A 144,179-nucleotide genomic window follows, 5' to 3' on the forward strand; every position below is an offset into this window, starting at 1 on the left:
TATATTCAGCTATTTACTTTCTTCTTTTTTAATGTTTTCATTATTTTTTTTAATTTATATCCAAGTTAGTTAGCATATAATGCAATGATGATTTCAGCAGTAGAATCCAGTGATTCATCCCCTACGTATAACACCCAGTGCTCATCCCAACAAGTGTCCTTAATGCCGCTTACCCATTTAGCCCATCCCACTTGCCCATTTAGCCCATCCCACTCACTCACAACACCTCCAGCAACCCTCAGTTTGTTCTATATTTGAGTCTCTTATGTTCTGTCCCTCTCCCTCTTTTTGTATTATTTTTTTCTTCCCTTCTCTTTTGTTCATCTGTTTTGTATTTTAAATTCCTCATATGGGTGAAGTCATATGATATTTGTCTTTCTCTAATTTCGCCTAGCATAATACCCCCTAGTTCCATCCACATTGTTGCAAATGGTTTTCTTTTTTAATTTTAGAGAGACAGCACAAGCAGGGGAGAGGGACAGAGGGGGAGAATCTCAAGCAGGCTCCACACTCAGCACAGAGCCTGACATGTGGCTTGATTTCACAAACTGTGAGATCATGACCTGAGCTGAAATCAAGAGTTGGACTTAACCGACTGGGCCACCCTGGCGCCCCTCTATTTCCAATTTTTAATTATATTTTTTCTAGCTATCATTTGCTAACAATTACCGTGGAGCTTTACACGCATTTTCTCTTTAAACTCTCTTAGGAAACTCTTGTAAGACAGATACTCTGCCCACTTTGCAATAAGGAGATACAGGTCAGAATAGTTAAGTGGCCGAGCCAGGATTCAAATCAAGTCTGTTCCATGGCAAACAGCTTGCGTTTTTACTACCTCATCACTCTATAGTACCAGGATCGCAATCCCAAATGTCTATAGAACTGAGGGGCCAGTGTAGACAGCAGGGCTCCCAGAAACTTGTGCTATCTGAAGTGTTGGGAACTGGTGATTGGCTCCACTAGGTGAAGCCAGGAGTTGTGATCTTTAGAAAGCAGCTGAATATAGGGGGGCCTGGGTGGCTCAATCAGTTGAGCCGCGGACTCTTGATTTCCGCTCAGGTCATGATCCCATGATCATCTGACAGTGCAGAGCCTGCTTAGGATTCTCTCTCTCTCTCCCTCTCTCTGCCCCTCCCCACATGTTCTCTCTCTATCAAAATAAATACATAAACTTTTTTTTTTTTAATTGGAGGGGTCCCTGGGTGGCTCAGTCAGATGAGCCTCCGACTCAGGTCATGATCTTGCGGTTTGTGAGTTCAAGCCCCTCATCGGGCTCGCTGCTGTCAGCTTCTGATCTTCTGTCCCCCTCTCTCTCTGCCCCGTGTCAGGGTCTGTGCTGTTTCTGGAGCCCTCTGTCGGGCTCTGTGCTGACAGCTTGGAGCCTGGAGCCTGCTTTGGATTCTGTGTCTCCCTCTCTGCCTCTCTCTCTCTCTTTCTCAAATTAATAACATTAAAGAAAAAATTGGAAATACAATTCCAGAGCTGAGGAAAGAATCAGAGCTCTGCCATGACTTGGCAAGAAAGTGGGGTATAGTTCTGTCCTAGAATTCAGGACTTTCTTGATGGTTGGTTGGAATGTCAGAACCTCTTCTCTTCCACATCCCAATCCCTGCTTCTCTAAATCCCTAAAAGTTCACACATACAAAAACCTCAATGAATTTTTGTGGAAGGAAGGGAGGAAGAATGACTGAAGGAGATGGAGGTAAAAAACGGGCATTTTCTTTCATTTGTAAGACAGAAGAAAAAGGCAAGTTACCAACTTACCTAAGTTTGTAGGTAACTGCAAACCTCGCCCTGCCTTCTTGCCAATAAAAAAGTTTAAGGCATACAGTTGCAGTGCGTACTCCCAGTTCCCAAGAAAAGATTGCAAGAAAACACACACTCATGTTGGCAAAATACATCTCTAAGCCTCCCTGAGCAAAATACTATTTGGACAGTATTTAATAGAAGTATTTGTGGGGCGCCTGGGTGGCTCAGTCGGTTGAGCATGTGACTTCGGCTCAGGTCACAATCTCAAAGTCCGTGGGTTCGAGCCCTATGCCAGGTTCTGTGCTGACACCTTGGAGGCTGGAGCCTGCTTTGGATTCTGTGTCTCCCTCTCTCTGCCTCTTCCCTGCTCATGCTCTCTCTCTCTCTCTAAGAATAAATAAACATTAAAAAAAATTTTTTTAAAGAAGTATTTGTTATATGTGATTTGTTATATGTAATTAATAATCCAACAAAATCTACAAAAGAATCCAAAGATATAACATTTTTGAATGTAAAAAGCTTTCAAGAAAAGATGGTTTTGTGGGAGTCTATCTTTTTCTGTCATAAAATATATATATATATATATATATATATATATATATATATGTAATTAACTTCTGAATTCTCCAGGGCAACATTCAACTCTGTAAACACATTTTTCTCCTGCTTCTGCTAAACACATTTTTAAAATAGCTACACTTACTTTAAATTCATTTCTTTAGAACAACCTGGTATTTGCTCTTTTCACAGGATGTCAAAATTGAAGTTTTAAGTCTTCCAATTTCCTAATAACTGAGTACCAGATGGCACTTGGCTTGTCCTGTCAAATGTGTTTCTGATTTCACTTACTCTTCATAGCTAAGGAGAATGACCATATTCAATTTGCAAATACATTAACTCACATTAAAAAAAAAAAAAAAGGGTGGGGGGTCTGGGTGGCTCAGTCAGTTAAGCATCAGACTTCAGCTCAGGTCATGATCTCTCGGTTGGTGAGTTGGAGCCCCGCGTCAGGCTCTGTGCTGACAGGTCAGAGCCTGGAGCCTGCTTCAGATTCTGTCTCTCTCTCTCTCTCTCTTTCTCTCTCTCTGCCCCTCCCCCACTTGTGCTCTCTTTCTCTCTCTCTCTCTCTCAAAAATAAATAAAATGTAAAAAAAAAAAAAAAAAACTCAGCAGAGTTACCAAAAATTTTTATGAGTATGTTATTGTAAAATACCATAAATTTTGGAAGGGTAAGTTCTGCAATGCAACTATTTGGCTGAAAATCCCAGATTATTCTTGGAAACAAACTAGCACCAGAAGAGAAAGTAAAGGGGAGTTGACAGGGAAGCAAAAGCCATGAAGAATGTCCTGTTATCACATGAAGGAACAGGCCTCTGGTTGAAAGTCACCTATTATTAAGTACACATGTATTTAAAGTCTAATCGTTTTATGCTGTCTTAACCAAAAGGTCATTATGGTTCTTATTCTCAAGAAGCCAGACTCAAAGAGGCATAGAACTGGGAGGGGATTACTGAGGCCATCCAGTTTTGTTTGCTCATTTTCCAATAAGGAAACTGAAGGTCAGAAATGTGACTTGTTTTTGGTGACCAGATGATGTGCTCCTTTTGAATCCTTTTGCCTCAGCAGCAACTGCATCAAACATAGGTTATTCATTAAATGGGTGCTAAATTGTGTTTATGAACAAAGAATGGGAAGGGCCAGTCTCACTGTGTTCACATTCTAGATGTAGAGTTTTGCCAAAAAAATTTAAAAACTAAAAAGATTTCTAAAAAAAAAATTTATATATATATATATATATATATATATATATATATATATATATATACACACACACTGTGTTACCGAGAAAAACCTTTTTCAAAACTTTTTATTGTGGATTTTTTTTTTTAATGCATGGAAAGAGAACCTAATGAGCCCCCAACTGTCTATCACCTGCCTTAAACAATTATCAACATTCTGAAATTCATTGTTTTTTTTTTTTAAGTTTTTATTTTAACTCCAGTTAGGTAACATACAGTGCTATGTTAGTCTCAGGTGTACAATATAGAGTTTCAACAATTCTGTACAACACCCAGTGCTCATCACAAGTGCCCGGCTTAATCCCCATCACTTATTTCCCCAGTCCCCCACCCTCACTAACCATCAGTTTGTTCTCCATAGTTCAGTCTGTTTCTTGGTTTATCTCTCTTTTTTTTCCCCTCATTTATTTGTTTTGTTTCTTAAATTCCACATGAGTGAGATCATATGGCATTTGTCTTTCTCTGACTGCCTCATTTTGTTTAGCATTATACTCTCTAGTTCCAACCGTGTCATTGCAAATAGTAAGATTTCATTCTCTGTATGGCTGAGTAATAATCCATTGTACATATGTACCACATCTTCTTTATCCATTCATCTATGGATGGACACTTGGGCTGCTTCCATATCTTGGCTATTGTAAGCAATACTGTTATAAACATAGGGACGCATGTATCTCTTTGAATTAGAGCTTGTGTATTCTTTGGGTAAATACCCAATAGTGCAATTGCTGGATGGTAGGGTAGTTCTGTTTTTACCTTTCTCAGGAAACTCCATCCTGTTTTCCACAGTGGCTGCACCAGTTTGCATTCCCACCAACGATGCGCGAGGTTTCCTTTTTCTCCACATCCTTGCCAATACCTGTTTCTTGTGTTGTTGATTTTAGCCACTCTGACAGGTATGAAGAACATTCTGCCGTTCTTATTACATATACTTCTCCATTTTCTTCTTGCTTTGTTTTGTTTGGCCAGAATATTTTTTTTTAAATTTTTAAGTAAGCTCCACACCCAACATGGGACTTGAGCTCAGGACCCAAGATCAAGAGCCAGCCAGGAGCCCCTCGGTTGGAATATTTTTAAAGTGAAACCAAGGTGTATATCATTTTATCTATAAATATTTCTATGTATATCTCTAAGAGATGAGGGTTTTTAAACAACGTAACCACAACAACATCATCACACCCTGTAAAATTAACAATGAATTCTTATATAGGCTAACATCTAGTCCAGGAAAAACCACTCTATTAGTATTCACTAATGGATCAAATTCTCAAGTGATAGCCTTTCCCCAAAGTTGAGAATGCAAAAGAAGAGAATTTCAAAACCAAATGTTCCAATCTCAGTGTTTCCTGTACTGCTCTGCAAATACAAATCTGGACACTCAGATTCCAGAAAAGGATAAAAATAGGCTATGAATCAAAACCATTAATCATATCCTGTTATTTTTAGTTATCCATTTCTTCCTGATATTTTAATTCAACATGAGCTTAATATATTTAATCATATTTTTTTCAGGGAAAAAAAAGCATTTTTAGGGCAATTATGGAAAATTTTACAAAAGATAAATTTAAAGCTAAAGTAGGGTGATTGTCAGACCCTGCATCCACGACAAGCCATGAGAGGCTTACTTAGTTACTTCAAAAGCCCTATGTTAATAGTGTATCCTATGGGGTTGCCTGGGTGGCTCAGCGGGTTGAGCGTCCTACTCTTGATTTCAGCTCAGGTCACGATCTTAGGGTCATGGGATGGGGCCCCACATCGGGCTCCACATTGAGTGTGGAACCTGTTTAGGATTCTCTCTCTCCCTCGGTCCCTCTCCTCAGCTTGAGCGCACACTCTGTCCCTCTCTAATAAAAAGTGTATCCTATGACTCAACTATCTGCCACACAGAGGTAGTACAAAACAGCCCCCAAAGACTCACGGCTAGAAATTCAAATATCACACACACACACACACACACACACACACACACACACACATAAACAGCAATTGGGTGACAGGCCACAATTACTCCCTTTTAAAAAAAATAAAATTCAACCAACTAAATTCCAAGACTTAATGGGTTTTGCTAAGCAGCTCCAGTGTGGGGAGCTTCTCACCTAGCAAGTAGCAGAGAGTTGTATCTGAAGAAGGTTTTTATAGGAAGGAAGGTGGGGCAGAGTTCTGAGAGTTCAGGCCCGTGCAACTTCCCTCAAGGAGAAGGGCAGGGGTCTTATCATGCAGATTACTTCATCTTCCTTTGGTAGGGGCGGGGTGGGGAGAGAGCACACGTGATAGATTACCTCATTGGTTCTGACCAGAAAAATTCCAGACTGATGGTCTTAAAACTCCACCCCTGGAGAGCTTGAAACTGCAATTAAGTCTTGGTTTGCTGTCCTGAGGGCAAGTGACTTCACCTTGGGCCGCAGTTCTCTTCTTAATACCTCCATGTCAAAGCAGACACTAATCACAGGGATTTTGACATAGCTTGTAAAATGTTGGGCTCTAAGTAAACACAGTCAAAGCAACAGTGTTTTTCTTCTATTGGCATGAAGACCCTGCCATACACAGCAGGTACTCAGTAATATTTGATTGGTTTTAATGTTGGAACCAAACTTTTCCAACATAGCAACCATGAAATTCCTGATTATGGAAAATGCAAGGGATACGTATTCTTCCACATCCTGGAACTGAGTAGGAGAAATGCTTTTTCTTACACGTACCTTCCTTCTGCACTCAGTGCATTTTCTGCTGTACCAAATCTATACACTCCTATTCAGGGTTCATGCTGAATTTGTGTTTGTGTGGGTGAAGACATCCAGCACCCCTCCTTTGCTCCCATTACCAACTTTTGGGGAGCCGGAGGACAGGCTACAGGGTGGGTGAGAATGGGCACATTTCTGGTAATGGGGGCATTTTCTAGATATTGATAGAAAGACACTGATCAATATGTTTACACAGCAAAGTGCTGACTCTTCTAGATAGTTAGCCTGCTTGGTAAGGAGGTCCTCCCTCTTCAGATAATTCTATTTCATCTTTTCCTGGCCTGGAATTTACGAGACCTAAGTAGAGTTTATTTTATCATGTATGCTTCTAAATTCCTACCAACTTGTATGCTGGCTCATTCTATTAGCCCACACGTTCCAGTACATCTTCAACCCCAACAATGGTAACATGAATAAAACAATGTCGCTGGACCCTTTCTGTGAAGCCTTAGGCTAGATTGCAAGAGGGATGATATGGGCAAATAAATTCATATTACCCAGAACCAGAATCAAACCACCACCACCACCACCAACAAAACAAAACAAAAAAAAAAACCCGGATGTTGTCAGTGCGCCCTCTTGCTCCACCATAGACCCCAACAGTTAAAACCAGAAATAGACTAGACTGCTTAACTCATGCTTAACTAACTAAAACCCTTTGTGCTTATTTCTTATCGCACTTTTCTTGAGGCATTGACGGAGATGTTTTGCAAGGCACAGAACATTCCAGCTGCCAGACTAGAAAAGCCCTGATAGCCACAGGAGGCCTAGAAGACCACACCCCACCATTCCCTCCCATTCCCTGAACGCATCCCAACCCCCACCGGTGAGCTCATGCTCTCTGCCTGCTCTCTCGCACGTACCCCCCTGAACTTCTCTGTCAAACCCTCAGATGTCCATCTTGCCCGTTAAGCCTTGAGCCTGCAGCCTCCCCCTGCTGCTGGCCCCCGAAATAAATTTCTCCCATTCTCTTTCCCAAACCCTCATCTCTTGAGTTACTGGCTTCTCTTTGTGACAAGTTTGTTCAGCAAGTGTTGGCGAACCCAGCCAGGAGCTGTGCTTTCGATTCGTCCAGCCCCGTCGGGATTCTCCGGGATGGAGCCGTCGGCCCCCCGAAGCGCCCGCGGGGTTCACGCGTTTCCTGAGTTAGCTGCCAAGATGGATTGTTTGGTAACAATGTGACCGGATTAAGTTTTCCTCATTAACTATGCCCCTCCCCCAGTCTTCTTTGCGAATAGAAACAGTGCCTTCAGGGGGCGCTTGGGTGGCTCAGTCGTTAAGTTCCACTTGGGCTGAGGTCATGATCTCGAGGGTCCGTGATGAGTTCGAGCCCCGCGACCGGCTCTGTGCTGACAGCGTGGAGCCTGCTTGGGATTCTCTCTCACTCCTTCTCTCTCCCTGCCCCTCCCCACTGGTGCTCATGCTCTCTCTTAAATAAGTTAAGTTAAAAGAAGAAGAAGAAGAAGAAGAAGAAGAAGAAGAAGAAGAAGAAGAGGAAGAAACAGTGCCCTCACTATGTTTGCTTTCCCAGAACAGTGCGTGGGTATCACATCAAGAGTTTTTTGTTTGTTTGTTTGTTTAAGGGGGGAAGGGCAGAGAGAGAAAGAGAGATTGAGGATCTGAAGCAGGCTCTGTGCACAGATCCTGATGCAGGGCTTGAACCCACGAACCATGAGATCATGACCTGAGCCAAAGTCAGATGCTCAACTGACTGAGCCACCCAGGCACCCCCAAGAGTTTTTTTTTTTTTTTTTTTAAACACAGGTCCCCAGGACAATCCCAGACCTTTCTCAGAAACTCCAAGTGAAAAAAAAAAAAAAAAAAAGAACTCCAAATGAGGGGCGTCTGCATGACTCAGTCCGTTAAGCATCTGACTCTTGTTTGAGCTCAGGTCATGATCTCAAGGCTTCATGGGCTCAAACCCTTTGTCAGGCTCTACACTGATGGTGCAAAGCCTGCTTGAGATTCTCTCTCTCCCTGCCCTTCCCCCACTCACACTGTCTCTGTCTCTCTCAAAATAAAAAAAAAAAAGAAACCCCAAGTGAGACCCGAGAATCTGTGTGTGTGTGTGTGTGTGTGTGTGTGTATCTTTTTTTTTTTTTTTTTTTAAGTAGGCTGCATGCCCAACATGGAGCTTGAACTCATGACCCTGAGATCAAGAATCACATGCTCTATTAACTGAGCCAGCCAGGTGTCCCAAGAACCTATAATCTTAACAATCCCTCAGGAGTTTATTCTGTGGCCAGCAAGTGTGTAAGAATCATTGCCCAGAGTACCTAGAGGGGCAGTCCACATACAGTAGTTTCATATAATTGTTTGATGAATGAATGAATGAGTAAATGAGACCAAACTGGAAATTGGCAACTCTGTGAATTCTGACCCCACCCACCGTCTGTAGATCTCTGTATCTTTCATGTACCTTCTAAGGTCCAAACTGTGGAAATTGGCAACTCCATGAATTCTGACCCCTTCCACCGTCTACAGGTCTCTGTATCTTCCATGTACCTTGTAAGTATCTTGCATTGTCTGGCCTAGATAGATGGAGAGTCACTCTGATCTCAATCCAATTCCACCCTGTGAACACAGCAACAATCTCACTCAACTTTGAAACAGTGACAGTGATGAGAAAACTTTGCTTTATTTACCCCTTGACTTGTGAAGTAAGTAAACTAAAATCTTAAACCCCAGCTAGCTCCCAGAAATACCTCCTGGCATTCAATGTAACTACTTATCGGCTATCTACTATATACTTTACTTATGCCACACACACAAAATGATGACAAGGTTTGATACCTGCACTTGAATACTTCGCATTCAAGTTGGAAAGACAAAAGAACGTGTCACACCCTGTGGTGGGAACTTCTCAACATCATCTTATTCATTCCTGAGAACAATTCTGTAAGAGGGGAAAGTATTATCTTTGTTTCACAGGTGAAGAAATTGAGGTTCACAGAGGTTAAATACCAGCTCGTGGTCGTATATTGGCTGTGTTTAGACTTGAACTTCCCTTTTGACTCCGGAATCCAATCTTTCGCTGCTAAACTACTACACAAAGTGCAAGTGGAGATTTCTAGCCATTCAATACCCACTCAAGAGGTATGTAATAAGAAAAAAAAAAGTAGGTAATAAACATCTACTATGCACCGGCATAGATGCATGCCACACATGGTCTCTGTCTTCACACAGCTTCCGGTTTAATTGGGAAAACAGACTTTAATAGTGAATGCAATGTATATTCTATAGGAAAACTGGAGGCTGTTTCACAGGAGGCTGGAACCGGGAATTTATCTTGGTCTACGGATTCAGCAGCAAATGAATCCTAAACTGAACAACTTCACTTCATACCTGCTTGATTTTGGGTGAGTCATAGTTCCTTACCTGCAAAATGAGGACAATAATACCAATTATAGGTTTTGTAAGGGTGAAGAGATACAATGTATACAAGGCATAGAACCTGACAAAAAGTAAGAATAACCATTTATTAGTAATTATTTAAAATATTCATTCACAGGGGCGCCTTGGTGGCTCAGTCGGTTGAACATCTGAATTCAGCTCAGATCATGATCTCGCAGTTCGTGAGTTTGAGCCCCGCCCGCGTTGGGCTCTGTGCTGACAGCTAAGAGCCTGGAGCCTGCTTCAAATTCTGCATCTCCGTCTCTCTGTCCCTGCCCTGCTCGTGCCCTGTGTCTCTGTCTCTGTCTCTCTCTCTCTCAAAAATAAATATGCATTTAAAAAATTTTTTAATTAACACATAAATAAAATATTCATTCACAGTGAAGAATATGTAAAAGCAGGGGTAAAAACAGAGAAAAGAGTAGTAGAAGGAAAGGACAAAGCATGGGCAAAGGCCCTGAAGAAGAGGGGCTAAGGCAACACAAAACTTGGTGAAAATCCAATCCTCCCTGGCTAGAAATAGAGGCCAGCCAGAGGAAGCTGGAAAGGTGAGTGGGGGATCAAACCAAGCCTTCAGAGAAAGATTTTTGTCTTTATTCAAAGGCAGTTGGGGCACCTGGATGGCTCAGTCGGTTAAGCGTCCTACTCTTGATTTCAGCCCAGGTCATGATCTCTTGGTTCGTGAGATGGAGCTTCGGGTCGGGCTCTGTGCTGACAGCAAGGAACCTGCTTTAGATTCTCTGCCTCCCTCTCTCTCTGCCCCTCCTTCTCCTCCTCCTCTCTCTCTCTCTCTCAAAAACAAATAAACAATCAAAAAACATAAAATAAAATAAAATAAAATAAAATAAAATAAAATAAAATAATGCAGACTTATGATATATGACATGATGTTTACAAATAGCAAATACACGATTTGAGTAATGCATTAAGAATTGCTATTCCAGGGGCGCCTGGGTGGCTCAGTCGGTTGAGCGTCCGACTTCGCCTCAGGTCACGATCTCGCGGTCTGTGAGTTCGAGCCCCACGTCGGGCTCTGGGCTGATGGCTCAGAGCCTGGAGCCTGCTTCCGATTCTGTGTCTCCCTCTCTCTCTGCCCCTCCCCTGTTCATGCTCTGTCTCTCTCTGTCTCAAAAATAAATAAACGTTAAAAAAAAATTATAAAAAAAGAATTGCTATTCCAGGGGTGCCTGGGGGACTCAGTCAGTTGAGGGTCCAAATTCAGCTCAGGTCATGATCTCGCAGTTTGTGGGTTCAAGCCCTGTGTAAGACTCTGTGCTGAGAGCTCAGAGCCTGGAGCCTGCTTTGGATTCTGTGTCTCCCTCTCTCTCTTCCCCTACCCTGCTTGAGCTCTCTCTCTCTCTCTCTCAAAAATAAATAAACATTAAAAAAATATTTAAAAAGAATTGCTATTCCAGGGGTGCCTGAGCAGCTCAGTAGGTTAAGTGTCAGACTCTTGACTTCAGCTCAGGTCATGATCTCACAGTTGTGAGATCTGAGCCCCACGTGGGACTCCTTGCTGGGTGTGGAGTCTGTTTAGGATTCTCTCTCTTCCTCTCCCTCTGCCCCTTCCTCACTCACACTCCCTCTCTCTCTCAAAAACTAAAAAAAGCTTTGAAAAAGAATTTTTATTCCAAAAAAGAAAAAAATTCCTATTCCATTTATTTTCTGTGATCCACTTAGAAAAAGGTGAACTCTTCCCTGTCACTAGGTCACTTCTGTGACCTAATAAACTTCTATGCAATGCTTACTTCTAAGATTGATGCCAATTCTTTTTTTTTTTTTTTAAGGTTTATTCATTTTTCAGAGACAGAGAGAGACAGAGCGTGGGGGAGGGGGGCAGTGGTAGGAGGGGCAGAGAGAGAGGGAGACACAGAATCTGAAAGCAGGCTCCAGGCTCTGAGCTGTCAGCACAGAGCCTGAGGCAGGGCTTGAACTCACAGACTGTGAGATCACGACCTGAGCTGAACTCAACCGACTGAGCCACCCAGGTGCCCTTGATGCCAATTCTTTAAAAAATTTTTTACATTTATTTTTGAGAGACAGAGAGAGACAGAGCACAAGTGGGGTAGGGACAGAGAGAGAATGAGACACAGCACCCAAAGCAGGCTCCAGGCTCTGAGCTCTCAGCACAGAACCCGACGTGGGGCTGGAACCCACCAACCTTGAGATCATGACCCCAGCTGAAGTTGGCACCCAGGTGCCCCATTGATGCCAATCCTTTAAAGCCAAATTCCTTCTAGGGTGACTTGAGAAAATTTTTTTCTAGTATAAGATGATAATAGTTATGATTTGTTAACAATGCCTTTCTTCCTACTAAGCTCTGAAAACCTCAACTAGTACCGGGGTCTGGCTGATTGGCTCAGAGGTCACACTGCTAGAGAAGACGTAGCAGGCTGCAGCTCACTAAAGATATCTTTTTCCCCTGCTTCTGGGAAAAGCTTACCTTTTGCAACTTGGGGTGCTGAAAAAAATCATGATGCTGAGACCAAATTTTCTCTTATCCTTTGACCTTGGATAAAGCTCAAAATGCCAAGCTAATAACTAGAATTTATGTTTGCATGGTACTATGTAAGCTTCAGTGCTTTCCCATTATGTCCTCATTTCATAGCACTGATAAAATTAGATAAATAATTAATGCCTTGCTGAATTGTCAATTCAACTGGAATTTTAAGAACAGTGACTTAGCTCACTTTCTAAATCAGTACTCTAGCAACAGGGTGTCTTGCCATTGTTATTGATCTTGTACCAACGCGTAGTATTGGTTCATGCTTGTTCTTTTTGTGGTTTTTAAAGAATCACTTGAAATCACCCTCTGCCCGAGTAGAGATTCCACCAGCACCGGTCACGGAGTACGATGCTCCATGTGAAAGAGCCTGGTCTAGTCAACAGCATCAGTCACCAAACCTCCGGGTCATAGAGCAAGTGATGAAGAGATAGAGACCTTAAATGAAAGGTCAGAGAGAACATGCAGTTTTCAGGCAACGTGGGAGACGGCAGAGTGGATGAGGGCATCAGCTTTGTTCGAAGTTAGACCTCAGTACAAACACCAGCTCTGCACTGATGGGCACCGTGAGCTCAAAGCAAGCCATTTCGCCTCTTGGAACTTCAGGTTTATAATCTGTATTGCAGTTTGCCAGGTTACATGATGTGTGCAATGGAAAGGACTTAGCATGCAGCTGGCCCCCATAAGCATTAAGTAACTAGCAGCTGGAACAGGATAGAAAGGGTTAATGTACCCATGACAACCAGGTGAGCGCCACAACGATGATGTGTCCACTTGTTGTCAGGGGGCTCTTCAGGACTAACTACTGAGTTTTCTGCCGCTTCACGAACCCCCAGGATTAAAAGAATCTTCTCTGGTCTCAGACAAGGCTCCATTCCTGTTAGTGGTCTCCAGTAAGGATATCTTCTCAGGCAGATAAGAGGGACCCAATGGAGATTTCAATGTGGAAGAAGCTTGGAATTAAGATCCTTGCGTCCACTTCCTTGTAGCTAGCAGAAGGTGACCAACTGTCCTGTTTGCCCCAGGCTGAGAAGTGTACTGGGTCATGGGATTTTCAGGACTAAAACCATGATAGTCTTGGGGCACATGGGTGGTCAGTTGGTTGAGCATCCGACTCTTGATTTTCGGCTCAGGTCATGATCTCACTGTTCGCGGGAGATCAAGCCCCACGTCAAATTCTGTGCTGACAGTGTGGAGCCTGCTTGGGATTCTCTTTCTCCCTTTCTCTCTGCCTCTCCCTAGCTTGTGTTCTCTGTCTCTCTCAAAATAAATAAAAAATTTAGAAATAAATAAATAAAACCATGACAGTTTCATGTAAACCGGAATGATCGATCGCCTACCCTGTCAGCATCTTCTCTAAGTTGGACAAGTGTCCTGGTTACACGTAGCCTAAAAGGTAGCACAATTTTATTAATCATTACAATGATTAAGACTTTTGAATTAAACGTTTCACATGGGCAATACTGACTGAAATGAAGAGAGGTTCATTTCACTGCAATATACCCAGCCTGTTAAGTACTTTAGGAAGCTTTTTCTCAATTCTTTCAATCACTGTTCCTCTTCTTTCTTCTTCCTATTATGACTGTTCCCTTAAGGTTAACTCCAATCCCTGGAGTATTGTACTATGAATTCCCACTTGAAGCAATCATCTCACTGAGACTCAGCAACTCAAATAATTCTGAAATCACCGTTTAATTAAACCCAGCAGAAATAAGAACGGAGAATACAAAGAAACAAACCCTGACCGAGGCTTGGGTGGCAGATACTTTGTAACACACGGAAGTCTCTTTTCTGTAAGAAGCCTAAAAGTGAAGAATTACAATAGTCAAGATATGGAAGCAATCTAAGTGTCCATCGATAGATGAATGGAAAAGATGTAGGGGGGGAGGGGTCTGCGTGTGTGTATACATACATACATACATACATACATATAATGGAATACTACTCGGCCATATAAAAAGAATGAAATCTTGCCATCCATGACACGGATGGACCTAGAGGGCATCAATGTTGAATGAAATGAGTCAGACACAGAAAGACAAATACCATGTGATTTAACTTATGCATGGAATCCACAAAACTAACAAACAACCAGAAACAGACTCATAAATAGAGAGAACAAACTGGTGGTTGCCAGAGGGGAGGCGGGGTAGGGGGATGGGCAAAATAGATGAAGGGGATTAAGAGGTATAAACTTCCAGTTATAAAATAAGTAAATCAGGGGCACCTGGGTGGCTCGGTCTGTTAGGCGTCCGACTTTGGCTCGGGTCATGATCTCACGGTCCGTGAGTTCGAGCCCGGCGTCGGGCTCTGTGCTGACAGCTCAGAGCCTGGAGCCTGTTTCGGATTCTGTGTCTCCCTCTCTCTCTGCCCCTCCCCTGTTCATGCTCTGTCTCTCTCTGTCTCAAAAATAAACATTAAAAAAAATTTTTTTTAAATAAATACAAATAAAATAAATAAATCACTGTGATGAAAAGTACAGCATTAGGAATAGAATAAATAATATTGTAATACTTGTGTATGGTGACAGGTAGCAACTCCACTTATCAAGGTGAGCATTTCATAATATATACGAATGTTGAATACACCTGAAACTAATATAATATTGTGTGTGAAACTATGCGTCGATTAAAAATAAAGCAAACAAATACTTCATCCCAGTGCTATCCATATCACTTCTCTTAATTACTATGGAGCAATAAAACATTTGAAACTGTGCGGTTTCATTTATACATTATAAACTTTGTTTAATGTCTATTTATTTTTGAGAGAGATAGAGAGAGAGACACAGAGTGTGAGCAGAGGAGGGGCAGAGAGGGACACACAATTCCAAGCAGGCTCCAGGCTCTGAGCTGTCAGCACAGAACCCGGTGCGGGGCTTTAACTCACAAACCACAAGATCATGGTCTGAACCAAGTCGGACGCTTAACCGACTGAGCCACCCAGGAGCCCCTCATTTTTTTTTTTTATTTTTTTTTTTAACATTTATTTATTTTTGAGACAGAGAGAGACAGAGCATGAACAGGGGAGGGGCAGAGAGAGAGGGAGACACAGAATCTGAAACAGGTTCCAGGCTCTGAGCGGTCAGCACAGAGCCCGATGCGGGACTAGAACTCACGGACCGCGAGATCATGACCTGAGCCGAAGTCGGACGCTTAACCAACCGAGCCACCCAGGCGCCCCTGGGAGCCCCTCATTTATACACTGTGTATACAATTGGTTGGGCAGGGGAAAAAAGTGACTTATACTTTGAGAAATGCTATAAGCAGCTGCCAGTGTTACAATTTTAGAGGTAATTATTGAGCACTGTATATCCATCAGCAAGATGTCAAGTTTCTATTTTCTGGGCTAACAAGTTAAGACATCCCCTATTCTCTATCTTCAGTTGCCCCCTGGCTACTTTCCTTTTTAACCTTTTCTGCTCTACATTCCCTAGACCCACCCTCTTTCCCGTTTGTCTCTAGATTCTTTTCCCTTATCATTACTCACTTCCTGACTTGGGTGAAATTCCAGCCTCAGGCAAAACTGTGAGCCAGGCAGGTCTGTTCTCTCCATCTCCTTTCACTTTCCCTCCCTTCTTCCCTGTGCTCCCAAATATTGTTCTGTGTTCATTAACAACACTATACCTTCCTGACGGGTCCACTGCTCCAAGAATTTAGTTTCTTCTCTTAGCTAAGAAAAATCTGGGGAAATTTCAGGCGGACAGCATGTTCCAGTTAATTCAAACTTCATTAACAAAGGACTTGTGATAAATGAATAACACTTTTAACCAGATTGTACTTTTATTCCATTATAAGAAGGATTGGTTGAGCCAATTAATAATAATAAAAGACTGATAGGGGCGCCCGTCTGGCTCAGTCTTTGGAGCATGCAACTCTTGATCTTGGGATCATGAGTTTGAGCCCCATGTTGGGTATAGAGATTACTAAAAAAAAAAAAAAAAAGTAAATTAAAAAAAAATAGACTGGGGTGCTTGGTTAGTTCAGTTGGTTGAGCATCTGACTTGATTTAGGCTCAGGTTGTGGTCTGAGTGTTATGAGATCGAGCCTCGTGTCAGGCTCCACAATGAGCATGGAGCCTGATTAAGATTCTCTCTCTCTCTCTCTCTCTCTCTCTCTCTCTCTCTCTTTCTCTCTCTCTTTTTTCCCTCTCCCTTTGCCCCACTCCCCTCAAAAAATAGACTGATAACAAAACAAAAATATTTATTCCACTTTACATTTAATGCAATATTTTATATATGACATATATACTATATTTAGCATATAACCTTTTACAAGTTGACAAAAGGTAATTTTTTGAGGCACTGGCAATATTTTTCTTTACTAACAAAGTTCAATATCTATTGAAGTTAAAAAAATGAGATCACATTACTATAGCTTTCATTACATCAGGATTATAATGTTTCACAGTTTTACTAGATGATATGCTGGACCATTGGTGAAAAGAAACCAAAATTGTCATGTGCACGCAAAACTTTAGGAAACACTACTACTAATAAAGCATGATATGGTCATTGATTCTTTTATTTTTTACCAAACATCTCATAAATCTTCAGTGCCTCTAGGTTTATAGAATCAATCTCAGTGACAAGGGTAGAAACTCAATAAAAACATTAGCAAATAAGACTTGGGCAATCACAAAGGAAATAGGTCACATTGTTTGGACAATTTGTTTTCAGTAAGAAACAGTTTGCTTGGTTGCATACCATCAATTGGCAATTTGATCATGTAGCCCCCAAATTAATTTTTACAAATCAAAACTGGAAATTAAATGACAAGTTTTCATTCAGTCTGTCATGAGAACATTTCCATTATGACAAATTTACCTATGCTGAAGGGGCATTAGGAGAGATGCGAATAATTCAAAACAAAGTACATTAAAAAATTTTTTGATGTTTATTTTTGAGAGAGAGAGAGAGAGACACAGAACGTGAGCAGGGGAAGGGGCAGAGAGAGGGCGACCCAGAATCTGAAGAAGGCTCCAGGCTCTGAGCCTTCAGCACAGAGCCCAATGCGGGGCTCGAACTCATGAACTGTGAGATCATGACCTGAACCAAAGTCGGACACTTAACCAACTGAGCCACCCAGGCACTCCCAAAACAAAACACATTTTAAAAGAATATTATTTGGCTTTGGACATTGTACCAATACCTAGAGATTTCAGTCAGATTTTCTCCAAGATATTGGAAGTAAGAGACAGAAGACAGAAGACTCTTCCCCAAGATATTGGAAGTAAGAAACAGAAGACGGGAGAGACAGAAGAGACTGAGAGCTAAACTTTAAGATGACACACAATGGAGAAGACCAGAAGTAAGCAAAGTCACCTTTAAAACACAAACTGGCCTGACCTGACTGTAACTTGATTTTTATTGAAAGAATATTGCTAAGAGGTTTGAGTAGCCATTGAAACAGAGAAAGAAGCATCCAAAGCACTTCAGGGCCAGTGCCCATCCAAGTGCTGTCAAGGAGAGAAGCAGCTCAAATCAATAGCATGCCAGGATGTCCCTACTGTATTGGAGATCAATGTAGAAAGTTGCAACCATTGGAAATTAAGTATTTCCATCTTTGGGACAAAATCATCCTGTCATGCAGATGGGTGAATCAAGAATAATCTATACGCATAACCCTACTTGTTCTGAATCTGTGCCCATCAAGCAGCCTTCTGACTGATAACGCCTTAGGTTTCCTGAGTAGGTTTGTCTACATAGAAAATTCACTGGCTTTGCAGTCTTGAGTCTTCAGGTATATACATTGAAAATTAGTAAATTAATATTCTGGATCTAGGTATCATTCTCATGACCTTGGTTAATGTAAATTCATCTGATGGCTGAAGCTGTTTTATGTTGCTGAAGAAACGTATTTCTGAGACTAAAGTACTCTAGGCCGGATCCTGGAGGGTTGGGAAAAATTCACCGAGGTAAGTCTTCCCTGTCCTCTTGGGGACAGTCAGTAGGCCTTCCCCCAGCAATGAGCATATTATCAGCCAAACTTTTCCATTTCAAAGGACCGTTGATATCAATGGACAGGTGGGTGTGCTTGTGATTTACCTCTGTTTATTATTTTATTCTAACATTGCTACAGTGACAATTCCTTGACCATATTGGTGGGGAAGACAGCTCAGACCAGGAGAAGTGGCAGGGAATTTTTGAATTTAAAATATACCATATGTAATTCATAAAGTGGACACAAGTTTCCATTTGCCACACACCCACTATATGTTCATATTCAATATGATCACTTCTCTACATCATACTTGCCTAGTCAAACCCAGCATTGGCGAATCTATTTTCTCAGTAGCTATACCAAAGAGCGGAACAGAGAATTCTGATTCTCTCTCTTCCTGTCTCTCTGCCCCTCCCCCGCTCGCTCTCTCTGTCTCAGAATGGGTAAATAAACTTAAAAACTTTTTTTCTTAATGTCTCTTTTTACTCCACATTCCCTCCAGTAGTAGTTGTTTTTCTGTTATGGCGAAGTTCAAGTTCTGGAAATAATTGTTTATCCGTAGTCTCCACTCTCTCAGCATCTGTGTCCTTTCCAGCTCACTATCTTAGGACTTTCTGGCCTCATTAACTCCACCAAAACTTCTTGTAAAAGATACCAGTAACCTCCATGTTGCCAAACCCAGTGGAGACTTCTGGCTCCTTCTTCCTATGAGTTGACTTCTCAGCAGCATTTAACATATGTGAGTGCTCACGCCATCTTGTAATCCTCTCCTCTCTTGGCTTCTGTGACATCATCATCTTCAGGTTTTCCAGTTCTCTGGCTTCTCCCCAGTTTTCTTTTCTAAGTTCTCCGCCTCCACCTGACCTTTACATATTGCTGTTCCTTAGAGCTGGTCATTTTTCCTTCTTTCCCTACTCTCTCCCTAGGGGATCTGGCTTGCTTCCACCACTTTAAACACATGTCTATGAAATACATGTGTACACGTATGAAACCCACGTCTGTGAGACTCAACTCTCTCTCTCTGATGCTGACTTCCCCCCTGAGCTCTCTAGATATGCGTGTCAACTGCATATTTGATCCACAGTTGGACATTACATGGACACCTCAAATTTAATATGTCCAAAATTTAATCTTTCCCAATCTTTCTTTCTTTCTCTTTCTTTCTTTCCTTTTCTTTCTTTCTTTTTCTTTCTTTCTTTCTTTCTCTTTCTTTCTTTCTTTCTTTCTTTCTTTCTTTAATGTTTATTCATGTTTGAGTGTGAGAGAGTGAGAGTGACAGAGGGGCAGAGAGAGAGGGATACACAGAATCCAAAGCAGGCTCCGAGCTCCAAGCTGTCAGCACAGATCCCAATGCGGGGCCTGAACTCATGAACTGTGAGATCATGACCTGAGCTGAAGTTGGACGCTTAACCGATTGAGCCACCCAGGTGCCCCTTTCCAATTTTTCTTTTTAAATTTTAAAAAATTTATTTATTTGTTTGTTTATTTATTTATTTTGAACGAGAGAGAGAGAGAGAGAGCATGTGTGTGCATATGTGCATGTGCATGCACTCATACATGCGAGCAGGGGAGGGGCAGAGAGAGAGGGGGACAATCTCTGGGATCAAGCTCCACCTGGAGCCTGATTTGGGGCTCCAACCCACAAACCGTGAGATCCTGACCTGAACTGAAATTAAGAGTCGAACACTTAACTGACTGAGCTACCTGGGCTCAGCCCCAGTTTTTCTTTTTAATATTGCTCTACCAGCCAAATGGTTTTCCTCCCCTCTTCCAACACCATAATCTCTATAAATGCTGCTGTCATTCACCCAGTTGCTCAAGCCATCAATCTGTTGTCATTGATTCTTTTCTTCTTTCCCTACATGGAGAAGTGATCGTTTCCCACAAGCGAGTATATTTTTGCTCCAAAATATGTGCCAAATCTGTCTACTTCTCTCCAAGTTCACAGCCTCCATCTTAGTCCAGACCACTGTCATTCTTCGCCACTGTAATTACTTCATTACTAACTAGTAGAGCTCCTTGCTTCCCTTCTTGCCTCCCCACAATCTGTTTTTCACACTCTTCATTCAGCAGTTACTGGTGATCTCCTTAAAATGTAAAATCAGATCCTGTGGCTCCTTTTCTTAAAACCTTCAAATGGCTTTTCACTGCTCCTAGGTGACATTCTTTCTGAACTCCCTAACCTAGCTTCCTCTGAATCTGGCTTTCGACTCTCCTTCCAGTCTCATCTTGTTTGTGTCACTCTCTTAACTAAGTTCCAGACACACACCTCTCCTAGTTTCTAGAACATTCCAAACTCTTTCCCAGATCAGGGCATTTGCAATTGCAGTTCACTTGGTCCAGAGCACTTTTCCATCTACTCTTTGCATTACTGCTTCTTCTTGTCATTCAGGTCCCAGTTTCAGCGGCCCCTTTTCAGAAAAGTACTCAGGGACCACACTTTCTAAAATAAATTCCCCCTGCCCTTCTTCCTGGTTATTCTTTATCTTGATATCTTGTTTGTTTCTTTTGTTGTACATATCCAAACCTATTATTTGATTTGATCTGTATCACTAGACTGTTGCCTAGGACCAAGGTCTTTTTATTTTTATTTTTTATTTTTTTTAAGTAGGCTTCATGTCCAGCAAGGAGCCCACACAGGGCTTGAACTCACCATACTGAGATCAAGACCTGAGCTGAGATCAAGAATCGGTCGCTTAACCCACCGAGCCACCCAGGTGCCCCAGGGCCAATGTCTTAATTGTTCTATACCTTTATATCCCAGTACCTAGCATAGACAGTAGGTGCTCAATACATATTTGGTGAGTAAATAACACAAACTTGAGAAGCAGGTATTTTTATTTTTTGTGGAAGAAATTTTTTTTTAATTTTTAAAACATTTTATTGTGTTTTTTAATTGAAGTATAGTTGACATAGATAGAAGTAGGTATTACCTCCATTTTACACATGAGAAAACTGAATCAAAGAGATATTAAGTAACTTACCCATATGACATAGCACTTAGCAAAACATGTTTTTGTTTTACTCTAAAACCTAAAAAAATATGTAATGCTTTATGAAACTTAAATTAACACAATACCATATACAGTTACACACACACTATATACACTATATGTGTGCACATATTTATCATTTGTGTCTCATAACAATATTATGACTCACAAAGTTTTCATTACACATTAAAACTGATTTGTGATGATAAAATATGGAAATTATAGAAAGGCATACATAAAATCTTTTTTAAAAATCTGAATGCCCTAAGAAAACTATTGTTCACATTACCATTATTAACATCCAGAGTACATTTTTTATTCTTTTCAATGAATATGTGTATGTGTGTGTGTTTCTAGCATAGTTACGGCATAAATATATTAGGGCATAAGCATTTCCCTGATCATTAAGTATTAATCTGAATTTAATGGCTTCAGAATAGTCCATTATATGGATGTATCATAATGCATTTATTTATCTCTTGTCAACGGACAGCTTTTGGTATTATGAATACTGTGTACTCATATTTCTGGAAAATATCAAGATACTGTCGAACACCAAGGTTAAAGATTATGCATAACGTACTGTTGATACGTAGCGCCAGACTGTCGGTTGAACCAATTCACACACCCATCCACCACTTACAAGAGTGCTGCCTTCCCTGAGGCCTATCAGTGCACAATCGTGGCCTCTTCCAGAATTCCTGGAGAGAGCTCCTGCAAATCCTTACCCCGCGGCGGGAACCCCGATTGCAGGAACTCCCTCCTTCCAGCAGGAGGCGCCGTCGCCTTCCGCCGGGGTTGGGCCGCCACGGAGGCCTCACGTGATCGGGCCGTCTCTGCGCCGGAGGGCGGCCTTGCGGAGATGTGCCTTACGTACGCCGCGGCATGACGTAGTACGTAGGGGCTGGCTAGCCGCCATCTTGCTTCTTTTTCTCGCTCGCTCTCTCCCTCTCGGGAAGCAGCGAAAGTGCTTTGGCGGTTTGTCCACCCGCAGCTTCGGCTTCCCCGGTCGGGTGGTCCTTCCATCCCCCCCACCCCTCGCCTCCCCTTCCCCTTCCCTCGATCAGAGCGCGGCAGAGACTCTCGAAGTGCGCAGACACACTCCGCTTGACACTCGCCCTGGCCGGTAAGGAAAGCGAGGGCGTAGGAGCTGTGATCAAAGCGGGCCCCATCGGGGTGGGCTGGCGGGGGGCCGCCTGGGGCGTGGGAGCGCACCCCGGCCCTGGCGGGCAGAGACTGGGGAGCCGCTGGGAGACGGCCTTGGGTCGAGCCATCCCCCGCTTTCTCTTTGGTTCTCATCATGTCTGTGTCTGGGGGAAGTCTCGGCCTCCTGGTCGGGGAGCGGGAAACCGGAGTCAGACCCGCCCCATGTGGTCTGCAGCGGGAGTTCCGGAGCCGTCGGTCTCTCTCCCACCCGGTCCCCGCTCAGGCCCCGCGGGGGGATTAGTCGCATAGCCGGCTAAACGAAGGGGGTTCCCGTCCTTGGGATAATGGCTTTTTTCCTAATGTGTGGGAAGCGTCCCCCAGACAGCTCAAGGGCTCATCTGGGGCCTTTACTGCCTACTACTTTTCCGTGTGTAGTTAGGGTGGAATTTGCAGCGAGCACTGTGTGAGAGAGACCGGGCTAAAGACCTGACTCGGTGAGAGGCGCTTGGGGGAATCTGGACCAACCCTACTTCCGCTAGGGACGTGCAGCCCCAACTCCAGACGACGGTTTGGTAGTCATTTCGTTCCCCAGGCCTCGCCATCCCCTGACCTGCGTAGTGAATCCCACTCTGCAGCTCTCTCTCTTTGAGATAGCGTTACTGTTATTGGTGTTACGGTAAAGGCCCCACTTCAGGACTTGCAGAAAAGGGCATGGGGACCAATGGGAACACTGATAAATTGTTCCTTTGCCCGAGAGGAATGCGTCTAGTTCCTTTAAAGGGATGCATATTTGTTTTGACTTGATTTGAGATTTGTTTGAGATTTCCAACATGCCTGATGTTTGCTGGCTCCCGAAGCCGCCCGGATTTCTGCATTGGCTGCTCTTCAGCGTAGGCTCGTAGATTCATACCTCGCTAGGGGCCTTGGAATTGTACGGTAGGCGGCTGTGCTGGAAGGTTTTCCTTTGGAATGCACCAGAAAAATCAGGATTCTTCATCCAGTGCTTGATAGCTTCCTCCTGCAAATAAACACGATGGCGTGATACTTAAGCGCCCACCGAGCCTAACTCCAGCATTTGTTAAAAAGTAGATTTAACCTCCTCTGGTGGTGATTAAGATGCTACTCCGACTGGAGCCATTTTTAGGTGTGTGTCAGATGCACTGCAGCATCGTTTCTGGCCCACCTCAAATGCATTGATCCTCTAAGAAAATTAGGAATGGATTGACTTTGAATTTTGTCTTTGGCGTGTGGTCAAATAATAATTTGATTTTTTATAGTGGGCTTGTCAGAATGCAGGCTTTTTACTTGTATATTTTGGTTTGGTGAGCTTACATATGTGGCTGTTTTCCCTCCACCATTAGTTGACCTTTTACTGTGTCTGAGCACAGTAACGAGCTCTTTACGTACATTATCTTTTCTCATCTTACAGCCGGTACTTGAGGGAGGTGCTCTTATTATCATCCCCATTTTACAGATGAGATAAAATGAGAGATATTAATGTGACCAAGGTCACAGGCAGTTACCGTGTTGCGGTAGAGATTCAAACCCAGACTGTCTAAATCGAAAGGGGATGCTGTAAGGCCATCAAACTGCCTCCCTGTTTCTTGTAATTTTAGGAACTGTGGTTAACTGAAGATGTAGCATTGTTAACCTAGTTTTTTCTTTTGCTTGATTTCAGTATAGAAACATTGTTGCACACAATGGTGAAAGTGTTGCAAGGTTAAAAAAAATGGTTGTAACTACTTTGGGGATGGGATAGAAGCTAATTTTTCTCCCCTTTTCTAGTAGAGGCCAGTTGGTTAAAACCCTTGACTAGGTAGTATGACATCATCTTTAAATTTTGAGATCTGGCCTATACTGTTGGTAGAATATTTCCTCATCTGTAAAATGGAGGTGATGATAATAGTACTTCCCTCTAAGGTTTGCTGCAGGATTAACAAAGATCATGTGTGTAAAGGGCTTGTTACTGTGCTCAGGATACAGTAAAAGGCCAACTAATAGTAGACTGGCAGAATATTGCCATAAACAGCAAGTAAGCTGTGTATTCTTAGAATGGAGTATATATTCTTTGCATATTTAAATAGTTTTTCTTTCTTTTTACACTTCCGTGCTAGATTTTGTTCTTAAAGATTTCTTCATGCTCTACAGTCAGTAACCCTGGGTTCAGTATGTTGAGCACAGCTGAAAATACAGAAGTTCTGACTCATTCCCTCCCTTACCCTTAATGCCACCCCACCACCCGTATTGGTAAAATGTCTTTGAAGATTATATTATATCCCCCTCTCCCTCCAAGTGGTTTCCTTTTGCCCCCCCCCCCCACTTCAATTTGTAAGCCAGTTGAGTAACTTCTGTTTCAGATGCTGTTTATGCCAAATTTGTGTAAGACAAGGATTGATGATTGATAAAATGTTACACAAATTGGTACAAAAGCCTGTTCTTAACAGTGAAGGAGATCCAGAAGTTGTGTCTCACTGAGTTATGACTAACACACTTTCAGCAAAGTGAGAATCAGTTTATGAATAGGGTAACGCAATGATAGCTTATCTCCGTCTATGTTAACTGTTAACTGTTGTTTAGAAGCTTGAGAATTAATGTTAGTTTTCTGAGTCATAACATTTTAAATTTCTCAATAAAGCCTTTGATGCGTCAGTCAGGACATCTTTGTGGGTGAAAATATTCTCGAGAGGGTAACTTCAGTGTATTTTCTATAGTGTTTTTTCCCAGTCCCAGAAAGGTTAAATATAAACTGATCTTTTCACCAGTTACATTAGTCGTCATTTTGCTCTAGATTAACAGAATGCCAGTCATGTTTTAGGGCCTGTGTGTGTACATGTTTGCCGGCAAATCAGATCAAACAATTACTGAATTTCAACAGTTGTCTAGTTGGCAGACAAAAACTTTTATATGGTTAGTATACGTAGAGTCAACACAAGATAGCAATAAAATTATTACCATCAATGTGATGTAATGTTCTCACCCCTAGGTGCTCTGCCTTAAGGGAGGATGGGATGTAGTTAACATTTGTGGAGCACATCTAGTATAAAAAAAACCACTTGGGTATTATTTACATAGCATATTATGTAGTCATTTTCTTTTTACCTGTGTTCCAATATTAGTGTGTTTTCCTTTACTAGACTGTTTCCATATCTTCCACACCTTGTATGGTGGTTGGCATATACCTAGGTTTTATTATTGAGTGAATGAGATTAGAAAATAGAAGACTAGACCCACCAACTAAGATTCAACTGACAGATATCTTAGTAGAGCAAAATAATACCCTGTCATACCCTCCCCCCACCCTGCCCACCTCTCCATGAGAATAGCATAAGATGCTTTCACATAGCTTATGTTTATGTACTGTGCGTTGTGAGATTTGTTTGCATCCGATTTTCCTTTCTAAAATTTAGATTGATTCAACAAACGTTAAAGATTCTTTTAATTTTGTAAGGCATAGTGAGTCAGAGGAATATGGCTTTTGGTTCCTACTGCCAAGATGCTCACAGTTTTAAGGATTAATGTTAAAAGTTGACATGTGATCTTTGGATTTATACCAGAAGATAAAAATAAAGACATACAAGCAGAAAAGGGAAATTTGGGGCAGAAAATCCATATATGAACATTGTCTATAATATAGATCAGGTGCCTAGTTGATTACAAGTGAAGGCATGATGGCCAAGAGAGATGAAGAATAATTGCAATTACTGGGGCGCCTGGGTGGCTCAGTCTGTTGAGCGTCCAACTTCAGCTCAGGTCATGATCTCACTGTTCGTGAGTTTGAGCCCCATGTTGGGCCCTGTGTAGACAGCTCAGAGCCTGGATGGAGCCTGCTTCAGATTCTGTGTCTACCTCTCTCTTTGCTCCTCCTCCACTTGCACTCTCTCTAAAAAAAAAACAACAAAAAACAAAAAACAAAATACTAAAAAAGAAATTAAAAAAAAAAGAATAATTGCAATTATTGATATTTGTTGAGCACTTTCCATGCCAAGCACTGAGCTAAGGTAATTTTGTAGATTATCTTTTTCGATCTATACAGTAAGCCTAGGAGGTAGATTATTTTGTCCTTGTTACACAACTAGTAAACTGGGATTTAAAGAAGTTTAAGTAATTCTTTCAAAGTTACTTAGTATATGGGATTTGAATCATTGACCCAGAGCTTCCATACAACGTGTAACTTCCATACAACATGGATTCCCCAGTGGCCAGTATTTCCCAACCTTAAGACATTCATGTCTTTTAAGATCTTCAAACCTTCTATTTTAATATTTTCTTTAATTCAAGTTACTGTCTTTTAAATAAGTGAATTTATTTTTTTAGGTGCACTTATTTTGAGAGAAACAGAGTGAGCAGGGGAGGGGCTGAAAGAGAAGGGGACAGGATCCCAAGCAGGCTCTGTGCTGACAGCAGAGAGCCCAATGCGGGGCTCAGACTCACAAACTGAGATCATGACCTGAGCCGAAGTTGGATGCTCATCCAGCTGAGCCACCCAGGCACCCCTAAATAAGTGAATTTAAAAGAATATACATGATTACTTGGTGTTAGTTTTTCCCCCCTTCAACATGTTTCAAAATAAACATTTTTTAAAGTTTATTTTTATTTATTTTTAATGTTTATTTATTTATTTTGAGAACGAGAACAAGTGGGGAGCAGGGGAGGGGTGGAGAGAGAGAACCCCAAGCAGGCCCCACATTGAGCACGGAGCCCAACTCGGGTTGATTTCATGAACTGTGAGATCATGACATGAGCTGAAATCAAGAGGCAGATGCCTAACTGACTGAGCCACCCGGGTGCCCCCAAATAAACATAATTTTAAATATTCCTCTACGGACCATTTAAAATCATCTAATACACCATTAGTAGTCTTGTATTCCACTGTTTAGGACATAACCACAAAACTGAGCCTGGCTGGCTCAGTTGGTAGAGCTTGCAGTTCTTGATCGGGGTTGTGAGTTTGAGCCCCATGTTGGGTGTAGAGAATACTTAAAAATCTTAAAAAAAAAAAAAACAAAAAAAAAAAAAAACAAGAAATGAATGCTGGATAGGATTAGGCAACAATTAGAATTAATGAAGGCGAGAAGTGATGAAAGTCTAGGATGGAATGGATTCATCACAGGGAATGGCAGCATTACAGGAGAAGAGATCTAAATTAGAGCCTTGACTATGTACTTGGGGCAGCCATTTCCATTATAAACTGCAAAGTGGAGGTATTTGCTTAAGACTGAAATGTAGCAAGATACGGAAGACAATCTGTGGGAAAAGAAGGAAGGCAAGAATGAATAAGTGAGGAAGTCACCACAGAAATCAGGGTGGATTTAGAATAATCTAAAAAAGGGGATTATTACAGCCAAATGGAGCAGAGTTCAGAAAAATATAAGTGGCCTTTGGATTTGGCTGAGAGATCTTTGGTGACCCTAAAAGAATTTAGATCGAGTAATGAGGGTGAAAGGTTAAGCAGGGAGGAATAAATAGTGAGACTTCTTGATTTTTAGGTGACTTGAATGCTCAATATGAGCTCTGTACTGTGAGTTAAAACACCTAGTTTTAGTCCTTTTGTCACCTATGTTTTGTCCTTTGTGCCTGCTGTTAACTTGAGAGGCAAGTAACGTGGCTTCTTCAAATTTTAGGTACAGGTATTCCCCGCTTTTTGGAAGTTTGTACTATCCCACTTTGCTTTTATGAAAGACATACATTAGTACCCGCTTTTGCTAACCGGAAGAACTTTTTTTAATTTTTTTTTATTTTTGAGAGAGACAGAGCAGAAGCGGGGGGGTGGGGGGGGGTGGGGTCAGAGAGAGAGGGGGACACAGAATCTAAAGTATGCTCCAGGCTCTGAGCTGTCAGCACAGAGCCCGTTGCGGGGCTCAAACTCACTATGAGCTGTGAGATCATGACCTGAGCCGAGGTTGGACGCTTAACCGACTGGGCCACCCAGGCACCCTGAAAGAATTCTGAAGAAGATTTTCACTTTTACAGAAAGCAAAAAGTGACAATAGCATTCAGTGGTGAGCCATTATAGAGGCAGTGAGAGTGATGCCACCAATGTCCTTCGGGAACTACATAGCATCGGGACATGGCTTTGAACTGTGTTTGTGAACATCTGTACTTTATTTTTGTGTGTGTGTGTGAATTTGTTAGCAAGATGGCTCCTAAGGGATCAGAAAAGCCTAAGAGAGGTTATTTGTTGGGTCTGGGAATGCTACAAAAATTTTTCCTTATGAGTTAATGGTAATTGTTTCTTTGCTGTAGCCATTTCAGCTTACGCAAGGTTTCAGAGGAAAGCTTTGCTCTCTGATAGCAGGGGAAACCTGTCTATTCATCTGTGAAATAAAGAAAATCTCCATTTCACCTATCTCAGAGGATTGTTGCAAAGATCATATTAAATGTGTTTCCACGTGTCTTTTGAATTTAATATTCTTTGATATTTCATGAGCATTCACCATACTTAAACAGAAAAGAGAACCACGAAAAATGGAAAGTTAAAAAAGGTAAAGGGAGGATAGGTTTTCTGATGTTGAGAGATCCCCTCCAAATATTTGAGTGTGCAAGGTAAAGGATGGATGCATATGTAGCTGGAGAATGGGTGGCTAGAGAAGTTAATAACTGATTTTCCTTCCCTCTTTCCTAGTGAATGATCTGAAAGTGTAGGGCTGCTTTATGTGGTTGTGCCGTTTGTGCACTGCACAAATGTGCTGGGCTGAAGGAGACAACAAGGACTGAAATCTGCTCCAGGCTCTGCTTTCAGAGTCCTGTGTTCTGGCTAGGCCTCCCTGGGGTAATCGTGCTTTCACTTCTCCCCTCTCTCCCCGTGCATCACCACCTCACCCAGAGGAGTACCTGTTTCTCCCCAGAAGCATATGTTTTTCTATTTGCACAAAGGCCCAGTGGAGGCCAGTGGATGCTCTGAAAAGTTCCTAGGGAGATCTATTCAGGATACATTTGGAACAGAATAAAAAACAATCGGGAGACTAGAGAAATGGTCACCAAGGAACAAAAAGCTTAGAACTTTTTAAGATGGGTTAAGTAGTTGGGCAAGTACTCATCCACTTTATCCAGTGTATTTTAAAGGTGAGTATTGTAGCTTATTAAATGTTTCCATTAACTGGGAAACAGACTATATATGTGGATTTTAACTGAAGAAGCCACAATGTAGGAGGTATAAAATTAACTTCTGAAGGTTAGGAAGATGAAAGAGTCCATTTACTTTAAAATTTTAAAATTTTATTAATGTTTGCTTATTTATTTATTTATTTAGACCAAGCATGAGCACGAGTAGGAGAAGGAGAGAGAGGGAGACACAGAATCAGAAACAGGCTCCAGGCTCTGAGCTGTCAGTGCAGAGCCCGACACAAGGCTTGAACTCATGAACCTTGAGATCATGACCTGAGCAGAAGTCAGACGCTTAACCAACTGAGCCACCCAAGTGCCCTGAGAAATTTTGTTTTCAAAGGAAAGAGGTGTTATTGAAATGAGGCTTTTGGCAGAGTAGAGGTTGGTTATATTGTTGTATGAGTTTTTGAAATTCAGATAAAAATTGGATCTTTTGGTGTACCACTCTGTGAGTTTAAATATGTGTGAAGCCATGTAGCTTGCATCAAGAATTAGGATACAGAATGTAGAAAGATGAAATATCTCCCAACCCTAGATCCAGAGTCTTTGGACTCTTTGGATATTGGGGGGAGAGAAAGTATCTCTCCTGCTGAAGAAAGAGCTGTTGAATAAGGATTAAGAATTAGGCACCTCCAGCTGCCTCAGTTGGAAGAGCATGTGACTCTTAATACATGGGGTTATGAATCGGAGCCCCACGATAGGTGTAGAGATTTTAAAGAAAGGAAGAGAGGGAGGAAGGAAGGGAGAAAGAGAAGAAGAGGAACAGAAAAGTCAGTAATGGCCTACAAGTGCTGATTGCTTGGTTTCCTGACCAGAAAATTTTTTTATTGTGTAGTTATATTTATGACAGATTGGAAACATGGGAAGAATAAAGTTAGTAGGAGAAAGAGAGATGTGTAGGCTTCCATGTCTCAAGATACACGTTTTAATGGTGGAGGAGTGGAGCCAGTGCTTGGCAGGGAGGGATGCTAACTGGTTCTCTACACTTACAAATTTAAACTTGAAATTTCAACCCTTATGGTGCCATTTCGTTGAAGTTTAGGATAGTTCATGATGTCAAATGAACATCTTTAAGAGAATGCTTCTCTTTTTCTCCTTAACATCCAACAGACTTGCTTGCAAAAAAGTTAATTAAGAAGCTTTTATGCTTTGGTTTTTATTTGTAATGTGTAAGTTTTGCAAACACCGTTACCCATTTATTAAGTGCCAGACACCATTTTCAGAGCTTTATACACACTTTGGTAATTAAATCTCACAGTAGACTATAGAGGATATAGCCCACAGATGAGGAAATAAAGTTCAGAATTATATTTAATGACTAGGGAAATGCTTATCCAGTAATATGCATATGCCACAGTTATGCTATGAAAACACCTAGCTACCAAATGTTGGAGTTGGGATTTAAACCAAATCAGTTTTGTTTTTTAACCAAATCAGTTTTAAGAGAAGTAGTTTTGTGATATGAGCACTTTAAAAATATTATAAGTTGTCAGAAAGAGTGATCTGGGAATCACTTCATTGAGTAAATGGTAGATGTGCAGATATATAACTTTGCTAGAACAGTAATTTGTGGTACAGAAGATTCAATAGCTGCGTATCTTTTCTAATTCTTAGGGTATTCTGCTCTAGAAACTTAATTCACGTGTTTCAGTTTCTAAGAACAGCCTCAGCCCTTCTACCATTCTGATTAGAATTCCCAACAGATTTATTTATATTACACTTTGTTTTAAAAATGACAATTTTTAATGCTGTAGTGCTATTTGTAGTAGAGGCACTCAACATATGGTAGTATTCTTAGCTTTTCTATGATAGCTGCAAATGTGATCTTAAAAATATTTGATGTCACTCTAACTTTAGGATCACTAAGTGGTTATAACCATTGGAGATGGAAGTGAACTTAGAGGTTGACTAGTTCAACCTCTTACCCAGAGCAAGACCCTTTTATTTTAAGTGGAAAATCTAGTTTAAAATTTTATAGACAGAATGCTGTCTTCTGGAGTTAATACATCCCGTCTTTGTCAGCTCCAGCTGCCATGAGAAAATACCATAGACTAGATGGCTTAACAGGAATTTATCACAGTTCTGGAGGCTGAAGACCAAGCATAATCAGGCTCTGACGAGGTCTCCCTTCCTGCCCCACACACAGCCGCCTTCTAGCTGTGTCTCCATGTGGCTGGGCGAGTGCCTTGGTGTCTCCTCCTGGAAGAGCTTAATTCCGTTACGAGGCCCCACCCTCATCACCTCAGCTAACCCTGATTATCTCCCACAGGCCCTGTATCTCCACATACCATCTGTCAAGTTGGGAGTTAGGGCTTCAATGTAAGAATTCTGAGAGGGGAAACAATTCTGTACAGAGTGCCCCTCCCTTATTTACGATCTTTTGTACACTGATTCTTAGACTTTTTACGTTATGTTATTATACTTCAAAATGACATTTTTATAACAGATGGAATGTGTTTGTTGATAGTTATTACTGTATTTTGTTACTATAATTTTTTGTCCTTGATATTTTATTCTGTACTGTAATGGAGTAAATTTGAAAATAAAAACTTGAGTCTTTAGAATCTCTTAGCCTAAAATAACATTTATCATTACATTTTAAAGGTTTGATGTTTATCTCTGTTATAATGAAAATTGAATTAGGATTCTCACGTGGTGAGGTTATCTTGGGCATTGGCTTTTGGCGTCAAGCTTCGACTTAATCTTGGCCCTATCTCTCCCCATCTAGGAGTTTTGGGTAGGTTATTTTTACTTGTTTAAAGTTGTTTCTTCATTGATAAATTTTGGTAACTTGAGCTCTGAGCTCTTACTCCCAATTTGGTGTTTTTACATCTCTAGAGCTCAGATTAAAAAAAAAAAAAGGCTTCAAGAGACATTGCTACATTAGAACATCTAGAACTTAACATCCCTCTTCGTGTTAGAAGTGGGAGATGTAAATATGAAAGATTGCTCAGGTTTTTTTTTTTTAATGTTTATTTCTTTTTGAGAGACAGACTCACAGAGCGTGAGGGGGAGGGGCAGAGAGACAGAGGAATTGAAGCGGGCTCCAGGCTCCAAGCTCCAAGCTCCAAGCTCCAAGCTGTTAGCATAGAGCTCAACTTGGAGCTCGAATTCACGAACTTCGAGATCATGATCTGAGCTGAAGTCGGATGCTTAACCAGCTGAGCCACCCAGGTGCCCCGATTACTCAAGGTTTTAAATCTAGAGGTCAGGGAAAGTGGTTATGTGAAGTTGGGGAGAAGAACGTATTTGGGAGAGCAGATGAGCTTTTTTGTTTTCCCTTTTTTCTTTTGGAATAATTTTAATCTCACAGAAAAGTTGTAAAAGTAGCATGAAGAATTCTGTATTCCTTCATTCCTATTCCCTGATTATTTGCTGTTCTAAATCCTGTCATCACCTGAAACCTTAAATTCCAATCACAAGCTCTTATGCTTTCTCATTCAGGTAGTACATTTTCTCCTCTTGTTTTTATTAAATGAACAAAGCAATGCTTGTAAGCTTGATTCAGCACTTAATAATTACTCTTTGGGGGGCTTTTAATCAGTCGTTAAAATTGGCATTTCCTTCTGCTTTCCTCCTTATCCTCTTCCACCTTCTACTTCAAACTCTCTGGCTTAGACTTCCGTGAAATGTTACTCTAACCATTTTCCTGGCAGCGTCTTCCTTTCCCTTGCTTTTCTTTACACGTGTCTGGCACAGCTCTAGTTCCTTTTCATTCCAGCTGCTGTGTGTTTCCCTCCACTTCCCACTCCTGGATGTGCTGCTGGACATTAATAATGAGAGTCTTCAAACTGCTCAGGCTTGGGAAGACCATTCTATAGCCCCAGTTGCCAGCTTCTCCTGGGGTGTCAGCACTGATTGTCACTGCATCGTTTGCCTGGTTGTCTTTCTTCGCTCCCAGTTCTTTGGAAGCCTTTTCCAACCCTCTTACGTTTCCTGTTATCTCCACTCAGTTGATGAGGACACCATGCCTTTTTCATTTGTTCCTAGTAGTGCCTAATAGTGGTACAGTAGGCGCTGGGTAAATATTTGTATTACTGAACAGGGGAATCAAGCATTTTGAGTTGTAGTTCTGTCAAGAAACTTAAGTAAAGACATTTGTTCTACAATTAAAAATGTGTGCGTGCAGATTGTAGTTTGTTTTGTAATTTTTAAAAATAATTTTTTTTAGCACTTATTTATTTTTTGAGAGACAGAGAGAGACCGAGCACAAGCAGGGGAGGTGCAGAGAGAGGGAGACACAGAATCGGAAGCAGGCTCCAGGCTCTGCGCTGTCTGCACAGAGCCCGACGCGGGGCTCGAACTCATGAACCGTGAGATCATGACCTGGGCCGAAGTCGGTCGCCCAAACGACTGAGCCACCCAGGCGCCCCTGTTTTGTAATTTTTAAGTAATCTCTACACTCAGTGTGGTGATCAAACTTAGAAGCCCAAGATCAAGAGTTGCCACACTCCATCCACCAACTGAGCCAGCCAGGCTCCCACTAAAGATTGTAGTTTGAAGGAGAGTTTTGGTAATTATCCTTACCGAAGCAGTGAACAGTAGATGAGATGGCCAGCGGGAAAGCGCATAGAGAGAGCTGGTAAAGAGAGATGGCAAAAGCATGTTACCATTTATGTAGGGAAATAGGAAAAAGAGAGACAAAACTGTCAGTCATAGAGACCAAAGAAATTAGTTTATATAGAATCTGTTTACTTTTTATATTTGTATGTGATACCTGACTATTACTTATTACTTAGTAGAGATTCTTCCTTTATTTTTTTAATAAAACATATGTTGTGTGTATATAGTATGCTTATTTGGAAGTGGCTGCAGGTTCTTTTTAATGTTAACTATTTAAATCAGTGGGACATTGTACTTCATTTTCCAGAGGAACTAAATTCTCACCATAAGATTAATGAGGAAAGAGAGGTAAACAGAGCTTGGATACTTAGAAGCCCATGGTGGTCAGAAAGATGATTGGCATTTAGTTGAATTTAACAAATTGGCAATTTGTGAAAGTATGGGTTTTTTCAAATATACTAGATTTTTAAAAATCATTATTTATTTATTTTGAGATGGGGGGGTGAGGGCAGAGAGAGAAGGGGACAGAGGATCTGAAGCAGGCTCTGTGCTGACAGAGAACCTGATGCAGGGCTCGAACTCACGAACCATGAGATCATGACTTGGGCCAAAGTTGGACCCTTAACCCTCTGAGCCACTCAGGCACCACTGAAATATGCTAGATTTTAAATGTCACTAAAAATAATGTTTTTTTGTATTGAATACTTGTAAATCCTTATGTAATGGTGAGTAGCCTTAGAATCTTACACTTTTTGAGACTGAAGGAATCTTGGGGATCATAGCTAATCTTGCCTTGATGTGGAAACCTTTCGCAGATTTTTTTCAAATAATTTTCAACCTATGATGGTTGTCCTTCATAAAAACCATCTTTTTGTTACCAGTGTTGAGTGTCATCCTTTCATTTTGAAAGGTTGGTGTTTAGGGGCGCCTGGGTGGCTCAGTCGGTTAAGCGGCCGACTTCGGCTCAGGTCATGATCTCGCGGTCCGTGAGTTCGAGCCCCGCGTCGGGCTCTGTGCTGACGGCTCAGAGCCTGGAGCCTGCTTCGGATTCTGTGTCTCCCTCTCTCTCTGCCCCTCCCCTGTTCATGCTCTGTCTCTCTCTGTCTCAAAAATAAATAAACGTTAAAAAAAAAAAAAAAGAAAGGTTGGCGTTTATATTGTGATAAACTACTGCCTTCCAAATTTCCCTTAGACCATTTGGAAACAGTCTGTTTGCTTTTATTATATATGTATATTTGTAGGCTCCATGCTCAGCGTGAGGCTTGAACTCATGACCCCAATATCAAGAACTGCACACTCTGGCTTCCGATTCTGTGTCTCCCTCTCTCTCTGACCCCCCCCCCGTTCATGCTCTGTCTCTCTCTGTCTCAAAAATAAATAAATGTTAAAAAAAAAAATTAAAAAAAAAAAGAACTGCACACTCTGGGGTGCCTGGGTGGCTTTCCTTGGCTTTCAGGTCTTGATCCCAGGGTGGTGGGATCCAGCCCTGAGTCCCTGCATAGGGCTCATGCTGTGTGTGGAGCCTTCTTGGAATTCATTCTCTCTCTCTCTCTCTGTCTCTGTCTGTCTCTGTCTCTGTCTCACATTAAAAAAAAAGGGTACCTGGATGGCTCAGTTGATTAAGTGTCCAACTCTTGATTTTGGCTCAGATCATGATCTCATGGCTCAAAGTTTCAAGTCCTGTGTAGGGCTCTGTGCTGACCATGTAGCCTTCTTGAGAATCTGTCTCCCTCTCTCTGCTCCTCCTTCACTTGAGCACCCTTGCTCTCTCTCATAAGTAAACTTTAAAAAATAAAATTAAAATAATTTTTTGAAAAAGTAGCATGCTCTACTGACTGAAACAGCCAGGTGCCCCACAGTCTATTTGCTTTTGAAATACTAACTTTTTTTTCCTTCTTCACTTATTTCATCTTAACACTTTTTTGCAAAAAAAAAAAAAAAAATTGTTTACAAGGTGGTATGTATATTCATTGTTTAAATCTTGAAAATGTAAATGCACGTGTTTTGGTGTATCTAATTTTGGTGAAAAATATTAGTTTCTGACCATCATTGCTCAGAGTCCTAGAACCTTGAATTCAGAAATATGATCACTGGGGCGCCTGGGTGGCTCAGTTGGTTAAGTGTCCAACTCTTGGTACTGGCTCAGGTCATGATCTCACGATTCGTGACTTTGAGCCCTGCACTTTCCTTTGGTGCAGGGCCTGCTTGGGATTCTTTCTCTCACTCACTCTCTGCCCCTTCCCCACGCACGTGCATGTTCTCTCCCTCTCACTCTCTCTCAAACTAAAAACATAAACTTAAAAAAAAATAAGATTACTTTCTCTTCCCTTAAAGAGGGGTGTACTATTATTCAGTAGGCTTTTTTTTTTTTTTTTTTTTTTTATTTATTATTGAGAAAGAGCACAAGCGAGCCGTGGAGGGGAAGAGAGAGGGAGACACAGAATCCGAAGCAGGCTCCAGGCTCTGAGCTGTCAGCACAGAGCCCAACGTGGAACTCGAACTCAGGAACTGCGAGATCATGGCATGAGCCGAAGTTGGATACTCAACCAAATGAGCCACCCAGGTGCCCCTCGTAGGCTTTGTTTTCGTAGACTGACCCTGAGTGATCGCTTGGGCAGCACATATACTAAAATTGGACCCATAACAGAGATTAGCCTGGCCCCTTGCAAGGATGATGTGTTGACTGACCCACAGGCCTTAATGATTCACTTTTATAGGTACATCGTAAGCAAGACAGTAATGTTAAAAAAAAATACATTCTTAATGGCATGCAAATAACAAAAAGTTTTTTAAAACTAAAAAGACTATATAGTTCCCTTATAGAGGCTATCGTTCCTTTGTAACTGTGACAATATAGTTTTTGAAGTCAGAATCTGGCAGATTGAAAAGAAATGCACCTGTTGAGCTTACTGTTTCAAGAGTTTTTAAATTACTAATTGTGTAAATGGTATTGTTCTGTTACTGAAGGTGTGGATCTGCTGAATGCAGCCCTGCGTTTACTCAGCAGTTGAGATTTTTTATTAATTTTCCTCCAGTGGCTCTTCATGACATTTAGATTAAATTGTACAATAGTCCTATCCTAGTCTACTAGGCTCTGCAAAATCTGACTTCTGCTGCCTACTCTGACTTCTTCTCCTGCCTCTCTCCCTCAGACATGAACCCACTTATCCCAGATCAAAATTAGTTTTATCCCCCCAGTGGTTCTCAACTGTGGCTATACTTGCATACCTTGGGGATATTGTGGGTTCAGTTCCAGACCAGTGTAATAAGGTAAATACCTCAATAAAGCAAATCAAATGAAAAATGTTTTGGTTTCCCAGTGCATGTGAAAATTATGTTTATACTATATTGTAGTCTATTAAGTGTGCAATAGCAGTATGTTTTATAAAAACAGTGTATATACTTTAAGGAAAATTACTTTATTGATAAAAAAAAATGCTAACCATCATCTTAGCTTTCAGTGAGTCGTAATCTTTTTGCTCATGGAGGATCTTGCCTTGATATTACTGACTGATGAGGGTGGTAGTAGCTGAAGGTTGGGGGGGGGGGGGGGCTGTTGCAGTTTCTTAGAATAAGACAGCAGTGAAGTTTGCCACATCAATTGAATTGGTATTCTCTCTCTCTCTCTGCCCATCCCCGGATCATGTTCTCTCTCTCCCAAAATAAATAAATAAACTTAAAAAAAAAAATTAGAGTCATTCTTCTCAAACCCTGCCACTGTTTTATCAACTAAGTTGATGTAATATTCTGAATCCTTTATTGTCGTTTCAGCATCTTCACCAGGAGTAGAATCCATCTCAAGAAACACTTTCTTTGCTCATCCCTAAGAAGCAACTCCTCATCCATTTAAGTTTGATGCGGAGATTGCAGCAGTTTAGTTCCATCTTCGGGCTCCGCTTCTCATTCAGTTCTCTTGCTGTTTCCACCACATCTGCAGTTACTTCCCCCACTCAAGTCTTCAGCCCCTCCAGGTCATCCACAGGGGTTGGAATCAACTTCTTCCAAACTTCTTTTAGTGTTGATATTATGTGTGACCTCATGTATCCAGTCTCCAATTTTTAGCCACAGCTGCATATTGTGCCTAGGCTGTTGCAGTCTATGATGTTTCCACCTTGTACCTTTGGCTCTCCGCAATCCATTCACCACATTGTAGCCAGGATATTTTTAAAACCAAAGACACGTCTCTGTTCGGAATCAAATGGTTTCACATTACTTTAAAGATAACATTTAAAATTCTAATAGACTTTCTCATGCAAACTTCTCTTTCCCTTTCAACTCTCTTTCTCACTAGTTTCTACTTATTCAGCTTTTATGTTTTCAAACATGATAAGCATGTCAGGACCTTAGGGCCTTTGTATTTGCTTTTTCTTCATCCTTGAAGCAGGCTCCTTCCCCATTAGATCCAAATCAGAAGCGTTTCCCTCAGGGAGGCCTTTGGCGATCAACTAGTAGTTCCACTCTGTCTTACTTTCTCATATTATCCTGTGTGGTTTCATTTGTAGCATTTGTTATTGTCTGAAATGTTCATATTTATCTATCCTTTCAGTCACCACAAAGACCCCTGAGAGCAGATTCTAGTGTGCTGTCAAATAATTCTTTAACCCAGGGTTGCGAAGACTTTCTCCCTTGTTTTAAGTTTTTACATTTTGTCTATGCCCCCTTTTTTAAAAATTGAGATACAATTAACATATCACGTTGTAGAAGTTTGAGGTGTGTGTGTTGACTTGATTTCATGCATTTCTGTACTGCCAGATGATTATTACTGTAACATCAGTTGATGGTCTTTTCATCACATAGTTATTTTTTTGTGTAGAGAGAACATTTAAATTCTTCTCTCTTACCAACTTTGGTGTATATAATGTATCATTTTGACTGTAACCATAATGCTGTGCGTTAGATCTCCAGAATGCTCATGTCTTCTAACTTCAGTTTGTACTCTGTGCTATGGTCCATTTTGAGTTGTTTGTATATGGTAGGAGGTATGGATTAGAATTCATTTTTTGTATATTATGTATACCTAATTGCTCCACCACCACTCGTTGAGAAGATTGTACTTTATCCACTGCATTTTCTTCACATTTGTAAAAAATCAGATGCCTGTGTATATTTATATTTCTGCACTCTGTACTGTTTCATTGATCAGTCTTTTTTAGGCCAATACCACACTGTGTTCGTGACTGTTTGAGAAGTACTGAAATCAGGTGACCAATGTCTTGGTCTTCCGACTTTCTTTTTAAAGCTCTTTTGATTATTCTAGGTCCTGTTTATTTCTTTATGAGTTTTAGAACCAGCTTGACAAATTCTACCACTCTCTCCCCCTGAAATTCCTTCTTTGATTTTGTTTGGGATTTCTTTGAATCTGTAGATCAATTTGGCAAGGAATCGCATCTTATATATTGCGTCTTCTGACCCATGCACAGGGCATAGCATCATGTATCTAGGTCTTCTTCGATGATTTGTAGTTTTATCTTTTTAAAAAAAGATTTTTTTTAATGTTGATTTTTTTTGAGAGAGACAGAGACAGAGTGCGAGGAGGGAGGGGGGGCAGAGAGAGAGGTAGAGAAAGAATCCCAACCGGGCTACGCACTGTCAACACAGAGGACTTGATCACAGGAACCCGAACCTGTGAGACAACCAGGGGGCCCTACAACAGATTTTTATATATTGATCTTGTGTCTTGTGTGCAACCTTGGTAGACTCTTTTTTAGTTCTAATAGCTTTTTCTAGAACCTGTTAGATTTTCTGCAAATATGATCAGTTCAGCAAAGTCAAGAGTTTTATTTCATCCCTCCCATTCTGAGTTCCTTTTGTTTCTTTTTCTTCTTATTGCACTGGCTAGAACTTCTAGTACAGTGTTGGACAGAAGGAGAGAATTGATATCTTTGCCTTATTCCTGATCTTTGGGAGGACAGGAGTAAGCATTCAGTCTTTTACCATTAAGTATGATGTTGCTATAGGTTTTTGGATTTTACTAGTAGACTTTATTTTTTTGTTGGTTTTCATACATGCCCTTTATCAAGATGAGCCCTAGTTTACTTAGAATTGTTATCAGGGATAGGTATTGGCTTTGTCATGTGCCTTTTGATATTGAGATAATCGTGTGCTAATCTATGGTGAAATGCATTGATTTTTGATTGTTAAACCAACCTTGCATTCCTGGGATAAAGATATTTAAATAATAAAAAAATCTCATATATTATTCCTTTAGTTCTCTTTCTGGTGTGGTTCATTCTTTTTTGTAGATCTAGATTCTGATCTGTTGCCATTTTTTTTTCCTAGTTGAAGAACTTTAATATTTAATATTTCTTGTAGTGTAGGTCCTGCTAGTGATGAATTCTTTCAGATTTCTTGTGTCTGAGAAAGCCCCTAACCCCTTTTTTGTTCAGTTTTGAAAGATATTTTTATTGAGTAGAGAATTCTAAGTTCATCAGGGTCTTTTTCTTTCAATACTTTTAGGCATGAGGCTGCAACATTTCTCACTTGCATCATTTCCAACAAGAGTTGTTGTTTTTTTAAGTATCCTTAACAAAATTTTTTTAACCTTTACTTATTTTTGAGAGAGGGAGATCGCCAACAGGGGAGGTGCAGAGAGAGGGAGACAGAGGATCTGAGGGGGACTCTGCGCTGACAGCACAAAGCCCAGTGTGATGCTTGAACTCGCATACCGTGAGATCATAACCTGAGCTGACCCAGGTGCCCCTGCTGTTGTTATTTTTATGTTTGTTTCTCTTGTTGCTTTAAAAAAATTTTTTTTAAATTTTTTACATTTATTTATTTTTGAGAGACAGGGAGACAGAGACAAGTGGGGGGAGGGGCAGAGAGAGAAGGAGACCCGGAATCCGAAACAGGCTCCAGGCTCTGAGCTGTCAGGAGAGAGCCTGATGCAGGGCTCGAACCTGTGAGATCATGACGACACTCAACTGACTGAGCCACCCAGGTGCCCCTCTTTTGTTGCTTTTAAAATTTTCTCCTTAGGGGGCGCCTGGGTGGCTCAGTAGTTAAGTGTCTGACTCTTGATTTCTGGTCAGGTCATAATCGTGGGTTTGATCCCTGTGTCAGGCTTTGTGCTGACAGCTCAGAACCTGGAGCCTGCTTCAGATTCCTGTCTTCTCTCTCTCTCTCTCTCTCTCTTTCTCTTTCTCTCTTTCCCCTTCCCCACCTGTGCTCGCTCTCTGTCTCTCAAAAATAAAATTTGGGAAAAAAAGATTTTCTCTTTATTGTTACAGATTTTTGTAAAAGACTTTTTTATTTTTAAGTAATCTCTGCACCCAACATGGGGCTCAAACTCACAACCCTAAAATCAAGAGTTGTATATTTTATTGCCTGAGCCAGCCAGGCTCCCTTCTTTATTTTTAGTTTGAACAATTTGATTATGATGTGCTTTTGGTGTGATTTTCCTCATATTTTTTATGCTTGGATTTGTTGAGTCCTTTGGATCTGGGTTTGTAGTTTTCGTCAAATTTGTAACATTTGGTCATTATTTTTTCTGTCTCTCACCCTGCTTAAGTGACTGCTATTACACAAAGATTAGGCTGCTTGAAGTCTCAAGCAATCTATGCCTTGAAGTCTCAAGGCATACTGATACTTTTTTTTCTTAAGTTCTTTTTTTCGCATTGTCTTTTCATCTACTGATGACTTCAAGTTTGCTATTTTTTTTTTTTTATCAAAATGCCTAAAATGCTGCTAGTCCCATCCAGTGTGTTTTTCATTTCTATAAATTTTGATTTTTAAATATCTTTCATGTCTCTATTTGTAGTCAACCTTCTTGTTGAATATATAGAATGTAGTTATACTTTTAAAAAACTGGTTTAACAATGGTTTATGGCCACTGGGTCACCTGGGTTGGTTTCAGTTGATTCTTTAATGTGGTTCATCTTTTCGTGTCTGTTTGTGTAATTTTTATTTGCATGCAACAGTGTAGATTTTACTCTCTTGGGTGTTGGATTTTCCTTCTTTTTTATATATATTCTTTAAATTTCTTTCAGACTTGGTTACTGGGGAACAACCGTTTGATCCTTTTGAGTGTTGCTTTAAGATTTCCAGATCAGTGTTTACTTTTACTTTGGGTACTTTTTTTTTTTTAACCACTGCTGAGATGAGGTGTTTGTTAATACTCTATCCAATACCCAGTGATTTAAGAGTTTCGTTGTTGTTGTTTTTTAAGTCTAGCTGGTGAGAACAGACCCTATTCCCCGCCCTTTGTGAATAACATGTACTGTTCCTCTGATTAAAATGGTTCTTTCCTGGGGCAGTTGGGTGGCTCAATGGGTTAAGCTTCTGACTGGCTCAGGTCATGATCTTGTGGTTCCTGAGTTCGGGCTCTCTGCTGTCAGTGCAGAGCCAGCTTGGACCCTCTTGTCTCCCCCCCCCCCCCCCCCCCCCCCCCCGCCCCTTCCCCATGTGTTCTCTCTCTTTCAAAAATAAATGAATATTAAAAAAAAAAAAAGAAGTAGTTTCTTTCCTGGCTTTGGTAGCTTCCTAACACACATCTGCACACTGGTACTGTGCTGAATATTCAAGGGGGATCCTCTTCAGGTCTGTAGCATTTTCTCTGTATAACTCTCTTTCAAATATTCTGTCCTAGTACCCTGAGCTCAGCTTCATAGTTTTCTGCTCAGGCAGTCTGCCAGCCTCCACTTGAGTGCCATGACCTGGGGACTCTCTAGGCACTAAATTCAGGAAACCGTAGGTCTCAATTCACTTTTTCTGTCTTTTGGGGATCACTGTACTTTCTTGCCTGATGTGCAGTATCTTAGGCTCTGGTGTTACTTACATATAAAAATTATACATATACACATGTGTATATACAGATACACGTCCGTATATACTGGGTGGTATATATAAAAATGTGTTTTGTCCAGTTTTTGAATTGAATTGTTTCAGTAGGGGAATGTAAATCTGATCCCTATTACTTCATTTTAGCTGAAAGTGTACACCTGTCAGGCCCGATTATTACTTTCTTAGAAAATTCTTGTGTAGCTATGATTCTTTGATTTATTTTAGGCACCCAAACAGGAATTCCACTTAAAAAATATTTTTTAAGTACATTATACAAAGTGAAGGTAAATCTTGATCATGCTTAGGCTAGATTGGTTGGATTCTTTTGATACTTTGTCCTAAAAGTAATCTTAAATTTTGAACAAGTCACTGGCTTTTCTTTCAGATATATGTTAGCTAAGATTCAGTCTACTTGGGGCTTTTTCAGGGTATATCTTCTTAAGTCTTTCAGAAGAAAGACCCCAAAAAGCAAGTAGGCTAAATTAAACTTTGGCCTTAAACTAAAAGTTCTCATACCAACTGGCAAACCACTGTAGTGGAATCGACCTTTCTGATTTATACAGTTTTATTGCTTATGGCTCCAATTCTTTGGTTTTTAAAAAAAATTTTTTAACGTTTATTCATTTTTGAGAGACAGAGTATGAGTGGGGGAAGGTGCAGAGAGAGGGAGACACAGAATGTGAAGCAGGCTCCAGGCTCTGAGCTGTCAGCACAGAGCCTGACATGGGGCTCAAATTCACAAGCTGTGAGATGCTTAACCGACAGCTTACTAGGCACCCTGTCCAATTCTTTGGTTTTAAAAATGCATATTGTGGAGTGCTTGGGTGGCTTGGTTGAGTGTCCAACTCTTAATTTTGGCTCAGATCGTGATCTCATGGTTCGTGGGATCCAGCCCTTTGTCGGGCCCTGTGCTGACAGTATGGAGACTGCTTAGGATTCTCTCTCTGCTCCCATCCCCCCCCCCCATCCCTCTTTTTCTCTCACAAAATAAATACATAAAAACTTCAAAAAAAAAAAAAACCCCTGTTAAGCTGCATATTCTTTTATACCAGTTAGGTACATTAAGTGATAGTTTGTCCTTTTGATGGAATTATCATTCAATTCATTTACATACCATCTTGTGTATCTGATGTATATTTTTTTCGGTGTAGTAGGTACTGTAAAACATAAAAACAAGAGCAGGTCATAAGCATATGAAAGCACATGTTTACTCTGTATTCTTGTGGCCTAATAAGTTGATTCTTTGTCCATATTTCTCACTGCACAGTACACCCAGTGTGTATTTTAATAACCTCTTTTGAGAAAAGTATGTACTGAAGGGCATATTTTATTTCACTTCTTTCTTTTTAAGGAATAGGAAGAAAGATACATCCCCTTTACTGCAGTGATTTTGAAGACTGCTTGCATATTAGAACCAGCTGAGGAATTTTTTCAAACAAAGGATTGATGCCCAGGCCCCACCTTGAAACCACAGATTCTGACATATTTTAAATGCCAGGTGATTCCAGTGTGCAGCAAGGATTAAGAACCATGGCTTAGAATATATCTGCTTTTAATAAATCAGCAAATCCTAAACTTGTGTGTGTCTCAGCATGGCCTGAGGACTGGGTGAAACTGAATGCTGGGCCCCATCCTCAGGGTTGGATTTGGCAGGTCTGGGTTGGGGCCTGAGAATTTGCATTTCTGGTAAGTTGTACATGATGGTTGAGAACCCCTGTGCCAGTAGTTGGAGACGGGGACGCTGTTGAGAAAGATGGATGTAGATGCAGGTGGGCTTGTAGGTTTGCCCCTGTGTTTGAGGAGTTCCTTAAAACGTTGTTTTGTCTATGATGTAGGCATGTGAGGGTCTCCACTAACAGAGTGTGGCAGGGAGTGGTTGAGAGGTTTAAGGTGTTAAACTGCCATTAAATGAGAGTGAAAGAACAAGTTGACTGTTTCTCTTTTTTTCCTTTTTAAATTTATTATTACTATTTTTTTTTTTTTTTTTTTTTTTTTTTTTTGAGAGAGAGAGAGAGCGAGCAAGCACAGGGGAGGGGCAAAGGAAGGGACACACTGAGCTGAAATCAAGAGTCAGACGCTCAACCCACTGAACCACCCAGTTGCCACTGACTTTTTTTCTTGATATATCAGTTACTTTTTCTTACCTGAAGAGAGATCTCTTTGAATCTTAATTTCATCATCTAGTAAATATGCACTGCCCCTTTTTTTGTTTTTGTCATTGTAGATGAATGTATGTTTTCCCTACATCTTTGTTCATGGTATTGATGAAAATATGTCAACACGATAGGTTCTGGGAGTACAGCTCTTTACACCATCATCATCATTAGCACCTTAGGAATGGAATGAATTGTATGCATTCTTACATATATGGTAGCAGATAGCAAGCTATTTATATATCATGTAGTTCTTTTGGTTGCCGGTGAGTCCTTTTCACAATTTATATCAAGGAGAGCTTGTTTGCTAAATGTATACCTGGAGAGCTAACTGGTTATCTACAGTTACATGGGGAGGAGGTGGCATGATATAATGGACTGACCTAGAAGCCTTGATTTCAAATCCAATCCCATTTACCTGTGAACATCAGTTTCTTCATCTGTAAAATCAGGATACTAACTATAGTATACAGTTAGTTGTTAGCCTGAAATGAGATAATGTAAAAATTTTTGGTAAATTCTGTAGAACTATACACATATTGAATGTGGTGGTTGATATACCTGTAACACCACACCTCTGCATGTGATGCTGATTCTACAGTTGACAAATGTAAAACCAGTAGGCAAAATGATTTTTATGATGTTAGGGTCTGCATAGGCATTCCTTGATTTGGAATACTTTTTGCATGATGTATGTGTCTATTCTCTGTGCTTCAGTTCTCAATGCTTTTAGCTATTGATGGGTGTAGGGTTTGGGAGTAGAATTGGCCATCTTATGCCCTACTTCCACCCTAACCACTTAAAGACATATTTAAATATAAAACAAAACCATAAGGTTGATATGTGTGAACTCCATGAAATGGAAGGAAAATAGTATAAGCTAATTTGTGTATTTTTCATGTTTATTAATAGACTGGTTTTTAGTTAAGGCACACACAAGATTAGGATATATTAGCCCCAAAGATGAAATTCTTTTTGTTTGTATATGAGTGTTCATAAAAATACTATTTTCTTCTAATAACTTCTTTTATATAGAGAGACTTGTTTTGACAAGTTCACACCACTTCTTGAACATTAAATCCATAGCCATGAAATAGAATACTGTTTTTATGTACCTTAGGTTTATGAGGAAATGTTTGCAGAGAAAATAGAATGTTTCTTTTATTCTAAATTGTTAAATTACTGTAGTTTTTTAAGACACATACTGCCTGAAAACAGAGGCATGCAATTTAGAGGAATGATGGTAATCCTCGTATCATATTTACATTCCATATGTATGAACTGATGCCTGTCGTCTCAAGCCTATTAAATTGAATAGTTTTCATTTATTAAATAGAAAGTCTCCATAGATTTACTGTAGTTAAACTATTCATTTCAGTATGGATTAAAATTTTTCTTTTTCTTCTTCTTTTTTTTTTTTTAAAGTAGGCTCCATACCCAACATGGGGCTCGAACTCATGATCCTGAGATCGAGTAGCATGTGCTGTCAACTGAGCTAGCCGGGAGCCTCTGGATTAAAACTCTTATTCTGATATAGTTAAGTGGTTATAAACCACTAATGTGTTACTGAAGGCAGGACAGTTTACTTGATTGATACGGTTGTGTGTTCTTGGAATTTGACAGTATTGAAGGAGTGTATGAAATTATTATTATTAAGTTTGTTTATTTTGAGAGAGCATGAGCACACAGGAGGGGGAGAGAGAGTGAAAGAGAGAGAATCCCAAGCAGGCTACTTACTATCAGTGCAGAGCCCAGTGCAGGGCTTGATCTCATGAATCGTGAGATCATGACCTGAGCCGAAACCAAGCTGGGTGCCTAACCAACTGAGCCAACTGAGCTGGGTGCCTAACCAATTGAGCCAACTAGGTGTCCTGAAATTATTGTTGATATGAGTTATTGAAGATTGATTTCATTTCTCAGTGTTTTTATTTTTCAGAATTTCTGGGAACATTTGAATTTACTGAGAGTTTCTTAAAGTAAGCTAGCTAATAAATTCTAAAATTTTCCTCACTTTTCATTTTTATGTGTGTCTTAAAGGTTTGAAGGGGTGTGGCAGGAGGTTTTGGACTCGATGAGTTTCCACCGAAATGTCGGAGAAGTCAGGCCAGAGCACAAAAGCAAAGGATGGGAAAAAGTATGCAACACTCAGTTTATTTAATACTTACAAGGGTAAATCTTTAGAAACTCAGAAAACCACAGGTGAGTAAAATCAAGTGGCATATTTTTATCATTTTCATGGTTTTGTTTTATTACCGTGGTTGGTATTCTGGAGCTGTTCCTGTTAGGAGCTAGGACAGACCCCATGTTTATGCAGCTCTCTGTACATTAGACTTTTTGTGTATGTGTTCATTTTTCAGGGGAAAAATTTAAAAATCTTACAGCTGAAAATTTATAAGTGTTTTAAAATATGTTTTTTATTTTCTTGTTTGTTGTCAGCAGACAATAAGTAGAACTGTGTGGTTCCAAAGGGGAATCTCGTTCAATGAGATTGGTAGGCATAGAATTAGTGGGTATTTACCACCACTTTTAGTTACGGAATAAAGACAGTCCTGGGGTGTTTTGTTTGTTTCTTGATAACTTGAACCCAGTGTTTACAGTGAAAGGTGAAAACTGGACGTTACGTATGTATGGTACGTTAGCAGTATTCATTATGAATGAGAAGTTAGCATATTCTAAATATGTACTAAATTTGGGGTTTAAAATAGATTCCCTGAAAAGATTACAAAACCTGTTTTCACCCATGTTTTTCCTTTTCATAGTAAATAGGGTTGTTAAGCTGTTTAAATCATCTTTTCAGTAACTCGATAGTTTAATATTTCTACCGTGGGTTATGTTGCTGGCATGTGGCTTAGTTTTAAAATTCTTAGAGAAAGACAGATATCACATGATTTCACCCATATGTGGAATTTGAGGAACTTAACAGATGATCATAGAGGAAGGGAAGGAAAAATAAGATGTAAACAGAGAGAGGCAAACCATAGGAGACTCATTTTTAAAGGTTTTGTTTTGTTTTTAAAATTTATTTATTTTGAGAGAGAGCACCAGTGTGAGAGGAGCAGGAGGAGGGTTGGGGGCGGGGGCGGGTGCAGAGGATTCAAAGCAGGCTCTGGGCTGAGAGCAGATAGTCCGTTGCAGTCCGAACTCAAAACCTGTGAGATCATGACCTGAGCTGAAGGCAGATACTATGTTTAACCAACTGAGCCACCCAGGCACCTCCAAACTATAAGGGACTCAAATACAGAGAACAAACTCAGGATTGATGAGAGTGGGGAAAATGGGTGATGGGCATTAAGGAAGGCACTTTTGGGATGAGCACTGGGTGTCATATGTAAGTGACGAATCACTGGATTCTACTCCTGAAGCCAAGAGTACATGGTATGTTAACTAACTTGAGAATGAATGAATGAATGAATAAAAGTTCATATTTTAAAATATTAGGAAATAATAGTTCAAGATTTCATTAATTCCTGTTGTCTTTCTATATAGTTTTAAGAATAAATTGAGCGATAAAATAGATGTTCTAAGAAAGTTGATGTTATTGATCTTTAGTTGCAGCTCGACATGGATTACAGAGTCTCGGAAAAGTTGGTATTTCACGGCGTATGCCTCCACCTGCTAACCTCCCAAGTCTCAAAGCAGAAAACAAAGGCAATGACCCTAATGTGAACATTGTACCTAAAGATGGCACAGGATGGGCATCAAAACAAGAACAGCATGAAGAAGAAAAGTGAGTCAAAGTCAAAAGAATGAAACTATTCCCCTTTCTTTAGAGAACTTCTCTTGTCTTGTCTTGTCTTGTTTTGTCTTCTAAGATTTTATTTCTAAGTGATCTCCACACCCAGCGTGGGTCTCAGACCCACAGCCCTGAGATCAAGAGTCGAATACTCCACCGACTCCAGCCAGCCAGGTGCCCTGGAGAGAGCTTCTATTTGCGTTCGTTCTACGTGCTAGACGTTATGCTACATGTATTAGATATCTCATGCCATCTAAAATCTTTTACATAGCCAACTTTTGATGAATTTGTTTTTTAAAGAAAGTTTTATTCATTTTTTAAAGTTTATTTATTTTGAGAGAGAGAGCGAGAGTGTGTGTGCACAGGTGAGGAAGGGGCAGAGAAAGGGGAGAGAGAGAATTCCCAGCGGGCTCCGAGCTGTCAGCCCAGAGCCCGATGTAGGGCTCTGTCACTGTGAGATCATGACCTGAGCCAAGATCAAGAGTTGGATGCTTAACTGACTCAACCACCCAGGCTCCCATGATGAATTTGTTTTTGTGAGAATATTTAGGGGCAGTGTTTCCATGTGTCAGTGTAGAACAACAGATGACAGAATTGCTAATCACAACTCTTCTTATGTACCATGTCAGGTGCCCTCAAACCCCCACCATATCTGGCATTCTCTGAATATAATTAGGAGTTGATTCTGTTAAATAATTTCCATGATACTAAGAATTCCTGTCTGCCTGGTTCACTGAAACTATACCTGATGCACATTTTTAAGTGCTCAAGTAATGTTATTTGAACGAATAAAGAATTAGCAAGAAGGCTATGATAGAATTAATAATGACCTTATTCAATGCATGTTTAGCATCCTGTGTTTCAGGGATTATGCAGGGCTCTTAAGTTTGTTGAATGACCAAGTGAAGTAGTGGTAATTTGGAAAAATAATACAAGCAATTGGGTACTTGGTGCTTTTTTGTCTGTATCTGTTATCAAATTTTTGTATTCCTGTTTGGGGAACTTTATATAGTAAATTTGACTTTACTTGGATAAAGCTTGTCAAAGACATTGTTCTCTGTTTCTTAGTTGTAGAATTATTTTGTAGTAGCAAGTTAATTACGGGTCTCAGTATACCAGAAATATATTGCATCTGTTAAGTTTCTTAACTACTATCTTTTTTATTTTCAAGCATTAACTCATTATAATTATTGAATAAAACTGTAGATTGTTTAAAGATACCTTTTACTCAAGGGGAGGTACCAGGCAGGTTGCTGTTACCGCTTCCGGTAACATTAATAAGTACAGTGGTGAACCTGTTGACTGCCAGATGGAGAGTTTGCTTAGACTTAGCACTGGTCAAGTCCACCAGTCCAGACAGCATGTATGCTATAATGTTATTTCTAATTATATATAAATGTAGACTTTTTCAAAACAGACTTTTGGTAGCTATGCTCAATAATATTTCCTTTTTTTTTTTTTTTTTTTTGCAAAATTAAAAACAATTAAGCTGTCTTCTTGGGTTATTAAAAGATAGAAATGAAAGGGGATGAAAATAGCTATACTTTATTTAAAAGAATGCTGCAGAGGAAAAGCATTTGTGGGAAATGCACCTATGAGTAAATATGTAGACAAAACCATCTATACACAGATTTACTATAAATACAATATTTATTTTATTTGAACATACAATATCTGAAATAATGGATTCATGTTTTTTTTAAGAACACCAGAAGTTCCACCAGCACAGCCAAAACCTGGGGTTGCAGCTCCCCCAGAAGTAGCACCTGCTCCCAAATCTTGGGCCAGTAACAAGCAAGGTGGGCAAGGAGATGGTAAGTGGACATTAGCTGAGGAAACTGGCTAGGTTTGATGGTTACTGAACAGCCATGCAGGAGATACGGGGTGGATTATTATGTTTTGGCAGGGGTGGAGAACATTGTTGAAGGATATACTCTGGCCCTAAAAAGGGTCTTTTTTTCAGCTCTTGGGGTAGTTAAGTTTCAGTGCCAAAACCCATGTGTGAGCCAATGATAGGAATTTAAAAGGGAGTCTTTAAAATCCCCTCTGTCCCACATTGTTTTATCGTTGCCCTAGTACCTTTAGCTCTTTAAGGCATAAAAGGACCCAGACACTGTGTAGATTGCTATAAACCATATTCATCACCACGTGTGCCCCATTACCTCTTCTGTTTCAAACATGCTGCTCCCGATTCCATGGTAGAGAAGAGCTAGACAGTTTCCATAAAGCACAGTAACAGTAATATTCCCCCCACTTAGGAATGATGGACTCCCCGGAAAAATTTAAATTTTCCACTTGCAAACCAGGAAACATCTATAAAGCATTGTATGGAAAAACCTATCCAGGCCCTTAAACTAATACAATCAGATCTTTTAATTTATAGAAGTGTATAAATAGGCAAGCAGGCAGGTAGATAGATGGATGGATGGATGGGTGAATGGGTGACTAGGAAGGTTGCAACCAGTATCTCAGTTGTAAATTCAGTGAAGGCATTTTAGGCTCACAGTGAATAGTTGCAGTGTTTGTTTATATATTCTATTTCAGTAATATTATTTGAACTGATTCTTAGAGTTACTAGTAAAGGAATTTGACTTTTTGAAAATGTGAGGAGTCATAATGAAAGAGAAACAGGAGTGACACTGCTTACTCGCCTCGTCGTCTTTAATGAGTTCTGAACAGTGTCTGGCAGAATCTTTTCTTAAATTTTTATCTCCTCATGGCTGTTCATTAACTTTCCAAGGGATTCTAATTCTAAATAAACTTTAACGTTTTATGGATATAAACAGTCATCATTGAAAAGTGGAATAATTTATCAGAGAAAAGCAGAGAACTGTACCCTGGGAGGGTGTTTCCATTATCTTGAGTGTAAGTGTTACACTTAATGTTTTAAAAAAATCTGTAGGAATCCAGGTGAATAGTCATTTTCAGCAAGAATTTCCCAGCCTACAGGCAGCTGGAGATCAGGAAAAAAAAGAAAAAGAAACGAATGATGACAACTATGGACCTGGACCCAGTTTACGTCCACCAAGTAAGAATACTTTCTATTTAATAAAAATGGTGAATGAGATTATATTTGTGTTTTATTTAATGATCTAATTTCCTGCCCAATATTATTGTTACATGTGACTTGCCTATTTTGAAAGACAGACAGTAACTGCTGTCATTCCGGTGTGGTTTTCACATACACAGCATTCGTAGAACTTAAGACCTCAAGTTTGGGGGTGGGGGTGGGGACAGAACTTAAGTTTGGAGATGTACATCTTGGGCCTCACACCCAACCCACTAAATCAAAAATCCGCATTTTAACAAGATGCCTGGATGAGTTCTTTGCACATTAATAATGGTCATTTTTACAGTAGTAAAAATTTTGGACCAACCTCCCTAATATGCACATATTTATTTATAAATTATATCCATTTATTTACTATTCTATTAACATTCAAGGATCCCTTGTTTTCTGAACTCAAACCAGAGAACCAAATAAATTTGGATAGTGAGAAATAGTTGTGTACATTATAAAGCAAAAGCTAAAAATAAAAATATAAAATCCTTGAGATTTTTAAATGAATTGTATTAGTTTCCGATTGTCATTACCAAATGTATCAAAGAATTCTGTATACATGGGGAGGTTTTTCTTTTCAGTGATGGTTACAAATCTATATTTCTGATAACCTGATATATTTCATATTTCTTATGGCTCATTTCTTGTCTGGTTGGGTAAATCATCTTATTTTTATTTTTAATTGCTGTTATGTAATTGATGCATTTCTATTAGAAATAGATGTGTTAGCTTTACTGTTTTCTTGTTCAGTTGATTTTCACCAGTTATCTGTTGCTGAATAATAAATCTGGCAGCTTGAAACAAGAAACTGAACTGGACTTAACTTCACACACTATCTGAGGGTCAGGAATCTGGGAGCTGCTTAGCCAGGAGTTCTAGCTCAGGACCTCTGTCAAGAAAGTTGCAGTGAAGCTATCATCTGATGCTGACTTGACGTGGCTACTGTCCCAAGCTCGCTCACAATGCCTCTTTTGTATGTGGGCTGCTAAGAGTGTTGCTTCCCCAGATAAAGACAGATGTGACTATTCCCACTCAGGATGGAAGCCCAGTTTTTAATAACTTAATCTCATAAGAGACACATCATCACTTTTGCTTTATTCTGTAGGTGACACAGATCAGTCCTGGTACACTGTCAGGGAGGACTACACAGGGTGTGAATACCAGGAGATAGAAATGCATTTTGGGCATCTTGGAGGCTACCTACCAAACACTGTAGTCACTGAGTTTGTTCCTTGGGCACATGTAACTAGCCATAGTAGACTAAAAACAAATTTGAGCATTACTGTAACTATAGAACTCCCCTTCCCTCAGGGCACCTCAGATCCAACAGTGATTTTAATCTCTATCTCACATATCTGTAAAGCTTAATAGAGAAGTTCTAATATTTTCTTCCCCATCCCCAGTATTTGCTTTTGATGGCACCTTCTGAGGTACATCTGCTCTGCTTTGGAAGCTACTGTTTTTGAATACTAAACACCTTGAAAGCATTAGGGCCTAGATTAGATTTTCACTGCTCTTTTCGTGTGTCTTGTTACTTTATTTTTTTTTTTTTTTTTTTTTTTTTTTTTTTCAACGTTTTTTATTTATTTTTGGGACAGAGAGAGACATAGCATGAACGGGGGAGGGGCAGAGAGAGAGGGAGACACAGAATCAGAAACAGGCTCCAGGCTCTGAGCCATCAGCCCAGAGCCCGACGCGGGGCTCGAACTCATGGACCATGAGATCGTGACCTGGCTGAAGTCGGACGCTCAACCGACTGCGCCACCCAGGCGCCCCGTCTTGTTACTTTATTAAATTTAGAAGTGTGCCTATTTTGATTTCGCTGTGTTCCATATTCAGGTTTTTTTCTTATTCCTTTTTTTTTTTTCCTTTTAATTTCGGTGCTGAATTCCAAAGTGTTGTTTGTTTCTTTGTTCTAATTGAATTTCTTATCTCTCTCCATACCAGATGTTGCTTGTTGGAGAGATGGTGGGAAGTCTGCTGGCTCACCTTTAACATCTGACCAAGATGAAAAGCCCTCTGGGCAGGATGAAAGCACAGCTGGAACATCAGAACAAAGTGACATCCTCAAAGTGGTGGAAAAGAGGATAGCTTGTGGCCCTCCACAGGCTAAACTGAACGGGCAGCAGCCTGCTCTGGCTTCCCAGTACAGGGCTATGATGCCTCCTTACGTAAGTATCGTCGAAGAAGCAGGCCATTAAATTAGAGGCTTTTGATCTGGGTTCCAAGGAGAGAATTAAAATGGGGAAAAGTTTTGGTTTTTATTTGCATTAACATCTAACTAAAATTTAGCGTTTTCCTTGATTTATGAATGCAGGAAATAAATCACAGAGGTATCAGGAGTACCTTAGTTTTTCTCGTTAATAGGGATCATAGGTATTTTCATATCACATCATATTGTTTTGGATATAGCAAAATAATTATACTCAGCCACACTTAAAGGTAGTTAGTAGGGGCACCTGGGTGGCTCAGTCGGTTAAGCCTCTGGCTTCAGCTCAGGTCATGATCTCATGGTTAGGGAGATCAAGCCCCGCATCCAGCTGTGCCTTGATGCTGTGGAGCCTGTTTGGGATTCTCTTTCTCTCCCTCTCCACTCAAAATAAATAAATAAACTTAAAAAAAAAAAAATAAGTTATTAGACCACATGGGTAGACTCACTGGTTATGTAATGAATCACATACATTACCATATCTCAGATTGGTTTTTTAAACATTGTAGTAACAACATTTTAGTATAATTGTTTTCTTTCATAGTACTCTGTGTTTTAGATAATACTTTTCAAACATTTCTATGAGAAGAAGTTCATAGGATTTATCAGACTGCCTACGGGGTTTGTCCATGGCACAAAAAAGTTAATATGTGCTTTGTTCTAAAGTTTTTATTGGTAAACATACTTTATTATTTTTTAACTTTTTATTATAGAATATTTTGAACATATGCAAAAACAAATAGTAGTACAGTGACCCTCCCCCTTATTCCATACCTCCTGTCCATCTTAAGTATTTATCAACTGTGGTCTGTTTCACCTATTTCCCACCACCTCAGATTACTGAAGCAAATTCCAGATACTTCATTTCATCTATGTGTATTTTATGTTGGATTTTAAAACAGAAGGACCAGGAGGAAAATCCACAATGGCACTATCACACCTAAAAAGAAAGTTTCTAAAAACATCGAGTCAGTGTTCTTATTTCCCTGATTATCTTATAATTACGATCTAGATAATATCTGTTCTTTGAAATTGGTTGATATTTTTCTTAGGAATCTTATTATCTTTGGTTACTTCTTATCCTCCCTCTCTTAAGATTTTTTTTGGAGCTTATTTGTTACTATTTATTTGTTATCCTGTGGAGTTTTTATAGCCTGGATTCTGCCAATTCTATTTTTGTAGTTTTATTTAATATATACTTCTGATCCATATATTCCTATAAATTAAAATTTAGATTTGGTGCCTTTACACATTTGTTTGTTCTCAGCTTCCTATGAAATGTTATGGCAGTTTACATGTGCCCAAGTAAATAAACTAACATTTTTCAGGGGACCATTAGTCTCAAAAAGAATAATAGTCTGGTTCTTACATTTATTATTTTATATATATATATATATATATACACACATATATATATGTATGTGTATATATATATATGTATGTATGTATATATACATATATATATGTATGTGTATATATATGTATGTATATATATATGTATATATGTGTATGTATGTATATATATGTATATATATATGTATGTATGTGTACATATATACATATATATGTATATATATATATAAATAATGTTTGTTTATTTTTGAGAGAGACAGCGCAAGCAGGGGAGGGGCGGAGAGAGAGGGAGACACAAAATCTGAAACAGGCTCCAGGCTCTGAGCTGTCAGCATAGAGCCCGATGCAGGGCTTGAACTCACAAACTACGAGATCATGACCAGAGCCGAAGTCGGACACTTAACCAACTGAGCCACCTAGGCGCCCTATATTTATTTTTATTATGACTTAATTTCTAAGTATTCCTGTGCTAAATATCCATATTTGTTCGTATTTTCTGATTCTTTGTATTATGTAACCATTCTAGGAATGTCTAAATACAATTGCTTGTTAAATTAGTTTTTAATTTGCATGCATGGTAAAAATGAGTCTCATATGCTAACCTGGCCTTGAAAAATTATTTACACCAGGCTACTTGTCTCCTGTAGTTTGTAAATTCTGCTTCCAGAGACCCCTGAATTTTCCGGCGTGGGGGTAGAATGGGAGAAGGGAAAGTAAAAGGGGAGAGCATGTGGCCTTTTTTTTTTTTTTTTTTTTTTTTTTTAATTTTTTTTTTTCAACGTTTTTTATTTATTTTTGGGACAGAGAGAGACAGAGCATGAACGGGGGAGGGGCAGAGAGAGAGGGAGACACAGAATCGGAAACAGGCTCCAGGCTCCGAGCCATCAGCCCAGAGCCTGACGCGGGGCTCGAACTCACGGACCGCAAGATCGTGACCTGGCTGAAGTCGGACGCTTAACCGACTGCGCCACCCAGGCGCCCCGAGCATGTGGCCTTTGTGCCCAGTTTCATCAACCATTTTGTTTGAATAATGTCTTCCACTAATTAACAAAAACAAAAAGCTTTTAAAACCATAACTTTAGGGGTGCCTGGGTGGCTCAGTTGTTTGTGTCCCAACTTCAAATCAGGTCATCATCTCGCAGTTCGTGAGTTCAAGCCCCACATCAGGCTCTGTGCTTACAGCTTGGAGCCTGATTTGAGTTTCTCTCTCTCTCTCTCTCTCTCTCTCTCTCTCTCTGCCCCTCCTTGCTTGTGCGTGCGCATGCTCGCTCCATCCCTCTCTCTCTCTCTCAAAAATAAATAAACATTAAAAATAATTACTATATATTGAGAATTTAAAGATTGTTTATACAATTAATTTTGTGGCAAGTACCTAAATTTTAAACATTTAATACCACATGAAATTAATCTCTATGCCTGACTAATTAGCAGAAGAGAGATCTAATAAAACTTTACCTATGAACATTTGCCTCCAGCAGTGTTTTCACTAACTTCAATACAGGATGATGTAACTGAAAATTCTCCAGAGTATTCCCCAGACAAAAAGCTTTCCATTTGAGCTTCAGCTGCTGTGCTTAACTTAATTAACTTTGCTCTAACCCTACTTAGAAATTTCTTCTTTGGACAACATGATCATATAAACATAGCCTTTCTTCAAGTACAAAGTAATTTCTGCACCTAACTTTTTTTTTTTTTTTTTAAGAAAAGCTAATATGTCTCAGAATATAGATTATATATTTTAAGGTAATACAGTCTGTTTGCCTGCCTCTCTCTTTATCTCTCTTTCTTCCTCTTTTCTTTCTTATAAATATTTTGACCTGGTTATAAGCACCCCTTGACATCTTATCTTCCTTTTCATATCATAAGATAAATCCCTCATGATGTGTCTTCATAATCTATCTTACAACTTTTCCTAAACTTAGCTTTCAAATCCAAGTTCCCATAGAGAGCATCATCTTTGGGCCTCAGTTTGTGATGACTATATAATAACTTGAATCAAAATTCACCTATGTCCTACCCATAGAAAATCTCCCAAGTAGCTCCCTACCCACCTCCTTCCTCACTCTCTTGGGTTGTGGATGATATTTTTATCTGAACGGAGTTTCCCTTTACCAAGAAATCGGCCTTCAATAAGTCTACTCCTCCATTGCAGTGAAGTCTCACATTGTTTCCTTTCAAATATTTCTACTTGGTTAAGGCTTTGCAATTCTCTGGGGTGCATGCATGTTGTCTTTTTAGGTTTTTTGTGTCCGTATATAATTATTTATGTAATTTTGTTAATGGGATAACAGAAGCTCTTTGTAGGATATGTCCCTAGTTACTACCTTTATTTGTAAAGCCTTGGTGCAAGCAGTAGTCTTACAGATGGCATATTGTTAAGGGTGAATGATGATTTATATACTAGCCAATAAAACTGATTTTTCACAGTATAGTTTATTTTAACCTTTCTTTCTATAAATTATAATCTCTGGTTTAGGTAGAGTGATCTTTATGTATATATACATATCTGTATGTACACACACATATATATATAACTTGGTTAAAAAATTTATCAATTTTGTTTCCTTCATACAGATGTTTCAGCAGTATCCGAGGATGGCTTATCCTCCTCTTCATGGTCCTCTGAGGTTTCCGCCTTCTTTATCTGAAACGAACAAGTAAGGCTATTAAATGATTAAAGTTGCCAAGGCACATACGCTCATTAAGATTTTCTGTAGTTTGAGTGAGTCGTGATGATTATTGATTCATTATTTTGATCTCACAGTACAATTTCCAGGAACAAATAATTGACCTTTATAAGACAGAACACAAATGCTTTATTCTTCTAAAACGTTAATTGACATAAGATTCTGAAAACTGGAAATCATCACAAAGATGTGACACTTACATTTATCCCTTTTTCTTTCCATGATATTAATGACCTCCCATTTTCTCCACCCCCTTTTTTTGCCAAGCGTAAGACTTGAGCATTTTTCTTATTGATGATTTTTCTTAAAATTCTTCATTTTGATATTAGTGTGTCTTAGACATATTATTCTTTAACATATTTATTGTGTTTTAAATATTTTTGGTGATAAAAAGCCCACTGTCTAATATTAAATACTTACAAAAAAACTGTATCAAATATTGTCCTAAATTTACATACATACATACATTAGAAATTTCTCATACACATGCCCAGTGCAAAATATTTTGTGTATATCATGGTGTGGAAAACATTAATGTTGAATTAAAATGAAATTCCAGTCTTTTCATATTTGCCTAATTTAGAAGCATTAAAACTTTGTATCCTTTCCCCTCATCACCTTTTGTTCATTAGAGGCCTTCGAGGAAGGGGCCCGCCTCCTTCATGGGCCTCTGAGCCTGAACGCCCCTCCATCCTTAGCGCATCAGAACTAAAGGAGCTTGATAAATTTGATAACCTCGATGCTGAAGCTGATGAAGGTTGGGCAGGTAAGAGGCAAAATTAATTAAGCATTTTTAGTTTTTAGATGTTTTTAAACAGTCAGTCTAAGTTTTCTTTAATTTAATAGGTGCTCAGATGGAAGTAGATTATACAGAACAGCTGAATTTCAGCGATGACGATGAGCAAGGAAGTAGTAGCCCTAAAGAAAATAGCAGGTAAGCTGTTGTGATACCTTCCGCAAGCAACAGTATGAATTCGTTGATACAACATCCATTCACGCAGAGAGGCTTCATTAATAGGTATTTATTCTTTTTGTATAAGTTTTCTACATTCTACTCCAAGAATATACTGACTGGGAAGGTGACTAACAAGCCAAAAAATTTTTTTAAAGTACAGCTAATGAAGGAATTAAACTTTGATGTTTCTAAATAAAATACACATTTAGAAAAAAAGATGTTTAGTCGGAGGTACTTAGAAAGACAGCATCAGGGACCATTTCCAACTTGTTACTTGCTCGAACTGATTCATATTTCCAAAATTGGAGAAAAATAACTTGGGTTACTACAGCTGCTTTAATCAAGTCTTTGATTTTTTTGTTTTTAATTTCAAGCAGCATTTCAGTTAAGACAATGAGAGCTTTTACTCTCTTCTCTAACATAGGGGCATCACAGTCAGAAATATATGGGTTATGTAACATAAAAATCAGGCTCTTAAAATATAAGGAGCTTGCATGCACATATTGGTATAGTTTTTTAGCCATGGCATTATGATACACTCCTGTTTCATGATCAGTTGTGAGCTGCCTGGAACTTGTGATTTTAAAAAATGCCATAGTTTGACTTATCTCTTTCATTAAATCAGAGTAAACTAGAATACAGGTATTAATTATAATATTTTTTGGTTACATTTATTTATTTTTTTTTTTAATTTAAAAAAAAAATGTTTATTTTGAGAGAGAGAGAGAGAGACATGGGGACACAGAATCTGAAGCAGGCTCCAGGCTCTGAGCTGTCAGCATAGAGCTGGACACAAGGCCCAGACTCACAGACTGAGAGATCATGACCTGAGCCAAAGTCGGACCCTTAACCAACTGAGCCACCCAGTCACCCCTGTTTGGTTGCATTTAGATGAGAGAGGCTTTTGGGGTGGAGGTGATAGAAAATGGTGGGATTATAATTGATTTGCCAGGTTATATTTCAAGTTGTATGTCCGTATTTGACAACTACTCTACTGTACTTTATACCTTGTGGTAATAAACTGGGCAAGCCCAGTTACTAACACATTAGAGATCTATTAAAGATACACGGTGTATGTTTACGGATTGAATGAATTAGCACCACCAGGTCACAAAATGATCTCATTCTTGGATATACTCCCCCTGTCTCACACTAAAACCATAGGAAACAGTCTTTTTTATATAGATAAAATGCTTTTACTTATGGTATAGTCTATCCACTTAACTTTTTTATTTCATCTGGATTTTTGATTCCTCAGTGAGGATCAAGGTTCAAAAGCCTCTGAAAACACTGAAAACCGAAAAGAAGCAGATGAAGCTTGCAACACTAAATCGTCTTCTCAGGTACCTGCCCAGCCGTCAATATCAAAAGGTCCCTACGGGAAGGGACCCTCATTTAATCAGGTGTGTTGAACTCAGGATCCTTGTCACTGCATATGCTTTGGTTGAATTAATCTTGTAATTATGAAGTTGAAAGAAGAATTAGGAAAAGGAAACTATATTTTGTCTTGAATAGTTTAGATCTAAACCATAATTTTTTTGCATCTTAACAGGAATTGTCAATATAGTAGCTAAAATTATCACGTAGAAACTAAAGTTTAACTTTTTTTCCCTTATAACAGCTTGGCCGTATCAAAATGGAGGGATAAACTGTTTTTCCAAACTAACATTGCTAAGTGCTTTATGCTTTACTAAATACTTGGTAAATCCTAGTCAGTATTCATGTGAAATAGTATGCGGAATAGGGAAATAACACATAAGGAGTAGAGAATTCTATTAAGTGTGAGTCATTTTAAAGAACATTGTTCAAGGAAATATGTGGGTAAACAGATACACTTGATCCTACTTCGAGACATAGCAAAAAATGCATTGTAAGCTGGGAATAATAAAGGGCTGTCATCCAGAGAGTCACTTAACTCATAATGTACTCAGCATGTATTTGTTGAATTCATATGCAACCTATGGAGGATCTGGTCCCTTCAAGGAGGTAGAAGTAGGTAGTTAACAGTCTCTGTAAAACAAAGAGAAAAGACAGCAGACATTGGTTGCAATACAGTGTGATAAGTGGCATGACAGCGTACATAATGAGCTCTTAGAGAATTCTCTGGAAAAGATTTTGCAGAAGACTTGGTACTTGAAGTGAGAATTAGCCAGTAAACAAAGGGAAGAGAGACATTTCAAGCAATGGTAACATGTTCAGAGTAAAGGAGCATGAGAAAGCTTGGCACATTCTAGAAGTCCCCAGTAATTTGATACAGGAGAGGAGTTGGAGAGCTGTGTAACAGTTGATAAGTGTATGCTATACAAGGAAGCTTGAATTTTATTCTGCTTTAAATTAATTAGTTACAATTTTAATGTACATCCAACTTAGCATATAGTGCAACAGTGATTTTAGGAGTAGATTCCAGTGATTCATCCCCTGTGTATAACCAGTGCTCATCCCAACAGGTGTCTTTCTTAATGCCCCTTACCCATTTAGCCCATCCTCCTGAATTTGATTCTTAACGCAGTGGTTAGCCATTGGGGAGTAAATTTGTGAATTCTTAAAAAGGATTTTTCAAGGTTTTTTTTGTTCTGTTTCTAATAAAATTCGTGTTTTGTGTGATTTTTAACTTACTGGCTTAACATGGAGAGTGATAGTTGTAAGAATAGAGGAATGTCATATACCATATCTTGATGTCTTGATGTTTTGTGTGTGTTTGTGACACTGATGCATGTATTAGCAAGTGAATAGTCTGTGTATCATATTTAGTTCTGATATGTTTTAGATGTTTCTTTTCTTTAGGTAAATCGCATACATTTAGTTTGTCATTAGGAAAAAAATTCAGAAAAAGAAAAGGGCTAACATAAATAAAGTGATAAAATTGGAGGCATACTTCATAGCCACATCACTTGTGGTAGAATTTTAGAATTTATACACTAAAATTCTTCTTTCTGCAAAGTTCATTTGAGGTTCTAATCATGTTAAAGTAGCAAAGTGATTTTATAGAATATAAAGTTATTTTGCAGTGAGTAGTGTATTTTTATTGAAAAAGAGAAAAGGATGAAAATGGCTTACTTTTTGCAATCTTGTAGTCCTGAAAAAATTGAGTATGTTCAGAAATATTTCCAGTAGATCTCTTTTATCTGATTAGTTTGTAATTGTCCTCATCTTTATAATAGGAACGTGGACCGTCTTCACACCTGCCGCCACCTCCAAAATTGCTTGCACAACAGGTAAATCTTAAACTCTTCTTAATGGTCTGTATGAATTATTTGATTTTACTTATTTTAATGGTAAGATTTCAGTGTTTGTTTCTTATGTATAACTTTTATGAAACAGTTACAGATTTTACCTTGTTAGCTCTCACGTGTCTTCTTCCTCTTTTTTCCGCTACTCTTCATTCTCAACTAATAAGCATGCTCCTAATTTCACTAAGAAACGAGAAGCAACCATTTTCCCTTTTCAGTGCCCTTCCTGTCCTCACTACTAAGCACAGCCCTTCTACTTGTTCCCTTGATCCCCTCTTCTGTCACTTACTGGTAATATTGTCTCTCATCTTAAAAAAACTGTTAAGAAAATAACCCATCCCTTGACTCTCACTGCCCTCCATCTCCTTGTAGTTTCTACCCCATTTCCCTGTTTTCCTTCATGGCAAAACTGTCTTAGTGAGTAATTTACACTTAATATCTTCACTTTCTCATTAACCCTTAACAGTCAAGCTTTTTCATCTATCGCTGTACCTTTGAAACTATTATTATGAAGGTCGGTAATGATTTCCATCTTGCTGAATCCACTTCTCTTGTCTTCATTTTACTTAATCTCCGTAGCTCTTGGCAAGGTTAACCTCTCCGTCCTTCTTGAAAGACTTTTTTTTTTCTTTTTTTTTTTTTTTAAACTTTTGAGCCATCACACTATTTTGTTCTCTTCAATTTGTATTTCTTCTGGGCCTTTAGTACCTTTGGGTGTTGGAGGGTTAAGGGCTGTGTTGTCATTCCTTTCTCTAGCCATATCCTTTCCCTGGGGGATCTCATCTATGTGCTGGTGGTACTCAGATACATGTATCTATAGCCCTTAAAGCTCTACCCTAACTTTAAGAATCATGTATTTAGTGATCAATTCAGCATCACCACTTGGATTTCTGATAGGTATGTCCAAACTGTAACAACAGTAATAACACCTCCCACCCCCATATAAACGTACGGCCCTGCTTCTTCCCTGGGCCTCCCATCTTAGGCAATGGCATTATCATTTACCCATTTGCTCAGGTTGAAACCTAGAAGTCACTCACAAATCATCTTTCTTTTTTATCATACATCCAGCCTATATGTATCAGCAAATTATGGCATCCCTATCTTTGGAATATATTCCTACACTGAGTACTCACTACCGTCTGTTATATTTCATTTGAACTACCACAGTAGGTTCCTAATAGGTCTTATTTTCCACTCCTGTTGCCTGCTTACCTGCCACCCCCATCCTAAATTCTATAGTAGATATAATCCTTGAAAACTATATATGTTAGATCAGTGATTTCTTGCTTAGGTCCTTCCAGTGGTCTTTAAGGTCTCTGTCTACTCTCCTGATCTTACTTACTTTTCTCTCTGTTCTTGCCGCACACGGTTTATTGAAGCACCGAAAACATACATTTTATTTGCTGTTCCCTCTAACTAGAGGAATGTTTTCCAGAGGTTCTTCTTCTGACCAAAATCTTTGCTCAGGTGTGACCACTTCAGAGGCCTTCCGTGATCACCCTATGTGATAGGTATATCTACCACAACCGTCACCATCATCTTCACCATTTTCCTTTGAACCACTGAATGCTCTTTATAGTATTTTTATATACACACAAGCTAAAACTAACCTCTAGAGGAAAATGTAGAAGAAAGTCTTTAAACTTGGACCAACAAAGATGGTCTTAGATAAGACGCAGGATGCATGAATTAGAAAGAAAAAAATAATGTCAGTTAGACTTTGAAAAACATCTCTAAGACAATGAAAAAATATGTCCTACAAAATATTAATAATACATTTGACCAAGAACGTGTACTGGGATATATTTAAAACAAAACAAAACCCTTTATAACTAATAGTTTTCAATTAGCAATAATCGCGCCTCGGATAAACCTCATTGGCTACGATACTGCCACTGCGCAAAGCTAAAACCCTTTATAACTAATAATAAGACAAATAGCCCAACAAGATGATTCGAACGTTCACTTCACAAAACGAGATCTACAGATGGCCAATAACCACATGAAAAGATGTTCAGTTTTTTGTTTTTTTGATTTTCTTTTTGAGAGCGAGTGTGCAAGCAGGAGAGGGGCAAAGGAGCAGAAAGACCGTCTTAAGTAAGAAGTCTCCACGCCCAACGCAGGGCTCAATCTTACAATCGTGAGATCATGACCTGAGCTGAAATCAAGAGTAGGATGCCTAACCACCTGAGCCACCCAGGCGCCTCAAGATGTTCAGTATCGTTTTACCACCAGGGAAATGCAAATTAAAACCCCAGTGAGGGGCGCCTGGGTGGCTCAGTCGGTTAAGCAGCTGACTTCGGCTCAGGTCATGATCTCGCGGTCCGTGAGTTCGAGCCCCGCGTCGGGCTCTGTGCTGACAGCTCAGAGCCTGGAGCCTCTTTCAGATTCTGTGTCTCCCTCCCTCTGACCCTCCTCTGTTCATGCTCTGTCTCTGTCTCAAAAATAAATAAACGTTAAAAAAAAATTTTTTTTTTTAAATAAAAAAAAACCCCAGTGAGATTTTATTATGGATCCAAAATTTAAAAGGCTGGTGACATGAAATGTCGGTGAGGGTATAAAGCAGCTAGCACCCTCGTATGTTGCTGGCGGGGCTGTAAAATCTTGTAATCACTTTGAAAAACATTTTGACAGTGTCTTATGTAGTGAAACACATACATAACACATGACTCTGGCAGTTTCACTCCTTGGTATTTATCCAAGAGAAATGAAAGCACATACATTTACACAAAGACTTAGGCATGAATGTCCATAGCTGTTTATTCATAGTTAAAAAGCTAGAAGCAGTCCATGTGTCCGTCCCACATGAAGTGATGTGCCTATGATGGAATATTGTCCAGCAATAGAATGGACCACATTACTGATGGACACCTCAGAACTATCATCCTGAGCACAAGAAGCCAGGCACAAAAGAAAATATAACTTGATATATCCATATATATGAAACTCTAGGAAAGGTAAAACTGCTCTATGCTGCAAGAAGTAGACCAGTGGTTTTTTGGGGTCAGGGGCACTGTCCTGACAGAGGAGTGAAGAAATGTTCTCTCTTTTTTTTTTTAAGTGTTTGTTTTATTTTATTTATTTATTTTAATTTTTTAATGTTTGTTTATTTTTGAGAGAGCACAAGCAGGGGAGGGGCAGAGAGAGAGGGAGACGCAGAATCCGAAGCAGGCTCCAGGCTGTGAGTTGTCAGCACAGAGCCTGACGCGGGGTTCGAACTCACGAACTGTGAGATCATGACCTGAGCCGAAGTTGGACGCTCAACCCAGTGAGCCCCCCGAGGCGCCCCAGTGTTTATTTTTTAGAGTGTGTGTGTACAAGTGGGGGAGGGGCAGAGAGAGAGGGACAGAGGATCCGAAGCGGGCTCTATGCTGACAGCAAAGAGAGCCCAGTGTGAGACTCGAACACTTAAACTGTGAGATCATGACCTGAGCTGAAGTCGGACACTTAACCAACTGAACCACCCATGCACCCCAGAAATGCTGTGTGTCTTGATCGGGACAGTAGTTACACAAGTGTATCATTTGTCCCTACTCCTCCGACCTGCATTTAAAATATGTGCCTCACATTTTATGTGAATTCTATTTCAATGAAGTTGCTTTTTAAAAAATGATTGTTCTTTAAGTTTACTGCGTGAAGTAGGTACTTTTGTATAATTTTATGTTTGAAGCTCATCTCTGAGCTGGAGATGAAGTAACTAAACACCAGAAAGATAAAGTGGTTTGCCTAAGTCAGCACTGTTAGCAAATGATAGAGTCCGGATCATATTTTTTTTATATAGCCCAGTGTTTTTGTTGTACCATTATTTTCTCGTTTGTGAGGATTCTGACTGGTTACATGGTTTTTAGGGTTTCTTTACCCTACTAGGTACTAAAATCAGTATTTTTAAGACAGTTTTTTTTTTAGCTCCTTAATATTTCAGACTTTCAGGTGCTCTTTTTATTTTGCTTATTTCTGCATAGTTGCTGGCAGTGACTGTAGTGGTTTTAGAACACATCGATTGAAACGTAAATCATTAAAACATAAAAATCTCTCACGGGATCTCCCACATTTCACTATGGGTTCTAGGTATGCGTTTCTAGATCTTTCAGTTTAAAGGTAGAAAATTCTATCTGTGCAGGCTGATTTCTAGGAATCTTCCCTCCTTTGACATGTCAGCAGTAGGGGGGTCTCCTCTTCTTCACCTAGCGTCTCTGGGTGTGTTTTTTCCCTGTAATGGTACCTTTATATTCTCAGGGCTCATGTGACACAGTTTTGCATCTTTATGGACTTTTCTCCCTCCTTAGGCATTCCATCTCTGACAGTTGGTGCTCTGAAAAGTGCTCACATTCTAAATTTCCTTTGTGTCTAAATTTAGATTTTGAAATTCATGTTGTGACAGCTTCTAATTTTATTCAACAAATTCTGAGTGAGCAGTAATGTCTGCCACAAGAAATAGGTGCATGCGCAATAAATGTTAGATGGCTAGATTAATTATTCTGGTCTTAGTTTGGGGAATTTTCTGAATTTAATATTTTTCCCATGTTGCTTCTTGTTTGCATTTTACTGTGCGTGTTTTATCAGGAATAGTTGTGACATTTTGTGGAGTTTTTCCTGCCCCCTTCATGTCAGAAGTCCAGTGTTGGTCGGAAATAGATTTGTCATATTCACCTGATAATTTATCATAATGTTGCAGCATCCTCCTCCAGACCGACAGGCAGTACCTGGAAGACCAGGCCCTTTCCCCGCCAAGCAGCAAGTACCGGATGAAGATGAAATATGGAAGCAAAGAAGAAGACAGCAGTCAGAACTTTCTGCCGCAGTGGAACGTGCTCGGAAACGGCGCGAAGAGGAAGAGCGAAGAATGGAAGAGCAAAGGAAGGCAGCGTGTGCAGAGAAACTGAAACGGTTGGATGAAAAGCTTGGCATAGTGGACAAACAGCCATCTCCAGAGGAGATTAGAGAAAGGGAGCGAGAAAAAGAAAGAGAGCGCGAGAAAGAACTTGAAAAAGAACAGGAACGGGAGCGAGAGAAGGAGAGGGAAAAAGAAAGGGAGAGGCAACAGGAGAAGGAGAAAGAACTGGAGAGAGAGCAGGAAAAACAGAGAGAAATGGAAAAGGAAAGAAAGCAAGAAAAAGAGAAAGAACTGGAACGGCAGCAGGAAAAGGAAAAAGAACTGCAAAAGATCAAGGAACAGGACAAAGAATGTGAGTCGGAGAAGAAAGAAAGGGAGAAAGTGGAGGAGAAAATCGAACACAAAGAACCTACTTTAGAGCCTGTGGTAGAGAAACCAGAAAGTGAAAACACCTGTAGTAAAGGTATGCTAGTCTTGTTTGTTCTTATAGAAACTTACGAGGCTTCATATTACCTCTGGTGTGGATGTTTGTGTATTTTTTTTAAGTTTATTTATTTTGGAGACAGAATCCCAAGCAGACTCCACACTGTCAGCTCAGAGCCTGGCATGGGGCTTGAACTTATAAACATGGTCCGCAACTAAGAGTCAGATGTTTAACCACCTGAGCCACCCAGACACCCCTGTGTATTTTTAATACAGGTCTGTAATCCAGATGAGAGTGATTGAGTTTTTTTTTTAAATAGAAGTTGAATTTTATTGGATACTTTATTATCCTTTTTTCCTCAGTTTGTTTTATTATGGTAAAATATATGTAACATAAAATTTACCATCTTAACAATTTTTAGCTGTACAGTTTAGTGGTATTAAATACATTCATAGTGTTGTGCAGCCATCACCACCATCCATCCATCTCCCGAATTCTTTGCATCTTGTAAAACTGAAACTCTGTACTATTAAACAGCAGGTCCCTATTCACCTTTCTCTTCAGCCCCTGGCAACCCCTATTCTGATTTCTGTCTCTGATGTTGACTGTTCTCAGTGCCTCAGATGCACAAAACCCTACAGTATTTGTCTTTTTTGTGATGGGCTTATTTCACGTAGCATAATGTCTTCAAGGTTCTTCCATATTAAAGTTATTGCAGAATTTTCTTCCTCTTTAAGGCTATAATCTATTACCTATGTATACCACATTTTGTTTCTCTGTTTATCCGTTGATGGACACTTTGGTTGATCCCATATTTTACCTATTTTGAATACTCCTGTGAATGTGAGTATACAAATACCTTGTTGAGACCCTGCTTTCATTTCTTTTGATTATATACTCAAGTGGAATTGCTGTATTATCTGGGAATTCTATTTTTAATTTTTGGAGGAACTACTATACTGTTTTTCACATCAAATGCACCATTTTATATTCCCACCAACAGTTTACAAGGGTTCCAGTTTCTCCATGTCCTTGCCAACATCTGTTACTTTCTGGGATTTTTTTGATAGTAGCCTTCTAATGAGTATGAGGTGGTATCTCATTGTAGTTTCGCCGTGCCTTTTCCCAGTTAGTGATGCCACATATTATTATCTTTTCGTGTGTGTGTTGGCCAGTTGTATATCTTTGGAGAAATGTTCAAGTCATTTGTCCATTTTTGAATCAGATTGTTAAGTTTTAGGAGTTGGCTATACATTCTAGATGTTAATCCCTTATCAGATATGTGATATGGCAATATCATCTCTCTTTACATAGGTTGCCTTTTCACTCTGGATATTCTTTTCACGCAAAAACCTTTAAAATTTTCATGAAATCCGTCTATTTTTTTGTTGTCTCTGCCTTTGGCATGAAGTCTAAAAAGTCATGGCCAAATCTAATATGAAGCTTTTGCTGTGTTTTCTTCTAAGGGTTTTATAGCTTTGTCTTAAATTTACATCTTTGACCTATTTTGAGTTCAGTTTTGTACATTTTGTTAGGTAAGGGTACAGCTTTATTCATTTGCATGTGGATATTCAGTTTTCCCAGTACCATTTGCTGAAAAGACTGTTCTTTCCCCCCATTGAATGGTCTTGGCAGCCTTTTCTAAAATCGTTCAACCATGTATGCGATGGTTTATTTTGGGGTCTCAGTTCTTTCCCATTGGCCTTTCTGCCTGACTTTATGCTAGTATCATACTGTTTTTACTACTGTATGCTTTTATTTTTATTTTATTTCAAAGAGAGAGAACATGTGAGTGGGAGAGAGGGGCAGAGGGAGGAAAGAGAAAATCTTAAGCAGGCTTCATGCTCAGGATGGAGTCCATCAAACCCATGACCCTGGGATCTTGACCTGAGCCAAAATCAAGAGTTAAGACACTTGGGGCCCCTGGGTGGCTTAGTTGGTTAAGCATATGACACTTGTTAGCTCAGGTCATGATCTCACGATTTGTGGGGTTGAGCCCCATGTCATGCTGACAGCACAGAGCCTGCTTGGGATTCTGTCCCTCCCTCTGCCTTCCTCTCCCCTGCTCATGCTCACATGGGAGTGCTCTCTGTTTTCTCTCTTAAAATAAACAAACAAACATAAAAAAGCAGTCCGACACTTACCTAAGCCACCCAGGCACCCCTCTAATATACTTTTATTTATTTATTTATTTATTTATTTATTTATTTATTTATTTATTTATAGTATACTTTTAGATCCAGGTATGTGAGTCTTCCATCTTTGTTACCTTTTTTTTCATGATGGTTTTGGCTATTCTGGGTTCCCTGAGGTTCTATGTGAATTTTAGGATGGGTGTTTCTACTTCTGTAAAGAATGCCATTAAGATTTTGAGAGTAGGTTGCTTTGGGTGGTATTGATAATGTTAACAATGTTAAGTCTTCCAATCTGTGAACATGGGATGTGTTTCCATTTATGTCTTCTTTAATTTCTTTAAGCAATATTTTGTAGTTTTCATTGTGCAAATCTTTCACCTCCATGCTTCATTCTTAAGCATTTTATATTTTTTGATGCTATTATAAATGGAATTGTTTTCGTAATTTCTTTTTTAGGTCATACGTTATTAGTATACTAGGGACTACAAAGTTTATGTTTTTAGGAATTTGTTCATTTCATCTTGGTTATCCTATTTTGGTATAAAGCTGTCCATAATACTCTCATAATCCTTTTTGTTTCTGTAGAATCGGTAGTAATGTCCCAATTTCTATTTCTGATTTTAATAAGTTGAATCTTCCTAGTTAAAGGTTTATCAATTTTGTTGACCTTTTCAAAGAACCCACTATTTAGCTGCATTAATTTTCTCAATTTTTCTATTCTCATTGTTGTGGATGTCTGTGTTGATCCTTTATTTCCTTTCTTCTAGTAACCTTGGGTTTACTTTATTCTTATTCTCTTCCCTTACGTTGTAATACTAGGTTTTGGATTGAAGATCTTTTTTTTAATGTAAGCATTTATACCGATCAATATCCCCCCTTTGCACCACTTTTGCCATGTCCTGTGTGCTTTGGTATGTTGTGGTTTTGTTTTCATTCATATCTTAAGTATTTTCTAATTTCCATTGTCATTTATTCTTCGATGTCTTAGTTGATTAAGAGTGTGTTGTTTAGGGGCACTTGGCTGGCTCAGTTAGTAGAACATGCAACTGTTTCTTGGTCTCAGGGTCATGAATTCGAGCCACATATTGGGCATGGAACCTACTTAAAAAAAAGTGTGTTGTCTAATTTCCACAGGTTTGTGACTTTTCCTGTTTCACTTCTCTTTTTGATTTCTAACTTCATCTCATTGTATGTAGTCAGAGAAAATACTTCATATGAGATTTATCATTTTAAATCTTTGAACAGTTGATTGATTTGTGGCCTAACATAGGGTCTATCTTGGAAAATGTTTTACGTGCACTTGAAAAGAACGTGTTGACTGTTTGTTAGAGTGTTCTGTAGATCTGGTAGATCTGGTTGGTTTCTTGGTTTCCTAACTTGCCTTCTGTCTGGTTATTCTATTCATTATTGAGTGTCCAAATGTAAATGTAGAGCAGTCTGTTTATCCCTTCAACTATTTCAGTATTTTACTTCATATATTTTCATGGCCTGTTGTTAGAGACACACACATGTATTAAATATGTGTAAATATTTGTAATTGCTATATCTTGCTGCATTGAACCTTTGTATGTAATATCCTTTGTCTTGTAAAACTTATTTCAAAGCCAGTCTTGTCTGATACTAGTATAGCCACCTTGCTCTTTTGGTTACTATTTCTATGGAATATCTTTGTTCATACTTTCATTTTCAATCCCTTTTTGTCCTTGGATCTTAAGTGAGTTTCTTACAGATAACATATAGTTAGATCATGTATGTTTATCCTTTTTTGACAATCTCAGTCTTTTGATTGGAGTCCAATTCAGTCCATTTAAAGTAAATATTGCTTAGAGGGGACTTATTTCTGATCTTTTGGTATTATTAGCTTTTTATATGCCTTCTTTCCATTTTTGCCCCTCCTTTTCTGTCATTTCATGTCTTTTGTGTTTAGTTGGTTATATTGTATTGAAACATTTCGTTTCTTTATTTTTAAATATTTATTTTTGAGAGAGAGAGCGAGCGTGCATGCACATGTGCACACATATGCTCAGGGGAGGGGCAGAGAGAGAGGGAGATAGAGGATCTGAAGCAGGCTTTCCTAACAGCAGAGTGCCCAGTGCGGGGCATGAACTCTAGAATTGTGAGATTGTGACCTGAGCTGAAGTCAGACACTTAACCAACTGAGCCACCCAGGCACCCCATCATTGGCATACTTTAATATTAATGGATGCTAAAAGAGAACAACCTCAGAGAATCTCATTAACAGATGATGAGAAAGGAGTATAGATTTGAAATAAGGAAATTCATATTTTAGTCCTTGTTCCGCCAGTGAATACATGTATTCACCCGATTGATTTAACTGTCAGTGAGGACTATACCGACACAAATTATTTATACTTTTCTTTTTAATCATTATTTAATGGCGTTTTTATTTTTATTCATATATATTCTCTGATGGCAATTTAATTTTTGCTAGGTTTTTCAGCGTGATGTACCCTTTTGGTTTTAAGCATTGCATCTACTTGGCTCTTTTTTTCTCTCCAATATTTTATTTTCCCTTTTACAACACTTAATGTCAAATGTATGCCAACAATAAAATGTGATTTGTGATTTTTTAGAGCATGATTTTTACACTGGCAAAATAAACTTTGTTTTAAAATTCATCCCTAGTTCTGTGAGAAAAGAATTCATAATGAACTTGGCTTTGTAATTGTGACAAATGGCATTCTCTGGAACAAATATAGCTCTGGTTTTCTTTAGAATGCAGAATTGTTATTTATTTAGTAAGTATGTGTATAGTTCTTTTTGGTATCATTCGTGATATATACTGTACATAGAATAATAATTTATATGTTTGAAGATAGCTGGTGATCACTCTTGTCAGACTTTGATTGGCTTCCTTTTTCCTAGTAGTCTGTTGATCAAAAAATTATTGTGTTGTTATTTAAGTTTAGGCCATTTGTGTTTTCACGTAAGTCCTAGTGAGCCACAGGTAAATACTGACAGGATTGATATTTATGGAAACAATGGGAAATACGTCATATTTGAAATATTTTATTATCACAAAATATCAAATACAAATTTTTGCTTGGTAAAGCATTTGGGCCTGTTTTCTTTCTTAAGAATCTCTTTCTTGCTTATCTAGCTTTGAGGAAATGTAAGGTTTTGTTAACTTAATGTAAATCTCATTGATGGCTACCAGCATGAGAGTATAGGATAGTTTTCTGGACTGTTGAGGATTCTTTGTTCTTAACCCTTTTAATATATCAATCTAGTAATTTCACTCCAGTGCACACATCATGTGTTTGTTAAGTCTCATAGATGAGTATAGTTATTTTTCACCTTTTCTTTGGACAGAGGATGACCCAGTTTTCATTAGACAAGACAGCAATCGCAGTGAAAAAGAGACCACACAAGTGGCACACGAAACAGAGCCAGAATCAGGGTCTCAGCCTCGACCTGCTGTATTATCTGGTTATTTTAAACAGTTTCAGAAGTCTTTACCGCCTCGATTCCAGCGACAGCAGGTAACAACAAAAACATTGTATCATGTATGTGTGATTGAAAAGGTTTATTGTTCAATACTCTGAGTATAACATGAAACCTAAAATACAAAAAGGACACAAATTTTCCCTGAAATTCTTTCCCTTTTTAATAAAAGTTTGTTGCTAATGGGTATTACCGAAAACCTCTGTGTCATTGTCCCCCCTCTACTTCATTTATAGACCCCATCTTCCTTTCTAGGTAACAATTTCTGCAGTCTAATTAATGAGTGATTTCTTCCTTCCTGATTAATTTCTTAAGTTTAAGGCAACATGTCCTAACTTATCTTTGGTTCTTTTGTGTCACCACCTCTCTTTGTTAAATGTCTTTCGAATTCTTTTCCCGGAAGAATTCAAAAAAGCCCATTATTTTCTGATATGATTGATTATACTTATCACATGGACCTAAAATCTTGATTTGTGATCCTGCGTTTTCAGGAACAGATGAAACAGCAGCAGTGGCAGCAGCAGCAGCAGCAGCAGCAAGGTGTCCTTCCACAGGCAGTCCCTTCACAGCCATCTAGCGGTGCGGTCCCTCCCCCACCACACAGACCTCTTTACCAGCCCATGCAGCCTCACCCTCAGCATTTGGCTTCTATGGGTTTTGATCCAAGGTGGCTCATGATGCAGTCATACATGGATCCTCGAATGATATCAGGTAGACCTGCTATGGATATTCCGCCCATTCATCCTGGTAAGTCGAAATTGAGGTTGTCTCATGGCTCACTTGTAGCTCTGCGAGACCAGAGGTTTTCATCTTCCTCCCATTTGTACCCTTAATTCCTTTAAGAGGTATAATAGAGTAAGAGTTTAAAATAGGGTGCCTAGATTTTTAATCAAAATTTCTGTAACTTTGCACACAGATGAGTTAAAGGCAGACGCTGTATCAACGGTGTGATAAGGCCAAGACACTAGTTATTTTCAGTTTTGTAAATATTATTTAAACATTTTTTGAGTCTTAAATCATGCTTTCTGTTATTTGCTAAATTGTTTTCATTCTTTTGAGTGCTTAAGCATTTGAATTTTGTCATATATTCTGTATTCCAGCTTTTCCATTTTCTCCACCTAACACTGGACTTTTCACATAAGTTAGCTGAAAACCAGTGAATTAGCAGTCTTGTGTGGAATCTATCAGAATAAATCCAGATAGTACATTACCAAAATGATACCGAGGAAGATTATGGGTATGATCATAATATAAAAATATCGAGAGTCATGCCTTAATTTTAAAATATATACTGCAGTTTTAAAATTTAATAATTGATAGCATTATTGATCAACTGAGTAAACTGTATTAATGGAATTTTCTATAGGAAATATTTGCTCTGGAAGTCTGTCACTGTTGGTGTAATCCTTTATGTTTTTTATTTACATGCATAGAGGCATCATGTGTTACCTGATTTTTATAGGCTTTTTTTTCTTCCTTTAAAGTAAAAATAAGCTGCTATTGTGGTTTTGTTTCACTTCCTCAATTCTTAAATCTATTTAATAGCAACAATAAGAATCTCATTCACAGAAAAACTTGTGTAATTTTCACTGATCGTTTCTTGAGTTCATCACTTAAACTTGGCAAAAAGTATTTCTGTAGCTCAAGTATAGAGAGTCCCAATAGTAATTAATAACCCAGATTCTGTGTGTATAGTGATTGTTTTCCCCATCTTTTTCTGATCTTTTGTAAAGGAATGATTCCTCCCAAGCCATTAATGAGAAGAGAGCAAATGGAAGGATCACCAAACAGTTCTGAGTCATTTGACCATATAGCACGATCTGCAAGAGATCATGCAGTGTCCCTCTCTGAACCTCGTGTGATGTGGGGGTCGGATCCCTATCCTCATACGGAGCCTCAACAGGCCACTGCTCCCAAGGCAACAGAAGAACCTGAGGATGCAAGGTAATGGTAGAAATTAACAGACTAAACTGAATATTGTGGTGAAATGAAAAGTAGGTAGTGTCCCTGAAAATCATCCTGGTTTAGGACTGAGCCACAAATCTGATTTCCTCCCATGTAGTGTATGTCATTTCATTTTTGGACATGCATTGTTTTTCTGTCATTTCTGTATTAGAGCATTTTGTCACCTAGTTCTATACACTGAATTAAATACTGAAATTCAGTGTTGAATGTTAAAATTGGCAAGTTTCTACTGTTGATTAGATACTTGATACGTAGTCTAGCTAAAGTGTTGATATAGTTTTTCCACTGATGAGAAATGGTAGACATTTGATTATCAGTATCTTGTGGAAGTTTTCTAATGCCGAGAGAAGGATAAATACTAATTTACAAAGATCTTTTAGGGGAACCTGGGGACGCCTGGGTAACACACTTGGTTAGATGGCCAACTCATGATCTCACCTCAGGTTTTGATCTCAGGGTCATGAGTTCAAGCCCTGTGCTGTGCTCCATGCTGGGCGTGGAGCCTACCTAAAAAATAAACACTAAGATACTTTGAAGTAGCAGACAGTTGGTGATCTATAATAATTGATAGCTATGAAGTTAGAACTTCTGCCTTTTTAAGGGAGTGTGTTTTGTGATGCTTTATCATTCTGATTAATCAGGGAAGATAGACCTACTGTGGGATAGATAGTCTTCGATTATAATTATAGGTGGAAATTCTTAGTCTTGGAATTCACATCAGCATGGGACACATGCATGGCTCAGTCAGTTAAGCATCCAACTTTGGCTCAAATCATGATCTCAGGGTTTGTGAGTTCGAGCCCTGCCTTAGGCTCTCTGCTGTCAGTACGGAGCCTGTTCTGAATCCTCTCTCTCCCTGCTCCCCCGCCCCCCACCCCACCCCACTGCCTCTCCCCTGCTCGCTCGTGCTCTCTCTCTTGCTCTCTCTCTCTAAAATTGAATAATCATTTAAATAAATAAATACTTCATATCAGCATAGCCTAAACTTCTTTTTTCTTATGAAGTTCATGTGTTTTCAAATGAGAGGGAAAAAACATACTGTATCTACCCTCAACAAAATTTTTAAGCGTTTGTACATCATTGTTAACTCTAAGTACAGTGTTAACAATATTGTGCAGTGTTTTACAGCACATTTGTAGAACTTTTGCATCTTATAGGAACTTTTGCATCTTACTGCCTCCTACGCCCTGGCAATCACCATTCTGTTTTATGATTGGATGAGTTTGATTATATTATATTCTCATATAAGTGGAATCCTGCAGTGTTTGCCCTGCGATTGATTTATTTCACTTAACATAACATTCTTATCCATTTGGTAGCACAGAATATTCCATTGTATGTATATATATTCCATGTATGTATATATATGTATATACTACATTTTCTTTTCACGGGGCTTGAACTCACGACTCTGAAATCAAGACCTGAGCTGAGATCAAGAGTTGGATGCTCAGCTGACTAAGACACCAGGCACGCTGACACCACATTTTCTTAATGCATTTGTCTGTCAGTGGACATTTAAGGTTGTTTCCACCTCTTGGCGATTATGAATAATGCTGCACTAAACTTGGAAAGGAGACAAAGATTAGGATCCTTTTTAAATGTTTTTTATGATTAGGATCCATTTACTTTTTTTTTTTTTTTTTTTTTAAGGTTTATTTATTTTGAGACAGAGCTCATGTGTGCGCAAGCCAGGGAGAGGTAGAGAGAAAGGGAGAGACAGAATTCCACCAGGCTCTATGCTGTCAGAGGGGAGCCCGGCTTTGGGCTCAATCTCATGAACCGTGTGAGATCATGACCTGTACCAAAACCAAGAGTTGGACGCTTAACAGACTGAGCCACCGAGGCGCCCCTCATTTACATGTATAATTAGAGAGGTTGTTTTGCTATACACTTATGCAAAAGAGTTTTTGCGTTGATAGCGATGCCTCTGAATTCTCATTATTTTAGGCCTGAAGCCTCACTGGATCCAGAACCGATTACTGCTGCTTATCCTGTAGAACACAGTCAATTAGAGGCTCATCCCAAAGCAGACTTTGTCAGAGAATCAAATGAGACAGAAGTACAAAAGTTTTTAAGCAGATCTGTGGAAGACATTAGACCTCGCCATACTGACACAAATAATCAGTCTGCTTGTTTTGATGTTCCTGATCAAAAACCTGTATCCACTCCTCCAGAAGAGCGGATTTCAGCTGGAGCGGAAAGTCAGCCTGCCCGGAAAAGAAGTGTTTCCCATGGCTCTAACCATACTCAAAAGTCAGAGGAGCAAAGAAGTGAGCCATCCGTAAGCATTCCTAAAGTAACCAGCAGATGCACTGATCCAAAGGAACCAACAGAAAGGACTGAGGAAAAACCAAAGAAGGATGGCTTTACACGATCTTCTGAAGGACCAAAACCTGAAAAACTATATAAATCCAAATCGGAAACTCGTTGGGGCCCAAGGCCAAGCTCCAACAGAAGAGAAGAGGGTAGTGATAGGCCTGTGAGAAGATCGGGTCCCATTAAAAAACCAATACTTAGAGATATGAAAGAGGAACGAGAGCAACGGAAGGAGAAAGAAGGGGAAAAGGGAGAAAAGGTCCCTGAGAAACTTGTAAAACCTGAGAAGACGGAAAAGAAAGAGCCTGTCCCTCCAGTCCCACCGCCTGCTGCGCCAACTCAGCCACAGTCAGCTCTACCACCACCTCAACCAGAACCAGAGAAATTCCCTTCAACAGAAACTTCAACTTTGGTTCAAAAGCCACCTCAAGATGCTGAGAAGCCCTCAGAACCTGTAAGTAGTGTTGAGGTAGAGCCTGTGGCTAAAACTGTAAACCCACAGATTGTCACAGCACCAACAGTCAAAGAAGAAAAACAACCTGAGAAAGTTGGTAGCAAAGACCTTGTAGAGAGGCCTCGACCAGATTCAAGACCAGCAGTTAAAAAAGAATCCACTTTACCCCCTAGGACCTATTGGAAAGAAGCGAGAGATAGAGATTGGTTTCCAGATCAAGGGTACAGAGGTCGAGGCCGAGGCGAATACTATTCCAGGGGCCGGAGCTATAGAGGTTCTTATGGAGGGCGTGGCCGTGGTGGGAGAGGGCACACTCGAGATTATCCTCAGTATAGAGACAGTAAGCCACGGACAGAGCATGTGCCCTCAGGACCTCTCAGACAGCGAGAAGAAAGTGAAACACGAAGTGAGAGCTCCGATTTTGAAGTCGTTCCCAAAAGGAGACGACAGCGAGGTTCAGAGACTGACACAGACAGTGAAATTCATGAAAGTGCAAGTGACAAGGATAGTTTAAGCAAAGGTAAACTTCCCAAAAGAGAGGAGCGTTCTGAAAACAAAAAGCCCATGAAGCCTCAGTCTTCTTTCAAGCCTGAAAATCACATCCGAATAGATAACAGACCTCTAGAAAAACCTTATGTGAGGGATGATGATAAATCGAAACCAGGCTTCCTTCCTAAGGGAGAGCCTACACGGCGAGGCAGAGGGGGAACATTCCGACGCGGTGGAAGGGATCCTGCAGGTCGGCCATCACGCCCTTCCACCATCCGAAGACCTGCTTATCGGGACAATCAGTGGAACCCAAGGCAGGTAGAAGCTCCTAAGCCAGACGATGAAGAGCCACCAAGAAGGCATGAGCAGTTTCTTCCTATACCAGCAGATAAACGACCTCCAAAATTTGAACGAAAATTTGACCCAGCTAGAGAGAGGCCCCGAAGACAACGTCCTACCCGGCCACCGAGACAAGACAAGCCACCTAGATTCAGACGTCTCAGAGAGAGGGAGGCTGCTTCAAAAACCAACGAGGTGGCAGTGCCCACAAATGGCCCAGTTAATAATGTCGTTCAAGAACCAGTTAATCCTGCTGGGGAGATTTCTGGAAACAAGACACCAGACTTATCTAATCAGAACTCTTCAGATCAGGCAAATGAGGAATGGGAAACAGCTTCTGAAAGCAGTGATTTCAATGAGAGGCGTGAAAGAGATGAAAAAAAAAATGCTGATTTGAATGCACAAGCAGTTGTAAAGAGCGGAGAGAATGCTTTACCTCCAAAAAGGGAAATAGCAAAGAGAAGTTTTTCTAGCCAGAGACCTGGCGTAGATCGCCAGAATAGGCGCGGCAACAGCGGTCCACCCAAATCTGGAAGGAATTTCTCAGGTCCTAGAAATGAAAGGAGAAGTGGGCCGCCATCAAAAAGTGGGAAGCGAGGGTGAGTACTTTGGCTTCAGTGTAATCAACTTGTGTTCCTTTAAAGAAGCTGAAAGTTGAACTGAACAAAGGAGCCAGTCTAGACAGAGGACCCAGACATTGTTCTCCCCCAGTTTTTTGGTCTGTTCTCAGAGCGTAAGGGTGCTTGAGCAAAAGAGGTTAAATGGTCTCCGGAGTCTTTGCCTCCTAAGTTGTTATTTTCCAGAAGAGTCCTCTTAGGACTTTGTAGCTTTAGGAGGAGAGTCTTCACACTTAGAGAAGGGCCTGCACATTGTCTTCCTGTTGGTAAGTCATCCTCTAGATGACAAGCAGCCCTCCTTTCTTTTTGGGGTTTTCTTTGCAAAACTCTGGTGCTTGTAGGTGTCCTCTGCGATTTAAATGAATACGTTTTAACCATGTGTTTTATCGTTCTGTACTGGTTGCTAGGAAGTGAATGTCGAACCTTAAGAATAAATTATATTTTCCTCTTGAGTTGCAAACCTACAATAAATAATCCAGCTGGATAAAGGCCCAGAAAGCAAAGTCCTGCCCAATCACCAAGGCCACCAGTAACATAAATATCTTTGGATTTATTTTAAAACAGTTTTCCTAAACTGTGTTAAGCTTTTTCTGTTCTTTTAAATATTAAAATGTTTATAATAAATTATCAGTTTATTTAATATTAGGAAAAATTACAGTAGCAGCATGCCTACCTTTATTGATCGAGTGATTGATTTCATTTATTTGCCTAGTTTTAAATGTAGGTTTTGATACTTTCTGTATAAAACTCTCCTTCCTCTCCACTAAAATGGAGAGAAAGTAATAGTACTTACAAGCATTGGTAAACATTACAGACATGACATTTGTGAATTGCATAACATATCTGGTATATAGTAACCAACTATTATTATAGTATGTCCTGGTTTTTGACCAAATTCCTAGGTTTGGAGCCTGAGCTGATAAGAAATTTATTCAGATAATTACTATAGTCATCTGCATTGGTTAGTTACAATATGCTTAGCATTTCAGATTACTGCATCCGTCAATGAAAATATTTTTGCTTTCTGATAACTTAGAAAAATTTTAGGGAAATAGTATGACCAACTGTGTTTCCTGAGTACTTTCTTAACACAGAATTTGAACCTCCCTTTAAAAGGTCAAAAGAATTAGGATAACATATGTAGCTGCAGTTAAGTTACTGACTATAACCAAACTATTAAGAGTTTTGAGTAATAATACTCAAGGGAAATCTTGATCTGGTTTTTGTGTAATGCAGATCTCAACAACTTAAGACTTTCGTGCCATGTAGATAGTAACAACTTTGAATGTGCCGATATAGCAGTTACTGGTTGGTTGTAGTTAAAGGCAATATTTTCAACAAGTCCCGTTTATAAGAAACGATTTTCTTCTAATATTTGAGGTCATGCTTTGTGCCAAGCACTTGGTAAGCTTTTATCTCAAGTGATAACAATGGCTAAGATGAATTAGTGAACCCATTTTCTGTGGTGTATTTTCATAAATTTAAACAAACAAATCCAAGAATAAAATTTGATAGGAAACAAAAACTATAGAAATGCATTGGATTGTGAAATATTTCCGAATTAAAAGTGGTTTTTTTATGTACTTACATTAATGTATAAGTCTGATTGAACTTTTAAAAAAATACACGTAAGCAGCGCTTTTTAAAATTTTCATATGCTGCCCTCTTGTGGAGAAGATCCAGTAGTGAATCCTTTGGACTAGTTTGTATCTTAAATTTTCTGCTATAAACAATATTGATTAGCTTATTTATACCATGATAGACACAATAAGAACCTTCAGGGCACAATTGGGATTCTAGAGTTTAATTCCTGGAAGGAACTCATGGGAGCTAGTCCATCTCCTTTATTGGGAAGCTCAGTTTTAGTGACATTGTACTCAAGAAAAGTCACTAAGTCTTGCTGGTTTTAGAGTTAGAGTCTTCTGTCCCACTGTTTCTTCTTACATTAAACTTATAAACGGCCAGTAATCGTTTTTCATTTGTTCGGTTATGTGGAGGTGGTAATAACTCAAATTACTGTTTTATAGGCCATTTGATGACCAGTCTGCGGGCACAACTGTTGTTGATCCCGTCAATGGCAGCTCTGCACACCACCAGGAAGGAGCACCAAATGGTACAGGACAGAAGAACTCCAAAGATTCGACAGGGAAAAAAAGAGAAGACCCCAAATCAGGCCCCAAAAAACCCAAAGAGAAAGCAGATGCACTGTCACAGTTTGATCTCAACAATTATGCAAGTATGTCTTAGGTTCCTTTTATTTATATATCATCTGCTATGTTTAAGTGGACACTGTAATTAAAGGAGGCCAGAATTGGGCCTACAAGGTGGAGACAGAGGGTGATTATGAATCACTAATTGATAAAATGAACTAACGTAACACCAGGTTTTAGCACAGCCTTGAATACTTAACAAAGTTCTTGTTAAAGATAATCCATAGGGTTTCACTATTCTTCATAAAAAAGGTTAATGGGAAAATTAACCACTCTACCTTGCCAAACAGGTATAGGAAAACATAGAAAACAAAGATCTTAATTCTGTTCCGTATGCTTTATAAATTTGGTTTCTAAGATATGGTGAATACAGAATAAATAATAGGATGGGAGGCAGTGTTGCTCTGGGTAAATACTTTCAGAAAGCCACGAAGTAAAAGGATATCAAGTGTGAAGAATAACACTAGTAATAGGAAAATATTTGGTGAGGAAGTTAACAAGGAATATGCCTGTATTTTTACCATATTTGCCATTCATTCAGATGAGACTTAAGCAGGGAGTATTGTGTAAAATTGAGATCTGCTAAGACCACATAGTAATAATGGGAAAGTTAGGTACTATTATTCCAGTATTAAAAATAAAGACTAGACTTTTCTTCTATTTAATGGTCATTTAAACTGTGAAACTCTTTGGGCCCAGGCCCTTGGCATTATCGTTTCTAAATCAATAGCTCTCCACATGTGGTCCCAGCATCACCTAGAAATTTGTGACAAATACAAAATCTACCTCAGATGTACTGAATCAGAAATTCTTGGAGCAGTCTGTGTTTTAACAAGTTCTCCAGGTGATTCTGATGTAAGCAGATATTTGAGAATTACTGTTCTAGAGTACCATTTTAGGATTCACGTAGGAAAGAAAGAAACTTGGTTTAGTCGTCTGTTTAAGAATTTTTAGTTAGATTACGGTAACCAATTTGACAATAAGTTATATTTAAAAAATTTTTTTTTAGTTAGATTATGTAAAGCAGTGGTTCTCAACAGCAGTGATTTTTGTACCCCGGGGGATGTCTGGCAATCTCTGGAGAACGTTTTGTCATAGCAGGGGGGCTGCATGCTACTGACATCTTAGTAGGTATAGGTCCAGGGTGCTGCTAAACTTCCCAGAGTGCACAGGACGGGCAGCTCAAAATGCTGATAGCACTCAAGTTAAAAAGCACTGATACAGGGGCGCCTGGGTGGCGCAGTCGGTTAAGCGTCCGACTTCAGCCAGGTCACGATCTCGCGGTCCGTGAGTTCGAGCCCCGCGTCGGGCTCTGGGCTGATGGCTCGGAGCCTGGAGCCTGTTTCCGATTCTGTGTCTCCCTCTCTCTCTGCCCCTCCCCCGTTCATGCTCTGTCTCTCTCTGTCCCAAAAATAAATAAAAACGTTGAAAAAAAAAAAATTTAAAAAAAAAAAAAAAAAAAAAAGCACTGATACAGAGAGAACAAAGTAGACCCGCAGGAAGTTTGGATGCCAGCCTTGTGGTGGTCCATAAGAGAGAGGAGAGCCTAAACACCGTATTTGCAAAATGACAAATGAAGATTATAAAAAGTCCACAAAACATGGCAGACTTATCTTCCCAAATACTTGTTTACCAGTTTTCCGTCTTCCAGAGAACTATTAATATTATTGGCTTAAGACTTAAAAAGGTGAGAACTCCATTGCATTTCTGAATTGGTGGTTGGAAATTGAGCTATTCATTTTTATTTTTCGAGAGAGAGTGCACACACGATCGAGGGGAGAGGAAGAGACTCTTAGGCAGCCTCCACTCCCAACACAGAGCCCAGTGTGAGACTCTGTCTCACGATTGTGAGATCATGACTTGAGCTGAAGTTAAGAGTTGGCTGCTTAACTGACTAAGCCACGCAGGCACCCAGGCTGTTCATCTTTAAAACTCATTAAGATACACTCATCCTTAGGTTGTTTTCCTAATAACATTTAAGTAATTTCTCTTTAGCCCAAAATGTTACAAAGCACCAGGTAAGAACAGGGTGTTGAAAACAAAGTATTATTCAGATTTCTATAGAGGTTGCCTGTAGTTGGGCAAACGAGCTCTTCAGAGGATTCTAAAAAAGGTCTTTGGCAAGAAAATTAAAGTAATGAGTGATGGCATGGCTATGAAGAAAAGCTTTACACACACACGATGTAGTCTAAGTGGGAGACTGAGATGAACTTACAATTGAAGGTCTCTTTACCGCTGTGATGTAATGGACGGCACGACATCCAGTGACTTGTCTAAGACCTTTCATTGAAATGAGTGCTGTTCCATTTTAGAGTTAATCTTGTAAAGGACTTAAAACCCCACATAGTAGAAGTATCATAGATAAATCAGAGCCAATCAAGGTTTTATTAGAAAAGCAAAATAACATGGGGTGCCAGTTTGGCTCAGTCAGTGGAGCGTGCAACTCTTGACCTTGGTGTTGTGGGTTCAAACCTCACGTTCGTTGGATGTAGAGATTACTTACATTATTGTATTATTATTTTTTTAATGTTTATTTTTGAGAGAGAGAGCAAGTGAGCATGTGCAGGGGAGGGGCAGACAGAGAGGGAAAGACAGAATTCAAAGCACACTCCAGTCTCTGAACTGTCAGCACACAGCCCGACACAGGACTCAAACTCACAAACCATGAGATCATGACCTGAGCCGAAATCAAGAGTCAGTCACACACTTAACTAAGCCACCCAGGCGTCCCTGAGATTACTTAAAATTTTGTAAAACAGAAAAACAAGAACAGTAATAGGTTTTAAAAAGTAGGAGCCAGTCTTAGTATTTTTGTTTTCCTGTCACTATTCACATAAGTGGAAATTTTTAGCTATGTAAAGAGAATTGTTTGCAAGTGGATTCCCTACAAACCACTCCCGGATGATACCCTCTTGCCATCCCTCACAGGTTATCACCTTTCTGAGTTGTATATGTATCATTCCCAAGCAAATTCATATTTTTGTTTTGTGTTCCCCAATTAAGATGTATATGTTTTACAAATTAACATAACTTACTTGAATTGCCTTACCCTCCCCCTTTTTTAAATGTTTATTTTTGTGAGAGAGAGAACATGAGTGGGGGAAGAGCGGGGATGGGGATGGGGACAGAGGCTCCAAAAGCGGGTTCAGGGCTTACAGCAGTCAGCCTGATGTGGGGCTTGAACTCCTGAATCATGAGATCATGACCTAAGCCGAAGTCGAATGCTTAACCGACTGAGCCACCCAGGCTTCCCAGCCTCACCATTTTCTTATATTTATTTTGGAAACATACCTGCAACCACAGTTTGCATTGCCTGACCTATTTTAAGTTTTCTTTTAAATATTAAATTTAAGGGATCTTGGGGCGCCTGGCTGGCTCAGTCAGTCGAGCATCCGACTCTTGATTTCGCCTCAGGTTGTGATTTCAAGGTTACTTGAGCCCCATGTTGGAGCCTGCTTGAGATTCTCTTCCTCTCTCTTTCTCTGCCCCTCTCCCCCACTCGTGCTCTTTCCCTCTCAAATAATAAGTAAATAAACTTAAGAGATCTAGATTTCTTACACTTTCTAGGATGTATAGTTTTAGGAAGATAGCCCAAATAATTGTTAGTTGGACAATGAGTTGAAAATACATCTTGAATTACTAATCTGCAAGGTTATTATGACTTGGCGTACATCTGTGCTACTTTACATTCACGTAGAACTTTCACATACATTTTGTTTGTTTTTAACCAACTACACGTTGTAGACAATGGTCTGCATAAAACAGGCATTAAGAGTCATAAGACCAGCTTGGCTATTCACCAGCTCACCTTTAGCATGTCAGCTTCTCGAGAGTTTATTCGTGTTTTGAAAAGGAGAAACAATAGTAATATCCACCTCTTAGAATGGTTAGATACAAGTAAAGTGCTATGTAGATGCGTATAGCGCGATACAGATTGGATCCTGGGAGAATTAGAGGTTACATGATTTGACTAAGATAGTAGAGTGTTTTAAAAGATAACACCACTGTATTGCTGGGGAAAAAAAAAGATGCATATCATTCAGGGACTTCAAAAAGTCAAAAAAAAAAATTTAACCTTATTTACGAAATCATGTATCTATTAAGTCTCTTCAAATCTTAGTAACAAATGGCTACTTTATGGTTTGGGAATTGGGTTATACTGTGGATTATCAGAACAAGATTTTTGCTTTGCCTTTCTTTTATTCTCTTTCTTTCTTTCTTTCTTTCTTTCTTTCTTTCTTCACTATTGGATTAAACATGTGTTTATCTTTTCATTTGAAAAACAGAAAATATCATTTTAAATCTTTTTCCGTACCCATAGGTGTTGTTATAATTGACGACCATCCTGAAGTAACAGTAGTTGAAGACCCCCAGTCAAATTTGAATGATGATGGTTTTACGGAAGTGGTTTCCAAAAAACAACAAAAACGTTTACAGGATGAGGAACGTCGAAAGAAGGAAGAACAAATCATACAGGTTTAGTGTTTCAGTTTGTTACTAGATACTTAGATTGTTGCCCAAAATATATTAGCAAATAATCAAAAGGTTTCTATCTACCTATAATATCAAGGCTGCATTTATTCATGTGTTCTAAATGGCTTTGATTGTCACAACTTTAAATTGTTTTTAACCAGAATTGAGGTAAATGTTAAATAGAATGTAATCACCGTAGCTCACTGTTTGCCGTAGAGAAGACCATCTTTCATTCAGGAATGTTTCATGTTTCAGTACTGGTCATCTTATTTGTCCCATCTTACTTCATGGCAGAGCTAGTTAATTTTAAATTATCTTAGGAATCTCTTGAAGACACCTGCCATGATACAATAAATTGCAGATTCTTGACCTGTAAAAGTTTTGATTATAATCTAAACTAGTTCATTTAAACACAGTATGCATCACGGTAAGTTACCCCATTTAAATCAACCCAGACACCCATTTTGCTAAATGCTGACACAGGATAAAAATAAATAAAACATATAGATCTTAGTGATAATAAGCTCTGACAAATGAGAAGGCCCAAAAACAAGAAACACTGTAAAAATTCTATGTGAATGGTAATATTGAGTTCAGTTGAATATAGCCCTTGGGACTAGGTATTTTCAGAAGTCATTCATTCATTTGTCTATTTATCTATTCATTCATTAATTTTTAAGATAAAAATGGTATCCTATATGGCATAAGACCTCGGCCACACCCACAGATTAATATTTCTGTGGCAGATGTAAGTTGAGCGAAGCCAGTAAGTAGTTTTTTGTCAGATCAGGTCAGATTTTTTTTTTTTTTTTTTTTTTTTTTTTTAATTTGAGAGAGAATGAGAGAACACACAAGCCCGGGAGGAGCATAGAAAGAGGGGAAAATACAGAATCCGAAGCAGGCTCCAGGCTCTGAGCTGTCAGCACAGAGCCCGATGCGGGGCTCAAACTCTTGACCTCGAGACCATGACCTGAGCTAAAGTTGGACGCTTAACCGACTGAGCCACCCAGGTGCCCCAGATCAGGGCAGACTTTGCTGCCAGTTGAATTCACTGAAAAATTCCTTAATTTTTTTACTTTTAGAATTGTGAAAGAGATTATGAAACTATATATCAAGAATGTATAATACATATTTGTCTTTTGTCCCTAGTAACATCTTGGCTTTTCATAATTTAAAATCTCATTGCAGCTTTGATATTTTTGCTCTATCAAGTACCTATTTTGAAAACTAAAGGGACTAAATTAGTAGATCTTGTTAGAGATATTCATAGACCATTAACTTTCAGCTACATTATTGACAAAAATGTTTCTTAACAATTTTTTAAGGTCTGGAACAAAAAGAATGCAAATGAGAAGGGAAGAAGTCAGACTTCTAAGCTTCCTCCAAGATTTGCCAAAAAACAAGCTACAGGACCCCAGCAGGCCCAGTCTCCAGCTACAGCTCCAGCTCCAGCTACAGCCTCGGCCCCAGGCCCAGGCCCAGCCCCAGGCCCAGCCCCAGGCCCAGGCCCAGGCCCAGCCCCAGGCCTAACTGCAGTCTCGTCTCCACTCCCAGCCTCGGCCTCCGCTCCTGTCCCACCCTCCACCTCAGCTGCAGCTACCGTCTCTTCCACAGCCCCAGCCTCTGTCCCCATCCTCGCCACAGCCCCAGCCTCAGCCTCAGCGCCCATCCTCGCCTCAGCCTCCATTCCCATACTTGCTTCTGCCCTAGCCCCGGCTTCAACCTCAACCCCAGCTGCCTCAGCCCCAGCCGGCCCAACCCCGATTCCAACCCCGACCCCGGCCCCGGCCCCAGCCCCGACCCTAGTCACCGCCCCACCTTCAGCTCCAGCCCTCGTCCCCATCTCTGCTCCAGCCCCCACCGCACCAGCCCAGACTCAGGGCCAGACTCATAAACCAGTCCAGAGTCCACTTCAAACTACGACACAGTCTTCGAAACAGCCACCACCTTCAATCAGACTACCTTCAGCTCAGACACCTAATGGCACAGATTACGTAGCCACGGGAAAATCCATCCAGACCTCACAGTCACATGGCACACTTACAACTGAATTATGGGATAACAAGGTGGCCCCACCAGCTGTGCTGAATGACATCTCAAAGAAATGTAAGTTCAACAGAGAAGTGACGGGTGGGGTATGGCATGAGAATATTAGGTTTGTTTTCAATTTCATTTATACACTTGGTATATTTTCCTAGCCACCTTATTTTTTTCTTAGTAAGAAGCAGTAATAGTAATTTTTTCTTCGCTTCCTTTCTTGAAGGCTTTGTTTCTAAAACAAATGTGTTATACTTTTAACAGCCATATTTTATGGACACAATTTTGTGTTGATTAAAAAAGTACACTGTTTGGGGGGGACATCTATTTATTTTGGTCTACAAAATTCTCTTAAGTGTATCGTGAAAGTCACTGTTTTATTGTCAGGCTACTGTTGAAAGAAAAGGTAAAATAGGTTAGGGATTATCGAGCTCTAAATTTTAATGGTCTCATTTCCCGTGACTTCTTCTTTTTAGTAGGTCCCATTAGTCCACCACAGCCACCTTCAGTCAGTGCGTGGAATAAGCCCCTAACATCGTTTGGATCAGCTACTTCATCAGAGGTAGGAGTAGACTTAATAATGGCCTTAGTTGGGGTTAGTGTACCGGAGTTCCCTTAAAATAGTTTTCAGACTTGAGCGTGCATCACAGTCACCTGGACAACTTATTAAAAGAGATTGCTGAGACCACTGCCCAGAGTTTTCCACTTCATTAAGTCGGTTGAGACCTACATACATTCCTTCCTTCCTCCCTCCCTCCTTCTCTCTGTCTGTCTCTCTCTCTCTCTCTCTCTCTCTCTCTCTCCCTCTCCCTCCCTCTCCCTCCCTCCCTCTCCTTCCTTCCCCTCAAGCAGGGGAGAGAGGCAGAGAGAGAGAATCTCAAGCAGGCTTCACACTCATCATGGAGCCCGACATGGGCTTGATCCCGAGACTGAGATTATGACCTGAGCCAAAATCAAGAGTCAGATCCTCAACCAGTTGAGGCACCCAGTCACCCAGGCCTGGATACGTTTCTAACAAGTTCCTAAGTGATAATATTGCTGCTGGATCTCTACATTTATAAGCTATTTCTCATCTTTAGACCTAATAAGGTTAACATTTTTTTTTTTAGTTAGGTTTGTTAAAAATATTTATTTTGAGAGAGAAAGACAGAGACTGTGAGGTGGGGAGGGGCAGAGAGAGAGGGAGAGAGAATCCCAAGCAGGCTCTGTGCAGTCAGTGTGGAGCCCGACTTGAGCTCCAGCCCACAAACCTCGAGATCATGACCTGAGCCAAAATCGAGAGTGGATGCTCGACCCACTGAGCCACCCAGGTGCCCTGAGGTTAACATTTTTTAATTCAAGTCTTAATAAAAGTGCTTGTGATACAAAGAATATAAGTGCAGTTACTAGTTTTTTTTACTTTTCTACCATGTTTTTGCTCGACTAATTAGACAGTATAATTACTTAGAAGCAGTGTTTACAGAAGTTTTGCCATAATTTCTCAAATGTGCAGTATTGGTAAATGACTATTTAGGTTAGCAGGTTTTCACTTATTCATTGAACAAACATTTCTTGAGCACTTGTGGTATACCAGGCTGTGTTCTAACTCATGGGTTTACAAAACAGGGAGAGAGTGTGATTAAAAATGGACAAAAAGCCCTGTATTCATGGGGCTTCCGTTGTGGTTGGGAGGGGACCACTAACATATACCATATAGTATGTTAAATGGTGATCAGTGCTGAGGAGAAAAGCCAAGTAGGGAAGGTATGTAAGTAATTTCCCAAGAGATATGGAGATCATTTAAAATTGGTTGGCTAAGAAATGCTCCTTAGGTGAGCATTTGAGTTAAAGACTTAGAAGAGGTAAGAGCAAGCTATTAAGATTTCTGAGGAAAAGTGAATTCCTGATTCAGAGAACAGCAAATACAAAAGCCGGGGGAGAGGGATATGGCTGATGTGTTTGAGGAAGATCAGGGAGGTCTCTGTGGCTGTAGTGAACTTAAGGGATGGAGAGAGAACAGATGAAGCTAGAAGCATAACAGAAGACAGCCCCTACAGGGCCTTTGGGAGACTCAGGAAGATAATAGATAGTTTTAAGCAAGAGAATGACAGCACCTGACTTTTAAAAGGTTATTCTGAGTAGTTTGTTAAGACTAGTGGGGGGGGGGCGGGCAAAGAGTAGAAGTTAAGATGCTATCATAATAACCAAACTATGGTAACTTAAACCAAGGAGTGGCATTCAAGATGATGAGAAATGGTTGGTTTTTAGGTATTTGAAGATAAAGAAAGCTGACATGCTGATGGATTAAATATCGTATGTGAAAAAGAATGAGATTTATCTCCAAAGTTTTTGACTTGAACGAGAGGAATAGAGTTTCCATCGGTTTTGACTGGGAAGCTATAAAATGGATCAGCATTGGGGGAAAAGATGAGGGAATTTGGTTTGGGGCACGTTAGATTTAGGTTGTTACACATCTAAGTGGAGCCGTTGGGTAGGTTGTTGGATGGAAGAGTCTGTAGTCCACGGGAGATTATCTGGTTTGGAGACATGAATTTCAGTCATTAGTAGGCACTTAAAGTGATGTGGTTGGATGAGGCCACCAGAGGAGAATGAATTCTAAGAGTGGTTAGAAAAGAGAAGAGAATCAGAAGCTAAGTCCTCAGGCTTTCCAACTCATAAAAAGCTGTGATTGGAAAAGTGCCCTGGAGGATCTAAGTGAACAACGAGTTGAAAAGAGGAGGGATAAATTGAATGTGTCAGATTCTGCTGAAAGGTCAAGTAAGATAGGCCTGAGAATTGAAACTAATAATGTGGTGGTCACTGGTGACTTTGACAAGGGTAGTGTCAGTGGAGCAGTAGGCATGAGAGCCTGGTTAGAGTGAATTTAAGAGAAAGTGGGAGGGAAAAAATGCCTGTAGAGAAAAGTATAATTTGGAGTCACTGCATTCAGTATTTAAGATCCTCAGTTTAATCATTTTTCTTTTTCCTGTTGATATAGGCATTAGGATTAATCGTAGCATTTTTTATATAGGAAGTTCAAGCTATTTCCTACTGATAACGAAAGACGGGGTGGAAAGTGTTTCTTGTGTTTTGGATGGGTACACTGGATTTAATGAGTATTAAACTGTTTGTTACCAGTTTTTAAATTGACATTGAAGTACTGGAATGATTTTTCAGCACTCTTAGCTGCAAGATTTTTCTTGTAGACGTTCTCCTATGGGTTTCCAGTACTGCAGTAGAAAGCATACTTGAAAGAATGCTCACATCTGCCTTCAGACAGGTAGCAGAGGAAGATACTTTGGTGGTATTTCATTTTTTTCACGTCTTTCTTTATCCTTTTTATGTTTTCTGGATAGAACGTGATTTTTTGGTTGATGTTCATTGCACATGATTTTGGAATATTGCCTCATGGTGAACTTTGAGCTAGCAAAGTTACAGTTCACTTTTAATTCATTTCGTGGTTGGAAGGTGTTCCTTGATGGGATTTCTTGAATGACTCTAGTGAAATACAGTTCTTTTTTTCCCTTTAAATGTTTGTTTGTTTGTTTGTTTGTTTGTTTGTTTGTTTGTTTTGAGAGAGAGAAGAAGAATCCCAAGCAGGTTGTACGCTGTCAGTACGGAGCCTGGGCGTCGGTTTGAGCCACCCAGGCACCCCGAAGTACAGTTCTTTACGATAGTTTCATTCAGTGCTATGAATGTTAGATACACCAAATAGACCCATCAAGATTGGTGATATAATATGATCTCAGTTTCATTATAAATATTTTTTGTTTCAAAGGATATGATATTCTTCCTAAAACTCACATTCTGTAATAGTGCTATTAACTGTCAATCTGTTTTTGCATTTCATTAAACTATGTATAAGTTCTTAATTGTTTCTGTACATAAAATCAATAGCTTTCAGTGATTAGTTTCTGCACTATTTTGCTTTTCTAATGTTAATTGTACATTTACACTGGATTATAGAATTTCATCATTGACTAAAGCAAATAGAGATTTTTATTCTAAGTTACATCAATAATGTTTGCCTGTATTTGAAAGAGAATATTCACATATTAAAAGTAAATCTGACGGCACCTGGGTAGCTCCGTCACTTGAGCATCCGACTCTTAATTTCGGCTCAGGTCATGATCCAGGGGTCGTGGGATCTAGCTCCGTGTCAGGCTCCACGCTGAGCTTGGGGCCTGCTTAAGATTCTCCTCCAGCCCCCTCTCCCCAGTAAACAAAATAAAATAAAATCTGAATGGCATGTTCTTTTCATACCGTTGATATTGTTACAGTGATAAATGTAACAGTAACCTTACACAGAAATTGACTGATACGCTAAGTTCAGGGATACCTACGCTGATAGGACATAATGATTTGATTGTAAGACCAAGGCCTGAAGTTGAACCTTGTCCCAAGTTTTGTTTGTTTGTTCGTTCTTCCTGAAAAGATTAAGTAATTGTTACAAATGTTCTCTAGGTTAGAAAACCCTATTTTGTCTAGCTTTCCACTTGTTCATCTTCTACCACAGCTGCTAACACCTGCTATGTTCCAGCCTCCACTACCCTTTTTTTAATTCTTAACCTTTACACCGGGTGTTTTCTCTGCTAGAAACACTTCCCCCTGATTTGGTCTTTTAGATTAAGTTTCGGTGTGACCTCCTCAGGGCCTTTTTTGTCCACCAATCTGAAGTGGCTTAACCATGTATTGATTTTTGCATATCCCTTTCAAGTTGTTCATTTTCTCCATATGCTGTAATGCGAATTCTGCAAGTTAGACTAAGTTAGATTCCTGGTGTCTGGATTAGTGCCTTGCACAAAGATGCCACATAAGTTAGCAGTTTAATTTGATTCCTAAGTTGTGTGCACTCTATTACCAAACACAGAGTATTTTCATGGACATTATTTCATTTTCTTTTAAAGGAAACTTAAGTATGTGACACGTGTTCCTATCTTTCTTCTCTCCCTCATCCGTTTATTTGTTGCTGATGCTGTCTTTGTGTGTCTGTCGCTTTTACATTTGTTATAAATGAGTGAGTAACTTGAGGCTATGATTTGCCCACACTCAAACTTCTAACTCTTAAAGCCAGGACTTTAGAAAACGTAAGTCTTGTCCTGGTTTTCATTTTATGAGTCGTTTTTAAATACAGATCAGTAGTGGCTAAAGGAAAGTTCTCTTAAAACATGATCAGTGTCAGTTAATGCATAGATCGCTTCAAACCTCCTGTTATGAAATATGTGCTACATACATCATTAAGTCATCTTTGAACTCCGTTTGCTTTGATAATAATCAAGTTTTAAAATATTTTCTTCCTAGGGAACAAAGAATGGTCAAGAAAGTGGAGTTGAAATTGGCATTGACACAATTCAGTTTGGTGCTCCAGCTTCAAATGGGAATGAAAATGAAATTGTGCCTGTGCTTTCGGAAAAAAACACGGACAAGATACCTGAACCGAAAGAACAACGGCAGAAGCAGCCTCGGGCAGGCCCTATCAAAGCCCAGAAGGTAAATATAATTCATATGAAAGCCACTAACATTTAAAGGAGAACGGTTAACAGTTTTAAAGTTGAATTAATTTTCAATGAATTGTCTTTGGTCGTGATGCCTTTTTGTCATAAACATTGAATTTTTAGCTTCCAGATTTGAGTCCAGTAGAAAACAAAGAACACAAACCAGGTCCTATTGGAAAAGAACGATCGTTAAAAAATAGAAAGGTGAAAGATGCCCAACAGGTGGAGCCAGAAGGACAAGAGAAACCAAGCGCTGCTACAGTCAGAAATACAGATCCTGTAACAACAAAAGAAACCAAAGCAGTTTCTGAAATGTCTACTGAAATAGGAACAATGATTTCAGTCTCATCCACAGAATATGGCACTAACGTGAAGGTAGGCAACATGCAGTGGTGACCGGCTCGGTTGATGCAAACCATGTCTGAATGAGTGGGGAAAACAGCGATAATACTCTTCCTCTTCTCTCTTCCTTCATCTTTCTGCTTCTTCTTTCTTCTTCTTTCTTCTTCCTCTTCCTCTTCCTCCTCCTCCTCCTCCTCCTCCTCTTCCTCCTCCTCCTCCTCCTCCTCCTCCTCTTCCTCCTCCTCCTCCTCTTCCTCCTCCTCTTCCTCCTCCTCCTCCTCCTCCTCCTCCTCCTCCTCCTCCTCCTCCTCTTCTTTGGCTTGAGGCATATAATTCTATAAACGAATGGGTTATTCTGCAGAGACTCTTATTGCATGGTATGCATTTGTGATCTAAAGAAATTCCTTATAATAAATTATTTCTTTCTGTGGAAATTTATTCTTAATTCTGGACTGAGTAGTTGAAGTGAAAAATGTGCACACAAGATTCGAATGCTTTTCATTGGGCTTTGACAGGCTTTGAAAGGATTGTTGTATGTTTTTGTTAATGGGGTTACAGTGGAGCCTTACCTTGCCCACTAGTAAGATTCTGAAATTGGGAAGTAGGTCATATCAAATTTTTAGTGACTCCAGGATAGCCAGTTTTCTTCCAGGGTTGCAGTAGATCACTTCCATTGCTTGAGCACCAGAGGAAATCATTGACTAGTGTTTAGGGACCTCATTGAATGAAAGGTGCAGATCTTTAAAAATACTCATTATGGCAAGATACACTGAGTGACTTATATGGACCAATGCTTGTGGGAATGGCAAAATTTATGCCTGCCCTTTTGTGTTCACTCTGGTTCATATACTCAGTGAGAAGAAAGGTAGGTGGAAACTTTCATATTTGAATATTTCGTTCCTTTTAATTGCTATACAAGTCAATACATGTAAACAAAAAACTCTGATGATCCAACTCTACCATATTTAAAGAACAGATTCATGAAGATAAACAGGTTTATCCTAAAACCTAAGTGCAACAACTAAGATCTTGACACTCACTTATCTGTGTTGTATTTTGAAGAGAATAAAAAAAACAGTAGTTGAAAGTAAGCTATAGATTAAGTATGAGAACCACATAGAGTTCTTTTAGTAATCCACAGAAATAAATGGTACTGTTGGCAGCCTCCTACTGTGCAATGCATGTAAATTTTTTAAGTTGTAATTGGAGTGTAATTGACGTACAGTATAGCAATGCATTAAAAAAAAAAACTGTACAGGACCCCAGCAGTAGTTGAAACGTCACCCCTTCAGTGGTGAGTCCACGTTTGTTTTATCACACTATTGCTTTTAAAGATTTGAGTAATTTGAGTCTTAAGATCTCTTCTGCTTTCTCCAAAACAACTTTACATCTGTTAGGCTGTCATTAGAAGGTGAGTCACTAATTTAGTTTACAGCGTATTTTTTTCTATTACTGCTCCACAGGAGTCTGTGACAGACTATACTACACCTTCTTCTTCTCTGCCTAACACTGTGGCTACTAATAATGCAAAGATGGAGGACACTTTGGTTAACGATGTGAGTAATCAACTTCGGACGCTCAGGTTTGGTCAGGGACCTGCTGTTGTTACCTGATACATACCGTGTGACCGATACTTAATTCCTCTCTGGGAAAGGTCCTAGTCAATTTGTGTTTTGGGGCACTCATAACAATAAGTACCAAAAATAGTCAAAGCTTAGGCTTAGTTTCGTAAGTACCAATCCTGTTAACCTGGTTTTGGTTAAGAATTTTGTTCTTTCCTTTCACATTCTACAGATTCAATAATTTATTTGGTTGATAATTTTGTTCTTAAATGAAACCTTTCATAATGCAGTGAAAGCTCACTCAATTAAAACAAAGAGTGTTGCCAAAGATTCCTTGTGTTTCTTTTTGAGCTTAAAAAAAAATACATTGTATCTTAGCAACATTCCTGTTGTAAAGATTGAGCTGTAACATATGTGTAAGTATTGTACTTCAGAAACTCTCAAATGCTCTGTTAACAAGTGATAGTAAGTTGGGGCACCTGGGTGACTTAGCTGGTTGAGCATCCAGCTTCGGCTCAGGTCATGATCTCGCAGTTCGTGAGTTCAAGTCTCACGTCAGGCTCTGTGCTGACAGCTCAGAGCCTGGAGCCTGCTTCCAATTCTGTGTCTCCCTCTCTCTCTCTCTCTCTCTCTCTCTCTCTCTCTGTCCCTTCCAGTTTGTGGTCTGTCTGTCTCTGTCTCTGAAAAAATAAACATTAAACAAAATTTTTTTTAAGTGATAGTAAGTGACGTAAATTTGGCTGTAGTTTTCCAGAACAGCCGTGTTATAATTCAAGATTATGTTAAGTCGTTACAGTCCCTCATTTTGGCTAGTTCATTGACAGGTGAAAAATTATAAGCCCAGACAAGTTAGGTAACCCTCTGCGGTGGAAGAGCATTTTAGAGTTACACATGCGGCCCTTGTTCTGGAGGGCAGGTGTGGTGGAAATTTGGTCAGTTGCTCTCTTTTTAAAATATACAATAAGGCTCATTCTTTTCAAAAATCTCCTTCACAGATATATTTAAACCTTTCACACAAAGGGCTTTAACTCTATCATTCTGAGAATAAAAATCTTAGGTCTTACAGATGTTTTTCCCTGTGCTTTCTAGTTTTCCATCTGGCATCAAGTATATAGAATTTTAGAGACATAAAGTGCATTAGGGACCATTTAATCCAACTTTAGTGGTCAGGCCATAGGACTGAGGAAAAGGGAGAGAGAAACGAGTATGTTGCATGTTTTCTGTTAGTGACAGGAGAGCTCCTCAGGAGCTGATTAATGTAATGTCTCCAGCTTTTCCGTGTAATAGAGCCTCTCTTGATATACCAAATCCCTTTTCCCTTACCTTTTTGGAGATAGTCTTAAATTTCTTTAATTTCCTGTAAGAAGTAATGGGAAATTTGGAAAGGACAGAAAGACTCCCTGTCAGATAAGTGTGGATACCACTATGTTGATTATCAAATACTGAATCAGTAAGCCTCAACATAAAGTTGAATCATACTTTGTCTTCTCTCATTAAAAAAAATTTTTTAGATGACACTTTTTCAAGAAAGTATATGATGCTTTCTCCCAGACCACCCTCTAAAAATATGGTTCATGAAATATGAATAAGTTCTCAGAACCCTTAAAAGTCATTGAAAATATTCATGAGAGTGTTTTCATGGTTTCCGTGTGATCTGCAGTGCTAATCAAAGTGTAGTTCCTTGTGCATGCAGGATAACTAAAAGAGAGAGACCCAGCCTGTGTCTGAGCAAGTAGTCTACATTTGCTTTTTAGCTGTGTATCCACAGCATGTGTGAAAACAGGAAGATCATCTTGGGTCAGGGAGAATTACAGGTGGTCATCAGTTTGGAGTGATTTCACAGTGGTGCTTATTTGTGCCAAGTATAGTGGTGATTCTGAACTTAACTAACGTAGCGTTAAAAACAAATGTCCTAGGGGGTCCTGGGGCGCTTAGTCGGTTGAGTGTCCAGCTCTTAGTTTCGGCTCAGGTCATAATCTCACTGTTCCTGGGTTCAAGCCCCGCGTTGGGCTCTGCGCTGACTGACAGTGCAGGGCCTGTTTGGGATTCTCTCCTTCTCTCTCTGCCCCTCCCCTGCTCACGCACTCTCTCAAAATAAATACTTTAAAAAAAAATGTCCTACATGGGAAAAATTTTAGGACCTTTTGAAATGTTCCTTTTTCACTCATTAGTGTGTTTGAGGGTTTTATGCATAGAGCTTTTGTGTTTTGAAAAAATTATTCTTGATAAGGGTTAATCTACTTATTTAAGATATTTAGCTGGTGTTTATTGGATAGTATTACTTAATGTTACAATCATTTTGAATCTTGAAATCTTTGAATGTCTTGAAGATTTAAATGCAGGTGTTGGGTTTTTTTTTTTATTTTTTTAATGTTTTTATTTTATTATTTTTTAATGTTTTTATTTTATTTTTTTGACAGAGAGAGAGAGACAGAGCATGAGCGGGGGAGGGGCAGAGAGAGAGGGAGACACAGAATCCAAAGCAGGCTCCAGGCTCCAAACTGTCAGCACAGAGCCCGACACGGGGCTCGAACTCACAGACTGCGAGATCATGACCTGAGCTGAAGTCAGACGCTCAACCGACTGAGCCACCCAGGCGCCCCTGTTTTGTTGTTTTTTTTTTTTAATTAATATTCCTAGCACAGCTATTTAAAAAATGTATAAAGTAATCTCTGTTAAGTAGTCCATGGTATTCTCAATTTGTTAGTACTCCATACTACCACACACAAAGTGATGATCTTAAAATGATTACCTTAAAATGCTCGCTAAGCATCTCATTTTATCTGAATAAGTGAACCATCAAAATCAATCATACTGTAGTACATAATAAAATCTCAAGGTCTAGAGACTTAAGAGGGGAAAAGATATGTGTAGAGAGTTTGTAATATATTCACGTTTCTGACAATATTTGCCATAATCATGTTATAACTAGAGTGAGCCAGCTTGCTCAGTGTAACAGGGTGGTAGCAATATTCTGTACTTTCCTCCGAATTTGACTTTTGTTTTTGAATCCAGTTATAAGAGTATTGACTAAATTGCAGGAAGGAGATTAATTTCTTAATATTTACATTACCATGTTAAATGCTTCTGATAGAACCCATGGGTCCCTGAAAATTTTAATGGAAATTATATTCCTTAGAGCTCTGCTACGTAATGTAATAATGTATGGTCTAGGAAGCATCACCACTTGGGTACCTGTTTGAGATGCAGGATTTTAGGCCTTACCTCACTCCAGCTGACTAGAATCTGCATTTTAATAACATCCCCTGGTGATTAGTATACACATTAGAATATGCGAGGCAGGACACCTGGGTGGCTCAGTTGGTTAAGCATCCAACTCTTGATTTCGGCTCAGGCCATGATTTCTTGGTCATGGGATCAAGCCCTGCATCAGGCCACGTGCTGCCAGTGTGGAGCCTGCTTGGGATTCTCTCTCTCTAAATAAATTTTAAAAAATTTTAACTGCCTTTGAGTGTATACCTTATATTTGGGACAGATCTTTTTCTTTAATAATATGCATTAAAAAAGCAGATTGCATTTCTCTAAGATGTCCAAAAATATCAATTACTGCAGACACAATGGAACTCTAAGTAATGAAATATTCCTGTTGGCTCTGATGAAAAATAAACACCCTTAAAGAGTACTTTAGCATTCTCCGTAATGGGGTTTTTGCAGCAACTTTGATGATGATATATGTTGCCTACCTTTTCAGGTGCCCCTGCCCAACACCCTCCCCCTCCCTAAGAGGGAGACTATCCAACAGAGCTCCAGCCTCACTTCAGCTCCTCCCACTACTTTCAGCCTCACCTTCAAGGTATGTACAACGTCCTTCTCTAAAGGTCCTTGATGAGTGCATGCAAGGGGACATATGTTAAAAATACTCTTTTGGTATTTTTACTTGTTTTGTGTGGTAAGCAACACTACTAAGCTGAGGAAATAGTTATGTCAAATTATACCCTAAAATTTTATTAATTTCTAAATCCACTTTAAAGTGAGGCTTGTTACGGTTACGAATTTTGTGTTAAAAATACAGGAGAGCACTTATATTCCGTGTTTGTACTGAGTCCCTCTCAGGGACCATAGTTTTTGGATACATCAGTTGTGTACAAAACAAACCAACTAGCTTGGTGTTTTATCCTAAGTACCAGTAATGGTAAGACTGTTAATTTTCTATCTTTCCTGTAAATCATGTGAATTGAATGAATGCACTGTAATAAGTAGAATGTTTTATGATGAGGTAATTACAAGTGATTTTGATTTGATTTTTGTTGGATAATTTTGAATGAGAGGGCAAAAAAGATAATAGACAACACGCTTTTTTTATATCAAGAAATTTAGGGTTGTTTTTAAAACTCTTTTGTGTTTATAACTTTGAGCTGTGTCACTGACGCTTTTTTACAGTTGAGTTGAGAATTTTAAATCAATTTCCACTCACCTCCAGATTAGTCAGGTTTTTTTAAAAAGCACAGACATGAAATAAAGTGGAGGTTTTTTAAAGTGTGTATGTTTATTCCATTGGTGCTGTTTGTTCAGTTTTGTAATTTGGGCAAGTATAACCTCTATAGCGGGGCCTCCTAATGCTGCATTGGTTGACAGCGAATCTTTGATGGTCTTCAGGAGAGGGGGAGACATGTTGGCCAATGTTCATTTCTGGAAGTTTGAGACTAAAATTTTATGGGGTAACCATTCTGCTTTGTGTTAGCCCCCATCTTTCCCCAGTCCTTCCTCTTTATTACCAGTTCCTACTCAGCCGTTGTTTTTCCACTTGAAGGACTATCTCAGTCTGTGTTTTATACTGTGTCTTAATGTGTGGTTTTGACTGTATGCTATTCAAGGCTAGTCTAATTTCACATAGGCAAATATATCATCATAAATTCTTTAGGCCAGTTAATTCTTCAGAGAACGTATTCAACACTGCTTTTCACTTAATGTTTTTGACATTCCAAGAAGAAATATACATTTAAAATTCAAATGAATTTAAATTAAATGTCATTAGCTTAAAACTTCTCTAGTTTCTTTACTTTTACTTCTTCTGACATCTCTCTTTAGTTGGGTAATATATGAGTATAGAAAAGTTCTATTACATGGATTTTGTTGATAGTTTTTGTCAAGGGGAAAAATTAGTATTTTTAAGTTGGTATTTCAAAGACCTACAACATCTTAACTATGCCATTAAAAATTGTTACTTGATTTTTTACAGGCAAATTTTATAGATTACTTTCAGCATTTTTTCTTGGCCCAGTATTTTGACCAGTAGGTCTAAAAACACCACAATCTGTGTATCTGTTCCTTCCTATTGAAGATCTACATCTGTGCCATCCAGTTCAGGATCCACTCACCACATGTAGTTAGTAAGCACTTAAATGGGCTGGTCCAAGTTGAGGTGTGTGCTGTAAGTGTAAAATAGACACCGGATCTGAAATGTTAATATTTTTAAAAATTAAAACATGTCAATATTTGTGTTTATGTGTAGTTTTTAATTTACATTGTGGATACTTTGGGTTGAATAAAAGATGTTATCGATATTAGTATTACCTCTTTAGTTTTTCAAAATGTGGCTATTAGAAAATTTAAGATTATGGGTCGCCTGGGTGGCTCAGTCGGTTAAGCGGCTGACTTCAGCTCAGGTCATGATCTTGCGGTCCGTGAGTTCTAGCCCTGTGTCGGGCTCTGTGCTGACAACTCAGAGCCTGGAGCCTGCTTCAGATTCTGTGTCTTCCTCTCTCTGACCCTCCCCTGTTCATGGTCTGTCTCTCCCTGTATCAAAAATAAATACACGTTAGAAAATTTAAGATTATATATATGGCTTGCATTTACATTTCTGTTCAGTAGCACTGGTCTAGGTAGATGAAAATGCAACCTGTTTTTACATTTTAAGAAACTAGGAGACTACAGGTAAAGCCCGTAGTCACAAATTCAAATGGCAGCAGTCAGTATCTGAAATGCTTGTTGAGGTCTGAGGTCTGGGTGTAAAACAAGACCTATTTCTACTGCACCCAAGCCTAAAACCTATCTGGTTACTTTGCCTTTTAAAACGCTGAACATAAAACAGCCAAACAAAAGGTGCCTGTCATCTGCCATTTGACAACTGCCTTATACAGAAGGAATAGGTATTTATGGAGGGCCTTCAGTGCCTTTCCAACTGGAGTCAGAGCCTTAGGTCAGTCCTAAGGGGCAGGACACTTCTGTTTCTTTATTCATCTGGAGGGGTGGGGACTCCTATGGACATGATACAGGAGCTTTGACTTTATATTTCACTGACTTCTTTGCCAAAGCTGTCAACAAGCTCTCTTTAGATACACAATTACAGCCTACTGCCTCCCAGTTAGAGCAAGGGAACAAAGATAAAGGGGAAAGTGAAAGGTTTGAAAGCCTTAGGATTTTAATCTTTTAAATTTTTGCAGTTTTTTTTGAAGGATTATATTTGGAATTTATTTATTTATTTATTTATTTTTTATATTTGGAATTTAAATATACGCACACATGTGTATGTTGGTATGTGTATTCTGCATTCGCTTTTTTTTCCCCCTTTAAAAAAAAATGTCCATTTTATTACAGATGGAGTCAGCACGGAAGGCATGGGAGAATTCTCCAAATGTACGGGAAAAGGGGTCTCCAGTAACTTCCACAGCACCTCCAATTGCAAGTGGAGTCAGCAGTAGTGCCAGTGGGCCCAGCCCTGCTAATTACAATTCATTCTCAAGTGCATCAATGCCTCAGATTCCTGTTGCTTCAGTCACTCCCACAACATCACTATCAGGTAGAAGGTTTTATACCTTTCCTTTAAATGTCTTAATTATTTAACATTTCCTATGATCTTTTCCTGTTTACTATCCCCAAAACCTACTATTTTTAAAATATTTAAGACTGCACAAGGTCTGATCATTAGCTGTTTCGTAAACTCTTCTTGCCCACCCCCATGCCCTCCTGTGTGCTTGCAACAACCCCCCCCATAGGTACTAATAAGTAATTGGCGAAAAGATGTTTATCTTTTTCCTCTAAATTTTTCTATAAAATTCACAATTGGATTTTTTTTTTTTAATTTTTTTTTTTAACGTTTATTTATTTTTGAGACAGAGACAGAGCATGAATGGGGGAGGGTCAGAGAGAGAGGGAGACACAGAATCGGAAGCAGGCTCCAGGCTCTGAGCTGTCAGCACAGAGCCCGACGTGGGGCTCGAACTCACGGACCGTGAGATCATGACCTGAGCCGAAGTCGGACGCCCGACCGACCAAGCCACCCAGGCGCCCCAACACAATTGGATTTTTAGTTTTTAACCTATATATATATAGCTAATAGTCCAATTCAGAAATAACAAAGAATCACATGAGCTGTAGATTTTTGTGATCTGTATCTAATTTGAAGGAATTGTTGGCCTAAATCTATTGTGATGATGTGTATTTTCTGGTGAAGAATTAGGGGTAAAGAATTTCCGGTCTGTTATTTGACGAGATGATATCTAGTGGGTTTTGTTTTTTGTTTCATCTGTTTTTAAGGAGAGTCCATGAACACCCCAGGTTAGAAAGTGTTTTTCTTCCTTAAATTTTTTGCTAGTATGTAATCCTTTCATTAAACTATATCTCATTTGGGGACTTTACATTTCTTAAGTAATTACATTTCTAAAATGCTCGACTCTAGGAAAGTACACCCTTTTACCATATGTATAACCACGTTTCTTATATTGAAAACAAATTTCATTTCAAGCTTTCCCACTATTCTGTAATGTTTTCCAAAGCAACAGAAGCTGCTTTCCAAAAGATATAAAATAATCCAGCACATAATTTACTTTCTTTGGTTCTCATTTAGTGATTGCACTACTGCCATTCAATTTTCTGGCATTCTATACCAAAAGAATTGGTCTTTAGAATATACTGCAGTTATTTTGGTGTTATCAAAAGTATGAATCAAAAGTATGTATCAAGACAAGCATAGAGATTCAAATCATAGAGTATTCTATTTCTCTTCCCTCTTTAAGACCCTTTCAAGCATTCCCTACCATGAATTTGTAAGACATCTTCATTATACTTAGCATTGTACCCAGTCATTTGGGTGGATAGGAGTTGGGACTGTAAAGCAACCAGGAGGGGAGTGTGGTGGGGAGATTAGGAAATAAAGGGACTGGGAAGGTTCCTACATCTTTCTTTGGACCCAGCTTGAACAACGCAGGGGCTAGGGGCATTGACCCTCCCCTCCCCCACGTAGTCAAAAAACAAACAAAAACAGACAAAACAAAACCCCAGGATAACCTTTTCCCTAGGTATAACTTTTGACTCCTCCCCTCCCCACCCAAATGAACTACTAATAGCCTACTATTGACCAGAAACCTTACTGATACCCTAAGTAGCCGATTAATACATACTTTGTTACATGTGTTATATACTGTATTCTTGGCAATAAAGTAAGAGAAAAGAGAATGTTACTAAAAAAAAAATCATAAGAGAAAATACATTTACAGTACCGTACTGTATTTAATTGCGGGGCGGGCGGGGGGAAGTCTATGTGTAAGTGGAGGGACCGCCGCACACTGTTCAAACCTGTATTGTTCAAGGGTCAAGTGTACTTCTTTCCTCCAGGTCTGGTTCCCCCACACTCTCCTCGATTAAGATAAATTTTTATACTTCCTGCCCAATTATCTACTGCTAGAAACTCAAGTGGAAGGAAGAACAAACGTACCTTGATCTTGGTCCTCTCTTAGAACATCTTTTGAAGTCTGAAAAGAATGATGATTACATCTCACTTTTTAATCAAATGCCAGTATTGTCATTCCTCCAGTGTTACAGTCATTAAAGCTCACTGATCTGCAGAACTAATTGATCCTTCAAGATCTTAAGTTTTATAACTCTACTTATTTACTAATAATTTGTCTTTGTTTTTAAGGTATCATCACATACCTGTATTTTGCTGGTATATATACCAGGAGGGAGGGGACTGACTATAACCTTAAGTTTATATGACTTTTAAGAGCACTTGTGATCTCTAAAGGCTCCTTTTACATTAATGATTTTTAAGGTGCAGCACTTTGTTCTTCTATATTCTTAATGTCTATGCTTGACCTTAGTAGATGTTTGTAAATATTCATAAATGAATGCGGCTCTTAAGATTACCCTTAAGGTATTTTGCTGGAAAGAAGAAAAACTCTAACCTTTGTTTACGTGACTTTTTAGGAGCAGTTGTGATCTCTTGAGATGCATTTACATCCTTAATTATTCATAAGGTGCAGCATTTCATCCTTCTGTCTTGTTACATTTAGCCTAGCCATAAATGAATGAAGCTCTTGACCTTCCTTTTCTTTATGATGATTAAACACTATTAGTTGGAGACCAAACTGTAACAACCCTGTAGGCCCTTGGCCACCTTATTTTATGAGTACTATTTTGAAATTGTCTTCTCTTTGTATTTTTTTATTGTATATATTTCCCCAAATTTTATAGTCTTGTTTACATTTGGTGATTGTTACTTAAGTATGTGGGGAACATAAACATGAATTTGCCAGTTTCCAGCTGGTGCTTGAGTTATTTTACAGTGAACAACAGTGACACTTGAAAATATGCTACTTTCCCCCCTCTCCCATGTATAGGAGCTGGTACATACACTACCTCTTCTTTGAGTACAAAATCTACAACCACATCAGACCCTCCTAATATTTGTAAAGTGAAACCCCAGCAGTTACAGACAAGCAGCCTACCTTCTGCAAGTCACTTTTCACAGTTAAGCTGTATGCCTTCCCTTATTGCCCAGCAACAGCAGAGTCCACAAGTCTATGTGTCTCAGTCTGCAGCAGGTAAGATTTTTGGGCTTGGGTATAGGGAATTTAGAAAATGAAGACTTTTTAAAATGCTTATATTTTCTCTTTTTCAAATTAAAAAAATTTTTTTGAGCTTTATTTATTTTGAGAGAACGTCAGCAGGGTGGGGAGGGGCAGAAAGGGAGGGAGAGACAGAATCCCAGGCAGGCTCCACGCTGTCAGTGCCCGACACAGAGCTCAGTCTCACAAAACACGAGATCATGACCTGAGCTGAAATCAAGAGTCGAACTCTTAGCCAGCTGAGCCACCGAGGCACCCCTCAAGTTTAAATATTTTTTTGATCTGCTTTGCAAATTTGTTTCCTCGTTGAATTTAATGTTATCTCTCCTTGGTAAGTATTCTGGGACTCTTAGCAGTTCCTTATACATATGTTACAAATCTATTAGACAAATTAGTGTCTAATAATTGGCAAAATAACTTCTGCATTAGATGTTATTCCAGTCAAGTTATAAAAGTTTGTTATCTGAAACTTGACAAATTGATAATGAAATTTCTGGGGAAGAGTAAACTAAGATTAGCAAAGAAGAAAAAAATAAATGAACACAGTCTATTTCTTCTCTTTCTATTCAAAGAAAGGCATTTTCTATGTGGAAGATATAAAGATTGATTTCTTTAAGGGTCACAGGTATTATTAATAGTTTCTTAATTCATTGCTGGTGAGTGTATAAATTGAACCTAATTCTTTTAGAAAAGTATCTCAGAATATTCTATGTGTATGTACTTAACTGTAGTGAGAGTTTTCACACTTAGGAATCTTATATAAATAAATTTCTCTATTAATAAGAGATACATGTATGAGAGTTTTTATTGATTGCAATATTGTTTATAATGATGACAAATTAAAAACAATATGGGAACTTCTCCAAAACATACTATTATATAAAAACAGCAAATCACAAAATAGTTTATATAATATATAGAAATTTGTTAAGAATCTATACCAAATTCTTTCAGTTATTAAACATCACTTTCTTTGAACTATTAAATTCCTTAATTAGATATAAAATTAGAGTAGGTTTGCCAGTAAGCAGGTAGGTTCATTTTCACTGTTAGTAGATCAGGTCAAATTTTACTAGTTTATACCCCATTGGCAGTATATGAATATCTGTTTTCCTGTATCATCACAGGTACAGTTGACCCCTTGAACGATGCAAGGGTTGGGATGCTGACGCCCTACACAGTCAGAAATCCACATACAAGTTTTAGCCCCTCCCCCCCCCCACATGTAACTACAAATAGCCTACTATTGATCAGAAGCCTTACTGATAAACAGTTGATTAACACATATTTTTGTATGTCATATGTATTATATGCTGTATTCTTACAATAAAGTAAACTAGAGAAAAAGCGTTACTAAGAAAATTGTACGGAGAGGAAAAATGCATTTACAGTACTATATGGAATTATTCGAAAAAAATCTGCATGGTTCAAACCCATGTTTTTCAAGGGTCAACCGTACTAGAGTTTTGTTGTTTTAATTTGCATATACCTGTCTGCCAGAAGTTTTGCATCTTTCCACATATCTAGTTTTTCCTTGGCTGTAGTAATTTTCAGAAGGCTCATTTAATTTGAAATCTGCTTCAAGATTTGGTTTTTAGTTACTATTTGGAAAATTCTGAAGTTCAGACACTGACTGCTGCTTGTTTTTCCTGATGGTCTGTAGCTCAAATCCCTGCTTTCTATATGGACACGAGTCATTTATTCAACACCCAACATGCACGCTTGGCCCCACCATCCTTGGCTCAGCAACAAGGCTTCCAGCCAGGTCTTTCTCAGGTAAATACCACAGACGTTTGTTTCTTGGCATGCTAATGGTGTAATGGTTACCTTGGGCTACAAATAACAGCCTCTTTGAAGTTAAAATCTTCTGTTGACAACATGGGACAATCCACGATTACTTTGATACGTACTGGCCAAATTTTCACACTTTTCCCAAATTTGCCAAACCTTAGTGATAAGCAGTGTAGAAAAAGTAATGTATTGAAAGGAAAATTTAGATGTTTACATTTGGTTCCCTTTGAAAAGGGAGCTGATATGCATGGCATTGTTCTTTTATTCTTTTCATATCTCAAATTTTTATTTTCCCAAGTGTTGTGATTTGTGTATATGGTGCTCACGTATTGTTTTTTATTGCATTGCAGCCAGCCTCAGTTCAGCAGATTCCGATCCCTATTTACGCGCCACTGCAAGGGCAGCATCAGGCCCAGCTGGGTCTCGGTGCTGGACCTGCCGTTTCCCAGACTCAGGAGCTGTTCACTTCCTCACTTCAGCCGTACAGGTACCTGCTTTTGTGACCGCTGGGCCTTCTTGCCATATCCCTACTGCTCCTTCCTCCCCCCTTCTCCCCCCGCCCAAGCTAGGATGACCCTGTTATCAAAGTACGTTAAATGATTATATGTCATGAGACTCAGCCTCTGGTAATTTCAGTCAAGACTTTACCTAACAAAATGAGACCTCAAACCTTCTTGAAGATGAGGATAACAACAATCCCAGAACAATTAGAAATCACAGAAAATAGCTGCTAACGGACCTAAAAAGGCTCCCTTCCATCTTGCTGCAACAACTAGAAATCTACGCCTGCTGTGGGGTGTGAGCCGAGACCTGGCAGGTGACAGGAGCATGTAAGGGGTCAGGGTTTAGGATGGGGTGTGATTAAAGAGAAGAGCAGAGTGTCAAAGAACAGAAGCGGTGGTGAGAATGGTGACAAATATAGAAGAAACTGTTTTTTTGATCAAGGAAATCTTTTGATTGGTATGAGTTGCTCGAAACATTGTTGAAAAGTTTGCGGCTACTTTCCAGCTGTGCAAAAAAGAGTTCGGTGATGAGCGATGTTGTCCTTAGCCGTGGGAGTTGGAGTAGCTGTGCACTGACGGTCTGTGTCTTGATCCCCATCTTAACGACTGTCTTGGAAGATGTACTTCTTAAGACCAGGACTGTTCAATAGAAATATGATGTATGCTGTGTATGTGATTGTGGCTAATGACAGCCATATTAGAAGGCACAGGTTAGCCTTTGAAAGCAGCTGTTTGTATTCCTACATCATTCTGCTACTTCTTGCTCTCAACCTAATCAGCATAATGTTTATTAATATGGAATCCCTGAATTAACTTCTGCCATGACAGGGCAGTTTATAACAGTATGCTTATGTTTTCCCATTTTGTATTTGAAACATAGACCTTCTAAAGATTGGTCGTGACTCCAGGCTAGCATTCCTGCTTAATGGCTTTTGTTTCTGCCACATATGTCAGCTTTAACAAAGCGTAATATTATTTATGGGTAATATTGTCTTTAACCCACTACTTTGATCTAGTTACTTTTTATCTTAGCATTTTTAAAAATATAGCTTGAAGGCCCCTATCCCAGAGGTAAGAGGGTAGTCTGAAGTTAGATTTCAGCATTGTATTTTTTTTTTTAACCATTCGAATATACAATACAGTATTATTAACTATAGTTACACAAAATTGGAAGCAGGCTCCAGGCCCTGAACCATCAACACAGAGTCCAGTGCAGGACTCGAACTCAGAAACCACAAGATCATGACCTGAACCAAAATGGGATGTCTGACTGAGCCGCCCAGACACACCCCTCTCCTGCCATGACTTACTTTACAAGTAGCAGTTTGCAGCCTTTGGCCATAATACTGTGTTGGGCATTTTAAAGTTGCTGAGAGGGGTGCCTGAGTGGCTCAGTCGGTTAAGCGCCCGACTCTTGATGTCAGCTCAGGTCTTGATCTCACGGTTTGTGGGATCAAGCCCCTATTTGGGCTCTGCGCTGAGCGCGGAGCCTGCTTGGGATTCTCCTTCCCTGTCTCTCTTGCCCTTCCCCTGCTCATGCACACACATGCTCTCTCAAACATTAAACACTAAAGCTGCTGAGACAGTAGATCTTAAAAGTTCTCGTCAGAAGAAAAAAGTGTTTTTGTAACTATGTGCATGTATGGTGACAGATGTTAAATAGACTTGTTGTGGTGATCATTTCGTAATCCAGATACTGAATCATAATGTAATACACCTGAAACTAATACAATGTTATATGACCACTATACCGCAATAAAAATAAACCAAAACTTTGTGGGTAATCCTGAACAACTACTCTGCTTCATCCCATAGAAGTGTTGAGATCTTTTATAAGAAATATATACATAAGAGGAAGTAGTGAAATATAAATAATAAAAGTCAGCTATTAGTGCTATCAATCTGAAAAGGATGTCCATACCAAAGAGAAAACCAGATCTGGTTATGAGCTTGCTATTGAACACATGACAAGAGAATCATTCTCATTGTTCAAGAGGAGAAAAATCTTACTAGTTTCTCAGGAAGAGCAAGCCTTTTCCTAGAACTTTGTTGTGTTCAGGGCTCTAAATCATGACACAAGTGCCTTAGGCACAATCTGCATTCTCTCTTTTCTTAATTGTGCTAATGAGAGTGCTTGGTCATTTGGGATACCCATTCTTAAGACCCCCAGATTCCAAAATAGAATTCACTCGCTAACACAAGTCTTTTCTCTTCAATACCTATGTAGGTCTCAGCCAGCCTTTATGCAAAGCAGTCTGTCACAACCGTCTGTGGTCCTTTCTGGTACTGCCATCCATAACTTTCCAGCTGTGCAACACCAGGAACTTGCAAAGGCACAATCAGGTCTTGCCTTTCAACAGACCTCAAATACGCAACCTATTCCTATCTTGTATGAACATCAGCTGGGTCAGGCATCAGGACTAGGAGGTTCCCAGCTGATTGATACACATCTTCTCCAGGTAAGATGAACTAGGATCCTACATTGTCATTGTATTCCTGTGCAACAGGTTACTTAAAGAAACTGTTTTTAAAGAAAAAAGGTTAAAAGACTTAATGGCAGGGGAAAGCTCTTTTTACCTAATACTAAAATTCTTAGAAATTGCTTTCAAGTTACACACTTGATGTCTGAATTGGAAATTTTTCAATCTTACTGTTTTCCTACAAAATTTCTCCTAGGCTAGAGCAAATCTTACCCAGGCTTCAAATCTTTATTCTGGACAAGTACAACCGCCTGGTCAGACAAATTTTTATAACACTGCCCAGTCACCAAGTGCTCTCCAGCAGGTAAACTATGGCATGGTAAATTTCCTCAATTTTCTTCATTATTTTATTACTTTTACTGCTTTTGTTGTTGCTTGGCAGTTTTTAAATAGAACCAGGATGGGGGAGATGGTACGATAGTTGTCAGACTTTTCTCTGAGGTTTCCTAGAATTCCATGGGGTCACTGGAAGTAGACCCTGCTCGGTCCCACAACACCCTTTCCTTGGCCACATGAAAGTCAGTTCAGCTGTTTGCCTGTTTGTTTTAAAAGAGTTTCCATGTACTCATTTATTGTAACAAAGGATACCATGAATATAAAAGTTTGAAAACCATTTTCAGGATATACAGTTACATAAAAGCGTGAGAGGTGCTTTAACCATTTATGCTAGAGGCGAAGGAAGGCTCTAAAGAACATCACCCTGGTTAATGTCATACTTAGAACAGTGTGGCAGAGTATGACAGTGTAAATGACAGACATGTACTGTCTCTTAGCAGTGTCACAAATCTAATCTTTAAAAGTTTGTAGCGGACTGAAGGAGAGAGGCAGACCATTAGTCATTTTCTTATTACTAATTTTGGTGGCTCTTTGGAGGGTAGAAATTCATAAATATATTTATTACCTTATTGACATTCAAATTAAATACCATTTATATGAAAACTGAAAGGTTATGTTTCTTATTGTCAAAGGTCATTTTGACCAGACCTGAAAACAATATAGAAATGTCTATTTGGGAAGTGGTAATAACGCTGCTTTCTTAGGTTATACCCCATGATTTTATTGTATTATGTCGTTGTTAGACATGTACCATGGATTAATTCAAAGATAGTCCTAATTATTTTGGTTATATCGTCTGTACTACTAATCTGTCTTAGTGTTGCTCCTTTAATAAAAGAATGGAGATAGCACTAAGCAAAAGATTATATGTGAGACACATTAACAGATTGACGTAGTCTGTTTAAAATGTTATTCAAAAGTTTATGAAGGGTTGTATATGTAGTTGTAGGGATGTACATACAGTAGGTATAAGTAAATTGCTGCAGTTACTGTTTGCTTATTTTCTAGGTTACAGTACCTTTACCAGCATCTCAGCTTTCGTTGCCTAATTTTGGATCTACGGGGCAGCCTTTAATTGCTCTGCCTCAGACTCTTCAGCCCCCATTACAGCATACCACCCCGCAAGCCCAGGCCCAGAGCCTGAGTCGTCCTGCACAAGTAAGCCAGCCTTTTAGAGGACTAATCCCTGCTGGAACACAGCATAGCATGATCGCAACCACGGGAAAAGTAAGTGAAGAGAAACCGACAGTTTCTTTAAGAATTTAAGGCCATGTGTTTAGATGTATGCATCTGTGTAGTTTATAAAAATAAACAAAATGCATCGGTTTTTACCACCTTCCAGGAAGTCTCAAACCCCAGGATACTTTTTTAACGTTTATTTATTTATTTTGAGAGATCAGGAGAGAGCATGAGCAGGGGAGGTGCAGGGGGAGAGGAAAAAGGAAAGAGAATCCCAAGCAGGCTCTGTGCTGTCAGTGCAGAGCCCAACACGAGGCTCAATCCCACAAACTGAGATCGTGACCTGAGCTGAGGTCGGATGCTTAACCGACTGAGCCACATAGGTGCCCCTCAAACCCCAATATACTTTTAAAGATCTATTTACTTTTAATGTGTTTGGCTTCCTCTGGTTTTTGCCTAATAACAATTCACAAATTTTGTGGAAGAATTGGGTTTACACAATCCCTTAAGACTTTCCATCCATAAATTTGGCCTGGATCATTCCATGATATTTGCAACTTAATTATAGGATTTGTGTACTAAAGGTTTTTGACCATTCCTGGATTAAGTCTTCGTATATAGAACACTAAACACAGCATTCAGCTTATGGGATTCCAGAAATGCTGAGTTTATCGTATGCTTTTTTTTCAGATGTCTGAAATGGAACTGAAAGCCTTTGGAAGTGGCATTGATATAAAACCAGGCACACCTCCGATCAGCGGTAGAAGCACCACACCAACATCTAGTCCCTTCCGGTAAAATGGGCATTTGGATTTTCAGATACTTAAGCACGATTTGTTTGTTAGATCTTACTTACTATGTCACCAGGTCTGTGGTAAGCACAAGACATTCCGATAGTTGTATCTGAGATGTTAAGCTATTAAATTCTTAAGAATGTGTTTGCTATACTGTATTTTTAAGTTTTTTTTTTTAAATACAGGGCATATCTAGCTAGTTTTCTTTCTCACCTCTGCCCCTTCCAGTGTCTCTCCACTGCCATAATATTTGGTAACTCACCGTGGTAAATTTTCATCAGCTACCACACAGGAAGAATCTACCAAGAGCAACGTCTCTAAAAGTCTGACAGCATTGTTTATTTGGCACTACTGTACTGACCAGTGATGGCTTTTTTCCAAGGGCTACTTCCACAAGTCCGAACAGCCAGTCCGGCAAAATGAACAGCATTGTCTATCAGAAGCAGTTCCAGTCAGCCCCTGCCACTGTGAGAATGACACAACCATTTCCTACACAGTTTGCACCCCAGGTGGGCAGATACGAGTGAGAAATGAGTATTATTTCCTTGCAAATGAGTGCTAATCTGGCTAATTCTCTGATTTCATAATCTTGCCATATTGTAACTAGTTTAGAAACAGAGTTTTTAATGAGAAACAGCTTCTTGTTTAACAGTAAATTTGTGACCTGTGTTCTCTGCAATTTTTAGCTAGATACAGGTAGTATCCGTAGAGTTCTAAAGCAGACAAGAGAAGTAGTCAAAAGATTCCCCACACAGCTCTGATCACTTATTTTAGTCCTGTTTCTTTTATCTTTTTTTGAAGAAGTTGACTTTTCAGAGAAGGGTCCCAGTGCTTAAAGTTTTCTAGGTTTAAAGATTTTTTGTTGTTGTGTTGTTGTTGTTTTTTAAGATAACTATGTGTAGTTGAGGTAAAATTTCCAAAAGATGTTCTAATATATGTGTAAAAACGTTGGCTTCTCTTCCCTTTGCTAATCGTATGGAAAGACTAAAATCAATAGTAACTCTCACAAACTAGCATTTGTTCCTGAAAAAACACTTTATTTGTTGAATTGGTATCATTTTTATTTATCTTCAGATTATGTTTGGTATAAGTGTGTGCCTTTTCTGCAATTATATCTTTTTAAAAAAATATCCTAATTAATAGCTTTTCTATCTCCCCTTCAGAATTTGTAGCTGAATGAAATGCTAGAGTCCACTGAAGTGCCATAGCATGCTTTGCCTAATTTTTCTGTAGATTCTCCAAGCATGGCCTGTTTGTTCTTGGTCCTGTAATAGAATGGCACAAATCCATACACTTCCTTTCACTGGCAGAATGGGCACAGATTTACTCTGAGATAAGCCAACCTTGGTCTAGTTGGCAGAATTTTTTTTTTTAACAGTTCAATGTTGTATGTTTTGTTTTTTTCACTCAGATTCTCTCTCAGCCTAACCTGGTCCCTCCATTGGTAAGAGCCCCACATACTAACACCTTCCCAGCGCCTGTTCAGAGGCCACCAATGGCACTGGCCAGTCAGATGCCTCCTCCGCTGACCACAGGCCTCATGAGCCATGCTCGTTTGCCACATGTAGCCAGGGGTCCTTGTGGATCACTATCTGGAGTCAGAGGTAATCAGGCCCAGGCTGCGTTGAAGGCTGAACAAGACATGAAGGTTAGTACAGTGTTAACAGCCAACAGAGCAAGAATCTGTCTCTGAACCATGTCTTAAGATGCCTCTGGACCATAACCACATACCCAGGCATTCATTGTCTTAGCAGACTTAACCGAGCTAACTGCTTTTATTCACTCCTGGTTTTTTTTTTTTTTCCTTTTTTTCCCTCCCTATTCCCCCCACTTTTTCGGTTTTTTTTTGTTTTTTTTTTTTAATTTTTTTATTATTATTATTATTATTTTTTTTTTTTTTTTGCAACTTTAGTTAGCAAACAAGTTGACATTTTAAACTCTGGCAAAATGAATTACTTTAAAAATACATATTTGAGGGAGATCTGAGTTTAGCTGGTACCATTTTTTGGAAGAGCAAAAAAGTGATACGGATTATTATAGGCTTCCCCATTTTCTTCCCCCCTCCTCCCCCGTTTGGTTTTCTTTTTTATCCTTTCCCCCTCCCCAAACTTAAGATATAAATCATGGTTATGTGAAAACTCTGGAGTGGGTAAGAGATTTTTACCTATCTTGATTTTTCTTCCTTCATGAATCATCCATGTACAGTTTTCTTCTCAAGCTGTTTCCATGCCCGTTTTTTTGCCCGCCACCTGAGTTGGCACGTCCCACAGCAGATGGTGCAGCTGTAGATGAAGGACTGGGAGAAGCACTTTGGGATCCTTCACGATAAAAGGCACTGATAACGTGATGTTTGCTGATGCAGAAGAGTGCCTTTAGGAGTCTGTGTGGGGACAGTTTTTCTAGCGTAAACTGTACCTGTCTGCCTGTACAGCCAGCGGAGTCCATTGATTTCTATATTTACTTAGACTTGACTTTAGAGGTCTTAGTAATTCTGCCTATTTTGTCACTACGTGTGTGTGTGTGTTTATCATGTCAGACTAGAACAAAGAAACGTTTATTGCTTTCAAATAGGGCAGTGTCCAAAGTAATGCTCTACTCTGAATTAGAAACATGTTCATGATCAGTCGCTTAGAAAATTTGGTTGACTGGCTGGTTTCTTTCTGCATTAATATCCCTCATTTCTCATCCTGAGTAATCAAATTTAAAGACTACTCTGCGGTGAAACTCTTGTTAAATATTATCTACTTGTATTACGGCTGTGTGCCTAGGGATTTCCATCTGTTCATAACTATTAAATATACTTGTATATTTAATACAAGTGTAGAAATCTTTGGAAACTATTTGGCCATGGTTTCCACTTGTGCTTCTGTCTCCTTGGCACTTGATTTTCATATAATGCCCATGTTGGAAATGACAGTAGAGCTTATAACGGGGAGGGGGGGGTAAAAATTTCTTGAATTGCTTTAGATCTTTGGATAGTACAGGTTTCCTATAGAACACGAAGGGCTTTTTTGTTGTATGCAAGAGATACAGAAACTTAAATTTTATTTGTGTACATTACAGTGGTATAATTTACAGAGTGACTGACGTAAGTATATTCTCCGGGGCACGTAGCCATTAAAAGTAGGAGATTATTTTACCAGCTCAGGATGTGGTAGGAGCTATCAGAACTTAGTGATCAAGTGAAGTTGTAGTTACTAATTTCTGACGCTCTTCCCCTGCAGAAGAGAGCTGTGGGAAGAGGACTCAGCCACAAGACATTTGGTCCTAGGTGTTGGTAATGCCACAATATAAGTGCTTCCTTTTCGTTTTATTGTAGACCACATATTGATAACTAGAAGTTTTAAGTGTTACATATATATGTTTTCAAATTTGCAAGCAGCTTCCCTAAACAGAATTTGATATCAATAAGTTTTGTTCCGGAAAAGATACAGAGCAACAGCAATTTCTGTCTTCTTATCTTATAAGAGGGCAAACTTTGAAAAGGTGGTGGGAGGTGGTCCTGTTTCCAAATGCTTAAAAAAAAAAAAAAAAAAAAAAAAAATCACATGGAATGATTGCAAAGATAGGAAGAAATCTATCAGTTAAAAGCTGAAAGATCATTGAGGTGCTTTTGGTTTTGGGCCAGACCAGCGAGGGGAAGACTGATTTGTGGTCGGTACGAGAGTGTGAACTGAGACTGATGGATGGGCTTTGGTGGCGCTGCAGCATTTTCAGTTGTTGTTTCTTATTTTTTAAGGCAAAGCAGAGAGCAGAGGTTCTTCAGTCCACGCAACGGTTCTTCTCTGAACAACAACAGAGCAAACAGATAGGAGGCAAAGCCCAGAAAGTGGACAGTGATTCCAGTAAACCTCCTGAAACACTGGCCGACCCACCTGGTGTCTGTCAGGAAAAAGTAGAAGAAAAGCCACCCCCTGCACCCACCATAGCCACCAAACCTGTTAGAACTGGACCAATCAAGCCTCAGGCGATCAAAACAGAAGAAACAAAATCTTAAAGGCTGTGGTTTATTGCCGGGGCCGGGGGAGGGGAGCGGGGAAAGAGGGAGAACTGAGTCGGATAATGCCAGCAGCCAAAGGGGTAAAATGGTCTATGACATTATCCTGTCCAGAGCTTGCAGGTGCACAGGGGACACAGGAGCAATTTACACTGACACACAGCTGCTGCACCAGTAAAGTGAGGCTTTGCCGGCTCGCACCTGCTATGTGATGCACACTCGGTTGACGGCCGTGCATCTTCGGTCAGAATCTATGTACAGATATGCATACGCATCCCGTGAGTGCACAGAATTTAGAACTGCAATCCTTACGGTTAGATGAAACACCAGAAGTAGAGGAAAATAACCCTGCAGAGGAACAGCTGATGCCGAACAACAGTGATTCCAGCTAATGTGTCAGGTGTGGTCTCTTTGCTCCCTGTGTGCTTTGGGTATGGTTGTAGCATTTGTGGGCTTGGTGGTCAAGAACTGAAGGTAACTGGTGCTGGATAGAGGAGCCTTATTTTTTATTATGGCAGCTTGCTATTTTTGTAACCTTGTGATTGAGTTGAACACAATCAAAGTACAGTAACTGATCTCCCCTTCTTCCTGGATGAGTGAGTAGATGATGAAATGTTGACGTCCACACCCTTGGACGTCCCCAAGAGGGCAGGGTTTGGCTAACCGCTTCTGTTTGAAATGATGCTGTTTTGGTTGTGGCCCGAAGCTTTGAAGTGCTACTTGGCGTCTCCTTTCTCCCACGGAGTTCTTACCGTTCAAACACGACAGATTGGGTAAAATACTAGTTAGATTGAGTCTGGCTTGCCTCCACTCCATCATCTTTGTATGAATCCAATGGGGTTTGTTGGGTTTTGGTGTGTTTTGTTTTTTTTTTTTTAACGGTTTTTTAGCTCATGTTCATCAAGAGCAGTGAATACCTAGAACCGTGCCCTTAATGACAGGAAATCCTGTCTGAGAAGGTGCATTTCTTTACCAGAGCTGTGTTGTACCACCCTTTGGGCCCTCTGCTGGAAAAGTAGAATCAAGTCTCAAATAATGCCTTTTTAAATTGTATCCTCTAGTATTCTAGATGTAGGACAGTACTGTATCATACCTCTGTGAATGTAAAATACCTTGTACCTGCTTTATGATACGTAACAGTGACCGTGCTTTCTCAGAGCTGTTTTTAATGACGTTATTCTAGAATGTTTTCTTTCCAGATGATGATTGAGAAGCTAATAAAAAAAAAAAAAATGGTGCCAGGTACCACAACAGTAACAGAACTTTGCTGTTTTCTGGGGGTTTGTTTTTTTACCTGTTTTTTTTTTTCTTTTTTATTAATGGAGCGTGCTGGATGTGTCTATAATCTTGTGCAGATGACCGCAGAACCTGGAAAGGCTGTTGCTGCTATTGATGCATAACATACTGCTATTGGTCTTTTTATATAAATAAATAAATAAATATATATATATATATATACACATACATATACATATATATATATAAATAATTTGAATTTTTGGAAACCTTAGCTGTGCTGTCAACTTTGGAAAAACTACCCCAGTCGTACCGTGTTGGGTTGGCATTGTACAGAAATTAACAGCCATATTGGTCTAGAAATGTTAAACACAATTTTTTCCATTTGTACAGGGGTAACGCACTGTATTAAATGTGTAAGGTCTTATCTACATGGGTTTGATTACAGAAACTAATAAAGTATTCTCTAAATAATGAATCTTGGAACTTCTGATCCATTCCCCAAATTTGGAGCAAGAAGGTCTGTCATGTACCAAAAATAGTGATCAAGGGTACATTGCGCTCTAGGAAGAGATTCTCATCCAAAGACTTGATTTGGCTTAAGAACTATAAAGCTTATTCAGTCAAAGTAGATGTTGTCATGGAAGATATTAGCCGTGGCCTCTGTTCCCAGGGTAGCCATACTCCTTTTGAAAACAAGTCTGCCCAGGAGCAGAGAGGTCTTTGTGCATGGTGTGAAGTGCTGAACGTAGCAAAATAGTTTCACTGTTCTTCTGGGCAGAAATTGAACGACCCAAAATAGATCTCGGTACTTAAAACGTTTGCATTTTTCATATTTTTCCTAGCACACTGATAGTCGTCGTCACCCACACAAGCAGCCTGTAAGAGATTTGTTTTATCATTTACTCCTTTTGTAACGTGAAGCGCTGAGGGATTTTAACTGTCTACAATCCCTTATCCAGAACACATGGCTTCCAGACCCAGCTTTCGGAAAACTAGTAATCCAGTCACTGATGACCTGTGTGCCGTCTTTACTCGTGGCTACTGTGATTCTTAATCACTTAGAACACCCAAGTACTGTGAAGCCAAGCTTTCTGTGTAAGGTTTTCTTTCTCAAAGTATGTTCTGAATTGGTGCGACGGGTCAGGCTAGGATCACAGACTGGTACCAAGAGAGCTGGAGTCACCACTTCATCTGTTTGCCTTCTTACCAAGTCACCTCGATGGCCTTTGTTTTTCATATTCTGACCCTTCAGTTCGGTCCTCGTAAATGGTAGAACTTCAGAGTGACTGAACTATGTAGTTTGTACTCTGCATTTGTAAGCAACCAGGTACGTTCTGCTCAGCTGGTTGTGCGAATTTGAAACCACGAACACCTTGGGCCCTTTGCCGGGTAGGATCATACAGTGTTAAAAATGGGAACAAAAGGGTGTCCAGTGAAAGTAAGGTATTTACGTAAATGATCTCCACAGTTTGGCCATACAGTTCTTGTTTCTGGCTCTTCTGACGTGTGACTAGATTACCCAGAAGATGTTACGGTCAGTCATCGGTAGTGGCTTTGGTCACGTAACCCTTTGAACATTCTCTGCCCTTTGAACTGTTCTGGTAAGGAGGAACAGGGCGTTTTTGTCCTTAGTCATAAATTGTGCATTATGATGGAAGAGTAAGTGGGGGAGGCGGGTTGGGGACCGAGAGGAGGGTATAGTTTGAAAAGGGGTTAAATCTACTTATTTTCACAATACAAATTACGGGAAGTGAAGTTCCAGCCTACTCTTGGCTGGAAGATGGGATCCGAATCCACATATACCTTGGGTTAAACAAAGCTGAGAGGACTGTCAGGACTGAGTGCGTCGGGTTCGTCCTGTAACAGGGCTTCCTCTGCTGCCACAGCTTGTTGGCATCTTCAGTATCTCCACATGCCCTTTCCAGTCTCTTCTACCCGTAACCTGCAGCTACAGCGAGCCACAGTTGACCTGTTTGTGGAAAGCATCTTAATTGGATTATATTTTAAGTGATTAAGAAATTTCAGCCATAAAACAATCTGCTTGTGAAATGAACTAGAAAAGATCTGGACAGTGATGCCTTCCTGTTAAACTGGCCGTCCAGGCATTCGCACATTGCCAGAGGGGATCATTTGCTGGTCCCTTTTCCTCCTTTTGTGTGCTGGTCTTCACTCACACCCTCAGGCGTAGGGCCGAGTCTGCTGTTGGCGCTCGAAGTAGCGGCTCTGTTTCGTTTTCCTGAAGTAATTCAGAAGACAGTGGCAACAGGCTCCAGGCCAAGCAAGAGTGCTATTGATTTTCAGCCTTTCTTGGGGTACAGTGGGCTGGCAGGTCATGTTCCTACTACGACAGAAATGAAGCTTATTTCTGTGGTGGGGGAGCATGACCTGGTGTCACTTGGGTTCTTAAGTAGAAGCCTTCAGATCTGGGGTACCTGGCTGGCTCAGTCAGTAGAGCATGCGACTCAGTCTCAGGGTTGTGAGTTGAAGCCCCGTGTTGGGTGTAGAGATTACTTTAAAAAAAAAAAATCCAGAAAGCTGGACTGATGGGCTAGTCAACATGGGACATCAGAAATTATGGATACCTCCTTAATTCCTCGACCTTACGTGTGCACTGATTTTCCAAGCAATCTTTTGGTGAGGTCCTATGCCATTTCTTTGAGATGCCTGCTGGAGTCTTTAACACAGGGTAAGTACAGAATTCCTTTGAGTTTTTACAGACACTTCCCCTCAGTTTTCTGGTTTTCCCTACACCTAATTTGACAAGAATTTTTCAGAGTGAAATTGGTAGAATTCAACTAATCTAGACTTAACAGCCTACTAGCTGTGGGCATCAGTCAGTTTGGTATCTACGAGTGGTCAGAATGTGCTTAAGACTGGCTAATGTACTCCATCTTCCAATGTAAGCTTTTTTTTTTTTTTTTTTTTTTTTTTTTAGTTTATTTTGAGAGGGCAATCGTGGGGAGAGGCAGAGAGGGAGAGAAAGAGAATCCCAAGCAGGCTCCACGGTGTCAGCACACAGTCCGACACGGGGCTCGATCTCACAAACAGATCATGACCTGAGCTGAGATCAAGAGCTGGACACTCAACCGACTGCACCACCCACGTGCCCCCGAATTGTTTTTAAGAACACATTTCCCTCAACAGGGGAATGAGGTACCAGAGGAGAAGAAAATTTCACCTGAACTAGAGAGTTTAAGCAAAAGGTGAGACTGGTAAAATGAGGCAAGGGGTCAAGTATCAACTTCTGTATCAGTCGCTGGGACTGCAGAAGTCCCGTTTCTTACCTCAACGTAGTCTGATGGAGGAGGTCGAGCTACAGGTGGTGGCTTGAGGTCGTTCAGACTTCTACCACTAATAACCTGACCTGTTTTCTGGATGCCTTAGGCCATCTGCTGCCCATCGGGGCCTTCTCCTTTCTATCTCTCTTGCCATCTATCTATACTGCTTAACTTCCTAAATATGACTAAGATCTTCTAAAGGTACTTAGGCAGTACTTACTTGGCCTCATTTCTCACCATTTCCTGACACATCAGCTAATACGTGAGATTGTAAATTTTGGTCTTAACTGGTTTCTGAGCAAAAGCAGGAGTCGACAGTTTCCTCACCTGAAATGAAAAGGGAGCCCGCAAGCACATTGGTGCTCCGTGGGGAATCGGAGCGGGGAGATTCCCTTAAGCAGGCCTGTGCTGCCAGATGCGTGGGCCTCAGGTTGAAGGGCAATAGTGCAGAGGAGCTAAACCAGGAGGGACAGCTGTATTCCGGCCCTTCCCGATTTCGATTTCAATTCTTTTACCCTGTGTAAAAGACTCCGGCAGGCATCTCAAAGAAATGGCATAGGACTTCACCAAAAGATTGCTTGGAAAATCAGTGCACACGTAAGGTCGAGGAATTAAGGTATCCATAATTTCTGATCTCCCATGTTGACTAGCCCACTTGTTCTGTGGGGAATGATCCCTGGTTTACTGACTTAGGGCTGGAAGTACACATAGTGTTCACCTGAGGTGGTTTTTAGTATTTGTTTGGCTAAGGGATTCCATGGCTTGCACAGAATATGAGTACTAACGTAAATTAAGGGTAATTGCTGCCAGGGAGGAGCTGCTCTCCAACTCTTCAGTATGAGAAGCTGAAAATACCAAATATAAAGCCATACCCCCCCACGGAAGCTGCTAGTGATACCCACAGTGGCAGGGGATTGATTGGGTATTGGATTTCTATAACCTGGTCATTGAAAAGGATGTTACAAATTTTCCTCTTAAATGGCTGTTAGCAGATTTTCTATCAGCTTAAAGCCACACAGGGAAAAATGGAGTTACTCATAATAAATGTTACTCGCCCCTTCAGGGCATGGTTCAGGTACTTGAGATTTTTAACCTTCATCCTGAAGGTACTTTGAGACACAAGCAGGAAGCACAGAATGGTGGAGTAGGCCTCCCACGTGAAGCCATCCCATTCTCCCTCATGAGTGCTTTTTATTCCAGAAGGATTTGTGTGGCACCGGACATGTGGCAGGCATCACCCTTGCGAGGTCCTGAATCCCAGAGAGGCATGATTCCACCCTCCCAAGGAGCACAGAGGGAAAAAGACACAGGTGGAACTTCTTCCCTGGTGGTGAAGGTTACCCATGGGACAGACCGCGCTCCGACCCTCGGGTGCCCATCCATACCTCTGGTACAAAGGCTCTCCCCAAGTGTGTTCTGACCAGAAGTCACAGGGGAAAAGTGGTGACAAAGGGTAATACTCCGGCCTCGCATGTCCGAAACTGGCTTCTTCCCAGGCCTGCCGTGTCTGGAGAGAAATAGCCAAATTTAGAAGTTGCCTGTGCGCCAGGCTCTGTTCTAATTGACACGTATCAGCTGACTCCTCCCAACGTCCTCCCGAGGTAGGTGACTTTCCAGTCTCCCTTAGGCGTTAGAAGAACGAGGCACAGGTCACTTGCCCAAAGCTATGCAATAGTTGCGGGAGTTGGTCCCGGCAGTCTGAGTGCCCAGCACAAGCTCTTGACCGCTGAGCTATGGGCAGCGCTGGACTTGAAGTTACTAAGAAAGATCACAGCTCTCGGTTTTTCCAGCCGTAACACAGAAACGATTCTTCCTCACAGGGTTCTGATGCTTAAATGAAATAAGATACGTATAAATAGAATGCCTGGTGTCTGGTAGGTTGCAAAAAAACGAGCAGGTCATTGTCTTGCTAAATCTACATCGCTTAATCTGGTGTCTGCTCTTCAGACTCCAGGAATTCTCTGGAGTTAAATAGCTTCTGTAAACATGGCAGCAGGTCAGGGTTTCTCTTGCCCATTTCAGATGATACAGAGGGAATCTCGTTCCTCAGAGGTGTCTCACGGCAAGAGAAGCCATGTTGGTGGAGGTAACTTTGAACTCCCTCTCCACGTAAGGTCCCACGTAAGACTGCACCTCAAAAAACGCGGTTCTCTACGAAAAAGAAACCGTTGGAAGACCATTGACATCTTTTCCAACTCAGTGGTTCGAATTCTTCCCATTAGAAGGCGCTGCATAGGCCTGAGCTCCACTCTGGATGGTCTCTGCCATTCTAAAACCACATTTCTCCTAGTTCTTGGGTTGTGCAAATGGGTTAAGGACGGCACAGCACCAAATAGGTAACCGTGTATTCATTTGTTCAGCTGTTGTGTTGGGTTCCAGAGGAAACTGCAAAAGATGCGTACGGGGAGTTTCTTGGGGCCTGACCGTGGGGTGAACATTTGTGAGGGAGTAAAAAGGAGGACTGGGCAGGAGGAAGAATTGAACTGAGATGCTGTTGCAACAAAGGCTGTGCAGAGATCCTGTGAGATGCTCTGGAAACACGATATTCCTGCAGTATCCATCAGGCCAGAGGGTCAGACTTTTATACCTTCGGCGTAGTCTGCTTATTGCATCCAGTGTGGGCCATCCTTTCATCGCTGGGATGCGCCGGCTTCAGAGAAGCAGCTCTGGGAATAGCTTCAGAGTCCGCCGCATTTCTTCCTGCTTCGAAGAAGGTTAGTGGGCAAAACACAGACCCTGCCATCGAAGCTGGTGTCCTGGCCACAAGTGACCTCCTCCCCTCTCCTCCTCCTAGAGCGCTCTATCAACTCGAACCTCTGCTGGTCAGGATGGCTTGACCCGCTCCTAATCTCCGAGGGAGTCTGAGCCCTTGTTCACCGGGTCTTTCTACCACAGGTGGCCATGTTTATCTGCCCCCTTAGATCACTTGAGAGTCAGACATATTCTTCCTTGGCCCAATTCCTGAGGACTAGAGTCTCCTGCACCTCTGCCAAATGGTAACTTCTTTCCTTGCCTGTTTTTCTTTAGCAAAATGACCCCGAAGTAACTCTAAGCTATAAAGCTTAATGGGTATGTCCCTGTGTCACTAGTAGATGCATTCCTCTTCTCAGAGCAAGAACCTCTAAACCGGGGGCACCTGGGTGGCCCAGTTGGTTCAGTGTCAGCTCAGGTCATGATCCCAGGGTCCTGGGATGGGGCCTCCACACTCAGCGCAGAGCCTGCTTGAGATTTTCTCTCTCCCCGCGCCTTTCTCCCCTGCTAGCGTGCGCGCGCTCCCTAAAATTAAAAACAACCCACGGGGCCCAGAGTTGCGGGGATGAGAAACCCAGCTCCTCTAAGTGGGTCACTGGGAGTGGCGCTAAACTATTCAACTCCACCTCTGGTTTCTAAAAGGGCAGTCCTCCATGTTAGTTACCTAACGCTATGTTACAAATTACCCCAGAACTTAGTGGCTCAAATGACAAACATGATCTCAGTTCTGTGGGTCAGGAACACAGGTGCAGTTTAGGTAGGTCCCTCTGGCTCCAGGTCTTGCATGAGTGTGTAGGGCCATTGACAAAAGATGCAGCCCGTTTTAAGGCTCAGAGGGAGTCAGCCCTCTTCCAAGATCACTCATGGTCATTGGTAGGCTTCTGTCCCCTCATCACTGGGCCTGTCCCCGGGGCTGCCTCACATTATGGCAGCTGGCTTCAAAACAATCAGTCCAAGAGGCAGTGAGAAAACAAGACAGATCACGGTCTTTTTGTAACTTTGTCTGGAAGTGACATCCTGTCACTTCTGCCATATTGTGTTTATCAGAAGCCAGTCAATTAAGTCCACACTCAAGGGGCACAGTCACACAGGGTTGTGAATGGCAGGAGGCAGGGCTCATCAAGGATTCTTAGAAGCTTCCTGCCACACCATCTTTGAGCGGTATTGTCTCCGAGCTGGCTCTGCCGTTGCATCTTCAAAAGGCCATTCCAGTCAATCAGGCTGGCAGCTTCCAGAGGATACCGTATGTCATAGAAACGGCGGACTGCGGGCTCCGTGCCCACTGCACATCTCTTTGGCTGTTAGTGCAGATTCTTTGGTCCGAGGAGGTGGAGGGTCCCATCAGGGTAGAATAAACACTGATGATGCTGGCTGAGGTCCTGCAGGCAGAAAAAGCAAACCCATGTACAGAATGTGTCGATTCTAGTCACCCAAGTGCTGGGCGATTTTGCAGCCATTTTATTTCCAAGCTCCTGACCAACAGCCAAGCCCTATACCATTGTATTTATTCTTGCTTTGGACCACTTCTCTTCCCACACAGTAAATGTCCAGATGCATTGCCCTAAACTGTGTGTTGGGACGATTTTCCCTCATCACTGTCGTTTGCACCCCCCCACCCCCGCCCGCCGCCTGCCATAGAGCAGCAGCTATCCAATTTGAGCTTGTACCCACATGGTGAACCGACAGAACCACACTTCAGTTTTTTCCTTCTAACTAAGGTGACCATCAGGGACCCTTCACGCACACATACGGGGGAGCTTAGGGAGAGGTTCTGGTGTGAAAGATCTGGGGCTCTGGGCCCCCTGTTCGTCCCTCAGGTTCTAGCTGTGTCGTTGCCATCTTAGGATGGATTGCCACAGGGCCTGCTCAAACCGTTCAAGACGGGCGGTTCTGGCCATTTAGTGGCTTCGTATCCCAAGGTCAGGGGCTCGGTTTCTCTCAGGAGCCTTGAATACAACACCGTTGCAGGCCTTGCATCGTAATCCTCTTCCTGGAGCTTGGCACACAACAGCTTTTCCATCACCAATGCCTTTAATACCGTGAGGTCGTCTAGTTAGTGCTGACCACGTGGCTGGGAGCCCACCCGCCCCGCAGGGGCCCTTCTCGCTCCAGAGCCTGCTCAGAGCTGGCGTACTCCCAGGACGTAGGCTGACGTTGGAGCAGGATTCCTAGGCGTGGAGCATGCTGCTTCAGAATCCAGAGAGGCCCGCCAGTCATGTGCTCCACTTAGAAGTGTGGTGAGAGACAGGAGGTGCAATACTGTGTCCTTTAATCTGGAGGTAATGGAACGGCGTGTCCTGGACCCTTGGATCCCCGCGAACTTCACTGACGGGGTAGGTCCGCATCGATCTGCTCTAACACGCACGTGGCTTTGGACGTGGCAGCTGCTCTTAGATGGGGCTGCGACTCTGTTGAGTTTGCTGTAATCTTCAGTGTGGTTTTGTAGAGGCCAGAGGAGCGAGGTCAATGCGGATGTTCTAGGAACCACCACCCCTGCACCCTTCAGGTTTGTAAGGATAACATCAATCAGCACTATTCCCACCTGCCACAAGGTATTTCCTCTAGTGTCTGGGGGGCAGGGGCGTGATTTAAGTAGTTCCCTCTGCGATAGCTGGTACCTCAGGCCAAGGCCTCTATTAGAATATCGCCAACCTGCAAGCTGGTCCATTCCAATGGTACACTCAGAACATACGGAAATGACCACTGGGCAAGTCATAGACCCGGTGATCTCGCTGAGTTAGACCTGGACCAGGACTCTCTATTCCTGGCCTCTCTGCGCCCCCAACTCTAACAGAAGGACCATGTTGACACTTTGAATATCCGCATCAGGTTGAATCTTGTGTCCAAAAATCTTCAAAGTGTGTGGATATTCTGTCCCCAGTGTATGGTGACTTGAGTAAATGGCCCTAGGTCCCTATTGGCCGTCATTACCATATACGCTTGCCGTGGTATTACGGGCTCCTTCATCCATCTGATTTCCCTCTTAGTGGGTTCCAGGTCTAGAACCAGAATAATAGATGGTGGCTTTTTTTTTTTTTTTTTTTTTTTTTTAATTTTTTTTTTTTTTTTTTTAACGTTTATTTATTTTTGAGACAGAGAGAGACAGAGCATGAACGGGGGAGGGGCAGAGAGAGGGAGACACAGAATCGGAAACAGGCTCCAGGCTCTGAGCCATCTGCCCAGAGCCTGACGCGGGGCTCGAACTCACGGACCGCGAGATCGTGACCTGAGCCGAAGTCAGACGCTTAACTGACTGAGCCACCCAGGCGCCCCTAGATGGTGGCTTTTTATTGAGGTGGCTGCCCTCAACCTCCTTGTCATCCACCATATTGATTTGCTCGTAGAAACTGAGACATATTTGTTGACCATTGACTATTCCTGTGAATGCTGTGTTCTGTTAACCGCCTCTATGGTTCTGTGGGGGGTCAAACCTCCCAGCTGCCACTCTGATTTTGCTGCTCGTTATGGTAATTTTATCCACATGTTCCTGATCACTGAGTACCACCAGCTGACCTCTTGTCTTATCACCTAGTTTCTTCACTGCTCTATGTGAGGCCAATTCCAATAACTGGATCTTGTACTGTCAGCCTCCTACAGAGGACAGAGCTTCCCGATGATGCTGGGGCCCTTCTGTGCAGTACTTACCTGGTCCCTTTGGTAAAATGAGTGTTCTCCTGGCTCACCCACAGAGCATACTCAACTGGCGAGTTCTGTGTCCTTTTACAGTATATCCAGTCTAGAATGCCCATTTCTCTGATCCTTTGGTTCCCTTTTTCCACCATCTGTTCTAGAATTTCTACTTCATTTAATGTGGGCCATCCCTTACTCCAAACTTCTAAGAACCATCATGGGAGTAGATGAGCACTATCTCCTAGGGTCCTTGCTGGGGAATTATGTATCTCAGGAGAGTGGCCTCCCAAACCCCCCTTAACCCAGCACTTTTCTGGTGAGTTGCTGATGGTGACTCGATATTGGTCTCATAGCCAGAAGGGAGGTCCTGAAGGGATGTGTGTTGCCTTACAAGACAGAGCCCTCTATAACATCTTCAACCAAAAGGAGTGCTGGTCCCCAGCAGGGAGGGCTGGGTCATTCCTGCAGGCCCTGGGGATCGGGTGCATCTGGGGTTTCAAGGTCTCCAAGTGTATCACCCCAAAGTCTTCATCCCAAATCTCAGGATCCTGCTGTTTTTCAGCCTTGCTGGGACTGAGAAGTCTGCCTTCTCTGAGATGCTATTTATCTCATAATTAGGTCTTATACCGCCGTATCCTCAGCTTTCACTGCCCTTTGGCTGGGGAGAAATGAGAGTCCCTTTATGTGCAGCCAAGCTGGCCTCTTCCTCCCTTCACCTTCGACTGCAGATCTCTAACCCCGATTTTTCACGGTCTTTCTCAAAAACAACAGTAGCCGTGAGCAAGAAGCACTATCCTTACGAATTAGTGCTTTTCCCACGAACCTCTCAAAAGCGTGAGATATTGAACCTGCCAGTTCATTCCTTTTCAACAGAGTCCCATCCCAAGACACCACCAATGAAAATTTCGCCACGTGGCCATTGCAACCTGCTGGGCTATTTGTCCTCCACTTGCCACCGGTGACGGGGTTGCCCCTGTCGGATGAGCCACCACCCAAATCTGCTTTTAGAGTCTGCTTCCTCAAACCACTGCTGGTATGCACAGTGTTAGGTTGAGTTTCCTGGGAAACACAAGTAAGATTTATGTGCAGGAAGTTCGTTGGTGGAATGCCCTCTGCATATGCACCTGCTGGAGAGCTAAGTGGGTAGGAGGAGTGGAGCTGCACTTACACACTGGCCTCGGGAGCTACGGTCAAAGTGAAGCAAGGGGGCTGGGCATTCACACCCCCACATTGGTCAGTCATTGGACGAGCGCTCTCCTTTGTCTCTAGGCGAAGGCCGTGAACTTGGCCAAGGCACCTGTCTGCAGCTGAAAGCAATGCTTGGAGAGGGACTCAGCTGAAAGCCATCAGCCACCGACATTCGCAGCCACTAGGGAAACAAGTGCCCGGGTCCGAAAGGGATCCGGATGGCCCAACCACAGCATCTGCTACAACACGCTGAGTGCTGTTCTAGGTATTCAGATACAGCAGACAAAAGCCATGTTCTTTACTCCGTTTTATTTTTTTAAAGTGTCTTTATTTGAGACAGAGAGAGATGAGTGGGGGAGGGGCAGAGAGAAAGAGAATCCCAAGGAAGCTCCGTGCTGCCGGTGCAGAGTCCGATGCAGGGCTCGAACTCACGAAACCGTGAGATCATGACCTGAGCCGAAACCAAGAGTCGGTCGCTGAGCCGACGGGACTCCCCTCTTTTCTACATTTTAGATGGAACACTCAGGCAAGGCATCACTGTGCTGAACAGAGATGTGGAGGAAGGAAGGAGACAAACTGCAGATATTGGGGCAAGAGTTTTCCAGGTAGAGGCAACAGCCAAGAGCAAAGCCTGGCTTAGACAGTGTCCCTGGGTATTCAAGGAACAGTGAGGAGGCCAGATAATTGAAGCAGAGTCAGAAAAAAGGAGAGCAATAATTGTTGAGATCAGAAAAATTGGGGATGGGGGAAGGGGCCAGACCGTATTGGGCTTTGAATGCCACTGTAAGGGGTTTTGGCTTTTATTCCCAGTGAAATAGAAAGCCACTGGAGAGTTTGAAGCAGAGGAGTAGCATGACATATTTTAAAAGGATCGCTCTGGCTGTGGGTTGGGGACGGACTGACGGAGGGACAAGGATCCAACAGGCAGACCAGTTAGGAAGCAATGCAAGTCTCCTGCCAAAGATGATGATGAGCTGTGGGCCAGGGGGGTCACAGTGAAGGTGGTGAGAAGGGCCTGGATTCTGGGTACAACTTAAAGAGCATAGCTGTCCATCTGCTGATGGATTAAATGTGAATTAGAGAGAGAGAGAGAGAGAAAAGGCAAAAATGACTACTAGATTTGAGGCTCAAGCAGCTGAAAGGATGGGGCTGCCCTTCAGAGAAATGGGGGAGGTGGTGGAACACTTTTGAAGGAGTTTAGAGTTCGGTTCTTGGACGTGTCGCGCTTAAATGTTTATTAGTTAAATGGAGATGTCAGGTAAGCAGTAGATGTATTAGTCTCGAGTCCAGGGGACAGATCGGAACCTGAGAGACAGAAAGATGGATGTCATCGTCCATGGTATTTAAATACCATTGGATGGTATTTAAATGATGCAACTAAATGAGATCAACAGGGAAGTGGGCACAGAGAAGCGAAGGAATTTGAGGACTGAGCCTAGGATGTGCTACTGTTAAAAGAGTTTAGGGAGATGAGAAGAAACAAGCAAAAGGACCTGAGGAAGCAACGAGTGAGGTCAGAGCAGGGGAAGTGTGATGTCCTGGAAGTCAAGGAAGGAAGCGTCTCAGGAAGGAGGGAGTCACCTAGGGTTTCAAATGCCACTGGCGTGGATTTGATGGAGAACAGAAGGAAAGGAACTGGAGGCAACGAATACAGTCAACTCTCTTCCAAGAAATGTTTGCTTATTTGCGTTGTGGTGGGAAACAGTGGGTGCAAGAGGGGGTTTCAACAGAAACAACATGTCTGTACGCTGATGGGAACGAGCCGACAGGGAGGGATGAGCTGGCGTTCTGGAGGAAAGGACTGCCGAGGAGAGGCTGGAGTGGGTGCGAGAGGACGGGATCCGGTGCCGAGTGCAAGGTGACTCAGGGCGCCAGTGGTTCTCCTGTGGTCGGGGGGAAAGGAGACAAGAATATGGGTAGACGTGCTCCGCGAGGTCTTACCATTGCTTCAGTTTTCCACGCTGAGAGTTGGGAGGAAGTGTTGAAGGTTTGAGGAGAGATGAGAGGTTTCTAGGCTTGGGATAAGCACCCACTTGAAGTTTGCAGTCATGAATTTAAAGCAAGACTAGTCAGAGGGCGCCAGGTGGCTCAGTCAGTTAAGCGTCCGACTTCGGCTCAGGTCATGATCTGACAGTTCGTGGGTTCGAGCCCCACGTAGGGCTCTGTGCTGACAGCTCAGAGCCTGGAGCCTGCTTGGGATTCTCTGTCTCCCTCTCTCTCTGCGCCTCCCCCGCTCATTCCCATGCCTCTCTAAATAAATAAATAAACATTTAAAAGAAGAATCATGTTGGCAGTTGTAAAGTCGTCTGGTTTTTCTACAGAATACATGTTTTCATTTTATTTTACCCATGTATGTGTTTTGTGAGTGGAAAAACATAGTTGTTACGTTTATAAACTTTGATGCCAGGCTGATGGTGTTTTGAACACCAGGTTTACGAGCCGCGGCTTCCTCCTATTTTGGTCAGTGTAGAGAAAAAACCCTCTTGCTTTAATATTACCAGCCCTTCTTCTTACCTATCTGGACTGTAAACTTCGTGTTCAGATGTCTCGATTCAGAAACATGTCTTAGATAAGTACAGACCATCCTAAAGGATGCCTAGCGTAGGGAGGTAGGGACTGGCTTTGTGTCGCAGCTCATTGCTTTAGATGTATCTGAATGACATCACACTTCCCAAGGGTCCCTACCTAAAGCTCAGATGTTGTTCTCCAAAGCCATTGTGTCAAAACAGCAGCAAAGCAACACAAAACAGACCCTTTTAAGAAATCCATACCGTCCCTGTGTCCCTTCTGAAGTCGACATGCAATGATTGCTTCTGACATATTCAAACACGATGAAGATAGTTTACATTTTGCACACCCCTCACACTCGAGAGACTTTGGTGATCCTATGGCTCCAGAAAACCGGAACACAATGCTATCACAGATTCTGACTCAATTTAAGTCCTTGTCGGGCTCCCACGAGGATCTCAGCACTCTGCCAAGCCCTGGGATGGGGGGGAAGGGAAAAAAGAGCTCCACTTTCAAAACGCATATTTGTGAGGAAAAGCCTTACATTCATGGCATTATATGAGGGGGAATATATGTATACACATATATTCATCCTGGGGCTAAATGCATCTATTTAAATATTTTTTTAAAGTTTATTTATTTAGAGAGTGCGAGCAGGGGAGGGGCAGAGAGAGGGAGACAGAGAATCCCAAGCAGGCTCTGCACTCTCAGCACAGAGCCCGAGGTGGGGCTCGATCTTATGAACTGTGAGATCATGGCCTGAGCCAAAACGAAGTCAGAGGCTTAACCGACTGAGCCACCCAGGCACCCCTATCAATAAATAATTTTAAATTAAAAAGAACAGGTAAAAACGAGGCATTTTTGCAAATATTTTCTCAACCCTCACTCCTGCTCTAGGAGAGTGTGTCCCTCCCCTTTTACAGGTAAGAAAACCTGGGCTCATGGAGGTGAAATCACTTGCCCAAGATCACTCAGCTCAAAAGTGGGAGTCCGTGAAATCAACGTCCGTTCCAAAGCCGGAGCACCTGCCACGTCAGTGGAAGTGCCAGGATCCTCAGGAAGGGTGGGCGCAGTGACTGCTGGGAGGGGGGTGCACGGGAATTAGCTTTTGAAAACGGAGTCATTAGATCACACGTCAGATGTCACATTTACGGGGCGTCTGGGGCAGCGCTTCCTGGTGGCCCAGGCGGCAGACTGCCCTTCCCTGCTCTGCACTCAAGACTCACCTCCTCCTGCAACATCTGTGAGGATTCCTCATCAAGGACACTTCTGCAGGGAAAATTTGGGTCAGCTGCTACCTTCTAAGGGCAAATCAACCCCATTAAGCCCAGTTCCCGAGAGTGCCTGACTACCGGGGGATAAAAGACCGGAAGAAGCGAGCCGACGGCAGTGGCGTTTTGGTCTTTTCCTTCTCTGAGGGCGTGGGGTGTAGCAGGCGTGTGGGTACAGAATCTGTAACAAGGGCATTTCTTCAAGGACCATGAGCTGAAGTGCGGACCGGGTCACACGCTGAGCTGATGTGGGATCAGAAGGTAACTCAGTTGGCCTCCTCCTAGGAATGAACTTCTCCAGCCAGATCGGGCCGCTGAGCTCAGGTCATCGCAATTCACCCTGGAGGAACCAGAGTGTCACCTCGAGAGTGAGCTCCAGCAATGGAGACTCCTCTCCTGTTCCTGAGGCAGAATTTGGGGGTTCCTTGGCTCTGCAGTGAAGTCCTTGAAGCCGGCCGGGCCGAGGCTCAGATTCTGGCTCTGTGCCCCTGGGGAAGCTACCGAATTTCTCCACTGCTCAGTTTCCCCATTCATTCCACGGGGATCACAGCACTTGGCACAGTTACTGTGGTTAGCAAATAAGATAACATAAGAGGACATCCAAGGGGGACCGGCACTAAGTGGGCGGCCGCTGTTACCTTTGTCCTCACTCTCAAGCCCCCAGGGTCTATGCCGCGTGCATATCTAAGTACCTGGTCCGCCCCCCGCTTTGTCCCTGTCACTTTCCTGTTCTCTAGAAGGTAAGCACTCTGGGAAGGAAGCTCCGCGTGGGTCAGTGATGCCAAACAGCGCTGGGGGGCAGGGGCTCCGTGGGCGTTGCACCTGTTACAGGGGAGGCAGAACGGGACAGGGCCCAGCTGTGCTACCTGGGGATACACCGTCCACCTCTCTTTCACCTCAGCTTTCACCTAGGGGTCAGCACGACTGCTCCGGATTTTGAAGCGGTATCTGCCTCACGACAGGCGGGGCTGGGGGAGGGGGGTGGGGGTGGGGGTGGGGCGGCAGCAAACGTGCTGGACCCACGTGTGACCCGTGCAGTACATTTACTGGCGCTTGTATCTTAGGTTCGTCGGGGCGGTGAATCTAAATTCCTGGAGTCCTCTGAGTGCAAGGCCATGGCTCGGAAAAGCACGACAGACCACGACAATAACCTACTTTACGGAGGAGACCTAGGCTCCGAGGTGAGAGGCGCAGGGTCACCGTGGCCCCCAGGTACTTGAGAGCGCTCTGGCTCGGTTGGGGGTGGGGGGGGGGCGGAGCATAAATGCTGATCCCCCCGGGGACCCCTGAAACTGCAGGAAACATTGCTTTTGGGGCATTCAACTGCCTTCATCCGCTGCTTCGGGGCAGGTGTTGTGGCTGAGACACCGCTTTGTCACCCACCGTGGGAAACAGACTAACCTGGTCTTTCACGGACCCCGCCCCCCGCTCCAAAACTTGTCCGCATTGCCAGCCAGGCCATAAGCTCCCTGCAGGCAGGTCCTTCTTCTCCCCTCCGCCACCGTGCGCCTGGTGCCCGGGACTGTGCTGGCCAGCCCTTAGAAGAGGCGCTGACACCGCGGGGCAGCCAGACCCTGTGGGGCTGTGGGAATTCTGGACCCACTGTCTGACCCCTTCCCCTGATGGTGTTTAGCGGTCGTTGTTTATCCAAAAATTAAAACTTAACTGGGCAACTTGCATTTTCCTTTGCAAACTCTAATGAGCCCGTGACAGCCTCTGTGGGGTGTCCCGTCCTGTCTCTGGTCTGGTCTGGTCTCTGGCCCAAGACAGCTGCTCTATGAAGGTGTATAAAGAACTATTAGGACTCCCATGTACATGAAAGCGAAGCTCTATTGAAACTGATGTTTGGGGGATGGACAGCACCCTCTGCTGAATGCGCAGTGGTCATGGGTCCATCACGAGACCTTCCCGGGGGAGGGGTGGGAGCCACACGCTGGGGGAAGTCCTGGCGCTTCTTCGCTCACTTGCAGCAAATGCCAGTATGTTGCAAACAATGTGTGTGGGTTAAGTGGATTTACACGGTGTGTTATCTGCTCTTAATGAATGTAACCCTCCAAAGGGACAAGCAGCCTAACAACATTTCTGCCAAGAAACCTGATTGAAGTCATTTCTAATCATGCAAATGTGCATAAACAGCGAAAATTGGCAAAGCTTGCTGATTGGAAATACGGACCTCCGTCCAATATTATTCACAGTGCCTCTTGACCTTAGAGTTTTGGGGGATGTAAGATATTGATTAAAAATATTCTATATAATTTCTTCACATATATGGGGTGTCAGAAACCTATACTGACAAGGGTACGTGGCAAATTTGACCCCACTGGTTTAATCCGCGAGCGTGGGCCTTGGTTCCCAGGGGCTGCGGTCACTGTGCTCTCGCACCTACTGAGAAAGGAAGAGATTCCACACCTCTGAAGCCTCTCCTAGCCCCCCTTCCCGTTTACTTCCTCCATCAGCAACATTAGGGATCAGGTCTGACTGGGGGATGCGGCAGGGGACGTGTGGTCGGGAGATCTGAGTCCGGATTCCAGTTCTGCCTTTTCCTAGCCGTGTGACCCGGGTCCATCCTTTTGTGTCTCAGGCTTTTCAGTGGACAAGCTTACTGGGTGGTGTGGCCGAGAATCTGCAGGTCATTAGTTTCTAGCCCCAAGTTCCTGGAACAGAGCAGGTGTTCAGGGAACAGTTGACTCTGAATCTTTAAGCCCTCAACAAGCCTAGTCCTACTCTCTTGAGGGCAGGGTTTGCCCAGCCCGGGGAAGAATGGGAACACCCTGGTGTATACCCCAGCAGAAGGCAGGCTTGGGGGAGTGCAGGGGGAAAGTTAGGAGAGGCGAAGTGAAATTGTCTGGGCTGGCCAGAGAATAGCTGGGATGCAGAGCCCTCGGCCGCGATGACAGAAAGCTGGGGGGGCGGGGGGAGAAGCGGGCACCACTGCGCTCTGAGAAGAGCTGACTCACAATGAAAGTGTAGAGTGCATCTCCCTCTTGCCAGGATAGATAGTTCCATCAGCCTGGGTAAAGGAGTCAGGAAGGATGTCCTTCAGAATGTGGAGTGGTTCTCTTTAGGTGCTGGGATCTGGAGGTTTCTTTTTCTTTTTTCTTTTCTTTTTTCTTTTCTCTTCTCTTAAAAAATCCTATGTGTTTAAATAACATTCAGTGTGCCTTTCCTCCCAGAGAAGAGCGATTTACCAAGAAAAGTGATGAAGCCAGGGAGATGCTTTCCAATCTGGATTTGGAACAAGTCCATTCTAGCAGGGCAGGCCCTACGGTACCCCCAGCCCCTCTCTCTCCTCCAGTGGAGGACCACAAGGGCTAAGGGGGCTTTTACATCACTCCAGGAAGGTTCCCATCAAGTCCTTGGGTTTGGTCTTTGAAGACTGTCTTGGAACATCTCTGCTCTTTCTTTCCTGTTTTTCTTTTCTCACAACCACCGTTGAGTGTTGGCTATCCTCACTAATGTAATTAGAGCAATTTCTGGTTTTTCAAGTCAGGTCTCTGATATATGTACACGTTTGATCTTTAATTCATGCCATTCTGCAGAGCATTTATGGTAGTCAAGTGTATCAGAATTTTTTTAAAAATCAGGCTTCGATATTTGTTATTAAATCTGGATGAATGAAAAGTCCAGGATTCTGTGACTTTAAATCTAAAAAGATTTGAGCTCCAGAGAACCATGAGATATTTGGGTTTTCAGAACTCGGCCTGGGACGCTACAGTTTTATGGCCTTTCGCACTGATTTAACTGTGCCGCGTCCCGTCTCCTGTGCAGGATGCTTATGTTTCACATTTATGGACACTATTTTCAAAGTGTGCCTCCAGGGGATCTCAGTGAATTTCAAGCTCTAACAGAAGAAACCTAACCTGACTGCTTTTCACAGCCCAGTGCAGAGTAGGAAAGAAGTCTATCGCTTAGACCCCATGTTCAAGGTTCTCCAGCAACCCCAAAGCACCGCTGAGGACTTCCAAGGCTTTTCTGAGCAGTCTGAAAGCATCAGCGACGCGATCATTCGAATCCACGTATGGGAAATGTACTGAGGGGCCATCTTTGAGTTCTTCCACTTCATAGGGTCCTTGTGGGTGTCGTCTCTCCAAGCCTGCCCTTAAACACGTGCTCTGGTCCCCCTACCCACATAGTCTGTGGGCTGTGCCTTTGGTCCGGTCAGGTTCCTTACCTGCGGTCTGTCACAGCAGCGTGGGGCAGGGGCTGGGGGCAGCACGCACGGTGTGCCTGTCCTGGCCAGCTGGGTGCTCCACATACACATGACCTCATCCTCAGATGAGAAAACAAACCTACACTGTCCAATGGTGTAACCACTAGCCACCTGTGCCTACGTAAGTTTATTTTGTACATGTTTGTTTATTTTGAGAGAGCGAGAGAGTGAGAGAGAGAGGATGGGCCGGGGGAGGGGCAGAGAGGGAGAGAGAGAATCCCAAGCAGGCTCCACACTGTCACCACAGAGCCTTACAGGGGGCTCGATCTCACAAACCATGAGATTGTGGCCTGAGCCGAAAATCAAGAGTCAGACGCTTAACTGACCGAGCCACCTAGACGTCCTGTGGCTACTTAAATTTTAATTCATTAAAATTAAATAAAATTCACTTACTCCGTTGCACTAGCCACGTTTCAAATACTCAGTAGCTGTGTGGGGCTCGTGGCCACCATGTTGGATGAGGCAGACATAGAATGTTCCTATCTTTATATAAAGTTCTATTAGTGCTGGAACAGAGGTTAAGTGACTTACTTGTTTAAGGTCAAACAGCCAATGAAGAATAGGATCCAGGAGGGGCGCCTGGTGGCTCATTTGGTGAAGCGTCCGACTCTTGATTTCAGCTCAGCTCCTGATCTCGAGGTTCATGAGATTGAGCCCTATGTTGGGCTCTGCCCTGACAGTGCTGCGCCTGCTTTTCTCTCTCGCCCTCTGCCCCTCCCTCACTCTTGCTCTCTCAAAAAAAAAAAAAAAAAAAAAAAAAAAAAAAGAAAAAGGAAAAAAGTAGAATGTAGGAGGGCAAAGAGTGAGAAAGACTAACCCTTGTGGTATTTTATTTCTAGTTATTCCTGAGCCAACTCCAGGATGGTTTTTCTTCGGTTCCCTATTTTTTAAATACTGACCAAAAAATGAAAATTAAAAAGACTCTCTACTCTGAGCCAAGCACTGCTCTAAGGGCATATCACTGAACAAAGCCATCAATTCCTAACTCCATGGAATGTGTTTGTTGGTTTGCAGTCGCCGAGGGAGCTTCCCAGGTGAAATTGGAAACCAGCCCGTGCGTTCAGAAGGCAGGGAAAGACGGGAAGAGAGGCCGGCCACCCTGGGCTGGTAGGTGGCAGGTTTAGTGGGCAAAGGGAACTTGCACACAAGGCTCGTCTTGGGTGGCAGCAAGACGAACGGATCCTTGCAACTACTTGCCACGTCTTGAAAAGTTTATAAGGGGCCTTACCTGGGCTTGGTCACGTCTGCCAGGTGGGTCTTTTCAAAACCACAACACCGTCTCAAGGCTGTGTCCTCGGAGCAGCCTCTGGGAGTGGGAAGGCAAACAGAACCCACATTCCAAGCACGAGGGAAGGAGGTGAGGAGCCTCTGATTGTGCCGGGGCCAGCTCACAGGCAACAGCGGTCACATCTCGTTGATGACTTTCCCCGACACTCCACTCCTCGTGACGAGTTCTTACAATCTCGCAAGCCCCACTCTTTTGCAATGGACGCCGAGTGGTCAGCAAGGGATCTCCCTAGCGTGGGGTGGCTCCTGTGGCAGTTATCTGGTGCACTGGAGGCGGATGACACAGCAACAATACAGGTACATGCAAGGGAAATCACAGATGTACACGATGACTCCCCCAAATCAGTGACAAATTTTTCTACGGGAGTCTATAAGCTGAATCTCTGATTTACCAAGTCCCCTAAGCTGGAAATCGGATCATTCAGGGTGTTCACTTGTGTCATATGATTTAGTAAAGATGACACCTTCGGGGCGCCTAGGTGGTCAGTCGGTTAAGCATCCAACTTTGTTCAGCTTGGGTCATGATCTCGCAGTTCGTGAGTTTAATCCCCGTGTCGGGCTCTGTGCTGACAGCTCGGAGCCTGGAGCCTGCTTCGGATTCTGTGTCTCCCTCTCTCTCTGCTCCACCCCTGCTCCTACTCTCTCTCTCGAAAATAAACATTTAAAAAAAGATGACACCTTAGCAGACTCATCAGGTATGAACACACAACATTCTGTCTGGATAATGTAGTCATTTCAGTGTTCGGTAAGGACAGGCTTTGTTGGCTATTATTTAAGACTTGATAGGTCACCATAATAAGGGCTTCTCTATGTGTTCCCAACAGGACTATGGAGGGATCAAAGATGGTGGCCAAGTGATCATATCAAGCAAAGACAGAACATTTCCACCTGGCCTTGAGGAGAGGGAGGTTGGCAACTTTAGAAACGTAACTTGTTAGTACCTACCATAAGTGCTGGCCAGGGAAGGCAGCACTGCCAGAAGGGAGGAGATGAACTTGGGGTGAGATAGTCCAGTCCAGGACCCCTCCCTTCTCTCTTCTTTTGATGGTGCATGTTCCATCAGAGAGGGTACGTTTCAATAGATCTTGAGAGCAGATCCCATTGGAGACTGAGTACTTCCCCATCACCCAGCAGTCCCAAGTAATTCGTCCATCCTGGTGGGACATCCCATTCCACTAGATAACTCCTTCCGCAGGTGTGAGGGGGCTTGGTGTTCTCAGCAGCATAACACATTCATACATGGTAAGCGTTGCATAATGGCTTCCATACCTTTACAGTGTTGTGTGCCTCCATGGGGTCTCTGGCCCGGCATATGGGACAAAAGGCCCTACTGGTTGACCATTCGAGTGTATTAAGACTGGGACAGAACTTTAATCCACCTGACCATCGTTAGTAATGTGATCTTCTTTTGATATTCCATTGTTTCTCTCTACCAACCCTGCTGCCTGTGTGTCATAGGGGAGACGGAACCGCTGTTCAATGTCATGTTCTATTGCCCAGTCTTCCAAGTCACGACTTTTGAAATGTGACCCCCAATGGCTGTCTAGTTGATGAGGGTATCTACCCATGGTCGTTAGTTTTTCTGCTCCCCTAAGGGTGGCAGCTTGGTTGGCGTGGCTCCAGGGGAAAGCTTGGCTTAGGCCACACGCAGTGTCCACACAAGCCAAGGCATCTTCGGAGCCGTCCCGCAGAAGGAGGGGGCCCATATAACCAGTTTGTCGATCCCTCATCAGCTGGGAACTCTGCTGGATGGCCCCAGGTTATTTTGGTAGTTGCCTTGGGCATTATTGAAAACAGGCAGGACGTGCTTCTACCGCATTAACCACGTCACAGAACTTCAAGGACAACCTGACATCCTTGCCAACATGCCACCTTACCGGGCCATGGTGGTGGCCACTCCTTCTGTGCACCCAGTCTGCTGCATCTACTGAAGAGTCAGCAGATGGGGTTCTTACCGAGTTAGGGCATCAACTTCTTAATTGCCAGGGCATGTCAACGCCTCGTGAGCTGAGACATGGGGAACAGTGAGGACTGCCTCAGGCTCTTGCAGATGCCCCCAGGTGTCTTTCTACGTAGCCTGACCCCATAGGCTCATTCACGGTCATCCATCCTGTGCACTGTCAGAGCCATCAGTGCAAAGAGTGGACGGCCAGGGCTCATGATGATCACCAGCCAGGCTGCTCTGAGCCCAGCCTACTGGCTGCTGTGGGAGAGGCTCTACCCAGAGGAGTGCTGTGTGCACTGCCAGGAGCTGGTCCTCTATGGGGGTATGTGGGGCTCTGTCCCCTTTCAGAGCTGACACCAATATCCTAGGGGTACTTTCTCCTTCTATGTTTTTCTCTGCCCCAGTGGCCAGCCCATACCTTCTGGAGTCACAGACCCATGTAACTCAGCGACAGCCCTGCTTGGGAGATGCCCAGAGCTTTGATCCACTTCGCTGGTATTTTTGCTTTCTCAAAGATGGCTTGTTGCTCTGATGCCCCGTCCCATACGTGCCCTCTCTTTCCCAGGGAGCATAAGGATCAGAGGCGCTGTGCCAAGTGGGGATCAAAAGTCCTCCAGATTCCAAAATCCCTACAAAGACATGCACCTCTTTCACATTCTTAGGGATTGAATATGCTTGTACCTTATCGATCACAGCTTGTGGAACAACCCAAGTCTCATCTGACCAGACAACTCCCAGAATGTTATGGCAGTGCCTGGGCCTTGAATTTTCCGTGGTTTCACTCTTCATCTTTTTTTTTCTCACAGATGCTCCAACAGGGGCCCCTGGCTGGCTCAGTCAGATGAGCATTTGACTCTTGATCTTGGGGTTGTGACCTTGAACCCCATGTCGGGTGTAGAGATTACTAAGAAACAACAGCACAAAACGAATGCTCCAGCAAAGCCTGCTAGGTGTCCCACAGCTGAGGCAAATCCTCACATGTCTTTATATCATCCATGTAATGGGCTCAATTTACTGGTGGGGAAGGAGAATAGGGACAGGTCTCAGGCTGTGCAGGTGGCCTTGGGAGAGCACTTAAAAGGTTTATTATTGGGTCGCCTGGGTGGCTCAGTCAGTTAAGCGTCAGACTTCTGCTCAGGTCGTGATCTCACAGCTCATGAGTTCGAGCCCCGTATTGGGCTCTGTGCTGACAGCTCAGAGCCTGGAGCCTACTTCAGCTTCTGTGTCTCCCTCTCTCTCTCTCTCTCTCTCTGCCCCTCCCCTGCTCATACTCTGTCTCTCTCTGTCTCTCAAAAATGAATAAAAAGTTAAAAAAAATTTTTAAGGTTTATTATTATCCCTCCTACATGAGGCAAACTGATCTTAGTTATCAGAAACCTGTCAGAGTATTTTTTTATTGCATTTCCTTGAAGACGAAGCACTTTGACAGGAATAATTTCCCCCCCAAAGCATCAGAGTAAAACAGCAACTGTCTGCAAATGACAAAAGATTTTAAAATGGCTGTGGTTGGGGCACCTGGGTGGCTTAGTCACTTAAGCGTCCAACTCTTGATTTCGGCTCAGATCATGATCTCAGGGTCATGGGACTGAGCCCCGCATTGGGCTCCACACTGAGCTTGGGGCCTTCTTAGGATTTTCTCTTGCTCTCTTTCCCTCTCGATGCTCTCTCACTTGTTCTCTCTTTCTCTTAGAAGAAAATGAAAATAAAGTTTAAAACAATCTTGAAAATCAATGGATTATATCATGTCAGGAGATGATAAATGTAATGGAAAGGAAAAATTGTAAATAATCAGACAGGGTCAGGAGGATTGGAAGTAGCAGAGGAAACAGCTGGTAAGTTGTAGTTTTAAATAGGAGATCTGGTTTGGCCTCCGTAGGAAGGTTCAGTTGAGTAGAGACTTGAAGCCTATGAGGAAGTTAGGTGTGCAGACATCTAGGCAGAGGGCATGCAGGGGCCTCAAAGTCAGAGTGTGTGCCTGGAGTATTCCGAGGAGGGCAATCAGGCCAGGGCAGCCTGGCTGGAGTAGAGGGAATTGGGGACATTCGTAAAAGGTGAAGTCACAGTGGTGGGAGAGATCATGGGGGACTTTGTAAGGACTCTGACTTTGACTTTGAGCTGGGAGGCCATGGAAGGCTTGACGGCCATAGAGGTCTGGAGGCCATGGAAGGAGGCACGATCTGCCTAATGGTTTAATGGGGTCATTCTGGCTGCTTTGTGAGAAGGCTGTCTGGGAGGAAGGAACAGAATCACCTCAGAGGCTGTGTAGCCATTCAGGAAAAAGGCAATGGGAATCTGGACAATTAGCAGTTGGCGTGGTGAGAAATGCAGTCCGATTCTACAGTTACATATTTGAAGATGGAACCGACAAAAGTTCCTGATGGATTTGATGTGGGGTTTTGGGAGCGACGAGTGAAGGATGACTCCAAGAGTTTTGGCCTGAGCAATCTTGGAGGAATGGAATTTCCACCGGCTCCTAGAAGAACAGATTCGGCAGGACTGAGAGGGGTGGGGTAGGGGAACTTAGAAATTCAAATTTTGCTGATTCGATATGCCTAATAGATAATTTTTTTAAGATTTTATTTTTAATCTCTACACCCAAGAGGTTTTAAGTAATCTCTACACCCAAGGCGAGGCTTGAACTCATAACCCCAAGATCAATAGTTGCATGCTTCACCAACTGAGCCAGCCAGGTGCCCCTGCCTAATAGACATTTAAGTGGAGAGATCAAGTGTGCAAATAAATATATGAATCTGGAGTTTAGGGGTAAGGTTTGGGCTGAAGGTATAAATCGGGGGTGGGGGGCAGTTATCAGCATAGATGCGGCATTTAGAGCCACGCTAGCTGAGACCAGAAGAATGAGTAGGTCATGAGGAGACCATAAATCGAGCCCAGACACACTTCAATCTTAAGAGATCGAGGCTATCTGGTTAATTTTATGTGTCAACTTGACTGGACCCAAGAGTCCCCAGATTAAACATTATTTGTGGGTGTGATGTGAGGGGATCTTCAGACGAGATTAGCCTTTGGCTCAGCGGACTCAGTAAAGTGGGCTGCCCTCCCCGGTGTGTGTGGGCGTCATCCAATCCATTTAGGGCCTGAATAGAGCAAAAAGCTGGAGGTAGGAGGAATTCACCCCTTTTGCTTCCTGCTTGCCTGCTTGAGTGTGGATATCTGTCTTCCCTCCTGCTGCACTGGGATTTATGCCATCAACCCCCCGCCCCCAACTCTCAGGCCTTTGGACCCGGACCAAACGACACCACCAGCTGTCCTGGATCTCCAGCTCGTGGGCAGATCGTGGGACTTCTCAGCTTCTACAATTGGCATGAGCCAATTTCTCATTCTAAATCTCTTTTCCTACCAGTGTCTGCACCTCCTGCTGGTTCTGTTTCCTGACTAATACAGGGCAAAGGGAGGAACTAGCAAAAAACGTCAAGAAGGAGCAATCAGTGATGTAGGGGGAGTCTAATGTCCTGGAAGCTAAGCGAAGAAAGAGTTTCCTTCTTCCCTCTGTTCCTCCTTCGTTCATCCCCTTCTTCTATCCCAGAGGCAGGAGTTGAGAGAAGGAAAGAACAGGAGTCTTGGGCAGGTCTGTGCAAGCAGGATTTGCCTCACCTGTCTCCCCACCCAAAGGTGTCCCCTCACATTCGGCTTTTCACTCAAAAACCCGGCAGCCGCAGGTGCTCAGAGGGGTGAATGAGTTCATGCATTCCTACTTCTGGGCTTTCTCTTCATTAAGAGGCTGCTGTCAGTGGGGTGCAGGGCTGATATCTAGTTGTCACGGTCTGAATTGTGTGCCCCACACCAAATTCATATGTCAAAGCTCTAACCACTGGGACCTCGGAATGTGACCACCTTTGGAGATAGATAGGGCCTTTACAGAGGTAACTGCGTTAAAGTTGGGTCATTGGGGGTGCACCCTATCCAATTTGACTGTTGTTCTTATAAAAGGGGAGATTAGGACACACACATACAGAGGAGAAGGAAGACGGTGTTTAGATACAGGGAGAAGGCAGCATCTACAAGGTCCACTGACACGCTGATCTCAGACTTCTGGCCTCCGGAACCGTGAGAGAAAAAATCCTGTTTTAGCCCCTCCATCCGTGGCCCTTAGTTATGGTGGACTGAGCTGACGAATACACCTTTGGAGAGCCATCACACCCGTTCCTCCACAGGCGTGGCACGCATAGCCTCGATGAGGATCGACTCTCAGAGGGGAAGAAAAGTTAAATTCTTGATTTTACTTTCCAAAGCACACTCTTTGTACCCCTCCCCGCCCCTGTTTGTGTGTGTGCTCACACTCTCTCTCTCAAAAATAAACATTTAAAAATTTTAATGTTTATTTATTTTTGAGAAAGAGCGAGAAAGAGAGCAGGGGAGGGACAGAGAGAGAGGGAGACACAGAATCTGAAGCAGGCTCCAGGTTTGTCAGCACAGAGCCCAACACGGGGCTCGAACTCACAAACTGTGAGACCATGATCTGAGCCAAAGTTGGACATTTAATCAACTGAGCCACCCAGGTGCCCCTATACAAACATTTTTTTTTAATTAAAAAAAAATAAAGTCAAGGTTTTGACTTTTAAGAGCTGGCACTCTTGGAAATCCAAAGGCTGAGCCCTGGTCTCATGAACAGTATTTGAGAAGATAAATAAAGGGCTCGACTGTCGCATCCCTGCCGGCTGCATAAAGCCTGGGGGAAGCAAGGGGAAAGGGGAGCAAAAGAGAGCTTAGATTCTAGAGCGTTTCTGTCAGGGC

The 144,179-nt window shown here is 41.1% G+C and overlaps 2 protein-coding genes and 1 pseudogene across 12 annotated transcripts; 2 read left to right on the forward strand and 1 right to left on the reverse strand.

Moving 5' to 3' along the window:
• The first annotated feature begins 22,017 nt into the window (after positions 1-22,017).
• On the forward strand, positions 22,018-117,834 carry PRRC2C (proline rich coiled-coil 2C). 11 transcript variants are annotated; one of them, XM_060643506.3, is made up of 36 exons: positions 22,018-22,246; positions 46,902-47,063; positions 48,414-48,591; positions 50,302-50,411; positions 51,500-51,625; positions 53,606-53,829; positions 57,795-57,877; positions 58,540-58,673; positions 58,754-58,841; positions 60,121-60,265; positions 62,024-62,077; positions 66,771-67,392; positions 72,822-72,991; positions 73,445-73,700; positions 74,687-74,897; positions 76,869-79,118; positions 81,164-81,372; positions 85,668-85,822; positions 87,145-87,925; positions 88,333-88,418; positions 93,137-93,325; positions 93,454-93,705; positions 95,136-95,228; positions 98,947-99,048; positions 101,793-101,994; positions 104,813-105,016; positions 106,704-106,816; positions 107,182-107,318; positions 109,562-109,793; positions 110,011-110,133; positions 111,159-111,377; positions 112,020-112,123; positions 112,506-112,632; positions 113,535-113,771; positions 115,348-115,400; positions 115,863-116,051. In XM_060643506.3, exons 2-36 carry the CDS (start codon positions 46,952-46,954, stop codon positions 115,933-115,935), a joined length of 8,454 nt encoding a protein of 2,817 aa, XP_060499489.3. In that variant the 5' UTR covers positions 22,018-22,246; positions 46,902-46,951; the 3' UTR covers positions 115,936-116,051. The 11 variants fall into 11 exon arrangements, with proteins under 11 accessions (XP_060499489.3, XP_060499494.3, XP_060499484.3 ...); XM_060643501.3 differs by lacking the exon at positions 115,348-115,400 and having other exon boundaries at positions 22,019-22,246; positions 115,863-117,834; XM_060643503.3 differs by lacking the exon at positions 115,348-115,400 and having other exon boundaries at positions 22,019-22,246; positions 110,011-110,118; positions 115,863-117,834.
• On the reverse strand, positions 63,833-64,002 carry LOC145713381 (U4 spliceosomal RNA; annotated as a pseudogene).
• Positions 117,835-133,100: 15,266 nt separating the features above from the next.
• On the forward strand, positions 133,101-135,300 carry MYOCOS (myocilin opposite strand). Its single transcript, XM_060644937.2, is given in 3 exon segments — positions 133,101-133,167; positions 133,170-133,197; positions 135,159-135,300. Coding segments are annotated over 3 exon segments (237 nt in total).
• Positions 135,301-144,179: the final 8,879 nt, after the last annotated feature.

The sequence above is a fragment of the Panthera onca genome, chromosome F1, assembly GCF_046562875.1.
Source record: "Panthera onca isolate mPanOnc1 chromosome F1, mPanOnc1 haplotype 2, whole genome shotgun sequence".
Taxonomy (NCBI): Eukaryota; Metazoa; Chordata; class Mammalia; order Carnivora; family Felidae; genus Panthera; species Panthera onca.

Coding starts and splice junctions, on each gene's coding strand:
- PRRC2C (XM_060643501.3), top strand. CDS start 46,952: ATGTCGGAGAAGTCAGGCCAGAGCACAAAAGCAAAGGATGGGAAAAAG. Junction 95,229..98,946: donor AGGACACTTTGGTTAACGAT/GTGAGTAATCAA, acceptor CTACCTTTTCAG/GTGCCCCTGCCCAACACCCT. Junction 111,378..112,019: donor TGATCGCAACCACGGGAAAA/GTAAGTGAAGAG, acceptor CTTTTTTTTCAG/ATGTCTGAAATGGAACTGAA.